Source organism: Protomyctophum parallelum (genome assembly GCF_964188405.1).
Source record: "Protomyctophum parallelum genome assembly, chromosome: 12".
Classification (NCBI taxonomy): Eukaryota; Metazoa; Chordata; class Actinopteri; order Myctophiformes; family Myctophidae; genus Protomyctophum; species Protomyctophum parallelum.
Window position 1 is genome coordinate 19780972 of NC_139712.1, and position 144179 is coordinate 19925150.

Below are 144179 nucleotides of genomic sequence, written 5' to 3' on the forward strand. Positions count from 1 at the left end.
TTATTGATTGGACTCACAGACCGGCTGATTATACGCACGCACGCACATTGCATGCTGCTAGATTGACAGGCTCATCATTGATTGGTCCTCAGGGGAAACTACTTTGTGATGGAGCTGGAACCGTGTGTGTGTGCGTATTGATATTCAATCAATACATCTTCATATAGATCCCGGGAATAGTACATTTGACGAAGTTAGAAGTAAAACTGTAAAATTGCTGTAACAATACTTGCTGCATGTATTAAAAGATCATTTAAACCACACCAGAGCACACATGGGACTATACTACTACTAACAGTAATATTATTATTATATATTATTATAATATTATTAAATGAAGGGACTATACTACTACTAACAGTAATATTATTATTATATATTATTATAATATTATTAAATGAAGGGACTATACTACTACTAACAGTAATATTATTATTATATATTATTATAATATTATTAAATGAAGGGACTATACTACTACTAACAGTAATATTATTATTATATATTATTATAATATTATTAAATGAAGGGACTATACTACTACTAACAGTAATATTATTGTGTGTTTCAGGTCTCAGTCTGCCGTGGAACCAGGAACCCTGAGACAGACGGACAGAGAGACCAGTACTGCTCCCCTACTGGCCCTGGACTGACACACACACACCCACACCCACCCACCCACACACGCGCACGCACGCACGCACGCACGCACGCACGCACGCACGCACGCACGCGCGCACACACACACACACACACACACACACACACACACACACACACACACACACACACACGCACACACACACACCATTCTCTTTCTTTACCTTGTCTTACACATGCACATGCGCACGCAACGTGCGCGCGCACACACACACAGACTACAAAGCTGGGATTTCAACCTGCGTCCTTTTAAGCTGAACTCTGGCCTGGTCAAACCAAACACAACCCTTAGCTAGCCAATCATAATCCATCACCTACCCTTTGCTAGCCAATCGTAATCCATCACGCACACAGTCAGCGACTCACACACACACACACACGCACGCACGCACGCACGCACGCACGCACACACACACACACACACACACACACACACACACACACACACACACACACACACACACACACACACACACACACACACACACACACAAGTTTTATTTCCTTTGCCAATAGATGAGAGGCATAGTTGCAGACTGTACCGGCCTGGGATTCGAACCCACGCACGTCAGAGACCAAGCGGCTATACCTATACCACCGCTCAGCCAAGAGAGCATCGCCGCTTTGCCACGTGGATACGTCACCCGTCGAAAGGAGCCACCACCGTCAGGGGCTGTCTATACCGTGTTTGGACGCAGAGCGCTCGTTTTGAAATGTGTGTGTTGACATGACGCGCTGCAGACGCACGCGCTCCTCGTGGAGGTCGGCACTTTTTCTGCGTCTTGAAATGAAGAAAGAAGAAATGCCTGGAAGCAGAAGATGGAGCCGTTCTTCTCTCCCGGCTCGCTTCAAGCGCCACATGTGAGCAAGGAGGGGGGGTTGGGGGGCAGTCCGCCCTTTAGTTTATATATATATATATATATATATATAACTATGGCGATGACTCTGCTAAAAGTCCTGCTCAAACCACAGAGGAGGAGTGGCCGTATACGTGTGGACCAAAAAGAAAAGCAAGCGAGCCGCCGGGGGTTGGGATCCTTTGTGTATACGCTAACGTTTCCGAACTTTAACGGTTCCCTTCAACCACTCCTAATAATGCTTTTTACAAAACCAATATCATTCTGGCCTTCATTATAACCTTTTACGAAGTTCTCTCGTGCATATACAAGTGTTGCGTACATATAATTGCAGGGACACACTACATATAGGTTACTTGAGAGGGGGGGTTCCAAATTGACTCTTGCAGGTCTGTAACTCCGAGAGTGTATACCAAATGGATGCAAATGGACCCTGTAAGTGTCCATTTGGTCTGTACCAGTGTTGTTTTTGGCAGCGAGTTTTGATTTTAGTTTTAGTCATAGTCTCTTGAATGGTTTTCATTTAGTTTTAGTCACACTTTAGTCACGTGGAATGTTTTAGTGTCTTGATGCCGTCGTAATGACTGATTTTACACTTGCTGAAAATAGCCGATCTACAAGCTCACAACGCGTCGTGTTGCGACGCGTTGTGAGCTTGTAGATCGGCTATTTTCAGCATGCAACCAAAATGACTTATTTTATCTATACTGGTTTATCACTGGTTTATGTCCCTTCCTAACATTTTAGTCTAGTTTTTATTTCTTGACGAAATTGTCAATATATTTAGTCTTAGTTTTAGTCATCGTAGCTTAGTTTCCATTTAGTTCTCGACAGTAAAAAAAGGTAGTCGTCGACGGACATCTTTCGTTTTAGATTTAGTCGACGAAAACAACACTGGTTTGTACGTTTGGTTTGTACACTCAGAGTTGAGTGTACAAACTGGTATTGTAACTGGTATTGTAACTGGTATTGTAACTGGTATTGTAAACTGGTATTGTATAATTGTATAGCAGACTTGAAGTCCACACATATACCAGCTGATAATACCCGATTCCGGGAAAGCGGTTCCTAAAACGTGACACGGAACCGATTCCAGCTGTATTGGATCCGGGTTCAGGTCTGGGGACTCCCAACCCTATAAGCCCCGCCCCCGGGCTGCAGCAGCAGCGTGTGGTCATATTCTTTGACAGTGTGTGCTGCTCCACAGAACTCCTCCTCGCGTCACTCTTATTATCATCCTAAATAACGTCAATGTGCCAATAATAGATTGTGTCATGTGTTGTTAATAAAACACATGTATGCTGTTTAATGACAACATAATGTGAACGACTATAGTGTGTGTGCGGTATAGTTTCACGCCTCTTGGAAGACAAACGGACACGCACGAACATCGAAATGTGTTACACGTGTGTTTTCTTGAAATGTCTTTTTTTGATAAGGATTCACCCACCTATGTGTATATGGAACTCCTCCGGTTCTGAGATATCGATGTTTAAAAGAATAATTTGGCCGATAAGCTCAGCTGATACGGATGTTTGTTGTTATATTTATTCCCACTTTTTTGTGCAACGAATACTGTTAATATAAATGGTAAATGGTTAGTGGCAGGGACGTGCGGAGAGTGTTAGAGAGAGGCATGGGGGGGCTGAAATCCCGTAAGAGGGCACTTTTGGACCGAAAACAGCAGATCTACAAGCTCACAACGCGTCGCACTGCAGCGCGCTGTGAGCTTGTAGATCTGCTATTCTCGGGGGTAAACACAACCCAGCACTCTTTAGCTATATAGTGGAGATGCGGTGTGTAACGACGTGGAGTTCAACGCAAAATGCTGCGTTCCAGTTCAGGAGACTTCGGAGAAAAAAAAGCAATTCTCCGAATGCTTGCCTGGCATGGCATGGAAAGGAGTGGCATTTTTGCATTTCTTTCACCAGAGTAAATGCTGCATTGGTGGTCTGGTGGAGAGGGGCAGTTGTTATACAGACGGGTAAAAGGGAATGGGGCTGAAGCCCCCTTTGATGTATATGTGTGCACGTCCCTGGGTAGTGGACAAAACTGCAGCACGGCTACTAGAGTCAAAGTATCTATATACTTCTGGTCAAATATTACTCGGCTATAAAAGCGAAAGGTGCTCTGTCACGCTTGTACTTGAGTTACAGTATACTTGATTTAAAGACAAAATACATTTTCTGGTAAATGTCAACGCAGTGCTGTGTTGACATGTAAACATTTTCCCCTCCGCCACCAAAAAAGGGTTTTCACAGAAAATGTCAAAAGAAATATGTTGTAGATATGCTATTTTCACAATTTGATATGTGGCTCTTCCTTTCCTTGGTTGCTACTGTACACACACACACACACACACACACACACACACACACGCGCATCCTTGTTTCCTTTATGTGGACTGTGGTCCCTTTGTGGGTTTTTTTAAGGTTGCATAAGGTTACTTATTTCCCTGACTCACCCCTGGAAGGCAGCAATCATACGCCGTTTGAAATCTAAAGGGTATACCTTTACCAAGTGATATGATATGTAACGAGTAATTTACAATCATGAGCTTTTTATTTATTTGTTTTTGTTTGTTTATTTATTATGTATTACTGTCTATATCATTTATTTATGTTTTTCGTGGGCGAGGGCACACCCTTTTAAGAGCTTACAATGTTTGTATCATTTTCACATATTGATTAGTATTTGAAGGCATTGTGTCACTTTGGCGCATTATAGTTTATTTCTTTTTTGATGCAAATTATTTATTACAAGCCGACATGAAATAACGGTTCCTCTGATACGTTTTTTTATATATATAATATTTGGTATTTCTAAATAAAAGCTCACTAAAGACACGAAAGTAGAAGAGCTGAAACAACCACGTCTGGAGTTTCACTTCAGTGACATCATTGACATGTTATGCATAAATGTTATAAAATGTCATTATGCATACATGTATGAAATCAAAATGTCTTGTTATGCAATGGGAATCATTTCTGCCAAAGTGACACATTGCTTTGAGAATGTATTACTTTTAATTGATTTAAAATTCTACCGAATGTATTTAAAACAGTATTTGTATTTGTATTTGTCGTTGCTGCCGGGTGGAAACCTTGAATGTCCATGCGCACACACACACACGCACGCACAGACACACACACACGCATCAACGCACGCACGCACGCACACACACACACACACAAAAATGGCGGAGATACAAGGTTTCTGCGCGACAACAATGATTTACTTAATGCCAAACAACACTTCCACTGCACTGCAGCTTTATGTCTATGAAAGTAATTTATTTGAAGATTGTACATTTATTTATTACATTTTTATTTATTTATTTATTTAGGTATTATTATTATTATTGCACTGTGTATATCTCGATAAACTTAGCAAGTCCTTTTTATTTTCTATTCAGTAACATGTCGTTACTGTTGTTTGCAGAAACCTTGCATCTCCATGTTTAAACCAGATTTTATTTTAAACCCCTCTTTTGTTTTGTAAATGAATGCCCTATAAATCAGTGGTTCCCAAAGTGGGGTCTGGGGACCCCAGGGGTCCTTGAGGGAGTTCCAGGGGGTCCCCAGCTAAATGATAGTTTGGAACCAAATGGACCCTTATGGGTCTGTAACTCTGAGAGTGTACAAATGGAACAAATGGTTCCATTTGTACACTCTCAGAGTTAAATTACCATTAATTTTACTATATAAATTGGGGGTCCCAGAGATAGAAATGCCATTAAATGGGGGTCTGTAGACTAATATGCATGTCAAACTGGGGGTCCTTGAAATTAAACGGGTTGAGAATCACTGCCGTAAAAATCCTCTCTTATGGGGGTCCCTGGAATATCTCTTCAAATGGGGGTCCGCGGGCTAATTAGTGTCAATTTGGGGGTCCTTGACATGAAAAAGTTTGGGAACCACTGCCCTAAATTGTCATACAGTGTCAGCCAAAAAGTAGCAAAAATAGCAGATCTACAATCTCACAAGGAGTTGCATCGCAACGTGCTGTGAGCTTATAGATTGTAGCTATTTTTGATTATTCTTTTTTTTTTTAAGTGAAAGTGGTTAAGTGTGTGTGGGTTTTATAAATATTGAGCCAATGAAAAGTATTAACATTTACCGCCAACAACTCCATCTGGTGGTGGCTCAGGGCGCCATCCAGTCTGTGAATAGGCAAAGCATCTTATTCTGAAACGCCGTTTCACTCAGCCGAGAATCAGGAAGTGAGTTATCGTTATGTAACAGGTGCCGCGATTGTTATTTAATTCACCCAAAACATACATTTTGTAACCGAGGATCACAACGTTTAGAGAAATGAGGCGCACATTTGCTTTGAGCCAAAAAGAAGAATCCGAGATATCACCATAATAAACTGCGTTTTTATTACTAGACAGCATAAGCCAGCAGAATTTTATTTTATTTTTTTCTTGTTTCTTGTCGCAGCAGAACTGGAGTCTTATGAGCGCGTACAGGACGCAGATGTGAACCGTAATCAATATAAATATTATAATAAAAAAGGAGTGAAAAGGCGTGGAGAAACACATGAAAATAGGCATAAAAATGCGCTATCGGCGCCCAATGACTTAACAGGAGCTTGTGACTAAATATTAACTACATTGGAACACAGCTTTTCTTTTTTTTTTCTTTTTTACGTTTCCCTGAAAAGGTATAACCGTTTTGGACATACAAGGTTTCAGTCTGACAGACAACGATGATTTGACTATGTATTTACTTATCACTGGCAGTCAGATACATTTCACCTGCGTGTGGAAACTATAGCGACCAGAACGTATTAAAACGTATTTTTTGTTTTTTTAAATTATGAGGTCAATGAATGTTTTAAAACTATAGTCACCACTTAATCTCCCACTACTTTGATTGTTTAATAATAACCGAAACGAGCAGTTATTTTGATCATTCTGGGATGAAAGTCCTGGCTGAGGTTGTCATGAACTGCAGTCTGACATCATGGTCTCATGTATCTGACCTCCTCTCTATACTGTAAAAACACTCTTTACTGTCAATGAATGTACAGATTAAATCTACATTTACACCTGTATACTGTATGTTTATCAGCTCTTTGTTCATATAGTGGCGGTGGCTCAGGGGTAGAGTGGCCGGGTGCATGCAACCGCAAGGTTGCCAGTTCGAACCCGCGGGCTCCCCCAGAGTTAGTGTCCTTGGTCAAGAGTCTGAACCCTAATTGCTCCTGATGTGCTGGTACAGTAGGTGCCTTGCATGGTTTCCGTCGCCATCTGTGTATATATAAGAATGTGTGTTTAATTTCTTTGCTAAATAGTTACCGTATCGATTTTAAAATCATTGAATCGTACCGTATCGTGTCGCCATAATGAACCAATATCGTCAATGTATCGTATCGTCAACCACGTATCGTGATACGTATCGTATCGCTGTTAAATTTATCGTTACTCCCCTATAGTAATCGGGCAAGGTTCAAGGCTTATTGGACCCGTCCTCGATGTCTTCACATATTGTACAGTTAATATCAAACACATTATTCAGGCACATTTCAGCCACCTCTTTTGACCATTAGGACCACTCTACGCAACGTCATCAAACAGCGACGCACACCTATGGTAACATTATTCTACAAGCCACAGGTTTCTGCATTACACTTTTTCCCCCCTTTCTTATTTTCCCCTTTTTTCGTGGTGCTAGAGCCAGACAGGCTTCTAGCAATAACGAAAATACGCTTAAAACTTAAAATTCCACTTTTGTGAACCACTTGAACTCCCAATATCCCTATTCTGCGGAGAACGTTTGCCAAAAAATAGACGGCCTACAAGCTTCAACTGGAAGATCTGCTATTTTTAGCGAATCGATTTGTGTAGACAAGATAAGAAAGAGCATACTAAATGTGCACTTTACAGGTCAGTTTGATCAAGTATAAGGATAAGTGGTACTGAATTTGCAGATCAACAAAAGGTCATTCATCCTTGGATATGACGGAGGACAATTTCACAAGAAATTCTAATCTCTGCGATACGATTGAGTGTTCTTTTTTATCTTAAAATCTTAAACTTAATTGAGACCAAGGGCTGCATTTTGCATGTCTTAAGTACCAGGTCTTATTACTTAACTAAAGACCTGGAGGCGTGATCAATGCCATTTGGCTATTCTGAGTGGCCAAAGAGCATTGACCACGCCTCCAGGTCTTAAGTAATAAGATCTGGTACTTAAGACACGCAAAATACAGCCCCAAGGGTCATCACCATGTTGGTTTGTGGTGGACATTTTTGTCAAAATTATTTTTTTTCCACAGACATACACAATGAGTGGACCCTGAATGGCCATAACATGGTCTGTAACTCTGAGGGTTCAAATGCAGTCTCATGCAGTATAAGGTCAACGTAAATGACTTCAGAGTTGATGACATAATGGCTTGGGTCGTGGCTCGGTCCAGGCACCTTGGCCAGCAGCCCGAGCCTGGCAGTGTGTCGCAGGCTCGACTCCCGATCCCGACGGTCTTTATTGCGTGTCACTCCCCCATCTCTCTCCCCCATTTCCTGTAAGCCTATACTGTCTGTCTCTATATAAAAAAATCACACCTGTGTGAACCGAGTGGTGCAACTCCCCTCTCTCCCCCCCTCCTCTCTCTCTCTCTCTCTCTCTCTCTCTCTCTCAGCTTTATTATGGATATCAATCCGCGTCGCTGAGAACAATTTTTTCATTATTATTTTGGGTCGGCCTTTCCTTCTTTAGCATACCTCCTAGACCGGATCGCGCATGCGAGCTGCCGTCCACGGGGGTCGGCCTTTCCTTCTTTAGCATACCTCCTAGAACGGATTGCGCATGCGAGCTGCCGTCCACCTCCCGTTATACAGGCAGACTAAAAGCTTCAATAACTCCTAATCTACGGAGCTCTCCATGGTTTGGTCAATTAGCGCGATGTTCGGAGGTCTTTGCTGATTATCCGGTGGTCTAGATGGAAACATTGGTGCTTTCTAGAGCAAGGATGGCTATATTTTAGCTCGCTAGCATTGACGCTATTTATTTACCACAAGATGTGAGGCACGCACACGCATTGTACACACATGTGCGGATATTGCTGGCCATTGCTGGTTTCACGCATGCGCACACCACTCGTGCTCAAGACGGATACATGATACATGATACATGATACATGATACATGATACATGATACATGATACATGATACATGATACATGATACATGATAACATACGGACATTCCTGGATGTAGGAGTGGTTGCACCACTCAAAAATCTCACCCGTGTGAACCGAGTGGTGCAAAGAACATATATATATTAAAAATAAAAATAAAATGATGACATAGGCTATAGTAATCTCCAGAAAAGAAGAGATAACATTTTTGGGCTCTATTCTCGACAACAAGCTGGCAGGTGGAAGCATGGCAACAAAAAGTATTTGAAAAAAGTCAGTCAAAGAACAGGATTCTTGCACAGAATGTCCGATTCTGTCACAAAAGTGCTATCAAAACTTTAGCCGGAGCTCTAATTCAGCCCTATATGCTTCCACCTCTTGGTTCTCCAGCATATATACCCTTCTATGAAAAAAAAAAGGAAATCATTTTCGAATTGGAGTCGCCCATGCTCTTTGAGAGCGGTTTTGGAGGAGTCTAGGGATGCACGTTTCTTTGGTAGGGCGTTCCACACATTAGTGGCATATATACTGTATAGGAGCGACATTTATTTAACCCCTTGTTTGAGCCGAATCTGGATAAAATTATAACACATGATCCTTCCTGACCCTTAAGTCCTTTCTTTCATCCACTGTCTCTGTCTGCCTGTCATACGATAATAATGTTATCCTGTAACTATAATCATTGTGATGTACAGTAATATACATTAGGCCTGTGTGTGGGGGTTTCCCGTGTGTGTGTGTGTGTGTGTGTGTGTGTGTGTGTGTGTGTGTGGGGGGGGGGGGGGGGGGGGGTACGTGTTCCAGTGGGCGTGTGTGTGTGTGCCTGCTTGCTTTACAGAAGATCAGCCCATTTCCCAGAAACGGCCTCCATATCCAGAACAGCAGAAAGTGAAAGTACAGTATGCAGCAGCAGCATACTGTACTGTCACTGTTCAGAGAAACAACTATTCTAATCCTATAGTCTATTCGCACATTCCCTCTTTTCAGGTGAGTTACAAGATTATGTCATATATCTATGACCTATTTGTATCTATACAGTAGGAAATGTCGAAAGAGAGAACACGTTTATAGTTTCGCTCACAAGCTCGTGCTAATACTTTCTAGAAAGACTTCTTTCATCTTTCACTTAAAATTATTTTATTTTCATTTTAGATTTTTTTATTTTTATCTGTGTGTAATCTACAAATCTACAAACTTTTTAGTAGCCTACACTATACTATAGTATAGGGTATTCATTTAGGCTACTAAAAAACTAAATACCTTGAAATACCTTTGCCCAACAGCAAATATATTTTGGGTATTATATGTGAATTATGTTTTGGACTGTAAATTGTACAGCCCAAAACATAACGGCCTCCTCATGCATTCCGATTAGAGTTTGTAACTCAGTGTGTTTATATGGGAGAGTGGCATGTCTAGTGATATAAACAAATATGTAAAAGTCTGGGGTGCTTCACAAAAGCCCAAATATAGACGTTAAAGAAGTGCCTTTAAAGTTAAATACTCCTTCAGTAAATAACTACTGTATAGTGAATACAGTGCAATATTTGTATAGTTTGCCTCCTGTCTAATGATTAACCCATTTTGGGCGGGAACCCCTTTTTTAAGCATTATGTATACTTTAGCTATTGAAAAATAGCAGATCTACAAGCTCATAGCGCGGCACTGAGTGCCGCGCTATGAGCTTGTAGGTCTGCTATTTTTTAAAAATCGTGAAAATCCTTGCTTCTGGGGAGGTCCCTGGAACTACACATTTTCAGATGGGGGTCGGCGGCCAATTAAAATTACATATCATTTTTGAGAACCACTGATATTGAAATGAAAAGTTCTCAAAGGTTTTACTTAAACCATTTAGGACTGAGACCAGAATCTAACAAAATGTCTTCCATAATCCTATTTATATAGCAGCATCATTTCTTTTGTAAATTAAAAAGCAAACGTTTGCTTTTGAATTGCACTTTGAGCACTATAGAGCACTTTATGAGCATGATAAAATAAAATAAAATATATTTTCTTGAGTCTCAGTCTAATGAGTTTTACTTCTAGTTTCTATACGGTGAGCGAGTCTTTTTCCCTTATGTTTTTGAGACCATCGCTCGCTACCGTAGTCAAGTTTGGAAAAAAAGGACGAAGAAAGGCGCAACAGTCTACAGCCACCCCTCCTCCTAAGAAGTTCAAAATCAATGTAATCAATATGAAAACACACACTCCTGGCATGTTTACCAGTGGTGGAAAGTAACAATGAACTTGTACTTTTTACTGGACTTTAGTTTTTTTCAACCAAGGTTCATGTTTTAGGACGTTATTAGAGAAAGTAAACGATGAGTGTTCATTTATTTTCATTTGCTGTTCTTTCGTTTTAGGGATTTTAGCTGTTTTTGACAGGGGGGCATGCAGCGGCATTCGAGCATGCGGGGCTAAATATGTTTATATATATGTTTTTAAATTTATAGCGATTTCTTTTTTTGTTATTTACTATAGTCTTACTAGACCACAAGAAAATACATCTGGCCACAAAAGATCACGAGATCTACTGAATGTATCAAACTGACATATTGAGCCTATGACACAGTGTGGCTTCCCCCCAGTAGGCCTCCTTCACAATCAGTAGATCCTGTGATCTTCTGCGGCCAGATGTAATTTCCTGAGGTCTATTAGGACTATAAATCGCCATAATATCTTGTAAAACATTTTTTTAGCCCATGTTCGAATGCGCCCGCCCCCCTGTCAAAAACAGCTAAAATCCCTAAAACGAAAGAAAGCAGCAAATGCAAAATAATTAACACTCATCTTTTACTTTCTCTAATAACAACCTAAAACATGAACTTTGGTTGAAAAGAACGAAAGTTGTCCTTTAACATCCTCGACGTGTTGCCAGCTATAGCCTACCAACCATGGACATGGAGCAATGCATCTTGACAGTGTTGCGGGAACTGGCACAAGACGACTTCAACACGTTCAAGTGGTTTCTGAAAAAGCCCGAGCAGGTGAACGGTCTCAAGGGAATCCCGCAGAGCGACCTGGAGTACGCCGTGAGGACAGGAACCACCGACCTGATCATGCAGCACTACCACGGCAACGAGACTGACATCATAGTGGACGTCCTGAAGAAGATCGAAAGGCACGATCTCGTGGAGAGGTTTATGAAAGGTATATGTGGGTGAAAACACATATATAGGTACCTGTGATTTGTGAGAATTGTTTATTTGCTATTTTGTATGGAAATGAATGTTATAAACTAAGCTGTCCCAGGGGTCTGGGTCTGGGGTCTCCGAGGCCATAGGGCTTGTGCTGTCACTGTCTGATTCAATATTACTCTACAACGGTGGAAGACAACTTTGTTGCCTTGGTCACTTTAGACATATTCCCTGTCCCATAGGCGTGACAAATTGTTTGAAATGAACAGTATAGAACTTAGTTTTTCTTGTCCACACATGGATTTCTAGTAGGCTACAGACTCAGAGGGCAATTCTTTCAACGTAAAATGCTACATTCCAGTTGAGAGTATATTGAATGCTGCCTTAATACCGTATACACTATACAGCATGGAGAGAGGGAGTATTTACGTTTTTGTCACCATAGTAAATGCTGCTTCCATGGTTTGGAGAGGGCACTTTTCACCGACAGATGGCCAAAAGGGCAGGGGCTGAAGCCCCCTTTCATGCACGTACACACACACAAACACAGTAGGCTATATTTAAAATACATGTCTTTCAACAGGGCTGTCCAGCGTTGGTGTAAAAACAAAACATCCCTCAGGCTCAGAGCTTCAGGTAAAACTCTATTTTTGTTGTTTCGTCACTGTACAATGGCTCAGTATTTCAACAGCCAATCAAGATTCATAGTGAATCCTTCAAATCTTTTGTATTTATTTAAAATTTTTGACCATCCAAAAATATTTTGGAATATATAGATTTTTTTTAACTTAAGCTGTATGAAATACTTGCCATTCATATGGTGGTTGCAACCAGTTGCGTTTCCAGGAATTACATTTTGGGCAGGCAAGAATTACATTTTGGAAAGGCAAGATGTGTCAAAGGTGGGTCAAAGTTGAACAAATGTTGCGCTAATATTTTAATGCACTTCTGCGTAGCCCCGTGTCTGTTCCCCTATACACTCGCACCATGGTTTCTTCAACGGATTCCGTCGTTCTTCCGGGTTCTTGGAAACGCCCCCAGCCACTGCGTTTAGTTTTACTGAGGTTAGGTTAGGTATAGTTTACTGAGGTTAGGTTTAGGTATAGTTTTACTGAGGTTAAGGTTAGGGTTAGGTATACTTTTACTGAGGTTAAGGTTAGGGTTAGATTTAGGTGTAGGCTGTCAATCACAGCGACTGGCCAGTCACAGCGCACCCTCTACGTCACTCTGTACTCAACCCGCTGAAGAAACCATGCTCGCTTCCCCTACGCTACGGTTTCATCTGCGGATTCGGGTTCTTGGAAACGCCCCCCAGCCACTGCGTTAGTTTTACTGAGGTTAGGTTTAGGTATAGTTTTACTGAGGTTAAGGTTAGGGTTAGGGTTAGGTTTAGGTATAGTTTTACTGAGGTTAAGGTTAGGGTTAGGTTTAGGTATAGTTTTACTGAGGTTAAGGTTAGGGTTAGGTTTAGGTGTAGGCTGTCAATCACAGCGACTGGCCAGTCACAGCGCACCATTTACTCAAACCCGCAGATGAAACCATGCTCGCTTCCCCTACAGATACAACACTACATCACTTCCCGGCGCGGGCGGAAGTGACCCGTCTTCTATGCTTATTTTGCACTGTAGCGCGGAGGGCTGGGGGGGACTTCTAAGACTAAATGGTCAAATATGACATAAGAAAGAGGCAAACACACTAGGCGTTGTGAGCTTGTATACTGTAGATTGGCTGTTTTACTGGTCAAATGTATTGATCTGTACTGGTCTATGTCTCTACTCTCTCCCCAGTCTCGGTCCACTGGATCCACAGGTGAGATTAATATTTTAATGTTTTGTTATTCACTCATCATGGTAAACAATGGGTTGGGCAAGTCAGGGAACACTTGCTTTGCTGCCAATGGATATTTGGAAACAGAATAGGCTGGTGGTACTGTAGGTAGTGGACTGCGAGAATGGCAAAACAGAAGAATTTAAGACAACGTTTTAATTATTTACAGGAGTAAGAAAAAATAAGTTAGGGTTAGGTAACCGATTGTTGCTCTATAGGGGAATTAATCTGATCTCATGCAGTTTGTAACAGTTGCAGTGCGGTCATAAGGCTCCGAGAATATAATAAGTCCAAGAATGTATATATTTTATTGTATTTATTTACGTCCAAAATTTATGAACAGCCCTGGCCAAAATACACTTTCAAAAACCGAAAGTAAGAAATAAACACAAACTAAACGAAGACAAAAACAACAAACCAAGAATTAAAGAAACTGAAAACAGGCTATGCCTGGCAGCTCTCACTTGGTGTTGTCAACTTGATAGTCTCAAACCAACTGAGCAATTCTCTCCGCTCAACATTTCCAGCCTCCCTTACTTACCAGGTGAGATCCACCCACAATGATTAGTAATTGGAACAATCAATTCAAACAAGGTAAACCATGTTCCATTATGAGTTAGACCAACTATACAATTACACATTTCCTTAATAGACTGAATGTTTATCAAGGCATCAAATAAATCACAATACAATTACAATAGAATTAGGCAACACTGCCAACACGGATAAGTGTGTACATGCTGCTACACATAAACACTTATTAATTAAGTTAATGGAAGCAGCTGTGCAGTGTGCCTTTGTAATGTTCACTTTTACATTGTGGAGTCTTCTAGTGTTTATAGGGCACGGGTTGCCCCGTGACACAGTTAAATAATAAAACAAGTACATAATCTGAACAAGATTGATCCTGCAGTGAGCAGATGTGCAGAACGGTTAACAGTAATAGTTGTAGGCCTACTTTAGCTTCTGGTACTTTTGTGCAATTAACGGGCCAGGCCCGAAGGGTCCCTTATTGTTTCTCTACTTTGTTTTTCTTATTCCGCCGCTTTTTAACTGTGCAGTCGGTTTTCGTGAAACACGGGTAGAGGGTTTTGCCAAACGGACACAAAACCCACGATCATTGAAGGCCAAACGGTGGCGCTATAGCACTCAATTGAAAATGCAATATATATGTGTCTGCTCATGCTTTTGTGCTCTGACTCTTGACGTCAGACCTTTAGATCTTCAACTATTTTGAATTATATAAACAGTTAAAATCATGTTCTTAGTGCTTTTATGTCGACACTGCAGTCGGTTTTCGCAAAACTCTGCAATATGGTAGAAGGCTATGCCAAAACTCTGCAATATGGTAGAAGGCTATGCCAAAACTCTGCAATATGGTAGAAGGCTATGCCAAAACTCTGCAATATGGTAGAAGTCTATGCCAAAACTCTGCAATATGGTAGAAGGCTATGCCAAAACTCTGCAATATGGTAGAAGTCTATGCCAAAACTCTGCAATATGGTAGAAGGCTATGCCAAAACTATGCAATATGGTAGAAGGCTATGCCAAAACTCTGCAATATGGTAGAAGGCTATGCCAAAACTATGCAATATGGTAGAAGGCTATGCCAAAACTCTGCAATATGGTAGAAGTCTATGCCAAAACTCTGCAATATGGTAGAAGGCTATGCCAAAACTATGCAATATGGTAGAAGGCTATGCCAAAACTCTGCAATATGGTAGAAGGCTATGCCAAAACTATGCAATATGGTAGAAGGCTATGCCAAAACTATGCAACTAGCAATATGGTAGACCTGTAGACCCTGGAGACACGAAACCCACAACTATTGGCCAAAGGGTGGCGCTATACCACTCAATTGAAAAAGCTAACGTATCTAATGTAATCCTGGGCTCTACACTCCCTCTGCATAGCAGATCTACAAGCTTGTAGTTCTGCTATTTTTGAAAAATCGTGAAAATGTGGCGCAAATCCTGACATTTTATAAATTTCGACGTCAGGCCTAAATGGGTTAAGCCATATTTTCTGGAAAGCTCAAATGATTGGCAGCCATAATAACCATGTTATCTTAATGCACCGTCTGTCACCATGCAGGAACAAAAGGTGAAGAAGAATTTAAGAAAGTTTGCACATCGGTGTATTCTACAGCTCTAAGTGCTCTAATAGGAGCCAAGGCTGGACCGGAAGGAGCCAAACGGGGTCGAAGAATGGGGGAAGCAATCGGGTCTAGGATTTCAAACGCCCTTGTTGATGTTGCACGCGTGATTGAGGCTAAATCTGATGATGATGATGATGATGACGATGATTAGAAACTTTCCAAAAGGTTGCACAGTGACAAAAGGAGAAGTTCTCAAATCCATTTTTTTTTTTTTAAGGAATGTTCTTAAAATAATACCTACCCACATTATTCACAGATTTTTTACCTATTTTGTTTTTTATATAAAGTCATGATGACATATTAAAGAAGAGTGCCTCAGGTTGCCATGTACTTCGATATATATTTTGATGACAATTATTTTATGTTACATTAGATAAAATATACCCGGGTTTATAGTGATGGTTTGACAAAAGTTAAGTTTAGTGTTTTAGTGTTAAAGGGAAACTAGGTAACTTTTAGCCTATTGTTTTGTTTAATTTAGCCCCAATTTCCCTATAGTACACTATAGTAACACTATAGTATTGTTTCCTTCCAGAAAGTCACGTCCCTCTGGCTGTATTTTGGTTTTGTTCTCCGTTTTATGTGGACATCTCCATTGTTTATGTTGACATGCATCCCATGCATTGGTCAGATTTGAATAAACCCATTGAAAAACATGTCGTCAACAGAATCAAACTGGATTATGAACCCTATATAGTTCAACCCAATTGCCAGAGGAAATGTTATATTTCTCCAGAAATGTTAAGCATACATCATGCATGTTTTTTGATGTTGTTTCATAAAGGTTATCACATGGTTGAATCCTGTGTGTTGGAATGTGTTTCTGTGCTTATTTTACAAAACCATATATGTCTAAGGTCACATTCCCACCTAATACTTCGGTAGACTCGATGCGAATGGAGGGAGAAATTGGGATTCTTGCATATTTAATTTGCTGCTGTTTGCCTTCACACTGTCATCTGCAGCAATTGGAAACGCAGCAGGAGGGACCTTTATCAATGTGTTCCATTCATAAACTAGCCTACACTGTGAAATCTATGGTGATAAAATTATACTCATAACGTGCATGTGTCATACACTGCAGTGTTTTTATGTGTTTTCTTAAGCAATTGATTAATGTACTCATTTCGATCAGGGCTTCAGTCTCCTCATTCGACCACGTCTATCCACGGTAGACGGGACATCTTTGCCCTGCGTAAAATATGCCTTCTCCGTCTCCAACTGTGTTCAGCTCTTGCTTCATTTCCTTTATTTACTGCGGATTGCATTCACACCTGCACCGAATCGTAATCAAGTGCGATTGGAAGCGAAGCGAAACCTCAGTTTTTGCTCGGAGTAGAATGCGGTTCTTTGATACGCATTAGGATTTGAATGAGCCTTCACACCTGCCAAACGAAGTGCACTGTCTGAAAATGCGTTTTAGGGTGCGTTCGGAAATGCGCCCTGAATGCACTGGTGTGCTCTCTTGTCGTTCGTTTATATACAGTGCACTCGGTGCGTTGCCGTTCGAAACTCGAGTGCGCTGCGCACCGGGTGTGCCGAGTGCCCGCACTGAGCGACCTGAAGCTGGGGTTGTCCAGTGTGAATGCATCACAGCTGTGGTCGTTCGTAAATAAGGCACACTGAATGCACTCTGTGACATCACCGCCCACCACACTCAACATCAACAAACTGACCACATTCCCGGTGCGCATTTCCGAACGCACCCTTTTTCACTATTTGGTTCGCTTAACATGTCCACGTGTCATTTGTTTACATATTTGGTACACTTTACAAAGTCCAGTGTGAACACCAAACGGACCAAAATCAAAATGCAAATATTTGGTCCTTGGTCCTTGATCCGGACCTTCTAAGTGAACTTTGGGTGTGAAAACTCCCTTAATGTCTTGATGAAAAATGAGGCCTAATATTTATTGCCTCATTTTGTAATGAAACCGCTCTGGCATCTTACGTTTTGTTTTAAAATGCTAATTTTGGTCATGAGTGGTATGGCCGACATGGTACTGTAGCCTATAGGCCTAGGGTATATTTCTCATGTTATTTTAACAGGCTTAAAAACACATCTTGCAGGAAAAGAGACAATGAGAGTGTTTTACAGCAGAAGGCCAACTATTATAGGGACTATTAGGCCATCAATTCAATCAATGCTGTGGGGTGGAATCCTTGCATGTCCAACAGAGTTTTTTTATTAAAAAAAAAAGATCTACTAGATCTAGATCTACTATATTCTATAGGCCTACTTGTGTGTAACACTCTTGCATTCATTTACACAAAAACAAAAAGCATGAAATATGGAGATACATGGTTTCTATCGCCATGTCTCTAGGGACTGTGACCTCGGGGTCAGGGTCACCACCACAGGTCAGCCATCATTCATATCAATCATTGATGTCTGACACGCAACCAATGAGATTATGGGATCAATTTGAGTTGACGAATGAGACTATCTGATCAATGTGAGGGATATTGGATTTTGTTTTGTATCAAAGTTTTCAAAGTTGTAGTATGTGTGTGTGTGTGTGTGTGTGTGTGTGTGTGTGTGTGTGTGTGTGTGTGTGTGTGTGTGTGTGTGTGTGTGTGTGTGTGTGTGTGTGTGTGAGTGACTGTGTGTGTGTGTGTGTGTGTGTGTGTGTGTGTGTGTGTGTGTGTGTGTGTGTGTGTGTGTGTGTGTGTGTGTGTGTGTTTCACTGGCCTCCACACCATAGAATGTGTTGCTTCTTCCTATCCTTAGCTCTGCTGCCCTCTACTGTCCAAGGCAAAGGTTTGCTTTTATTGTTTGTGGCACATTTCAACGAGGCATAAAAACATTGAGCAAAGAAAACTCGTTATAAAAGAACATTATAGTTCAATAAGAAAAATAAGTTAAACACCAATCTCCTTAACACACACAAGTAACACAAGTACAAATGTATATTGGTCTACAAGATTCGATACATATAGTCTACATACTGTGAATACAAGTTTCAATCAATCAATCAATCAATCAATCAATCAATCAATCAATCAATCAATCAATCAATCAATCAATCAATCAATCAATCAACCAATCGATCAATAAATCAGGGAACAACAATGACGTCGTATAGCTGCAGGCTTTCGTCTAAAAAAATAACTACATTGCCCATCGTCCCCAGCGAGGTGTTTGTAGTGCACAGCGAACAAGCAGGAAGCTCCGTGAAAGGAAGCAGCCCGTTTCCTGAAGTAGAGTCAAATTCACCAACACGTTGCATAGCAGCACATCCGTTTCTTCCAAATTAAATTAAATTATATTAAACACATTTAGGACAAAGACAGGTCTATCTATCTAGCTATCTATGTTCGTGCTTTCGTTGTATTTCCATTGATATGTCCTGTGACAATTGTGCATTTTGAATAATTATGCCCTGAATAAACACCCCCTTTCTCAAAATAAGAAGCATTCATTTTACTTTGAAAAACCAAGGACCAGACAGACTGTACTGGTGTTTTTTTTTGCTGACTTGACGCGGATATGGAGGAAAGAGAAATTGACAATAAACAGTAGCAGCACATATCATATGCCGCCGATAACAAAGTAAAAGAGAATACCCATCCCTGTGTTAAAGTTGACTAAGGTCTCATATCACCCCCAAATGGTACAGTTATATCCAGGAGAAACGCCTATAGCACCGTTGCATCAACTGACAGCTGTCTCTCTAGTCGGTAGAAATGGAACACATCCGAACGCCGAAGGTAAGCCACAGCTAGGGTTTAAACTATATAAAGCAAATTAAACCATCGGCCTGTATGTAAGATGGTAACAAATTGTTTACAACACTGCTTCGCAAACATTTTGACCACAGATCCAGGTGTGAAAAGGGACCACCCTCTCCACCAATACAGGATTTGTATTATTATTATTATTATTATTATTATTATTATTGTTCAAATGGAATATAAGAAATCTGCCCCATTTCATTTGAAGGTTCTCTGTAAATAGCAGATCTCTAGCTCTGCTATTTTCAGACACCTGACATAGTTGTTAGGGCCTATTACGTAATTATACATTGATTTGGATGAACTCATTTTGCTGGGGCGGGGACCCCCTGGAAGTCTGAGCCCTCGTGTGTGTGTGTGTGTGTGTGTGTGTGTGTGTGTGTGTGGTACAGAGGCTGGTGGTGACAGCAGGTGTGGACAGCCACGACCCCCCCATATGGCTGTCACGATTATGACATTATTAATTAAATGGTAAATGGTAAATGGTGCATTTATATAGCGCCTTTATCCAAGGCGCTTTACATAGATTGTGCATTACATTCACCCATTCATACACCGATTGCGGCGGAAGCCATGCAAGGTACCAACCAGCACATCGGGAGCAATTTGGGGTTTAGAGTCTTGCCCAAGGACACTTCGACATGTAGACAGGAGGAGCCGGGATTCGAACCGCCGACCCATGGATCATTGGACGACCTGCTCTACCTCCTGAGCCACAGTCGCCCCATTATTGTCGCCCCATTATTGTCATCACTGTTCTGATTCACACTAACTATTGTGATTAACGATTTATTTAATTGTGTTTTTGTCATTGCAAACATTTCCGTTTGGCTTTTAGGCTGTGAAGTTGTACAGGGGAGATATGACAAATATCTTACTGTATACACTAAGAAACTTTATACTTAAACAAATATTCATAATTAAAATAGCCAATCTACAAGCTCAAAATGCAACTAATTTGGGCTTGTAGATCGGCTAATTCCACTATTTTGGAGAATGTTTGAAAATATGAAATTATTTTAACGTGGAAATGATTATGGCGATTATGAACATTTATTAATCATTTTCAACAGAAATAACTTGTAATAATTATGATTGTCTCAAGGATTAATATAGGCGATCCTGTAATCATTGGGACACGGGCAGGCCTATACTTAATACTTGTAATGTTTCTGTTTTCTCGACGTCCCATGATCGATCTGAGTGAGTCACTATAGTTGTCGCGTCTCGTTGATGGTCGTTGTGGTCTGATGGGTCCGAGTAATGCCATTAACAGACCACGGGACGGGTCACAAAACCAGACCGTGACCGTATGCTGTACTGTATATACTGTACTGTATATAGGGTCTAGTAAAGTTGTTTTCTCTTTCAGACCTAATTCTGTACAGGTCTTCTGAACTTATAGTTCACATGTCGTAAAGCTAAGGATTTTACTGTGTGTGTGTGTGTGTGTGTGTGTGTGTGTGTGTGTGTGTGTGTGTGTGTGTGTGTGTGTGTGTGTGTGTGTGTGTGTGTGTGTTGTGTTGTTGAAACCAATTATTAAGCCTGAGGCTGATTCTACAAATGTCTTTTTTTACAGGTTCCTGAAAAACCAAATGTATTTGTTTTGGCCGCCAACCCCCCCCCCCCCCCCCCCCTGCAGGGATCCCCCCAGAAGCAAAGATTTGAGTTAAAAAATGTTCGCTCAAGAAAGAATATATATTCAAAGATTTGGAACACATTTTCACGATTTTTTCAAAAATGTTGGCTCAAATTTGGAATATATATTCTTTCAGAGCAAATGTTTTTAGCTCAAATCTTTGCTTCTGGGGGGGGGGGGGGGTCCCTGGAACAACGTATTTTGAGATGGGGGTTGGATGCCAAATACATGATGATTCTAGGGCTCCTTGACATGAAATAGGTTGAGCACCACTGACATAGAAACATGAGGTGTTTCAGAAAACTGTCAGGATTTAGAAAAGACATTTGTAGAATCGAGCTCAGGTCTAAATGGGTTAATGTGTTAAAACCGAGGGGAGGCCTTCTGTTTGTGCTACTTAAACTATAGCGTGGCCCGATTCATCAGTCACAGAAGTACTACTGAAGTCTCTCAGTGGCACTTGCCCGTCGGTCAAGTACAGGTCATGTTCTACTTCCCCAAAGGTCATGCCCGGTGCACTTGCCCGGAAAGTAAGCCGTTCGATTTAACACTTATTTATTTACTTTCTGGGGCTGTGCGGAAAAACAAAAAAGTCATACCTCAATTTTTATGCCAATCTTTTTTTAAGAGTATAGACAGATAACTTGTGTTGTGTTACCGGTATTAGAGACATGTTTCCCGTCCCCTCTGAAATTGGGCACTTCCCCTGTCGGGCAACCTGAAAACAAACACTTGCCCCAAAGAAGTGTTGTTTTTGGCAGCAAATTTCTATTTTAGTTAGGTCTGGTCATGGTCTTTGGACCATGACCATGAATGTTTAGTCCAGTTTTAGTCGACTAAATATCATAAGATTTTAGTAGACTAAATCTGCAGTTGATTTAGTCGGCTAAAATGTATTTTGTCGGGCCTTGAAGCCATCGTAATTTATGATGAAAATAGCCAATCTACATGCTCACAGTCACAACAGCTTGTAGATCTGCTATTTTCAGCATGTAACCAAGTGCAAAATGACTTATACTGGATCTCTTGTCCACTAGTCCCTTTCTAACATTTTAGTCAAGTTTTTATTTGTTGACGAAATTGTCAATATATTTAGTCTTAGTTTTAGTCGTCGTCATAGCTTAGTTTTCATTTGGTTTCCATTTAGTTTTCGTCAGTGAAAAGAAAAAGGTAGTTTTACCTGACGCGGTGGGCGACCCTTTAGCGTCAATGCTTGTTACGACACAGTAACGTGCAGACGTTACGTTACTGTGTCATATAAGTGACGTGGGAACAGCTTGGAGGATGCTGATATGGTTCCTGTAAAACTATACCTAAACCTAACCCTACCCTTAACCTTAACCTCAGTAAAACTATACCTAAACCTAACCCTAACCTTAACCTCAGTAAAACTATACCTAAACCTAACCCTAACCCTAACCTTAACCTCAGTAAAACTATACCTAAACCTAACCTCAGTAAAGTATACCTAAACCTAACCTCAGTAAAACTAACGCAGTGGCTGGGGGGGCGTTTCCAAGAACCCGAAAGCGAGGCAGATACCTTATTAGCTTGGAGGATGCTCTCAATGCTCTGACAGGGGAGACGCTTGTGACGTGTGTATTATTGTAATAGTTAGTTGTTGCCTTTTTGCCTAACCCTCCCTTCGGGGTCAGAGAGGTATTAAAGGTACGGTAATGTTATTTATAGAGCGCCTTTCAAAACAACCGTTCCAAGGTGCCGTACAAAGTAAAATAATAAAATAAAACAAGAAAACACAGTCAACAGCAAAACAGCAAAAGAGGGCTGGTGAATCATGGCAACGAATATTCCATATTCGAATGAATATTTGAATGTAAAAAATAAAAGAATAATCGAATATTTTAAATTTAAAAAATATCAATACAATTGCTGTGTGAGTTCTGGCGAGACTCTGTGCCATGCGTAAACTAAAACATTATTCAAAAATGTTGCTATTAAGATAATTATGAATCATTCATTTGATCTCGCAAGACTCAACCGCGGCCCATACAGGACCGGACCATATAGATAAAGTTTTACAGCATATTATTCTGCAATATTCATATCATATGAAAAAATTAAATTTTAAAATTAATTATTAAAATCATGTACATTCGACATTCGAAATCATTCGAAAATTGTTCGAATACATGTGGTGTTTTAAAAGGAATATTCGAATATCATTTTTGGCCAATTCTGGCAGCACTAACTGTTCAGTTTGCTGTGACGCCTATAGTTTTACATTCCGGCGAGGTGTCGGCCTTTCGTATCCTCATTTTTGTTTTGTTTCAGGACTAGAATAGGCAACAATGGGCCTGGCCATAACATCTTTAGAAACGGAATCCAAAGGAAAGTACGCACATCTCTAAAAAAAACACTTTCAGGTGCTAAAAGGATACGTACAGGAGAAGGAGAAGTAGTCTGCACACTGTTTCCTAGCTCCCTTATTGCTTCACCTAGACCAGGGGGTTTCAACTGATTTTGACCCAGGGACCACCATCCTGACTAAGAGCAACCTGGGGACCACCACTATTGACCCAGGGACCACCATCCTGACTAAGAGCAACCTGGGGACCACCACTATTGACCCAGGGACCACCATCCTGACTAAGAGCAACCTGGGGACCACCATCCTGACTAAGAGCAACCTGGGGACCACCACTATTGACCCAGGGACCACCATCCTGACTAAGAGCAACCTGGGGACCACCACTATTGACCCAGGGACCACCATCCTGACTAAGAACAACCTGGGGACCACCGCTATTGACCCAGGGACCACCATCCTGACTAAGAGCAACCTGGGGACCACCACTATTGACCCAGGGACCACCATCCTGACTAAGAGCAACCTGGGGACCACCACTATTGACCCAGGGACCACCATCCTGACTAAGAGCAACCTGGGGACCACCACTATTGACCCAGGGACCACCATCCTGACTAAGAGCAACCTGGGGACCACCATCCTGACTAAGAGCAACCTGGGGACCACCACTATTGACCCAGGGACCACCATCCTGACTAAGAGCAACCTGGGGACCACCGCTATTGACCCAGGGACCACCATCCTGACTAAGAGCAACCTGGGGACCACCACTATTGACCCAGGGACCACCATCCTGACTAAGAGCAACCTGGGGACCACCACTATTGACCCAGGGACCACCATCCTGACTAAGAGCAACCTGGGGACCACCACTATTGACCCAGGGACCACCATCCTGACTAAGAGCAACCTGGGGACCACCACTATTGACCCAGGGACCACCATCCTGACTAAGAGCAACCTGGGGACCACCATCCTGACTAAGAGCAACCTGGGGACCACCGCTATTGACCCAGGGACCACCATCCTGACTAAGAGCAACCTGGGGACCACCACTATTGACCCAGGGACCACCATCCTGACTAAGAGCAACCTGGGGACCACCACTATTGTGCGTGGCGGGTCCATCATAGACCCACCCCACACAATAGTGGTGGGGGGTTAATGCACCACAGGGAGCTGGAGAAAATAGCTATAATATCAATATAATATCTAATAAAATACAGTGATTTTGTTTGAATATGATGGAATATGATTAAGGATTACTGTGATTATGGTATTAGCTCACATTTCATATCACACACACCATACAGTAAGAACTCCTGGCTGTAAGTTATTAAAAGTAAAAAATGCATTTTCTTAAAGGGACACTTCACCCTTTTTGCAAAAAAATATATGTTAATGACGTTTAGAAGCTTTAGATCACTTTCCTGGGGGTATTTATGTGTGTAATATGTGGTTTTAGATATTTTAGATTGTAGCAGTGAGCCTGTTGTCTCTGATGTCATGGACACTGGTCTCACTACCTTCCTGGACTACAATTCCCATAATTCTTTGGTGCACTGCTCCTCCTTGTGGATAGGGGGAGAGCTGTCTTACTGAGACAACATGTAGTCCAGGAAGGAAGTGAGCCCAGTGTCCATGACATCAGAGACAACTAGCCTGACCTAAGCAGAGACATTTCTGGTCTAGAGGGGCGGGTCGCGCCTCAGAAATGCGCGCACCCTGATTGGATCTCATCGATCTGTCCGTCACCCCCGGCCCCTCCTCTCCCCCCTAGTGCAGCGCTACGTCACATCATTTAGAGCGACGCCCACCCGGAAGGGTTGACTCCCACTTTTAGACTGGTTCAGCCCACGGCTTTTTCCAGGCTTTCATCTTTCGCGCAGACGAAATGAAAGCCTGGGTATCGAGGCTAGAGACAACAGGCTCACTGCTACAATCTAAAATATCTAAAACCACATATTACATACATAAATACCCCCAGGAAAGTGTTCTAAAGCTTCTAAACGTCATTAATATATATTTTTTTGCAAAAAGGGTGAAGTGTCCCTTTAATGCATGGCCAGGGACCACCTGCAATACCTCTGCGGACCATCAGTGGTCCGCGGACCACCGGTTGAAAACCCCTGACCTAGACAGTCGAAGAGAAGAAGAGAAGCTAGGTACTAAAAGCAGACATATTCTCTCTCTCTCTCTCTCTCTCTCTCTCTCTCTCTCTCTCTCTCTCCCCCGCCCCCCCCCCCCCCCCCCCCCCCCTCACTCACTTGTTTGTTCGCTATGTTTACTTTTCTTTCCCTCTGTAGTTCACTCACTCTCTTTCTCACTCTCCCTATCTCACTCTCCTCTCTCTTTCAGTGTGACTCATGGCAGGCAGTCACTTCCTGTTCCTGTAGTAGTGTGTGTTGGTGCCAGGTCTTGACACGTTGCCCGTTGCTGGTCGGGTTTGTCGCTGAGAGACCGAGGTCGGACAGGACGGAGCGTTCCCGTCATGTCAGCTCAGTGAGAGCAGACACTGAAGGCTCATACATACTCCAGTTTTTGGTGATAGGTTATCACCGTTTTAGGTGATAGCTTATCACCTAAAACGGTGATAAGAGTTGAGGCCATCATACTCGCGGTGATGGTCTTAAGGATTGACCCCGCCTCCCTGTGGTTTACCCAACTTCTAGACCAATCAGTGAACGGGGTGATAGCTCCGGAGTGAAAAGACTTGTCTGATAGTAAAAACAGAGAGATGGGTCTGAGTCCGCGGTGATAGCTGATCATCTCCGCGACTGACGTAATGGTGTAGTTTTCCAACCCTTTAAAAACTACACCGCGTAGTATGTATGAGCCTTAAGACAGTGGATGATTGATCACTGGACATTGAATTAAATTGGATTTAACTTGAGCATCAAATGAACGTGCTCAGAAAATGCCCAGCCATCTGTGGCCACTTAACTTAGTATGGGAGGGCCGTAAAGATCTTCAGGTGGGCCCCCGATCCTGCTCAGCAGCTGCATAGTGTTGTTGTGATGTGTCAAGTTGACTGTTTTCTGACCACGGCAATGTCTGAAAGCCATGATGCTTGCTAGTGACGGATGCAGCATTGTCACAGATATTTAGATCAAGATGTAAACAGGATGATTGTGTTGTATGAACACTGAACACATGGAGTGCAACTCTAAAGGTTGTACAACTGCTTGTTATATAGCCAATGACCCATAACTTTCCCCCTTAGTAGTAGTGAAGACTACTAACTGAGTCAATATTTGTGTGTACTAACTGAGTCAATATTTGTCTCAGAATGGGTCTTTAAGAAGGTGACAAGCAAGCAAGATCTGTCCACTATCTACAGTATACAGTACATCTGCTTTGCTATCTGATTTAAACAAAAACGTTAATTATGCTTGCATAGTTTGAGGGTGAGAGAGGAGTGGAATGCCATAAACTATGCATTTTAACTGGCAGTTGCGACAATACTTACTATAGTCATTGATTTGCTGATAGGCAAATAACAGATGTGTGGCGTGCTTGTGCGTGGTGGCACTGGTGTGTGTGTGTGTGTGTGTGTGGGGGGGGGGGGGGGGGGGGGGGTGGTTTTATCTTTCACATTTCACATTCTCTGTATATTTCTGAAGCAGTTACACATTCAAAGGCAAATTCGATGACATCTTTTTAAATAATTATGTTGCTACATTCACTAACAGCAACTAATGAGACAACAGAGGTAGCTGCCGGATTCACAAGTATAACCCATTTTGGGCGGGAACCCCTGTTGGCGTTTTAAGTATTACAGTATGTTGTGCTTTATGTATTGGAAAAATAGCAGATCTACAAGCTCATAGTGCGCCACCGAGTGGCGCGCTACGAGCTTGTAGGTCTGCTATTTTTGAAAAATCGTGAAAATGTGGCTCAAATGTTTGAATATATTCTTTCAGATCGAACGTATTGAACTCAAATCTTTGCTTCTGGGGAGGTCCCTGGAACAGCATATTTTCCGATGGGGGTCGGCGGGCCAATTACATATATTTTTGGGGGTCCTTGACATGAAACTGTTTGAGAACCACTGACATAGAAACAAGAGGTTTTCCAGACAACTGTCAGCATTTAGAAGGCATTTGTAGAATCATCCTCAGGTCTAAATGGGTCTTCTTAACAACGTCTAGGTTGCACCACCAGACATTGTGGTCGGTGCAACAATGGTGACTGCAGTGTGGGTTTAATCCATGTGGCTCGTCTGGTCTTGCAGGTGGAGCAGGTGCGTCTGCTGGATCGCTTCGGCAACAAGTCGACCAGTGGAACGCTGTATCTGACCGCCACGCACCTCATCTTCGTGGAGAGCAGCTCCACAGCCGGCTCCCAGGAGATATGGGTGAGTGTCCTCTTTTACCATACATGGGCAACTGGTGGCCCGGGGGCCACATGCGGCCCCCCATCTTCACTTAATGCGGCCCTCAGGTTAATATTGGGATACTGATGAAGCTCTTTTATTTCAGCTGTTACCATTCCAATCATGCAAACATGACCAGCTTTTCTGGAGGGTGCCTGGAACAACATATTTTCAGATGGGGGGTCGGCGGCATATTTCATATAATTTTTTGGGGTCCTTGATATAAAATTTTGAGAACCACTGATATAGAAACATGAGGTTTTTCAGAAAAAAAATTAATCGTAGTAGGCCTAACAAATAATAATAAACTAATACGAAGTCATCCCAGAATCACACTTAACAGGTGTAAGGGAAACCCTACTAGGAAACTCGTATGGCTAATATCTGTATCAATGAATCGGTAATCAAGATATTGGGCCAAATTGTCAATAACGTGCATCTGTAATTGGAGCCTGTGCGGTACACACCCTAAACCATTGGACTGTCGTCGGCGTCTGTTTTGTCTGTCCCGTCCTGAGACGGGGCTGAGCTACTGTTTTCAGAATCTGTGTGGGAACTGGGTCAACAATATTGCATCCAGCGACGCGTCACGTTGCCGCGGTAACCGAACGTAGATTTGATGGCAGCCTGATGGCATCATGGATGGATGGACAGGCTGAAGGAATGCCAGCAGGGAATATAACCCATTCTGACCTGAGATCAGATTCTAAAAATGATAAAAAAATAAATAAATGTGGGGGCACGGTGGCACAGTTGATAGTGCTGTCGCCTCACAGCTAGAAGGTCCTGGGTTCGATTCCCGCTCGGGGCGCTGTGGGTGCTGGCGGCGTGTTTCCTCCTCCGCGTCATCAGTGCCCATACCCGAAGGCGGGGTTGGCGAAAGGGCCTTTCTGTGTGGAGTTTGCATGTTCTCCCCGTGTCCCCTAGGGTAGGTACCCTCACAAAAACATGCAGTAATCCTGGTCTCTAAACTGCCTCCCCCTGGCCAGCCGGGGCGCCTGATGGAGGGGAAAGGAACTGGTTGGAATAATGTGTTCCTTCCACGCGCTACGTCCAACCAGGGAAACTCCCCCCTGTCAGGTGTAAAGGAGCAACTTGGACACTCAGGCATGAAGGAAGCATGAGTTAAGTCCGTTGCTCTCCCCAGGTTGGCGGAGGGTGTGTAGAGCCCAGGATCACATTAGATGATTGACACAGGGGTGAAAAATGGGTTACAAAAATCGTGGGATAAAAAATATATAAATGCATCTACATCTACATCCTGACATCCCCGAAAGTCAAGAATATATATTCCTGCATCGAGTTGATCACGTAACATAGAAATTGATTTATTGAAGATTCTGACTTTCAATGATACATACATTTTTGTTTTGATTGTATTGTTCCACTTTTTGCTTTGGCATTGTAAACGTATGCTTAGAGAACCGCTTAGAATAATGGGGATATAATGCCTGTTGTTCATGTCCCACAACCATTGTTTCATTTTATTTCAGAGTGAAAACTCCTTTAGTTTCAGGTTTTCAAGGATTTCTTTTTTACAAGCTCTGTGAATGCTTCTAGTTGTTTGTGTGGAATACTTTCTAGCATGTGTTAAAACACCACAGACAGCCCGGGCCTCTTGCCTTTGACCTTCCTTCCTTCCTATTTTATGTGCTGAGCAAAGGCTTTCATGTGTTGTTCTAGGCCTGTTTAGTGTGCAGGGCTCTGCACTAGTCTAGGACCTGGCTATATGGCTTGGTTTGTGTGTGTGTGCATGCGTGCCGTGCATGCGTGTGCACGTGCAGAAGACCATTCAGAATTATAGTCTATGCGTTTCTCAGTATGTTGTTGGTTCTGGTGCATAAAATATTGAATATATATACTGTATAGACCATGGGGTGCACACACTTTTTTTTTTACATGAGAGCTACTTTCAAAATGACCGGCTCAACAAGATCTACTGACCCGAAATAATCATTATCCCTTTGCTGGAAATGGTTACATAAGACACAGGAAATGGAACAGGAAATACACAGGAGAAATGGAATTGGCAGGTTTTCTTTGTAAGGGCCGATTCATACTCCTATTTTACCGCTGTAGTGCCGGAATGATTTCGGCTCGTCAGAAATTTTCAGTAGCACCGAAGAGCCGACTTTAGCACCCCCCCAAACCTCAAATGACGTCACATTGTAGGCTCTACAGCGCCGAACCGACTTTTATTCGGCTCTAAAATAGGAGTATGAATGGGCCCTATAAGTCTACTGATGTTTGTGATGCAACACTCTTGGAAAACAACTTATTGCATTGTGGGTTTGAGGCAGCCGACAGGCCCTTTTTGATGTCAATCAAGTCACCTTAATTGAAGTGATATAGATGATATATTTCAGGGGCATGTCATGTGGTCGCGATCTACCCAGCTGTATAGACTATAGAGACTGACTCAGCAGCTGGTGGGATCAGCATTTTGTGTGTGTGTGTGTGTGTGTGTGTGTGTGTGTGTGTGTGTGTGTGTGTACGTGTGTGCGTGTGCATGTGCATCAGGATGTTCTGCTAATCATTACTCATGCCGATGAAGGAATGTGCATGTTTATGATGTTTCTCCTGCAGGGTTACTGTATTATTATGCTCATGTGATGCATTGTCCTTCTCTCATACAAGCACCCGCTGCTCTCTCAATAACGGCGCCGTGTACTAAACGTTGAACAGATCTTTCTGGACCCTTGTCTCGAACCGTTTTCTTTTCTTTTCGTATGGCGATAATTCATTAATCCCCCGCCACGTCCATTTCTCCTGTGTTGTTGTCGCTGTTGTTGTATCCTCACTGGCTCCTGTCAGGACGTAGAGCCTTCGTCCTTGTCTGTAATAAACAAAAAAGGCAACAATAAATGTAATGCATTAGTAGTATTACATGATTTTATTACGACCAAAAATAATAATAAGCTAAATGCTTAATATGCTTATTTTTGTCTACCCTTTCTACATCCACTCTATGCACATTTCTGCTCGTTCAGTTACAATAATAACATTTATTAGGAGAAAGAGGCAACTTTCGGAATACTTTTGTATATTGCGAGAAAGAGCATTCTCAAGGTTTGGGTTGCTAGAGCTCCAACCTTCATTATCAGACTGGTACCAAACCGTGTAGAAAAGCTTACGAATGTCATACGCGACACTCTATCAAGGCTTTGTAAAGGTTTGATACTTCCAGGATGAATACTCTGTTGTGTAGTGTTGGGCTCAGTCTGTACCTTTTAAATGTTTTTATTTTGTGTGTATTTCACTTCTGTATTGTCTTGCTTGTTTTGGTATTGTTTGTTGAGGTTCTGTCTGAGCAGAAGTGATCCTGATATAATGTACTGTGATCTGAACCTAATACACTTTATTCAAGTTTAAAATGCCAACGTGTTTCGACTGTTAACCCATTTAGACCTGACGTCGACATTTTTTAAATGTCTTCTAAATCCTGACAATTTTCTGAAAAAAACATGTTTCTATGTCAGTCGTTCTCAAACATATTCATGTCAAGGACCACAAATATATATGACATTGGCCGCCAACCCCCATCTGAAAATATGTTGTTCCAGTGACCCCCAGAAGCAAAGATTTGAGTTAAAACGCTCGCTCTGAAAGAATACATTAAAAGATTTGTGCCACATTTTCACGATTTTTCAAAGTAGATTGGAAAGGGTGTGATTTTTTATTTCTTGACGACATTGTCGATATATCTAGTCTTAGTTTTAGTCATCATAGCTTAGTTTTCATTTCCTTTCTATTTAGTTTCCGTCAGTGAAAAAAGGTAGTCGACGAACATTATTTTAGTTTTAGCCGACGAAATCAACACTCTCTCTCTCTCTCTCTCTCTCTCTCTCTCTCTCTCTCTCTCTCTCTGCAGATCTTGCACCACCACATAGCGTCCGTGGAGAAGCAGTCCCTGACCACGGCGGGCTGTCCGCTGCTCATCCAGTGTCGTAACTTCCGGGTGGTCCACTTCGTGGTGCAACGGGAGCGGGACTGCCACGACATCTACAGCTCCCTGCTGCGCCTGCTACGGCCCGGTACGTGTGTGTGTGTGTGTGTGTGTGTGTGTGTGTGTGTGTGTGTGTGTGTGTGTGTGTGTGTGTGTGTGTGTGTGTGTGTGTGTGTGTGTGTGTGTGTGTGTGTGTGTGTGTGTGTGTGTGTGTGTGTGTGTGTGTGTGTGTGCGCGTGTGCGTGTGTGTTTATGTGTTATACTTTTTATTTTTTGTTGACATTGATTTAACCCATTCTGACCTGAGATCAGATTCTAAAAATGTCTTCTACATCCTGACGGTTTTCTGAAAAAGCTATGTTTCTATGTCAGTCGATTAAAAAAAATCACACCAGTGTGAACCAAGTGGTGCAACTCCCGTCTATTGGTTCTCTGTATCGTTCCAATTTGTATCGTTCCAATTTCTTCTCTGTATCGTTCCAATTTATTCTCTGTATCGTTCCAATTTATTCTCTGTATCGTTCCAATTTATTCTCTGTATCGTTTGCGTCCAGCAGGTGGCAGCCATGTCACATACTTCTCTCGTTCCAATTTCACGCATGCGCACACCACTCGTGCTCTCACAGGTACACACATCACAAACAAACACGTACACAGCTACACGGACATTGCAAGCTGGATGTAGAAGTGGTTGCACCACTTAAAAATAGCAGCCCTACAAGCTCGTAGCATGCCACTCGGTGGCGCGCTATGAGCTTGTAGATCTGCTATTTTTCAAAGGGGTTCCCGCCCGAAATGGGTTAAGACCTGGGGCCGATTCTACAAATGCCTTCTAAATCAGTAGTTCTTCTCATACTTTTTGAAAAATAGTACACATTTTCAAAAGAAAAATATGATTTAAAAAAAGAAAATAAACCATAAAATGTAAGAAATGGTGAAGATAGCCGATCTGCGTGCTCTGTACATCGGCTATTTTCAAATAAATAAATTCATAAATAAAATGTGTGGCAAAAATACACAGCTCTTGTGGGGGGTCCCCAATGGCACTAAATCATTTCAGATGTGGGGGGGGGGGGGGGGGGGGGGGTCCGCAGCCAAACACATCCTTGAAAAGAGTGTGGTTATATTATTCAAGATAAAGTGAACGTCGTTTAGCATGCTTAACCCATTTTGGGCGGGAACCCCTTTTGACGTTTTGAACATTATGTTATAATTTAGCTATTGAAAAATATTTTAGAAAAATCATGAAAATGTGTCGCAAATTTTGAATATATATATATAATATTACGTTTTTAACTCAAATCTTTGCTTCCGAGGGGTCCCTGGAACAACATATTTTCAGATGGGGGTCGGAGGCCAATTACATATCATTTTTGGGGTCGTTGATATGAAATATTGAGCACCACTGAAACATGGGTATACTTCAGAGACTGGAGGATTTAGACAAGACATTTTTTTTTAAATTCGAGTCAGGCCTAAATGACTGCGTCCTGTGTCTCCCTCTAGGGGTGTACGAGGAGCTGTACGCCTTCGCCTACAACCCCAAACAGAACGACCAGCAGAGAGAGGAGGGCTGGCAGCTCATCGACCTGGGGGCGGAGTTTGAGAGGATGGGCGTCCCCTGTGACCAATGGCAGCTCACGGACGTCAACCGAGACTACAAAGTAATACCTTTTTCCACTAGGCCTAGTTTTTAATACTGAACAACTCACCCCGGTGCTTGCCCGTTTTTCCTCCCGGAATTTTCACCAGTGAGGGGGATAACTTTGTAATATGCTATTGGCTGTTTGTATTCTTTTTGGAAAAATATAAAAAGATACTCCTGTGGAAAGGCTATATTCCAGGCTATAATACACATTGTGGATGTCAGTCCGTACAGCTCCACAAGAGGGCAGTGAAGATTAACGTTGCTGTCCTTGTGTGTCCATGTGTTGAGTTTGTAAACCGAAAGGTTCCCGGTTCGATTCCCCAGACCGGCAAGATAATAATAAGAAGTGAATATAGCTACCACAGTTACCCCTCCTCCAACCCAACAAATGTTTTTTACAATTTCCATCCTAAAATCTTTGTCCCCTCAAATATAGTAACACAGGTGTGTGTGTGTGTGTGGGTGTGTGTGCGTGCTTTGAAGGTGTGCGAGACGTATCCCAGGAACCTGTACGTTCCCATCACGGCCAGTAAACCCATCATCGTGGGGAGCTCCAAGTTCAGGAGCAAAGGACGTTTCCCAGTCCTGACGTACTTCTACCAGGAGAAGAAGGTACGTCATGAAGGGTTATGCATCCTATAGTACACTCTATGTTGCCCTCCAGTGATTCTCAAACATTTCCATGTCATCCCCATTTTGGACTGAGGTCGATAAAAAAAAAATATTTATGAAAAAACCTATGTTTCTATGGCAGTGGTGCTCAATCCTTTTCATGTCAAGGACCCCCAGATTTATTTCTATTGGGCCACAGACCTAACCTTGGATCTGGCAGCGTCAGGTTACCACAGACCCCCATCTCAAAATAATATGTAATTCCAGGGACCGCCCCAGAAGCCAATATTTTAGTTCAAAATGTTCGCTCTGAAATATATATTCAAAGATTTGCACCACATTTTCACGACTTTTCAAAAATAGCAGACCTACAAGCTCGTAGCGCGCCACTCGGCAGCACGCTATGAGCTTGTAGATCTGCTATTTTTCAATAGCTAAAGCACGACATAATGCTTGAAACACCAAAAGGGGTTACCGCCCAAAATGGGTTAATATGTATTTGGCCGCGGACACCCATCTGAAAATATGTTGTGCCAGGAACACCCCATACAAGATTTGTATTGTTAATATGTTTCAAGAACATTCCAAAATGTAAAGTACAACTTATATATTTGTCACCCCGACAATCAATTCAATCAATTTAATTCACATCATGGAGATTTGTTGTTGTTGTCGTCGCATTCCTGAGCCACTCATTTGATGACCAGAGACTTCTAATGACACAGATAACCCAGTAATCAACAAAGAGAGACAAAACAAATCTCTGTGGATTCAATACTTCATCATGGTATGTGTGATTGATAGAAATTCTGTCGTTTATTTGGGTGAACTACTACTTTTAAAAGTATTTTGCCGGCACACCCGGCAAAATACTGTAGTTAGTTAGTTAGTTTCATTTATTGTCCACGTGTGGAAATTTGTCTTCGGTCTCAACAACAGTAAAAAAAAAACGGCAACAACAACAGTAACAACACTTACACAATAATTGTTGAATAATAAAAATACAGGACAACAGTGGCAAATACATTAAAAAACTAATCTAGCGAGACCTTTTTATAATTTAGTGGCGCCTTAATGGCATTAGGAATGAAGGAATTTGATTGAAGATGTTACGGATATCTTTTGGTACTTTGTACCGTCTACCAGAGGGAAGTAGTTGGAGCTCCCTGCAGAGTGGATGAGAGGAGGTCATTTTGCTATCTTGACGTCCCTGTAGATACGACTTAATTGTTTCTGTCTCTTCCCAATGATTTTTGAGCCTATAGGTTCACTATTCGCTGCAGCTGCTGTGTCTTGCGACACAGCAGCTTTTTATGCTTTAGCTATTGAAAAATAGCAAATCTACAAGCTCATAGCGTGCCACCGAGTGGCACGCTACAAGCTTTTAGATCTGCTATTTTTGAAAAATCGAAGAACGACTGACCTAGAAACATAGCTTTTTCAGAGAACTGTCAGGATGTAGAAGACATTTTTAGAATCTGATCTCAGGTCAAAATGGGTTAAGATTGCCTTACCACAGTCCCATGATAAAAGTCAAGACTCCCTCTATCAGGTTAGACTATTTCCATGATTTAAAAACATAGCAATAGATGCAAGGTTTCTGTCTGACCGTGGTGTGAGTGACTGACGACGGGTGTGTCCTGTGCTCCCCCCGCCCGCCACTAGGCGGCGGTGTGCCGATGCAGTCAGCCCCTCTCGGGGTTCAGCGCGCGGTGTCTGGAGGACGAGGGCCTGCTGCAGGCCATCAGCAGAGCCAATCACAACAGCCGCTTCGTCTACGTCATGGACACCCGGCCCAAGGTGAGCTTTTGTTCTCTACGTCAGTGGAGACCCCCCCCCCCCCCCCCCCCCCCCGAGGGAGTTCCAAGGGGGTTCCCCCATAGAGTATTAAAAGGATAGAGACTGAATTGGCGCGAAGCTCCGCCCCCTCCGCTATTCATGTCAGTGGAAGTTGCTCAGTGGCGTTTTGAAGCACCAAATTTTGGTGCCCAAATGTGAAAGTGCAGCTGGGCTTTAACATTGAGCGCTCGGTTGCACAGGGTTTCCTCGTCAAGAATCCACGGGTCCGCCTGCAGTCCTTCCTCTTACCACTAGGGCCCAGCGCTTCAACATTGGAGTGCCTAGCTGGCCCCTTGGGTTCCCCCGGCTAAATGAAAGTGAGGAACCCAAATGGACCCTCATGGGAATGTAACTCAGACAGTACGTTTTAACAGCGGGCGACAGCCAGACGAATTTTTCGGACGTGCATTATTCGTCAACGGGACCCGGCGACTACTGGCGATAAGAGGCGATAGCAGGCGAACGGGCGGTGGTCCATGTTTTGATCCGATCGAATCATTTTAGCTGCCGCTCGTTAGCATAACAGTCAAAGTGGGACAGTGGCCGCGGCCATTTTGAAGATGCGCAAGCGTCCACTTGCACTCTGTGTGCTGCTTTCAATGGCCTGTATCTCCAAATCGGCGCAATGAATGTCGTCGTATCTGGTGAAAAGCAGGCGCTGTGATACTGGTGGTCGGGTCTTTCCATCACCGACCGAGAGAAAAACAACCGGTCAAAACACCACACACATTTTGTCACTGTAACGGTTGGTCACGGATATTTGTCTCTTCAAAATAAGGGTTGCGTGCGATAAAACCTTGGCAATGCGCGATAGATTTAAGCAATAAGCCACGAGAGGTCTCAGGTTACCGGCTATTTTACACTGGCTGGGGGTGTAGGCAGACCCGACGCGCAGCGGAGGGTCTTCTACCTCCCAGCGTTGCATTGCGTAGGAGTTCAAGTGAGTGAGTGAGTTAGTTAGTTAGTTTATTTATCTCAGTCCTGAGTTTACAGTGCATAGTGCATTATGCACTAGGGATGTCAAATTGTCGAATTAGAATTGTGATTCCCGTTATGAACGATTCAAAATCGATTCATAATTTCCAAAAATCAAATCGATTTTCTTTTTATATATATTTTTTTCTGGTTACAGTTACAGGAGTTTTCACTATATGGTGTTTGCGATATGAAATGTAAGCTCACCCTAATTACAGTAAACATCATGTCATTTTCAAGTTACTGTAGTATTAGTCAATTCAGTTGGCTGGAGTAGATGAAATCCTATGTATTGAATTGCATTTAGATTTTTTTTTTATCGTTTTTGGATTGAGAGTCGATTTTGAATCGAATCGTGACCCCAAGAATCGGAATCGAATCGGGGGTGACACCCAAAGACTCACAGCCCTATATCATGCACACGCTATGAAACAGCATCCTGTCTGACGGATCCCCTCAATCTTCTCCACCCTCTCCTCCCTCCAGTTGAACGCGATGGCGAACCGGGCCGCGGGGAAAGGCTACGAGAACGAGGACAACTACTCCAACATCCGCTTCCAGTTTGTGGGAATCGAGAACATCCACGTCATGAGAGCCAGTCTGCAGAAGTTACTGGAAGGTGGGAGGCTATACGTGCGCTCTGATCACACTGAGACGCACACGCACGCACACACACACACACACACACACACACACACACACACACACACACACACACACACACTTTTAAATATTTGTATATTGTACATATGACAAGGGGCAGGGCAACTTCAGAAGTGACTACATTACAGGATCAGCCCAGGTCATACGGTTTGGGGATGAAGCAACTAGAGGTCGAGGTTGAGATGGTTTGAACATGTGCAGAGGAGAGATGAGGGCTGCCTACATTGGCAGGAGGACGCTGAAGATGGAACTGCCAGGTTAGAGTAAAGAAAGGCCAAAGATAAGGCTTATATAGGATACGGTGAGAGAAGACTGGCTGGAGTGAGAGAGGAAGACGCAGAGAGCAGTCAGAAGAACAGATGGAAACTGATGATCCACCGGGACGAGACTAGTTATTGGTTAGACCAGTCATTAGTCCTACAACTACAACCTATCTCAAACCCTCACCCTAAACCTAACCTCCCACGGGGCAGCACACCTAAACCTGGTATAACCTTAACCCATGTCTAACCAATGACTAGTCTAAACTAAGTATGCACCCCATATATAACGCTTATATTTCACAAAGTAAAAGTCTCTTTTCATTGTTAATTACCAATGACCAATGACCATAAACACAGGGCGATCAGTGGCATAAGGGCAAAATTGCCGGCGTGTGTATGAATGTCTGAGTCTGTTTGAATTTGAGTCTGTACATAATTGCCCTCTGGCAAATGTCTGTAATTTGCTCAGGAGTCTCACTATCTTTTCTACGTCTCCTCTCTCTCTCTCTCTCTCTCTCTCAGTGGTGGGCGTCCGTACGCTCTCCATGAGTGACTATCTGATGGGTCTGGAGAGCAGCGGTTGGCTCAGACATATCAAGGCCGTTGTGGACGCGGCCATCTTTCTCACCAAGGTGCGAGTCCACGGCCCCCCTGCTTCTGTTCACCCCTCCACCAGCACATGCACTCACTTCCAATGAATGAATGAATGACTGTCTGCTTCTGTTCACCCCTCCACCAGCACATGCACTCACTTCCAATGAATTAATGAATGACTGTCTGCTTCTGTTCACCCCTCCACCAGCACATGCACTCACTTCCAATGAATGAATGAATGACTGTCTGCTTCTGTTCACCCCTCCACCAGCACATGCACTCACTTCCAATGAATGAATTAATGAATGTCTGCTTCTGTTCACCCCTCAACCAGCACATGCACTCACTTCCAATTAATGAATGAATGACTGTTTGCTTCTGTTCACCCCTCCACCAGCACATGCAATCACTTCCAATGAATGAATGAATGAATGTCTGCTTCTGTTCACCCCTCAACCAGCACATGCACTCACTTCCAATGAATGAATGAATGACTGTCTGCTTCTGTTCACCCCTCCACCAGCACATGCACTCACTTCCAATGAATGACTGTCTGCTCGAGAAGTATTTGACTCTTGCAAGCCACACATTTTTCACAATGCACTCGCAATTATTATGAATAAGAGCGGCTGCCTCTGAGTTTATACGCCATTGATTTTAATATGATTAACTTTGTTATTATTAATATTACAAAACATACATTAACCATTTAAGCCATGTAGCCACTTGGATATTTGGGGTATTTTTGTACTGTAGTCAGTGTAGTATTGTTACTTTTACTTAAAGCTGCACTATGTAACTTCCCTGTTCTACCCCGTATTTGAACCAGGGTCTCTGTACAAGTGCTGACATTTTTACCACATGCAGAGCTACAGTAATAGAGCCTGCTTGCTCAGGGGAGAAACTGGACTGTGACCTTCGGTTGCCGAGTCAGAAACGGGATTGTGTGTCTCGTTGGAAGATCAGGGAGTCCAAACACAATCACCCCTACAACCACCCCAATTGTATAAGTTCTATTGTATTGTACAGTTAATTCACACACAAAAAAAGCTTTATAATCCAAGAAAATCTGAGTACTTCTTCCACCACTGGTTTTAAGTGGTTTAATGTGTCTTTTTGACTTGTGTCCTCGTCCCCTGCATGCTGTGACACAGCGACAGTGGACGTGTATAAGAAGTGGTTAATACTGTCAGGTGTAAAGGAGCAACTTGGACACTCAGGCATGAAGGAAGCATGAGTTCAAGTCCGTTGCTCTCCCCATGTCCCTCATATATGGGGACTAGGTTGGCGGAGGGTGTATAGAGCCCAGGATCACATTAGATAATTGACACAGGGGTGAAAAATGGGTTACAAAATTGCGGGATAAAAAGAAAAAAAATAAGAAAAAAAGTGGTTAATAATGTGTCCTTGTGGGGGCACGGTGGTGCACTAGTGTACTAGTGCACTAGTGTACTAGTGTACTAGTGCTGTCACCTCACAGCTAGAAGGTCCTGGGTTCGATTCCCATTGTGGGCACTGTGGGGGCGTGTTCTCTCCTCCGCGTCATCAGTGCCCATACCCGAGGCGAGGGTTGGCGAAAGGGCCTTTCTGTGTGGAGTTTGCATGTTCTCCCCGTGTCCCCTATAGGGTAAAACATGCACAGTAATCCCGGTCTCTAAAACTACCTCCCCCTGGCCAGCCCGGGGGGCGCCTGATGGAGGGGAAAAGGAACTGGTTCGGAATAACGTGTTCCTTCCACGCGCCTATACGTCCGGCCCGGGAAAACTCTCTCCCCTCTGTCAGGTGAAAAGAAGCAGCTTGGACTCCTCATGCATAGAAGGAAGCATGATGTCAGTCCGCTGCCCCCCCCTCCCCCCACCCAGGTTGGCAGAGGGAGTGTAGCGCCCAGGATTACATTAGATAAATATTATAGAAAAAGTATAAAAATATAACCATGTGTCCTTGTCCCCTGCAGGCCGTGACGGTGGAAGGGGCCAGTGTGCTGGTCCACTGCTCAGACGGATGGGACAGAACAGCACAAGTCTGCTCTCTGGGGGCCTTGTTGATGGACCCTTACTACCGCACTATCAAGGGTTTAATGGTAGCACGCACGCACGCACACACACACACACACACACACACACACACACACACACACACACACGCTATGATGAATTCCTGTTCTGCTCTTTAACTATATAGAAGTGTCTATTTGTACGTCTCTAAATGTTTTGATGAATTGAACATGGTGGACCCTGTTGTAGACAACTGTAATGCTTAATTGGGTCGTCCACTCACAGTTAAATTAACAGTCTTTGTATTGAGACACATACACACACATACACATACACATACACATACACATACACATACACACACACACACACACACACACACACACAGATTCAAACTGGCATTTGAATCTGCCAATGGATAACATTCTACACACGTTAGTAACATTACAGTATGTATTCATTTGTAAAAAAAAAGAAAAGAAAAAAGGCTTTAGGTCAGCTGTTAATTGATTTTAGTCAATTAAAATGAAATGTAACAAATCCTAAAATAATAGATTAGATTAATTTGTGTACAAAGTACATATCAGACCAAGACCAATTCAGTTTGAGTTTAACCACTAAATGTGGTTGCACACTGGTGCATTTTGTTTTGCTGCGTTTTGTGGATCCAAAAGTAGTAGGCTATCACTATAGCCGTCAGCCTGTCACCAACACCCCACTAGACAGTAGAAAGTAGTAGGCTATCACTATAGCCGTCAGCCTGTCACCAACACCCCACTAGACAGTAGAAAGTAGTAGGCTATCACTATAGCTGTCAGCCTGTCACCAACACCCCACTAGACAGTAGAAAGTAGTAGGCTATCACTATAGCTGTCAGCCTGTCACCAACACCCCACTAGACAATAGAAAGTAGTAGGCTATCACTATAGCCGTCAGCCTGTCACCAACACCCCACTAGACAATAGAAAGTAGTAGGCTATCACTATAGCCGTCAGCCTGTCACCAACACCCCACTAGACAGTAGAAAGTAGTAGGCTATCACTATAGCCGTCAGCCTGTCACCAACACCCCACTAGACAGTAGAAAGTAGTAGGCTATCACTATAGCTGTCAGCCTGTCACCATCACCCCACTAGACAGTAGAAAGTAGTAGGCTATCACTATAGCCTGTCACCATCACCCCACTAGACAGTAGAAAGTAGTAGGCTATCACTAGCTGTCAGCCTGTCACCAACACCCCACTAGACAGTAGAAAGTAGTAGGCTATCACTAGCTGTCAGCCTGTCACCAACACCCCACTAGACAGTAGAAAGTAGTAGGCTATCACTAGCTGTCAGCCTGTCACCAACACCCCACTAGACAGTAGAAAGTAGTAGGCTATCACTATAGCTGTCAGCCTGTCACCATCACCCCACTAGACAGTAGAAAGTAGTAGGCTATCACTATAGCCTGTCACCATCACCCCACTAGACAGTAGAAAGTAGTAGGCTATCACTAGCTGTCAGCCTGTCACCAACACCCCACTAGACAGTAGAAAGTAGTAGGCTATCACTAGCTGTCAGCCTGTCACCAACACCCCACTAGACAGTAGAAAGTAGTAGGCTATCACTAGCTGTCAGCCTGTCACCAACACCCCACTAGACAGTAGAAAGTAGTAGGCTATCACTATAGCTGTCAGCCTGTCACCATCACCCCACTAGACAGTAGAAAGTAGTAGGCTATCACTATCTGTCAGCCTGTCACCATCACCCCACTAGACAGTAGAAAGTAGTAGGCTATCACTATAGCTGTCAGCCTGTCACCATCACCCCACTAGACAGTAGAAAGTAGTAGGCTATCACTATCTGTCAGCCTGTCACCATCACCCCACTAGACAGTAGAAAGTAGTAGGCTATCACTATCTGTCAGCCTGTCACCATCATCCCACTAGACCAGGGGTTCTCGACCTTTTTGGCTGGGGACCCCCGGAAATGCTTTGGCCATGTCTCGCGACCCCCGCCCCCCTCCCCACCACCAATACAAACTGACTGCAAAAATAACCTTAATAATAGAGAAAATATATCATAAATTAATACTGTAACCATGGATGTATTCATTAAGGAAAGTGCATGCATGCTATGTACACTCTTAATTTCCATTTTCCAGCCATTCAGTTTTTTTTTTTTTTTTAATATAATTTGGGGACCCCCCAAAATAATTTGGGTTGAGAACCCCATGCACTAGACAGCTGCGGAAAGCACATAAAAAATGAAACCCGGTCCGTGATTGTCATTTAAAGTGACTATGAAATTCCCTCTGATATTCGTCTCAAGAAAACACACCAGTTATAACCAGCATCTGCATTCTGGGGAAGGTTCTTATGAGCGTTTAAGTGGTTCATATGTACGGATGGCTTAAGTGATGGATGTAATCTCTCTACCAGGTGCTGATAGAGAAAGACTGGATCTCCTTTGGCCACAAGTTTGCCGACAGGTGAGAGACGGAGGCTTCATTATTATTACACATTCCATTAGTCCATCACTGAGCAGCACATGATTATGATTTGTAATCTTTTAACCCATGTTGACCTGAGATCAGATTCTAAAAATGTCTTCTACATCCTGACAGTTTTCTGAAAAAGCTATGTTTCTATGTCAGTGGTTCTTAGATTTAAAATAAATGGCAGACCTACAAGCTGACGCAACCTATTTTCAGATGGTTTCTGGCCAATTACACAACAATCTGGGGGTCCTTGACATGAAACTGTTTTCGAACCACCTGTATAGAGCGAGTGCATGCCTTTCATCCGACGGAGCATTGGTCCGAACGACAACCTACCTCCTCCCTCACCCTAACCCTAACCTCCCCCGGGGCAGACACCTAAACCTAACCGCAACCCTCTCCCGACCCGCAGCGCACCTCGGAGCATTGCTCCTTCGGAGCAATGCTCTGTCGGATGATAGTACGCCTCCCGTATAGAGCAATGTTTCCCCAAATCGTGATCGATTCTTGGGTCGCTGACCCAAATTAAAAACAAATACATTTTGTTTCTAAATAATGTACCAATAACTGAATACAAATTAAGAAGTCCATAAATTAGAAATGGACTAGTTTCAGTTCTCCGTTGGGTCTCGAGCTGAAAGGGTGGAGAGCCACTGACATTCAGGGGTTTCAGTGGTTAACCCATTTTGGGGCGGGAACCCCTTTTTGTAGCTATTGAAAAATAGCAGATCTATAAAACATAGCTTTTTCAGAAAACTGTCAGGATGTAGAAGACATTTTTAGAATCTGATCTCAGGTCAGAATGGGTTAATAATGAAACTGTCAGGATGAAGAAGACATTTTTAGAATCTGATCTCAGGTCAGAATGGGTTAATAATGAAACTGTCAGGATGAAGAAGACATTTTTTGAATCTGATCTCAGGTCAGAATGGGTCTCACCCTTTCCTCTTTAATTGCCAGGTGTGACCAGCTGGACGGGGACCCTAAGGAGGTTTCTCCTGTGTTCACACAGTTCCTAGAGTGTGTCTGGCAGCTCACCGAGCAGTTCCCTCAGGTGCGTGTGCTACTATTATATTATATTATATTATATTACTATACCTGTAGCCTGGAACTCACCTATGCTTTCTATGGCATAGGCAGCTCCCGGCAGGATCCGCCGGCAGAAACTGTGCGCAGCTGCTGTACATGAGACTAATTAATTAGAGTGACAGAGAGAGAGAGGAGTGTGTGTGTGTGTGTGTGTGTGTGTGTGTGTCAATTTAACAAAGGTGCAGACGATCAGAAATCAGCAGAGAGTGATCAACGTTTGCGCTACTCTACTCCGAATTGAAGTATCGACGTGGACTCTGACCCAGACTTTTATTTCCTCCCTGGAAATAAAAACGTCTGGGTTTCCGAGGCCACTATACCTGTGACTGAGAGCCAAATAACGCCCCACACATAGTTTGATTTTGAGAAAGAGACATTGCGATGACAATTATGTCCTGATCCTCGCAAAAAATAAATGGTGGTTGTAACACCGTATAAGGTTAGGGTTACAATTTGGAAAAGATAGAGTTTTGGGATTAGGACGAGGAATTTTCTGTAAAATATCTGTGTGTGTGTGTGTGTGTGTGTGTGTGTGTGTGTGTGTGTGTGTGTGTGTGTGTGTGTGTGTGTGTGTGTGTGTGTGTGTGTGTGTGTGTGTGTGTGTGTGTGTGTGTGTGTGTGCGTGCGTGCGCAACGTGCACGCTTGCGTTTCTGTGTGTGCGTGCGTGCGTGCTCAGGCATTCGAGTTCAACGAGTGGTTCCTGCTACAAATACATGAACACGTACATTCCTGCCAGTACGGCAACTTCCTGGGGAACAACCAGAGACAGAGAGAAGAGCTGCAGTGAGTCTAAAACACACGCACACATACATACACACACACACACACACACACACACACACACACACACACACACACACACACACACACACACACACACACACACACACACACACACACACACACACACACACACACACACACACACACAGGCCCTGTGCAAGCCAAACTCGATTCCAGACGCAGCTTGGGGGCTGAATTACAGTAAATGAATACATGTCTTGTTGTGTCTGTGTGTGTGTGGCTTTGCAGGCTGAGGGAGCGGACTCACTCGCTGTGGGCCTACCTGCTGAGTGAACAACACAACTACATGAACCCTTTCTACAGCCCCGGCCACGCCGAGAGACACCCCGTCCTGGAGCCCTCCACCCTGCCGTACCACTTCAAGTCAGTATACTAACACCCTCCACCCTTCTGCCGTACCACTTCAAGTCAGTATACTAACACCCTCCACCCTTCTGCCGTACCACGTCAAGTCACTACTAACACCCTCCACCCTTCTGCCGTACCACTTCAAGTCAGTATACTAACACCCTCCACCCTTCTGCCGTACCACTTCAAGTCAGTATACTAACACCCTCCACCCTTCTGCCGTACCACGTCAAGTCAGTATACTAACACCCTCCACCCTTCTGCCGTACCACGTCAAGTCACTACTAACACCTTCTACCGTACCACTTCAAGTCACTACTAATAGAGCGTCGCAGTCCCGACGCCAGGCCCAGGAAAATGAATCCCAGTGCATTTCTCCCATAGACATTTCAGAAAGTATTCATTTAAAGACCTTTTAAGCGTCGCACGAGGCCAACTCGAGTCGTGACAAATCATGACGACAGACACAATATTTTGGACCGAACAAATAATTACAAAGAAGAAAAACAACAAAAAAAGTGTTGTAACCTGACGTTTCTTTTCTACTTTCTAATTCTTTGTTTGGCCCAAAACATTGTGTTTATTGTCATGATTTGTCACGGCAAGAGTTGGCTTTGTCCGCGGCGTCAACGTCTTTAAATAAATACTTTCTGAAAAGTCTATGAGGAGAATTAACGGGGATTTATTTTCCGGGTCTCTCGAGGGGGCGGTTCTGTGACGCTCTATACCCTCCACCCTTCTGCCGTACTCACTAATACCCTCCACTAGGGGTGTAACGATTTTAACAGCGATACGATATGTATCACAATACCTGGTTGCCGATACGATACATGGACGATATTGGTTCATTATGGCGATCAGGAGCAATTAGGGGTTCCGTGTTTTGCTCAAGGACACTTCGACGCCAACTCTGGGGGAGCCCGGGTTCGAACTGGCGACCTTGCGGTTTACCATCCGGCCACTCTAACCCCTGATCCACCGCCGCCCCACTTCAAGTCACTACTAATACCCTCCATCCTGTGTACTTCAAGTCTAAATGGTAAATGGTGCATTTATATAGCGCCTTTATCCAAGGCGCTTTAGAGATTGTGCATTACATTCACCCATTCACACGCCGATGCCGGAGGAAACCATGCAAGGCACCAACCTGCACATCGGGAGCAATTAGGGGTTCAGAGTCTTGCTCAGGGACACTTCGACACTAGCCTGGAACTCACCTATGCTTTTTATGGCATAGGCAGCTCCCGGCAGGATCCGCCGGGAGAAACTATGCGCAGCTGCTGGACATGAGACTAATTACTTAGAGGACAGAGAGAGAGAGAGGAGTGTGTGCGTGTATGTACATGTGTGCGTGTGTGTCAATTTAACAAAGGTGCAGACGATCAGAAATCAGCAGAGAGTGAGCAATGTTTGCGCTACTCTATGCCGAATTGAAGTGGACTCAGACCCAGAGTTCCCTGGAAATAATAACGTATGGGTTTCCGAGGCTACTTCGACACTAACTCTGGGGGAGCCCGGCTTCGAACTGGGAGCCTTGTGTACACTTGTACACTTTACGACAGTTCTATACAGTTTCCTTCACGGCAACACACAAGAGGATATATATACATGCATGCGCAGTGCAGGGCGCAGGTCTTCAGATGTGAATTGTGGAGGGAACAGTGTTTACGTCTTCAGCATGTTCAGCCGGTGTACAGTGAATGAATTGAGTCAAAACTAAATGAACGTCGTGTTTATTAAGTCCGTGTGCGTGCGTGTTTTTTCTAGGTTCTGGAGGAACATGTACCACCAGTTTGACCGCTCCATGCACCCACGGCAGTCCATCCTCAAGACCACGCTGACTCTGAGAGAGAACAGCCGCCAGGCAGAGGACACGCTCCATGCACTGGAGAAGGTGTGCTTCTCTCTCACGCACACACACACTCACACTCACGCACGCACATGCATACACACTCGCGTGTTGAATGAATGCAGTGTGCTGCTAAAATAAATCTACAGTAGCAAGACGAGTAAGATGCGCGGACGCGGGAAGCGAACGCAGCTCGTAAATTGCAATAACAACAATTAGAATAAATGATTACGTTTTTTTAAGTTACGTTTTTTTAAGTTACGTTATTTTTTAAGTTATTTTTTTAGTGTGTGTATGTGTGCATGCGTGTTTTTTTATGTTTTTTCTTTTTAAGTTTTTTTTAAGTTTTTTTTCTCGCAACTATCCTCAAATACATGTATCCCTCTGTGTGTGTGTGTGTGTGTGTGTGTGTGTCTCTCTCCCTCCAGAGGCTACACCAGCTCGGCGTGACCCCCGTGGTGACGTCCGAGCCCCCGGCGGCTCCGCTCCCTCCGGTCCGGGACTGTCGCACCGACTCTTCTCCCCCCCCCAACAACGCTCCCCTACTCCTCCTCCCCCCACCACCCCCGCTGCGTCCGGACTCCCTCATCCTGGGGGAGGTGCCGCTCAGCCGCAAGGAGGCCATGCAACGGCGGGAGGAGGAGGAGGAGGAGCAGGAGAACGACCAGGGAGGAGGAGAGGAGGAGGAGCTGGGCGAGGAGGCCACCGAGAGCAGCGCCTCGTCCTCCTCGGACACGGAGCGGACGGTGGAGGGCAGCAGCGCCTGCACGGACGGCAGGAAGCAGAGCTACGGCGAGCTGGAGGAGGAGGGGACGACGACGTACGGCGAGGCCTGCAAGGAGGAGCCGGCCGGCGCGGTCAGCTTGGAGTTCGGCGTGGCGCGCATGACCTGCTGAGATTGTGCTTGGAGCATTATAGGCCAAGGACGAATGTGTGTGTGTGTGTGTGTCTGTGCAACCCCATCTCATAGAAATACGGCGAAATAGCACGGAATTGCAATTCCATGTCGTACACGCCTAGAAAACCCCAACACCCGCGACAGAGGCATGGCTTTCACTAGTACGACTTACGGAAGTGCCATTTCACCGTGGCAGCCCGCGAGTTCCGAGTTTGACATTACTTACTGTTCTGTCCATATCGGTTTTCAACTCAGACGAGGCTGAGTCGGCTCTGCCGAACTTCGCAACGCTCGTGCGGCAACTCGCGGCCCTGAAGGGCTCGGTGGCGTCTCCCGTGGCTCAAGTTCGGTAGAGACGTCGAAATCCGAGGATTTCAGTGTCCTATGTACGGATTTTGGGGTTTTCTAGACTATGCTATTTCACTGTGTTTGGATGAGACTGGTGTGTGTGTGTGTGTGTGTGTGTGTGTGTGTGTGTGTGTGTGTGTGTGTGTGTGTGTGTGTGTGTGTGTGTGTGTGTGTGTGTGTGTGTGTGTGTGTGTGTGTGTGTGTGTGTGTGTGTGTGTGTGTGTGTGTGTGTGTGTGTGTGTGTGTGTGTGTGTGTGTGTGTACGCGTGCGTACGCGTGCGTGTTAGTGCGATGTATGTATGTGGGAGTATGGTGGTGGCCAGTGTTTGTCCTCGACCTCAGTACTTCAAAGTAAAGATACTTCTGGTCAAATATTGCTCGACTGTGCGAGTGAACGTTGCTCCGTCAAATTTTGTATTTAGTTAAAGAACTGGAGTACATGCTTTTTAAAAGTACAGATTTACAAAGTACATTTTCTTTTAACGTGAATGCATTGCTGCATTACAATTCTTTTGCCATTTTCTCAAAAAAGACTCAAAGATTTGCCAGAAATGTCCAAAGAATGTCTCTAACCGTGACAAACAATAGCAGATCTGCGAGGTCACACAGTGCGTCACATCGCAACACGTCGTGATCTTGTTCTCTCCCTTCCTAGACACGTAGGGACAAGGACAATCATTGTCCTTGAAGTATCGAACAAATTCAAATACTAAAGTAATGTATGTACAGATACTATTTTCTTTCCTTTTTTTAAAAACGTAATTACAGTACCGTACTTAAAGTAAATGTACTTCGTTACTGTCCACCACTGGCAAGTGGTTACTGAAAGGTGTGCGTGCGTGCGTGTGTGTGTGTGCGTGCGTGCATGAACGGGCGAGTGTATGCGTATGTGTGTGGGAGTATGACGGTGGCATGCCGTTTCTTTTGCACACGCGTGCATACAGTATGTACATAAGAGCGTACAGTATGTGTGTTTTCCAGGAGAAGCCGTCTCTCTGTATGTAATTTACACGTTGGTTTTTCACGCCATGGTCCCGTGTGTGACCCAGCGGGGAAACAAGGTGTATGTCTGTATTGTCTAAAAATAAATCTCCAAGGAAAGCTGCATTACTATATAGCATTTAACTGCACTTAGACAACAAAAGATAATGTAATAAAATAAAGCTTGTTTTTTATCAATGTTAAAAAAAAAAGCACTATAGAAAATTAATGAACAGAATAAGAAAATAAATGAATAAAAAAAATCAACTTTGTTGGTCCAGTGGCAGTTGTTTGATATTGTGTTTACACACGCCATGCCTGTACTTTGCTTTTACGGTGGCCTCGAGGGGTGGGTAAATCAAAGGCCTGATCCTGACTATTCTGTTCTGTACATATTGAATAGAGCAGCTAGGGGTTTTTGATTGATTATTGATTGATTGATGAATGTACGATTGGAGAATTACAGTACGTTTCAAGCACAACTCAATGCAAAACTGTGGACGACACCATAAAGTATTACACTTGTTTACAATAGGGACCCCATAGCTGAGAGAGAGAGAGAGAGAGCTGAAGCAGGGACTGTATAACATAATGTTGCAGATTAAACCATTTCATAGATAGCTTCAAAGACTTGTTTGACAGCACTATCATCAGCGTTGGAGTCATGTTAATGTGTATTTTCAGATGGTTAAACCACTTACACCCTTAATAATAATCTTTTTTCCGCTACAACACCGAACCTCTGCTGAAAGTAGCCGATCCAGGAGCTCACAACGCCTCGCACTGTGAGGTGTCTGGGAGCTCTATTTCCGGCTAATGTTCCCCTCAGAAACGGAGTTCTAGGTTAAGTGGTTAATGTAAAATAAAATCACACAAACCGGTGTCCCTCTGTAGGCCCTACTAACTGAGGATCCCTAGCCCTAGGGGTCCCGGACCCCAGGCTGTTGAAGACCCCTGGGAAAAGAGTAAATGGCCTACAATGTTTTTGTTTTATTTATTTTAATACTGCCTGCAAAGGTGCAGGCAGTATTTTGCTGTGTGTATGATGAACTCTGGCAACTCTGGGACATTGGGGGGAATGGTCCAAGTACAGTACAGCAACTCAACTCAATACAAGGGGGTTTAAAATGTCTCTCTGTATCCAAAGTGTAGTATAATGTAATATAAAGCAGTATCCTACACCTGCCTGTGGAGGGCAGCAGTACTCTTGTATAGCCTGCCGCTGCAGGGTTGCCATGTCCGATTATAATAAGCGACACTTGGCTTGTTATTCTGTAAAGTTGCGTAAGGGTTATTGTCTTTTGGGCTTGTTTCTAAAGTGTAGTTGCTTATTTTGGGCTTGTTTCATAATGTTGTCAACACATTGTCATTGTCAATGACCTCCAGATGAATGTATCCAACTAATGACCCTACATACATCTAAACATATTTTATGCCAGGAATTCCCCCATACTGCCATACAAGATGTGTTGTTAATTGTTGTTAAAATATTTCAAAGTTTTGTCACTTTGTTTTCCTTCCATGATTGCTTTGAAAATAGCAGATCTACGTTGTGAGCTTGTAGATCGTCTATTTTCAAATGTCAGGCTTCTTTAGGGCTTGTTTTTATGGACCTGGTTGCTTATTTCTCTCACATAATCTGGCAACACTGCTGCAGGCGCATGCTCGTTACAGCCAGCAGGAAATAACCGAACGATATTATTTTTGCGAGCGCGGAATAGAAAAACAGACACCATGCGACAGTAAACTTTTTACATCTCTGAGTTAATAAACGGGTCGGTGTGTGAGTCAGACTGGAGATAAAGCTGTAACAATAGGTTTAAATCCCATTTTAGAGCATGATTTCTGCACGTATTTGACCGCTATCAACGCAGCTGCCTGCTGGCGGCTCACGCGGGCAGCACTCAAAAGCTAGCTTAGCGAAGCTAGGGAAGCTATACGCTATAGGCGGCCTGGGCTAACAGACTAGACCCCGGTTCTGGGGCCTTCTCTCCCGGGTTGATACACGTCGACTGTCCGCCAGTCTGGTGGTGGTGGTGAAGCACCAACAACCATCATGTCCGGCTTTAACTTCGGCGCGGCGGCCCCGGGGACGCTCGGTGCCCCCGCCGCCGCCGGAGGAGGAGGGTTCGCGTTTGGAGGAGCCCCGACCAACAGGTATAATATAATATAAAGCAGTGGTTCCCAAACTTTTTCATGTCAAGGACAAGGAGGACCCCTCACATTGACACTAATAATCAGCCCTGCGGACCCCCCCCCCCCCCCCATTTGAAAAGACATGCCAGGGAACGATGGGAGTATGGGACCCCAGATTAATACTGGGTACAGTGATTCTCAACCCGTTTAATTAATGTATTAATTTAAAGGACCCCCAGTTTGACATGCATTAGTCTACGCGGAGTACGGACCCCCATTTAATGGTATTTCTATCTCTGGGACCCCAATTTATACTAGTGTAAAATCAATGTTAATTTGACTCTTGAGAGTGTACAAATGTGTACACTCAGAGTTACAGTCCCATAAGGGTCCATTTGGTTCCAAACTATCATTTAGGTGGGGAGGCCCCGTTGCAGAACCGCTAATCTCTAATAATGGATCACTTTTAACTGCTATATTGTCATAAAGAAAAGATGCACAAGCTAACGTTTTGATAAGAGCATGTGCTGCATGCCCAGCCTTTTAGGGTGTTTATGTTTAAGGTTGTTGTTGTTAGTTTTTGACTTGCGTTAGCCTTGGATCAATATAATATATGTATGACAGTCTTGTATCAAGGCTAGACTAGACTTGTGTACAGGTGAGGTTCCTCCAGGTTCCTCCAGACAATGTAGCAGCAAAGGTAGTTAAAGGACATCTTTAGTTTTTTTCAACCAAGGTTCATGTTTTAGGTTGTTATTAGAGAAACTAAAAGGTGAGTGTTAATTTTCTTTCATTTGCTGCTTTCTTTCGTTTTGGGGATTTTAGCAGTTTTTGACAGGGGGGCTGGGGCATTCGAGCATGGGGCTAAATATGTATTTTTTTACCAAATTTGATGGTGATTTATTTATTTATTATTTACTATAGTCCTAATAAACCCCAGGAAATTACATCTGGCCACAGAAGATCACAGGATCTACTGAATGTGAAGGTAGCCTACTGGGGGAAGGCTTATACTGTGTATAGGCTCAATATGTCAGTTTGTCACATTCAGTAGACCCTGTGATCTTTTGTGGCCAGATGTAATTTCTTGGGGTTTATTAGGACTATAGTAAATAATAAAAACATAAATCGCCATAATATTTTGTAAAAAAATACATATCTAGCCCCATGCTTGAATGCCCCCGCCCCCCTGTCAAAAACTGCTAAAATCCCCAAAACGAAAGAAAGCAGCAAATTAAAGAAAATTAACACTCACCTTTTAGTTTCTCTAATAACAACCTAAAACATGAACCTTGGTTGAAAAAAACTAAAGTTGTCCTTTAAGTAGTAATAGCGATGATGATGATGATAATGAGAACACAAACACACACAAAAAACATGTTCCATCCATCCACCCCTACAGTAGCTGTGTTGTGTGAACTATGGAATGAGTCAGAAATGTGTGTTTTGATTGTGGGCCCCCTTATAAATGCACTGTATTTACAATGCTGTTCTTGCACTGTATCGTTAGACGCCCAACTGCAATCAAAGATGCTCCCAGTATGTTGGTTTGTGGCTGTGTGTGGAATAAGTATCATGATAATTCATATTGAATGTCGCCCAAGCCTAGCTGTTATTGCCGGTTATTGCCGGTGATATTGTGCAGGGGGATGCTATAGGAACACCAGTCTTAGTAGTGGTGCTGCCGGTCCACAGTAGAACAATCTAACACATGTGAAGTCTTGAAAAGACAAAGGTGGCCGCAGCACACACCCGTAGCCAAAGTGCAGATACTTAATTAGAACAGGACGCAGAGAATAAAAACCCGGGTAATTACCGGCAATATTGCCAGTAATTTTAACAAGATCAATCAAGCTCCTTTTTTCGTAGGTTTACTAGTACTTATCGTTATCGGTAGTGGGGGGGGGGTACTGCCTGTAACCGCACAATAGATCGCGATACAGAAGCCATGACGATATGACAATATATCGATTATACGTTGATTCCAAATAATAATAATTAGGTCTGCTGGATATTTGCAATAACCTCACGATCGATGCGTATCATTCACGATACAGATTCCTAGACCACTGATTGCCGATGCTTTGACAAATATATTGTCAAATGTCAAATCAATTTGAAAAACTTGGATAACATTTAAATCAAAAGCAAGGGAACAAATAATGTGTAGATGGATGAATGCAAAAGATGTAATCGTATATATCGTAACAGAATCTGATTCTGATGTTTGTTTGTTTGTTTTTAAACAAACACACAGCATTTCCCGCCATATATTGATGTGATCATCAGCAAGGAATTTGATACGATTATTGCCAATATCTATTTAATTGAACCCACCCCTACTTATCGGGTGCTTTTGGAATGAGTGCAAGCTTGTAACGCGTTGATGTTGTCTCGTCTTCTAACTGTAGTGCACCTGCTGCAACGGCTGGCTTCAGTTTCGGCAGTGCTTTGGGCCAGGCAGCGGCTGTGAATCCTGCCGCCAACGCCACCGCCGCCCCGGCCATGGGTCTCGGAGGCAGTCTCTTCAGTCAGAAACCTGCTGGGGGTTTCTCCTTTAATACACCTGGTAAACACACACATACATGCATGTTCACAAGCAGTAAAGGGTCAGGGGGACACCCCAAATCACCCTTTCTAAGATTGTGTCCTTTTGTGATAGGGGAGCAATGCTCCGTTCTATATTCTATGCTTTATTTCTTTGCTACACTGCCTGTCTTTGGACATTGCACATAGGAGTAAAAAAAGACTCATTATTGCACTGAATGATTGTTATATAAGTCTGGAAATTGGGTTAAATATTCTGGAAATGTAACGTTTTGGAAATGCATTGGTAAAAAATCGTGGGAAGTTGGGAACGCTGTAAATAAATAATATAATCGAAACCAGGAGTCTTCAAGGGTTTTCAGCTCAAGGACCCCTTACCTGAGAGAGAGAGAGATGAAGCAGGGACCACCACTACATAACATTGTGTTGCAGATTAAACATTTTCATAGACATCAGTGTGTGTTGGATTCGTGGTGGTGTGTAACCACTTAAATCCCCTGATACTTTGGTAAATGAAGTATTGAGGTAAACTTTCACACTGTACTTGGTCTGCTCTTTTCCCCCCTCTACACCAGAACCTTTTGCCAAAAATAGTCGTTCTACAAGCTCACGACGCCTCACGCTTCTTGATCTGCTATTTTTGGCTAAAGTTCTCACACGAATTGGGATGCTATAGCTCAAGTGGTTAAATCAAATAGGATGTAAAAATAATAATAATTATGTTCCGTTTCAGGTGCAGCTGCTCCCAATACTGGCCTTACACTGGGTAAGTTTTCGGTTCTTAGGAAATGAATGACAAAAGGATTTAAAGGATATAAGATTGAAAATCAGTGCCTGTAAATCCTCAATCCTCAACTCTTTTCTCCCCACCCCCAGGCACTCCAGCCTCGGCCGCTGGCACCACAGGCTTCAGCTTGGCGTTCAACAAGCCTTCCGCTTCCGCCGCGCCTTTCTCCCTCACCATGACCTCCGCCGCGTCGTCGGTGCCCGCGGGCCTGACGCTGGGCTCCGTGCTGGCCTCCACGGCCCCGCAGCAGCAGCAGCCCGCCAACACAGGCTTCAGCCTGGGCCTCACGGGCATGGCGGGCATGGGGGGCATGGTCACCAGCGCCGCCCCGACGCTGGGCACGAGCCTCTTCAGCAACACGCTGGGTGAGATTACACACAAGCTATGTTTCTATGTCAGTCGTTGATTTTTCAAAAATAGCAGACCTACAAGCTCGTAGCTATGAGCTTGTAGATCTGCTATTTTTCAATAGCTAAAGCATAACATAATGTTTAAAACACCAAAAGGGGTTCCCGCCCAAAATGGGTTTTTAACACACAACAATTTACCACAATTTAGGCATTCATCAGACACCCTTATGTTTAGTTTAGTTTGTATATTTTTTAGCACATACAAAAAAATAGACAATACATGAATACAATGAATGAACCAAAATACTGTGCAAGGAAAGGAAGAAGCCAGCTGGCTTATTTGGAATCCTTTCCTTAATGGAAGAGGTCATTAATTAAACAGATTAAAAGTTCAATAAGAACAATACGAAAGAATACAAGTTGACAAAGGGAGCAGCTGTGCAATAAAAACACAAACTGCATAAGAAAGGAGAATAGTAGGTAGGTAGTCACGTGAAACACAGTGACGTGTAACGCAAACAAGACACAGAGCCGGCCTGGCAGTGGCTGATGCTGCGTTCAGCATGGGCAGAAGCAAAGGTACAGTCCACCATTAATCTTCAATGGAAGCCAGCAGCGACATGAAGATACAAACGGACATTTGTAGCTGCTGCAAAAGCTACAAATACACGGTGTAGCTTTTGTGTCCTTGAGCCTTGCATGGTTTCCTCCGCCATCAGTGTGTGTGTGTGTGTGTGTGTGTGTGTGTGTGTGTGTGTGTGTGTGTGTGTGTGTGTGTGTGTGTGTGTGTGTGTGTGTGTGTGTGTGTGTGTGTGTGTGTGTGTGTGTGTGTGTGTGTGTGTGTGTGTGTGTGTGTGTGTGTGTGTGTGTGTGTGTGTGAAATGCACAATCTATGTACCGCAAATCACTTTGGATCCAAGTGCTATATAAATACACCATTTGGCACTGAGCCTCATATCAAGGATTGGATAGGGGGACATACTATGGGTCACATGGCTCGACAAGGCTACTTTTTTTAAATATAATTTGTTTATCTCAGGGACCATCTCCCAGTGGTTCCCAAACTGTGGTGCGTGGACCCCTTGTGGTGCGCCTTCTAGGGGGTGCGCGACATGAAAAGGCTAATGGTGGTGCTATGGTTTTATGGGGGTTTTAGGGGTGCATCAGCTAGGTCTACTCTGGAGGTAACGGGGGGTGCATGGCCAAAAATGTTTGGGAACTGCTGATCTATACTATCAAATCATCAGTGTTAATTTCTAACATTTGAACCAACTATTCTCCCAAGTGGGTCCATTTGTACACATAGTTAGCTCTAACATTTGAACCAACTATTCTCCCAAGCAAGTCCATTTGTACACATAGTTAGAGGCCTTGTAATAATGTTCCACTGTGATCCCTGGTGGAACGATTGCTGATGTTTTCACAGATACTTTGTAAAATAAAAAAAAGTACAGTCACTAAGCTGTGTGTGTGTGTGTTCTCTCCAGGTTTGGGGCAGATGCAGAACACTCTTGGTGGAGGCGGCTTGACGTTGGGTTCCTTGATGGCTACCGCTGCGCCCACGGCCCCGGTTCCCAGCAGCCTCGGCCTGGGCGGGATCGACTTCAGCACCTCCTCCGAGAAGAAGAACGACAAGTCGTCTGGAGCCAATCCTCAGTAAGAGCATGTATACTTACTCTGATGTAGAGCAGTGTTGATTTCGTCGACTGAAAAACTATGACGAAAAATGTTCGTTGATTACCTTTTTTCACTGACGAAAACTAACTGGAAACTAAATGAAAACTAAGCTAAAACTGACAAACTCAAGGCCTATTCATAGTCTGGATTTTCGGTGGTGAGGTGACCACCGCTCCGGTGGTGAGCTGACCACATTCATCAACAAATAAAAACTAGACTAAACTGTTAGGAAAGGGACTAGTGGATAAGAGATGCAGTATAAGTAAAAGGCACAAGTCATTTTACACTTGGTTGCATGCTGAAAATCTACAAGCACACAACACGTTGTGAGCTTGTAGATCGGCTATTTTCAGCAAGCGTAAAATCAGCCATTCACCCATTTAGACCTGACACAAGATTCTACAAATGTCTTCTAAATCATGACAGTTTTCTGAAAAACCTATGTTTCTGTGTCAGTGGTTCTCAAACATTGTCATGTCAAGGACCCCCAGAATTATCTGTATTTGGCCGCCGACCCCTATCTGAAAATATGTTGTTCTGGCAGGGACTCCCCCAGAAGCAAAGATATTATAACTTCCTTTGTTTTTTTTCTCCGTAAATTATCACACTACAACGTCACACACAAGCATCAGCAGCAGTGCGTTGTGAGCTTGTAGATCTTCTACTTTTGAATTTGAATCCTGAAAAGTAACAGTTTTATTATTTTCATAATCCATTTAGGGCTGCAACTATCTATTTTCTATCTTCTAATCCATAACATTTTTGATTAATTGAATAAGGAGAAGTTATTTTGGTTAAACCTTTTATATTCTTTTGAATATGTATGTAAACGATTCACAATTTACAAATTTTACAATTTAGGCATTTAGCAGACACTTGTAAGTCCATAGTGATTTACAATAAGCAAGGACAACACAAAATAATCCATCAAATGCATAGAAATTATAATCTAGGATCATATCAACTAAGGTCACATTCCCACCTAATACTTCGGTAGACTCGATGTGAATGGGCGGAGAAGTTGGGATTCTTGCATATTTAATTTGCTGCGGTTTGCCTTCACACTGTCATCCGCAGCAATTGGAAACGCAGCAGGGGGGACCTTTATCAATGTGTTCCATTCATAAACTAGCCTACACAGTGAAATCTATGGTGATAAAATGATACTCATAACGTGCCGTCTGGGGCTGGACCCCCCCCCCTCTCTCTCTCTCTCACTATACGCATGCAGCCACGCACTGTTCTTTTGGGCATGGAGGCACAGCGCTGAGCGCACTGATATAACAGACAGCAGTGCAAAATGTTTACAAGTTTATCGAGATGAAAGTCCCTACTCCCCAGTCCCCACACAGTGACAGCACTCCATGTTTACGGCATGCACAGACAGACAGAATATTCTGTAGGCTATAATACACTGCAGTGTTTTTATGTGTTTCCTTAAGCAATTGATTAATGTACTCGTCCTCATTTCGATCAGGGCTTCAGTCTCCTCATTCGACCACGTCTATCCACGGTAACGGGACATCTTTGCGCTGCGTAAAATATGCCTTCTCCGTCTCCAACTGTGTTCAGCTCCTCACCCGCCACATTGTTTGCTTAATTTCCTTTATTTACTGTGGATTGCATTCACACCTGCACCGAATCGTAATCAAGTGCAATTGGAAGCGAAGCGAAACCCCCGTTTTTGCTCGGAGTAGAATGCGGTTCTTTGATACGCATTAGGATTCGAATGAGCCTTCACACCTGCCAAACTAAGTGCACTTTCTGACAATGCGCAGCAGGATTCGTTTTTTAATCGCAGCAAAGCTTTCTGGTGTGAATGTCACCTAACTGATCTATTAAATCAATTAGTCTGATTAGCCAGCCCAATTGTAATTTTGTCAAACTGTGTTTTAATTACTTAAAAAATAAAAGAACAATCTCACGCTTGTCTTCAATGTTCTTCATTGTTATAACTAGTAAAATTTTACTAAGCAGCATAGTAACATGATAAACAACAATTATGATAGGAAAGAAAGAAAACGGTTATCTTGATACATCTGTACATACATTTTGATTTGATTGTAATTGCTGTGTCGTTGTTTTGTGCCTTTTGCTTTGGCAACGTAAACGTATGTTTTCTCATGCCAATAAAGCCAATTGAATTGACCGTTAGCTCCCAGAAGTTCAGTGACTTGTGATTGACAGTTGTCATTCTTTTTTTCAGGGACAGCAAAGCCTTGAAAGACGAGAACCTGCCTCCAGTCATCTGTCAGGATGTGGAAAACTTCCAGTAAGTTTCTCTGCTCTCAGTTATTCAATATATTTCTTTTTTTGCACCCTTAATCCATAAAGTATTTGCTTGACTCTCTAACATTGCCCAATTTCTGGAAAATGTCTTGTATTGTGCCTCTCCCCAAGAAGCCTGGAGTCACTAACAGCTTAGATCATCTCCAATGTGCATATAAAAGTCAGAGAGGAACTGATGATGCATCTATCGGCCTGTTTAAGACCCTGTCAAAGCATAGTTTTGCAGAACTACCTACAAGGACAGGTTGCATAGGAAAGAACGGTCAACTGAAAGAAAAGAAGTGGTCCTGCTGCACACTAGAGCTCTGCACAGGTCCAAAGAAGTGGTCCTGCTGCACACTAGAGCTCTGCACAGGTCCAAAGAAATGGTCCTGCTGCACACTAGAGCTCTGCACAGGTCCAAAGAAATGGTCCTGCTGCACACTAGAGCTCTGCACAGGTCCAAAGAAGTGGTCCTGCTGCACACTAGAGCTCTGCACAGGTCCAAAGAAGTGGTCCTGCTGCACACTAGAGCTCTGCACAGGTCCAAAGAAATGGTCCTGCTGCACACTAGAGCTCTGCACAGGTCCAAAGAAATGGTCCCGAAATTAATCTGTGACATTTTACAGTTTCCGACCCGTTCCAAAAATATTTCAAGTAGGAAAACCAGATCCGATTATTTCCGACATCCCGAGAGACCCGGCAGATCTAATCGGATTGTAGCCCAATTCAATCGGAATCGAATCATCACCATCTACACTGGGTCTTCTTTGCCATAGGAAGTTTGTGAAGGAGCAAAAGCAGGTCCACGAGGACATCAGCAGGATGTCCTCTAAGGCCATGGCCAAGGTCCAGGACGACATCAAGAGCCTCAAACAGCTGCTGTCCGTCAGCGCCAGCGGGCTGCAGCGACAGGCGCTGGCCATCGACAAACTGAAGCTGGAGACGGCACAGGTGAACACACGCACACGCACGCACGCACAGGTGCACGCACACACGCACGCACAGGTGCAGAGATGGGTCATACTGAAGATGGGCAAATGGCAAATGCGTGGTGCGCTGCAGGAGTGAAGCGATTTATTCCTGATGTCCTTGACGGAAAATACGCTAAATAGAATTGTGCGCTTTTAGTTTACATTTTACATATACCGGTAGGTGCTATGAAGCCTTGATTAAATATTAATGCTGGTGTTCATATCGAGCAAATGACAACATGTCTTTCCGGGTTCTCATGACCTGCAATGACTTGAGTTAATACTGCATTTTATTACTGTCGGGTTGTACAAGCTAGTAAGCTCCAGTAGTTGCAGGCAGCCCCAGTTGTGCCCCTGTTAACCCATTTTCGGCGGGAACCCCTTTTGGTGTTTTAAGCATTATGTAATACTTTAGCTATTTTTGAAAAATCGTGGCACAAATCTTTGAATATATATTCTTTCAGAAGACTTATTTTATTTTATTAACTTCTCAGCTGAGCTCACTCGCCATTGGCTGTATCCAAAGCCATGACATCATGTCTTCAGTTTATTTACTGTGTGTGTCAGTAGCTGTTAACGTGACACTCATCCTCTGCTTCTCCAGGAGTTGAAGAATGCCGACATCGCCCTGCGGACACAGAAGACCCCCCCTGGACTCCAGCATGAGAACACGGCTCCGTCGGAGTAAGGCCTGCTTCATGCTTGTCTGCACACCTGCTTTCAGAAGAGGCTATGGGAGAACCTGATTTGGATAGGGACACATGATGCAGGACAATGTCACTGTGACAGAAAGAGACAAGATGGGGTCTGTTCCCAGTGTCGATTTCGTAGACGAAAAATGTCCGACTTTTTTCACTGACGGAAACTAAATGGAAACTAAGCTACGATGGCTAAAGCCAAGACTACATGTATTGACAATTTTGTCAACAAATAAAAACTAGACTAAAATGTTAGGAAGGGACCAGTGGACAAGAGATCCAGTACAAGTCATTTTACACTTGCACGCTGAAAATAGCCGATCTACGAGCTCGTGAGCTCGTAGATCTGCTATTTTCAGCAAGTGTAAAATCAGTCATTGCGATGGCATCAAGGCCCGTCAAAATACATTTTAGTCGACTAAATCAACTAGAAATCGACTAAAAACCTTATGATATTTAGTCGACTAAAACTAGACTAGCACTAAAACATTCCAGGTGACTAAAATGTGACTAAAACTAAATTAAAACTTTTCAAGAGACTATGACTAACACTAAACTCAAAAATTGCTGCCAAAAACAACACTGTCTGTTCCAAACCAAATACTCTGTTGCAACTTGCCACACTAATTTATTCACACTCCTAAATCCCAGTGGAACTGGGGGGATATGTTGAGATTCTAAGAGTGGAATTAGGGGGGGAAAAGCCTTGTCTTTAGAGGGCGTTCGAGGCATGTAGAAGGGGTTGTGCGCCAGGTCCTACAAAGGCCAGAAAATCAGACTAGGCAGCCAGGGGCTTGATGCTATTATCAGTGCTCTTCTATTGATGACTCGGCACAGTTTTTTAAACCATCACAAAATAAGAAAGAACTGGTGTCCGTGATTATAAAATAACTCGAGAAAGAAATATTACACTAAGTCCCTGCAGTGTCAATGACTGCCGTTTACAGACGTCATATTCAGACCACATTTCTAGGACCCTAGTGACTAAGTTGATGTCTTCGTGTGTGTGTGTGTGTGTGTGTGTGCGCGCAGTTATTTCCATTGCCTGGTGGAGCAGTTTGAGGTGCAGCTGCAGCAGTACAGGCAGCAGATAGAAGAGCTGGAGAATCACCTGACGACACAGAGCACTGGCTCTCACATCACCCCACAGGGTAAATACTACCACAGAGCACTGGCTCTCACATCACCCCACAGGGTAAATACTGGCTCTCACATCACCCCACAGGGTAAATACTACCACACAGAGCACTGGCTCTCACATCACCCCACAGGGTAAATACTGGCTCTCACATCACCCCACAGGGTAAATACTGGCTCTCACATCACCCCACAGGGTAAATACTAGAGGCGGTTATCGCCTGGTACCTGGCGATGCGATTACACATCGTTTCCGAGGGTCACGATTCGATTAATCCCGATTAATCCTGATTAATTGAGCTATGTTACGATTCGATTAATCCCGATTAATCATGATTAATCACTCACTGATAATCACTCAGTCACTGTGTGACTAATAAACAAAGTGCTTTCTAATGATTATGAATATATATATTATTTCACAGTGCACGTTTTTAACTCAAATCTTTGCTTCTGGGGGGGTCCATAGAAGAAGATATTTTCAGATGGGTGTCCGTGGCCAAATACAGAACAGCAATAAGCAGCTTTCTTTAAAAAAAAAGAATGAGTTTGTACAAGCATACAATAAATATATATTAATAATGACATAAGATGTCATGTCATAGAAATACATGGGCAGGATTTCGGTTGAGGTCAGCAGCACTTTATTGCCTTTATTAGGACAAAAAAGGTGCTTTTCTTTGTTTCCTTATTCAGGGATTACATTTTCAGTTACTGAAGTGTCATTAAGGAAGCTTTGGGGTAGTTATTGAGACTATTATGTTGCAGCTTTCTGTTTGTTTGCACACAAACGCATTTGATTTAAAAGTATTTTACAAGTATATGGCAACATTTTGGATCCTATGATGTTGAGGGGACACGGGAACTCGATACAACTCACAACGTGTACAAGACCATATTGCCCACTGACATCCAGAGATGCAGTCAAGACAACCATCCCGATTCTGAACACACGGACAGCTGCCCATGCACTCAGAAAAGGCGACTAGAATTACGAAGTCCATCAGCACTTTTATTGCAAAGGATTTACGTTCACATTCGGTCGTGGGGAGCGATGGATTCCGGGCCATGTTAGCACTTTGGAGCCACACTACATCGTCCCATCTCGGCCACATTTCACAGGCGGTCGATGGTGTGAGTTTTATTGAGTTCTCGTGTCCCCTCAACCTCATACAATCCAAAATGTTCCCTTTCTGTCATCTTTTTTCTCTTCCCCTCCGCGTTGGTAACTCGATCGTTCTGTTTTGGTTGTAGAAAGCTAAAGCGTGTGCGAGCGCTGTGTGCGTCACTCTAAACGGTCCGGTACGACGACGCAGCGCAGTCGCAGATTAGTTCCGCCCTTTTGCTCCGGTAAAAAAAAATACATTATATAATCGATGTTTGACATTTGTGCATCGATGAATTATCGCCCATGATGGCATCGCGATTAATTGACTAATCGATTTTTTTCCCCACCACTAGTAAATACTACCACAGAGCACTGGCTCTCACATCACCCCACAGGGTAAATACTGGCTCTCACATCACCCCACAGGGTAAATACTGGCTCTCACATCACCCCACAGGGTAAATACTACCACAGAGCACTGGCTCTCACATCACCCCACAGGGTAAATACTGGCTCTCACATCACCCCACAGGGTGAATACTACCACACAGAGCACTGGCTCTCACATCACCCCACAGGGTAAATACTACCACAGAGCACTGGCTCTCACATCACCCCACAGGGTAAATACTAGGGTTGGGATTCGTTAGGATTTTAACGGTTCCGGATCCTTCCCGGATCCCTCTTAACGGTTCCGGTTCCTAACGGTTCCCTTAACGGATCCTAATATTATTTTTTCCCCTTTTTTTCTGACATAAATGATGCTTATATTATAACTAACCTAACCAAGTACATAATAAAAACAAATGAATGAATTAAATTATTGAAGATGCACTTTACAAGTATGAGGTGGCACTATTATTTACCACCAGCTAGCCACCACAACAATATCATTTTTACTCTATATTGCAATTTGCTGTATATTAAATACAGTACACATTGCAATAATGATATTGTTGTGGTGACAAATGTTGTCTTTAATGTTCAGATTAATTTAATATGAAGGACCCCTTACCCTAATGGAAACAAATAGTGCTTTCTTGGAATAAAAAAATCCTTTTAGCAGACCTTGTATTGAACTGTAGCCTAGGCTACGTTCCTGTGCTTTTTTCTGCAAACTGTTTATAAAGTAGGCTAATCAATCTATGGAGGTATATGCACCTAAACGCTGGGCTCTCAACAGTCACGCGATTAATTTAGAGCCAAATCAAAAGCAGTTGAGTTGCTTATAAGTTGTAAAAAATAAGTGCAGAAATTTGATTTGGCATGATTCATAAAATATCAGACAGAAAGACGTCGAGACATTGGCGTTCTAAATTAACACCATTAACAGTTGTACAATACACCTAATGAAAAGCTCTGTAGACATTAGTAGTTTTTATTTTCTATTACGTTACTAGCCTGGGGAAAGTGAACCAGCCTTGCATCATCCTCATCCCCCGCCGGCTGGGTTGGGGAGTGTGAGCTTTCCGCATGGCTCTCAAACGCGATTTGCCTAGATTATTCTCGTGAGTTGTGGACTCGTGTAGGCGTATTGATTTTGAGTTGTTTCATCAATGTGGACGTGCAACTGGTACAAGTTGCAACAACCTTTGCAGGGAACTATAGCATAACATTTATTCCACTTTGCGTGCTCAGCCTCAGAGTCATTTCCCTCTCTGTTAACCACACTTTGAAGATCTCTTCGACATCACTCGCTCCGTGGCGGTGAGCGGTCGCTGAATGCACAGAACAGTGGGCGTATCCTCCCCGACCCCACACACTCCTTTAGGTGGGGTGACGTCACCTCAGGCTCTGCTTGCATGCATGCACATTGCACAGACACAGCGGAGCTAAATGACGACTGATGAGAACCGTTTGGGGAACCGTTAATAAAAAAACGATGGAACCGGCTCCGGATCCGCAATGTCGGAACCGGGTCTGAAATGGACCCGGTTCCGAATCCCAACCCTAGTAAATACTGGCTCTCACATCACCCCACAGGGTAAATACTACCACACAGAGCACTGGCTCTCACATCACCCCACAGGGTAAATACTACCACACACAGCACTGGCGCTCTCATCACCCCACAGGGTAAATACTGGCTCTCACATCACCCCACAGGGTAAATACTACCACACACAGCACTGGCTCTCACATCACCCCACAGGGTAAATACTGGCTCTCACATCACCCCACAGGGTAAATACTGGCTCTCACATCACCCCACAGGGTAAATACTGGCTCTCACATCACCCCACAGGGTAAATACTACCACACAGAGCAGTGTTTTTGTCGACTAAGACGAGAAATAAATGTTCGACTACATTTCTTTCACTGACGAAAACTTTGTTTTTTGTTAGTTTTGAGTTTGGGTAGGGAGTCGAGGTCGTTACTTTTGATAGGTCATTCCACATTTTGGTGGAGCCAGATTTTGGGGGGAATGAGGGCAGATAAACCCTTGGCTTGGAAACGCCACTGATCGTTAACTTCTCTTCAGTTTGTCAATCCTGTGTTTTTTGTGCGTGTTTGTGTGTGCTTGTGTGTGTGTGTGTGTGTGTGTGTGTGTGTGTGTGTGTGTGTGTGTGTGTGTGTGTGTGTGTGTGTGTGTGTGTGTGTGTGTGTGTGTGTGTGTGTGTGTGTGTGTGTGTGTGTGTGTGTGTGTGTGTGTGTGTGTGTGTGTGTGTGTGTCTTCAGACCTGTCCATGGCCATGCAGAAGTTGTACCAGACGTTTGTGGCCCAGGCTGCCCAGCTCCAGTCGGTCCATGAGAACGTCAAGGTAGGATTCTCCAACCTCGTCCTACCACTGTGAAGAAAGTCGTGAGCCTCTCGTGCCCTCCACCCAAATAATTGGCTAAACGGAGAGTTTAATGATGATGTATTGCACCGTTTACCCATTGAAACCGGCAGAGCATCTGTGTCATTTTAGATTTTAGCTTCATTATGTAGTAAATGGTAAAAAGCTTTGAAAAGGACCCGCACACTGTCAGAAAAATGTACCGGTAACCATGTCGTTAGACCTTCATCAGGACAGACAATTTTCTATAAAGCTACGTTGCATAGCAGATATACAAGCTCATATTTTGTAAAAAAAAAAAGCTTTGAACATTTGAGCAAATCTTTGAATATATATATATATATTCTTTAAAGCGGAACATTAAAGTGAGTGTTACAAACACTTTCAACTTGGCATCCGTTTTCAAACTGACCAGTATCGGATCTACTTGCAATGTGATGGGTTTCTGAGTTTCTAGAATTGTTTGCTCCTTTTTGCTGTTGCAAATGGGCCTTGAAAATAAGATGTCATGCTCAGCTGTTTTGAAGGAACAGGGTGATGGCGAGTCAGAAGTCAAGTGGGACCATTAGACTACTTCAACTGTAATACAGTCTGTGAACCTGATGCAGACGATACGAGAAAAAAAGATCTGTCCTGAAAATGAGCAAATCTCTGGCACAAAATGTACTAAAGGCCTTTCATTTGTCCAACCTGTGCTTCTTTGTCAAGGACTGAAGTGTCAGGCTGTCCCTGTGCGTCTCCATCACACATTAAAAAAAAGTTCCTCCAAAAATAGCCGATGTACAAACTCACAAGTCAGCGTGACCACCTCTTTTTTTTAATGACGTGGCAAATTGAAACTGTTTGAAACCCAGTTTGCGCGGGAACCCCTTTTGGTGTTAGTATTAGGTTATGCTAATACTAGAAGACATTTTTAGAATCTGATCTCAGGTCAGAATGGGTTAAAAAAATAAATCTCTTTCTCCATCTCTCCGTCCTGGGCACAGATCCTGAAGCATCAGTACCTGGGCTACCGGCGCTCCTTCCTCGAGGACTCCACCGACGTGTTCGAGTCCAAGCGGGCGGCCACCAGGAAGTGGCAGAGCACGTCACGCGTCACCACGGGACCCGCGCCCTTCACCGGCGTGCCCAACGCCGCCGCGGTCGCCATGGCCGCTACGCTGACCCACCAGCAGCAGCAGCCGACCTCAGGTCTGACCGCCTTCAAGTTCTAGAAAAAAACCCTTCAGACACTTCTGTTCTGACCCCCCCCCCCCACCTACCCCCCCTCACCCCACCCCTCACCTGAGAGATGATAGGATACCTAGTACCTACCCAAACAAAGTGAAATGGTACGGAATTTGCAATTCCGCACATACACGCCTAGGAAACCCCAAACTCTGTACATATAGGACACTGAAATCCTCCCCCATAGACGATAACGGAGCGGCCCTTTGGGGCGTGCGAGTTGCCGCGTCGAGCGTTGCGAAGTTCGGCCCCCATCCGAGTTGTAAACCGAGATGGACAGAATGGCAAAATTATGTCAGACCAGAACTCGGCCCAGCCACGGTGAAGTCAGAAGTCAATGTAATATGTATGGATATCTGGGGGTTTTCTAGGCGTGTACGTACTTGAATAGTAATTCTGTGCTATTCAGCTGTGTTTCTGTCATATGGGGTTGGAGGATACAGAGAGGGAGGGAGAGCAGAGACGGGACAGGAAACACGCTTTGGGGGGAGGATGGTCTCACGTAGCCACACGTTCAAAACATCTCTACGTACTGATGATGATGATGTCTGACATCTACGTCAGAGTTATGGGGCGGTTCTTGAAATAAAAGTTTGAGAACCACTTGAGTGTACAAAAGGCACCACATCTGGTTCCATTTGTACCCTAAAGAGCTACAGACCTGGCTGTAAAAAGGTACCATTTGATACCCTCTCAAGGGACCCCTACTTTAAGAACCACTTATATCATTATCTATATTTAGCGAATGGGTGGAAACCCTTCTGAAATGAATTAAAACACGGATGCAACGACTTTTTAGGACCGTCCGTCCTTCATACTGGGAAGGTAACGGAATATTGATCAAAACAGCCGACGGCTGTGCCAAGTCGGTTTGTCTCTTATAGAGGAGAGCGTAGAGCAAAAAAGAGTACGCCCTGTGCCATACCTTGCTACCTCATCTCTAAGCCTCCGATCCGAGGGTACAGGTACATGTACTTAAAGCATGTGATACCGTACCTTACAGTGCCGTGAGTGCATACATATGTTAGTTAGGCAAGGCCTCTGTGGGCATCGGCATCCCCAAACCCTTTCCGTTGTCGGTGTCATGCTGTACCCCTCTTAAAGGATGTTGGCGATAACCGTCGCATACAGCAGCTGTTTTTAAAGCAGCAGTGATTCAGACTGCGCTGTACGTCACTGTGAATCACTGCTGCTTTAAAAACAGCTGCTGTATGCGACTGTTATCGCCAACATGAGCAGATCTGTAAGCTACACATTGCATGGCATTGTGACCTTGTAGACGGGCTGCTTTCGGTGGGTGACAGAGCATAAATTGGGCATTACCAACCATTTTGTCCCTCTCTGTCGCCTTATCTCTCTCTCTTTCTCACTCTCTGGAATGGGACCGGAGAGGCTGGCTAGCTGATACAACAGGAGACTGTTTTGTTTTGTTTTTTAGTCTCCATTCTACTCTACTCTTTATATACAGTGTATATGTATGTAATATATATACACACAGACTTGCATAGGGATGCTCTGATTGACCATATTATGCCAAACTCGATTTTCAGTACAGGGCTGTTATCCCATTAAGACCCAAGACCAATTCTACAAATACATTCTAAACAAGTATTTATTTAAAGATTTTTAAAAAATGTTCAAGAGTAGCAGATGTACAAGCTCGCAGCGTGGCACAAGCTCACAGCAAAGTGACGTGCTGTGAGCTTGTACATCTGCTATATTTGAGTAGCCAACTCTAAAAGGAACCCATTCAGCACAGTCGGGAACCCCTTTTGGTGTTTTAAGGATTATGTTCTACTAGAAAAATAGCAGATCTACAAACTTAATCGTGAAAATGTGGTGCAAATCTTGGAAAACATATATTCTTTCAGAACGAACGTTTTTAACTCAAATCGTTGCTTCTGCGGCGTCCCTGGAACAACATATTTTCAGATGGGCGTCCGGTGGCCAATTACATATAATATTTGGGGTCCTTGACAATGAAATACTTTGAGAACCACCGCTATAGAAACAGTTTTTTCAGAAAACTGTCAGGCTTTAGAAGACATTTAGTAGAATCTGGTCTCAGTCCTAAATGGGTTGATGGGTTAACTACGTGAGCCCTGCATACCTCGTAGAATGCTGAATTGCAAAAGAAAATGGGTGATCTACAAGGTCAGAACGCATCTCCCTGCGATGTGTTCTGAGCTTGTAGATCTGCTTTCTTCCCACTGTATTTTTTTTAAAATAAGTTCTCTCAATAATAACATGGCCAAAATGTGTGTGCTGCTACAGATGTTAGCCATCATGCACTGCATGCTGCTTAAAGGGGCATTCCACTCATTTTCAACATTTTACTATGTCATTAATTTACCTTGTTTGAGTTGTTGTGTGGAAATAATTTAAAAAAAAAAGTCCCCCCATTCTGTGTTTCCTAGAACTGGAGGTCTGAAAAAAAATCATTAAGGTATATTAACAGTTTCCGTGCCTTGAATGGATTACTCCAGGTTAATGTCGCTGCCGTATCGGACATACCCGCCTTTTGTTTTATGTGTTTAATCCGCCGTAATGTAATGAATCAAAAGAAAATCCGTCTTCGTCGCGGAGTATGAGACTGGATGGCTTCGCTGTGATGACGAAACCGGAAATCGTCACATGCTGTGGGCTGCTAGGGCTTCTGGGAAATTGAGGCCAATGGAAATGCATTGGATGCAACGCCTCATTGAAACCAATCTTGTGTGCGTCTTCCGGGTGCACCAAGATGGTGGATGCTACACACAGATCATAACAAACCACGGGAGCTTTTTTTGATGGATTTTCGCGGATTAAAAGCCCAAATAATTCAGCGTATGCTCTAAAGGTAATACAACAATCTCGGCAGTGAAGGGGGGTTGATTAAAATGCGGGTTAATCGTAAAAAACAGTCAAACTGTTAATGACATAGTAAAATGTTGAACATGAGTGGAATGCCCCTTTAAGCAAAAGAAAAAAAGAAGCTCCCTCAAATAGCTAATATTTGTGCTAGTCGCTTAATGCAGTCTCCCAAATAAATTTCACAGAAGAAACACACACACGTGACATCTTATTTAACAAATCTCCAATTCATAGATGGCCACCAGATTGATGCAGGCAAGGTTTTCAATTTGTAGTAATTGTTCAATGGCATCTTGGCCGATTCTTTTTCCATCAGAGCAGCCCTATCTAGATACTCATGCTGTAACAGAATTCACAACCTGTAAGTAGTTCGGGGAAATACTTGATTAATAAACCTCAATACTCGACGATAAATTAATCTAGTATTACAAGTTAAATATTTCTTTTTATATATTATTGTATTCAATAGCATTGGTCTCCGTAGTGTCGGTGACGGTGCCACATCTCTGAGGTGTTAACAATTTTTCTTGGGCCTTTTTTGTAGGCTTGGTTGTGTGGCCTTTTGTAAAGTGTGGCATTGTATCAGGGCACCCACATAATGTAGATTGAACATTGTATCAGGGCACCCACATAATGTAGATTGAACATTGTATCAGGGCACCCACATAATGTAGATTGAACATTGTATCAGGGCACCCACATAATGTAGATTGAACATTGTATCAGGGCACCCACACAAAGTAAGGCTCAATTTATCCCCCTTCGCACGACTGCTGTAATTGATTTATTGTCTTTCTTTGTTAAAATAAGTATTACGATGGCTCTATATTCAAATAGAACTAATGGCTACACTATAATATTTATAAATCCAAATGTAGACCTTTTTAACAAAAAAACCCCCAAATACATCACTTACAGCACCGGTCGAGTTACATTTGCTGCATTTCTGTCGTGACGTCGTAGTGTGAATTGGCCTGCGGCTACTACGTGTATTATTGCAATTGTGTAGATATCATTCCTTCGTAACAATGAATGGCGGCATCCGTAGTTGCCGTGGAATCTTTAAAGCAATATTTAAATGTAAGACAACAGGGTTTTAGTACTTTTAACACGGCAAATGACAGAAACCCAGTCTCAGCTTTATGCATGCCTAAACTACTGTATGTATATCTGCCTACACTTGTATCACCTTGGTATGTCACTCAATATAGCCTCTCCAACTACACTATAGAGTGCCAACACATTGTTAACGATTAGTGGAACTTGTATTTATTCTGTGAACTTAATGACATACTTGCATCCTAGAATGTGTTTTTCTTTTTAGGCACATGCAAGAGCTTTGGTTTAATTATTCTATCCTGTATTTATTTGATATGCCAAATGTGTGCTAACAGTGCACTCAATATTTTGGTCTGGTCATTTTGACAAATGGACTAAACGCGAATGATTGTCATAGTCTTGTCTTTAGTATTTTGTGTCAATTGGTCATTTTTTTTAATGGCATAGTGGGTAGAATGGCACAGCACTAGCCATGCAGTTTGGGAGTGTAGATGCAGATGAATAGTAATGTGAGCCGTAGTTGTTGTCATGGTGCGAAACTCAGCTGTTGCCACTGGGATGGAATGTGCAGTCCGACACGGCTCTGGTGGTCCTCCTCAGATCGACATGGACTAGGTTTTAGGGATGCGACCATAACGGAAATGCGGGGCCGATAGCGATGTGTAAAATATCAACGTGGCCGATAGCCGATACTGACGATTTAGTTTCTGTTGTTCATTCCCTCTTTTTTATCTTCTTTATATAATAAGTATAACCAAATCTAATCTAATCTGAATCTGCAGCTTGGTAGGCTGTACATAACCAACAAGTCTTCATAGCACAACATTGATGTGTCACAATGACGGATACATATCGGCCACTGCCATTGGTGAATGTGGGCTTAATTTGCAGATATGCCGATGACAGTCAAGGAGGCAAGTATTTACTGATGTGGCCGATACGTCGGTGTATCCTCCCTATTGTAGCAGTATTGAGTTTTTGCAGTGTATTAGTTTAACTAGAGCCCAAACGATGTTTGGGTCCAATGCCAATCCAGATTTTAGAGAATGTTGTTAGACCACTGTTCTGACCAATATTTTGTATAAAGGAAAAACTTAGATTTTATCAAATATTTTATTTGAAAACAACAAAAAAAATAGTATTTATAATCAATTTCAGAACTTGACTTTAAATATACAATGAACAAACAAGTAAATATAAAATACACGTAAACGTGCATTTTATTGAAAAGCTTAAGCTCTAGTCTACACAAAGTGTTAAACTACAAGCTTGTACAGTAGGTCTGCTGAAACATCCGGGTTGGGCTCTAGTTTTAACAGCTCTGTTTAATTATAAATTACTTTTCAGGGCTTAAACAAATGTGTATAATGTAAAATAAACAAGTCGACATTTATGTAACAAAATATTTGACAATACAACCTTTATGGGTAAAAGTGTAAAACTTAGCTTGAAAACTTACCTCAATTACTGTCACTCTGCTGTCCTGGATCAGTGGTTCCCAAACGTGTTCATGTGTAGGACCCCCAGCCCACATTACTACATTGTTCAAATTTGGTTCAAGGTTGTATGAAATGGAGGATCTACCGCCATTGTGACGCTTGTAGGTCTGCTATTTTCAAATGGGCGATGTGTGTGTGTCTATATACTGTAGGGTTAAATTGGTTGGACTGATTTAGCTGGAGAACCCTTCAAGGAACCCCGGGGCGTCCTCAGACCTCACGTTGAGAACCACCGTCCTAGATGAGTGTATACGTTCAAAAGGAGGAGAGGCGAGTGAACCTAAGTTGGTCTTTCCTATTGCTGATTCAGCTGGAAAGAGGATTTTACAAGGGAGTGTGGAATGTCTCGGGAGGCAGTGAGTCAGTTGTGATTATGAGTCATTGGCTTTCCATATATCAAAATAATTAGACTGCGTGTATGTTTGTTGGGGGGGGGGGGGGAGCTTTATGTCACGTGAATACTTGTGCTTCCGAGTGTAGCGCAACCACTTTCTGGTCAGTCGACTCGAGTGTTTTCACTTAAGGGCTAGAATCGTTACACTTTCTATCACCAATGACGGGTTGATTCACGTTCAATCCACTCGAAATGTAAAGTGAAAGTTGGGTTCGTAACTTAAAAGACGAAGCATTCATTCAGTTATTTAATTCAAGCTGGAATGATGACTTTCATTAAAAAAGAAAGTGTGTATATATACTGTATATATATATATATATATTTAACTGCGATTTTTTTAAAAAGAAAGTTCACTGGTTTGATTGAAACCCTTCCTGTCACTCTCATTGCGCGGTTCACACTGAGCACGATGAACAAATGACTCTGAATGTGACGATTTAACAATTCTTACAACTGAAGTGAATGGCAGAATTCACACAACTCAAACAACACTTTACGATGCTCGTAAAGCGATATTGTTTGGATCGCTTTCAAGTTCCAACGTGACTCCATGAACGATAGAGCCATCGACTGCCATCAAACCCCCTACGGAAGGTTTCGTTATTAATGGAGATGAGATGATTATGAATGTAACGCCGGTTTGTAGGCTAGCTGCTATTACCTCAGGTGACGGGTAGGCTACAACTAGCCGCCTTCTAATTCATAATCGGAGTCAGATTATCCATATATAGCAGTTGTTTTCAACCCTTGTTTTCTTATCGAGGCCCGTTGTTTGTTTGGGAATTTGTGCCACGGACCCGGGACCACCATTTGATGAGATTTAGCCTCGGGACACAAAACTTAGAATATGTTGTTGTTGTTGGACAAGATTTTGTCCACAATTCCATGCTGTATTGATGTGGTACCATAGAGATAACAGGCAAACGTTGAATTGTGTAGACCAAATGGACCCAGGAGGGTCCATTGGGTTTCATGTTACGCTCTCAAGAGTTAAAGATCTATAAAGGTCCATTTGTTTACCAACTCTTAATCATTTAGCTGGGGACCACGTGGAACCCCCTCGAGGACCACTGGTGGTCCACAGACCACTGGTTGAAAACCACTGCATATAGGGACGTAGCTCTGCTCTTCATGGTTGTTGCAACAGCGCATGTTCGGTGCCACTGTTTACAGAGCGTATCGTTCATTAGTGTGGACGCCAGCAAAACTATCGTTATAGTTAACCGTGGTTGGTGTGATTGTCACACGAGAGATACTCGGAGAAGAGCCGCTGCTTCTTCGCCCCGGTAAAGGAAGGGGAGCCAGCTTAGGTGGTTTAGGATGCCTCTCGGGGCATCTCCCTATAGGGAGGTCCTCGAGGCATTTCCCCACTGGGGACAATAGCATTGACTCATTGGCCTTGGAACGCCTCGGGATCCCCCAGGAGGAAGTTACTACTGTTGCTGGGAAGTCTGGAGCTCTCTGGTGGAGCTGTTGACTGACTACGGTTGAAGATGGATGGTGTGAATCTTGGCCCTTTTAGTTCAGATGAAGTGAGTGGATTTGCTGCTCGTATACAGGGAGCATACGTTTGGTCCGTCGAGGCCAGTGAGATGCATTTGTGCCAAAAATAAATTAAAAAAAAGTGAGAAAGGTGTTTATACTGATGTAGTCCTCCTTTTGTTATGGACGTGCCGTGTGCTCTGAGATGAACAAACTGCTGCTTTGGACGCTGCTGTGTCCTCTTTGACAAATCTAGACCCGACCCCCTTACCTTCTACAATTAGATTTTGCACTTGGACCTGGCAGCCAATCTTTTCATAATTGGGATTCCCTAGTGTTCAAGACTCAAGTTGAGTACATTTCTGCTTTAGCGTACACTCGAATATTTCTTTGTCATCCACAGCTTTACAGTTGCTCTAGACTAGATTGTCTTTGGCCTTTATTTATTCCATTATTCTAGAATGATCCATGATCGCCTTAACATTGTTTGGACCTTGAAGTTGATTGTAATTTTCTTTTTTTAATATATTTATCGTAGCAACCGTACTTCTTTCCTCTTTTCTTAATAACACAGTATTAGCACATGTTTTTTGTCTCCTTCACAAATGGGAGAAATGTGAATTTGATAGTTGGCACAATATCATTGCCTGGTATTTCTCTAGTGATATGCGTCTCCTTTTAATGCATATTTATTATTGTTGCAAAATAATTCCCTGAACTATAGGCAGTTCTTGTTTTCCTGCCATTGTGATATAGTTTTTTTTCTAGAATAGGTTGAGGTGTCCCTCTGATCTTGTTGAAGTGTGACGGTGAACTTCTGAAATGTTCAATTCGATATCGGGCCTGGTGGTGGTGGTGACACTTTAAAAACTCCCAAATGTTGTTCCGGACCATGTGGTTCTTTCTGGTCAGGTGTTGAGAGCAGCAGGCTGCTATGCACAATTTAGAAGGCTTTAGTGTCTTTCTTTCTTTCATATCCATTGCTTTTGTTACTCGTGGGCTAATTTTCTAGGGGGTAGTTTCGGGGGAAGTCTGCAGGGTCTCAATGTTGGCTTGATCTGTTGACCTTATTGTCCATTTTTATATGGGGGCAATTTTTTTTAACCTGCCATATGCAATGGAGCCAATCTCGATGTTAAGAACTAATAACCTAACTTCTGAAGTGCAATACCTGCTCCTTTTAATGTCTTTTTTTTTTTTCTTTTTTTTTTTTACTAATTCAGTGATTATATAAAAAAATATCTTATTTTTCCACGGATGCTTCTGCGCCCGAGATGTCCTGACGATGTCAGGACGTCTGAACAGAACTTCAGAAGTTAGGTTATGATCTCAAACATGACTTGATTCTGTGTCTTCTGCATTGTGATCGTTCTGGAGGAGACAATTAGCCTTCTTCTTTCTCACAATCAACGCATTAGATTTACAATTAAAAAGGGTTGTTTAATTCTCTTAGAGTGTGTGTCCCCCCCTCCCCCCCACATTTTACTCCCTGGCCTTGAACTTTTCCGTTCCCTTCCACCCTCTCCTACCCTGTAACATATTGGTTTCTTTTTTTTTCCCCTTTTTTTTTACACCAAGTGGCAGCCTTTATGCTTTGTCTGTATGATGGAGTCGCGTGCCGGAAATAGCAGATCTAACAGCTCACAACGTGTTGCGCATGCGGCATCCTGTGAGCTTGTAGATATGCTATTTTTGGCGCAAAACACTTGTCGTATGGCGGAGCATAAAATGAGCCAATGGATTCCACTTTTATTTTCTCTCTCTCTAATATGAATCTTGAGTGCTTTCTGTTGTAGATGAGTGTGTTGACCCTTATATAACTTATGCCTGTTTATATACGGTGTATTTAATATGATATGGTGTGCCTTTAAGCTCTGTTATGATTTGTGTGATGCATTTTTGGCACATGCTAGTTCATTCACTCTCAGAAATCATGACGTTTTCTGAAGAAAAGAAAGAAATCCTGTCAAAATGCAATAGCAAATTGAGCAATTAACAATCACATATGTTCTAAAAAATGTTTGTGTGTTTTTATGTAAGTGGAATTGACAATAAATCCGTTTTTAAAAGAAGGAACCTTTTGTCCTTGTTTCTTTTTGACTGAGAAGTTACTTTTTTGTCGTCGTCCCCCCCCGTCCCACCCCCCCACGCCATGGTTAATTGGAAATAATGCCTAAATTTGACCACATGAAATGTAAACAAAACAACAAACAGAAAAAAGGAAACAAAGACAGGTTTCTGAGTGAAAGAACTAGCAATCTGTAATATATTGTATTCAAGCTGGTGTAAGTGATAGTTTTTGTTAAAACAGGTTTTGTTTTGTTAACCCATTTAGGACCGGAACGCATCTGTGTTACCTTAGCTTTGAACCATTATTTTTAACCCATTCTGTACGGGAACCCCTTTTGGTGTTTTAACTAAGCATTCATTATGTTATACTTTAGCTATTGAAAAATAGCTGATCTACAAGCTCATAGCGCGCCACCGAGTGGCGTGCTATGAGCTTGTAGATCAGCTATTTTTGAAAAATCGGGAAAATGCGGCACAAATCTTTGAATATATATTCTTTCAGAATACTTTATTTATTTATTTAAATGGGTTCAACTTGAGCTGTTCAAATAAATGCAAATCATAAAGTGCACAAAGACCAGCACACCAACGTCTGTGCTTATGAAGGCAATATGAACATTTTTATTAGGCACAATGTTTCAAAGACCTTGAGGCATCTCAACATATTTGACTGAAACATTGCCTACTAAAAGTGTTCATATTGACTGTGTGCATTTCTTTGAATACTTGGAGCCCTGCCTAGTGCCTACGCACCTGTCTCCGAGCCCAACAGGTGTTGGAAAAACAGATCTACAAGCTCTTATCTATGAACTTGTAGATCTGCTATATTTGAAAATGTGGCGCTTATCTTTGCATATATATATTCTTTCACAGCAAACATTTTTAACTTGTATCGTTGCTTCTGGGGAGGGGTCCCCGGAACGACATATTTTCAGACGGTGGTTGGCGGCCAAATACATAATTTCTGGGGTGACGACAAATGAGACGCAGAAACATAGGTTTTTCTGAAAACTCAGGATTTTGAAGACATTTGTAGAATCTGGTCTCGGTCCTAAATGGGTTAAAACAAAGATTTCGTTTTTGTTAAATCTATACAATCTGATGGTAATCATTGCTAGAGTGTTTGTTCAGTCTCTCCAGCTCATCACCAATTTCATCCAATCTGGAAAGAGTACCCATTTATCATCAATTTTATCATGTTTAAAAATACACACATTCTACTCAAGTAATTATGCTCTTTGCAATACTACAAGTATTTTATTTGTATTTTTTGAAGAAACAAATATTCAATTTTCTTTCTTTTAAGATTCCCAGACACTAACAATAGATTTACAGATTTTTTCCAGAAATGTTCAAACATTGTCTATAATATTGTGGAAATCTACAAGCTCACAACACAACGCATTGTGAGCTTGTAGCTTTGGGCTTAAAAGTAATCCATTCATTCATAGTGGTAATATGTTGGGTTCTCACTTTTGAGTCTGCGGTCTTCCGGTGTGGCTGTGATGTCATGCTAATGACAATAGCTCTTGTGCACGCGCACGCACCGTATAACTGCAGCCAGCCAGCGGTGTTGTTGAGCAGCCTGCACCGCTCAGTTCACGCAGGTGTGATTTTTAATTAAGCATTATTAAATATGTCCGACAGTCATTTATTTGTACACACACACACACACAGAGAGAGAGAGAGAGAACTCTAATTCGCTACTAGCAACTTGTGGTGGAATCCCCCATTATCTCAATATATCCCATGACGTTTTCAGATTGATCAAAATAAGGGAAGGAAGTGCATTTAACCACATGAACCCTAGCATCCCTATACTGTGGGCGAGCGTTAATTCATTGAAAATAGCTGCTATGCAAGCTCACAATGCGTTGCAACACAACGCGTTGTGAGCTTGTAGATCATCCTTTTTCTTTTTAGGATTGAGTGGATTTATGTAGAAGGGGAGGAGGGGAACCTAGTATAGACCCCTGGGGCACGCGATGAGGTTAAAATAAATCCACCCAGTGCTGTCTTGTGATGGTGAACCCTCATCGCTCCTAACCTGAGCCCAGAGATCACCTCTCTCTCTCTCTCTCTCTCTCTCTCACTCACTCACTCACTCTCTCACACACACACACACACACACACACAGTACTGGAGGGTCAGAGGAGTTAAGCATTTCCATATGTTTCTCTCTGCCTCAGGGAGCCAGGCGCCCTTGGTGGCAGGGTTGGGAAACCCCTTTGCCTCGGGAGTCATGGGCACTAGCTTGGGCTCTTCGAGCCTCGGAGGTACCCCCCTCTGTTTATTCTAATCAAATGTCTTTTACTTTTTACTTTTTTTGGCTTCCTGGGGGCATTTCTTCCCTGCCCCCATTCTAGTTATTTTCTTAATCTTCAGTCTCACTGCTCCTTTGGTCTCTTGCTAGTGTAAGCAGCAGCGATTGTGTGTGTATGAGATTGTTTTTATTTAACAACTGAGGAATGAGTCGTGCAGGACAAGATTTGCATATTTTCTCAACCTTTTTTTTTTGTCTTTGAGATGTTCACACCACCAAGTATTACCAATTGAAGACGTTTAAAGTGGGGATTAGTGCTATCAGGCTGCGTCATACCTAAGACTCTAAAAATGGGACCCAATGCCTCCCTGTTTTGCAGTCTGCATCAATGGTTGGATTTGGGGGGTTAGTCCCTGCGACATACTAACTAGTGTCATGTCCAGGGGGTGTACTTGTACATCATGTCCAGGGGGTGTACTACTGAACTTGTACATCATGTCCAGGGGGTGTACTACTGTACTTGTACATCATGTCCAGGGGGTGTACTACTGTACTTGTACATCATGTCCAGGGGGTGTACTACTGTACTTGTACATCATGTCCAGTGGGTGTACTACTGTACTTGTACATCATGTCCAGGGGGTGCACTTGTACATTCATGTCCAGGGTGTGTACTTGTACATAGAGCTGGCTCACGCTACAGAAACGGGAGATGTGGCTGCTAGCGGTCCCGGACGCAAAGTAAGATGCAGAGAGAGTGCTTGCCGTCCTTGACGCTGACAAGATCCTGACTATAGCGCTTGTTGCAATCTACTCTCTTTACTGTTTTCCTGCTGCTTTGTGCAATCACAACTTCACTTATAGCCTTGTATAATACAGCTCTTTGGTGTGTGTGTGTGTGTGTGTGTGTGTGTATCTTGTGCATTTCCAGTCTCAACATGTCGGAGACACTGCTTGCTGCTTCATTCTCTTGGTGTGTGTGTGTGTGTGTTGCCTGGATGCTAAATTTGCGGTCTCTCGCTACCGTATAGGTTTTGGAGCTGCTCCAGGTTTCGGTGGCGTGGGGACGGGTGGTTCCACTTTTGGATTCTCTTCTGCCAGTAAGCCTGTTGGAGGCAGTCTCAGTGCAGGTACACACACACACGCACACCCACGCGCGCCCATACGCTTGAAACACACTTTCGACAGCGTGATTCTTGAAGAGCAGGTGTGCTTCTTGTGGTCGCCTCTTAGGCAGTGGGTGCTCGGCTACAGGCAATTCTTAGTGGAATTTATGGCATCTGAGCTAAAGTAAGCCTTTTATAATGTGTTGTTTAGTTTGTTATGGGGATTAAAACTAACCATGGACAATTACTATTACTGATAGTAATTTTGTGTTATTAATAACCACTTAAAACCCTATATACCTGTAGTTCTTGACTGTCATCCCCCCCCCCCCCCCCCCGCAGGGCTCGACAGTGCGACTAGGTACTCGCATTTGCGACTAAAAATATCACCATGCGAGTTGTAAAATTAGATTTGTAGCACAGGTGCTACTACAGGATTTGACCATTCAATTGTGATAAAGACAAGTCTCTGTCTACAGCAAGTGCACATTCTATAGTCGTGGTTCTATACCTACATTTATATTTCTGAACGGCGGTGTCGTTCGCCAAAAAGAGAGGAGCTACAAGCTAACAACGTGTCGAGGCTCAATGCGGTGTTCATTTGAAGATCTGTCCCCTTTTCTCCCACCGCCTCTCCCATCCCTGTGTTGCTGCTCCGTGCTCTTCCCTGTCACTGCTTGCTGACTGTCAGCAGCGGCAGTCAGAAAAGAAGTCAGAGCGAACTCAGCGGGATAGCATTAGCATGATAGCACAGAGTCAGAAGGAATTGCTTGGACCCCGACACGGCGACACGTTATTTGCAAAGTCTGTTTGTAATGCTCAAAGTTCAAACGTAACTTACTTTTAACCAAACGTGGGTGAAACAGCGTGCAGCCACACACATGGAGTGGACGGATTGATGTTTATCAAAAACAACCCTTGCTTAGCGTTTGCTTACAAAATGTGCCCAGCATAAATGATAATGCGAATGACCGAACTGGCTGGATTACCGTATTAATATCAGTCAGTCAGTCAAAGCCAAGGAGAATACTAATACCAATACTAATTCACCATTGAGCAGCCTCTGCACTGTCTGAATGATAGAACAGAAGGATAAAAACGGATAGCCTGTCTATGAGCAACATATTATCTATCTAGCTCTGGTCCATAGCTCTAATGTGTTGCACGTATTAGAGGTATGAAACAGAGCTACTATCGATCTATCTACAAAGTATTAGCATAAAACAAATTGATTATATAGATTATATGAAAACAAACATAACAATGATATCATGATGAATATCACTATTTTGTGATAATTGCTGAAAAGATAGTGATATAATATTTTGACATATTATTTTCCACCCCTACCTCATATCACTTCATTAAAGAAAAATCACACCCATGTTAAGTGAGGGGCGCTCTTTCATCATACATCAGTTATCGTCTCATACTGGCCAATCAGAATGCCTGTTGCCTGTGATTGGTTAGCTGATTTGCTCGTTTACATATGACATACATTGTCCCTTCAATGTCAATGGCGTTTAATTTATGTCATATTTAGCAGAATTTTGACGTAATTTCTCTGTTGATTGTCAATGGCTCATTTTGAGATGTGTGGCGACAAAGGCTGTATATAGGAGGGGCTAGCGCCCCTTAAAAATACATCATTTTTCATCGTGCTCCTAAAATAATTTGTGTGCTACTAGATTTCTCAACTTAGGCGCACACGTGCTACTTGGAAAAATGCTAAGCGTCGAGCCCTGCCCCCCCCCCCTCTCTCTCTCTCTCTCTCTCAACAGTGCAGCACTGTCTCTCTCTCTCTGTTTCTGGCACCCCTACTGGCCCCTACTGGTACATACTGGTGCTCATTAACCAACACATAGGTTAACCAACCAACACAGGTCACAGACATTGCTGTTCCTTGGCGTGGTTGCACCACTCAAAAAATAGCAGATCTACAAGCTCGTAGCGCGTCACTTTGAAAAAATCGAAGAACCACTGACATAGAAACATAGCTTTTTCAGAAAACTGTCAGGATGTAGAAGACTTTTTTTTTTAGAATCTGATCTCGGGTCAAAATGGGTTAATATTGCTTATCTTGAGCGTCATGTCATGTCATGTCATGTCATGTCATGTCATGCGGTTAATGCCGTTTTGGTCCTCTTAAACCCCCCCGCCCTTCTTTTCTCCGCCTACCCCTTTCCCCATCCCCTGCCGTTCCAATCCCTCTCCAGGTTTCGGAAGCAGCAACATGTCGGGCTTTAACTTCACCAACAACCCCGGCATCAACGCCGCGGTGGGCCTCACGTTCGGCGTGTCCAACCCCTCGGCGACAGGCTTCGGCACCGGCGGACCCCTGCTGCAGCTCAAGAAACCCCCCGTCGGCAACAAGAGGGGCAAGAGATAGAAGACCCTCTGCTCTGATGGGCTCGGTGCAGAACTGTAATCCCAGGTGTCCACGAGGTAGCATACCTCATTTTCCCCCCATATAGCAAAACACAATTTACATGCGTTTCCCTGTTCAAAACCTTAAAGGCACACTTCACCCTTTTTGCAAAAAATATATATGTTAATGACATTTAGAAGCTTTTAGAACACTTTCCTGGGGGGTCTTTATGTGTGTAATACAGTATGTGGTTTTAGATATTTTAGATTGTAGCAGTGAGCCCAGTGTCTGATGTCATGGACACTGGGCTCACTTCCTTCCTGGACTACAATTCCCATAATACTTTGGTGCACTGCTCCTCCTTGTGGATAGGGGGAGGTCTGTCTTACTGAGACCACATGTAGTCCAGGAAGTAAGTGATTCCAGTGTCCTTGACATCAGAGACACTGGGCTCACTGCTACAATCTAAAATATCTAAAACCACATATTACACACATAAAGACCCCCAGGAAAGTGTTCTAAAGCTCCTAAATGTCATTAACATATATTTTTTAGCAAAAAGGATGAAGTGTCCCTTTAACAGGTCTGTAAAAAATTGCACCCATTTGTCCTTTGAAGTTAAAAAAGGTTTGAGAAACACTGGCGTACTACTGTATGCCACCTTCTGGAAACCTGGGACTACTGATATGCACGGAGCCAAGACGGCTCTCCGTTTCTCTCTGGAATCGTGAACTTGGTCTCACCCAAAGCATACTGGCCCTGAAATCATCTCAAATCATCAACCAACAAAAAGAACAAAGAGGATCTCATATAAGACGGGGATGTAACGGCAACGTTTTGAGACAACGCTCATTGGTAGTTCAAGGGATTTGACTTGGGTTTGTTCAGTCCAGTTCCACCATGTTATCCCTATTGATTACCCCACCCAGTTTCCAGTGACTACTACAAATCGCCCGTGTATAATTACTTTATCCGTTGCTACATTTCACGTTTTATATTTTCCAGTTAGAGCCTGGACAAAGAATGAACACATTTATTTGATGTCTTGGCTCCGAGTACGCTTTCAAAATGAAAGACCGTGGTTCTTGACTGGCAGAGGAGTTTTTGGAGCTTTAGACTCCCTTGAACCTTCTTGAAGTATACCTGAAATGTTGGATTTCATACGTGGGGGATATTTGGGATGTTGTGTAGCAGTGGAGACGAGCAGAGTGGTAAGGGGGCCTGTGAGGTAAACCAGTGGTTCTAAAACCTCTTAAAGACCACCATTTTAAGGTCCATACGGTTCCATGCGTACACTCTCCGAGTTACAAACATTTAAGGAATCCATTTGGAACCCCCCTTAAAGAACGCTGAGGGTCCCCTGGCCTGAACCCCACTTTGAGAACCACTGAAGTAAAATGATTACCTTGAAATGTATCCCACTGGTGTCTGTGTCACAAAAGGTGTCGCATCGCAGTCCTTTTTTTAGGGGATTGCTGAACAGACAACGTACTTGGATCAGTTATAAAGTGAAAGCTGCTTTAGTTTAGCTGTTGTGCAAGACTACTTAGTTTTGCACTTAAAAGGTAGGATGAGTGATCTTTTTGTTTTGTCAAAGATTTTGGTTTAAGCTTTGTGATAGTAATCATTGCTATAGCGTGTTTGTTCCGTCTCTCCAGCTCTTTAATAAAAGGCCCCTGTTACTGAACAAACACCATAGCAATGATTACTATCGGACTATAGAGCTATTTAACACTATTTTGAAAGTTGTATAACAGTCCTGTTGCATCAGTCAAGATCAATCGATCTAAAAAAAATACGAATTGTGTGATGGTGGCTTGCAGATGTTTTGCCCAGGAATGGGACAAAATCTACATGAGGTGCGTATTTTATTCTAGATTTTCTTTTCTATTTTGGGAAGCCATGGGAGAGAGTATGCAGGGCAAGTTTTTTGGGTGCGGCACAATTTTATTTTTATATCAAGTTTAGAAACATGCTGTATTTGGGAAGGGTAAAGGGACGAGCACATGTGGGGATATAGTCCATTTACCATATCCACGTAACCTGTGTTGTTGTTGGGGTTATTTTTTTCATAGCAGCCGTCCAACCTCATCAAATGCTTTTTTTCTGTTTTATTTTCCTTCGAGCAACTTTGGTAGAGGTTTTGGTTATATATGTGGCGTGTTTTGTAACTCGTCCAATTGGTGAGATGGTTACGTTGAACTGTTTGCGAAGTTGATTAGAAATTAATACAAATATTTCATCTCGTTGACTTTTCATTGTACGATGTTACGTAAAAAGCTGTTATGTTGATTTTACTATTTGAAGATCTGCGGATCTGTGGATACAGTCTTCTTCCTTCTTGATCTTTTTATTAAAAATAATTAAAGTACTCACTGTTTTGTGATGTTATATATTGTCAGAATATAGGCTTTGTTTGTGTTCGTTTATGTGCTAAAAGAGTGACTTTCCATCGTACACAAGGCTATTTTTGGATGGGTTTTTGGATTACCAGTATTCATTTCAACTCGACCAATTGGACTTAATTGTTACATCATGCCACGGTAACTGTACAACCCAAGCCTCTACCGGAATGTCCAACGTTAAGCATTTTCTGTTCTCCTATATGAATAATTAAGTGTACACGTGCGAAATATGAACATTTGTCAGTGTGTCCTACATGGCTACCATTACATGGCGATATTTCTGTATGTACCCAGCATTGTGTGCTAGGACAGATTCTGCACTTGCGTGTGTGCGTGCGCGTGTGTGTGTGTGTGTGTGTGTGTGTATGTGTAGTAGTGAGAATGTAGAGACATGCTCCGATTTACTCATGTTGTGCAAAGGGGAGGGGAGGGGGGGGGGGGGGGTAAAAGAAGGTCTTGTATGCTTTTGCAATTGTTATTGTACACACCGTCATTTTCTTTTCCTGTTACCAATACTGGTAGTTGTATTTTTATTTTCTATTAATCTGTAAACCTGTATTTTCAAAGAACTGTTTAATAATAAAATCCTTAAGATGTCTTCGTGTGTGTGTGTGTGTGTGTTTCAGGAAACCTGTGTCTTAAATGTCTAGTCCAGGAGGGCGTAACTCGAACAGTGTCTGTGTCTGAAATTCTGGATTTCAATTCAAATTTTAGCAAAAATAGCTGATCTACACTCGCAAAACGTGTCTCACTGTGAAACGTTTTGACCGGCTGTTTTTGCTACGACAGTAATAATGCAATGTGGCCCTCTGGAGTGAGTGTGGAAATATAGTGGCCCTCTGGAGTGAGTGGAAATATATAGTGGCCCTCTGGAGTGAGTGTGGAACTATAGTGGCCCTCTGGAGTGAGTGTGGAAATATATAGTGTCCCTCTGGAGTGAGTGGAAATATAGTGGCCCTCTGGAGTGAGTGTGGAATAGTGGCCCTCTGGAGTGAGTGTGTAACTATAGCGGATCCTCTGGAGTAAGTAAGGAACTATAGTGGCCCTAGTCTGGAGTGAGTGTGAAATAGTGGCCCTCTGGAGTAAGTGGAACTAGAGTGTGGTTGCCGCAGTGGCTTACATATGCCCCTCCCACTAATATTGCCAGCCAATTACAATTTCAAGTCACGCCTTAGATCATGCGTAAGTAATTCAGAGGGGATTTAACCCCCGAAATTCATGTTTTTGCGACAAACGGTTACATTTCTCGCATTTGCGGCGCCCCCTATGGATGAAAATGGAATTGCTTTTAGAACTTGGTTGATTGAACCACCCCGGACATGTGATTAAAAATTTGGGATGGATTGGACATTCCGTTCGTGATTTATGGCATTTTTGTGATATAGGCCCCTCCTACTAACTTCGGAAGACGATTACGGCCGAACGATACGCACTACCAAAATTCTGCATTTGGTGTTTTAATCGGATATGTCCGGAGATCATGTGTGCCGATTTCTGTGAGATTTGGACAAAATATGTAGGAGGAAAAGCAAAAAGTTTGTTTTGGACAAAATTCAAAATGGCGGAAAATCTATCATGGTGGAAATGGGCGTGGCCTATATGGGGAGATGCGTCATGACCCAAGGAATCCAGGGAAAAAATAATTTTGATTTTACGACCTACGGTTCAAGAGTTATAAGCCAAAAGGTAAAGTGGGCTGTTATAGCGCCACCATGAGGCCGACCTATAATTATGAAATATCCCTAAAAGTTTTGTAACTATAGTGATTATAGTCTCCGAGGAAAAAATACTTGAATGTGATTTTTTGCCTTTTCCCATTCATGTCAATGGGGAAATTTAATTCACTAATAAATTCATATCAATTAAACTATACAACATTTCTCTTAACAAAATACAAGCACACGATTCCCGATTTGACAGTGAAGTGCGTACAGCGTACAGTGTGGGAGGTATAAAGCGACAAAAAAAAGACTACTCCCGTGAAATAATAATAATAAAGTGTTACAATTACTAGAGTCTGGTTGCCCATTCGGGCAACCACACTAATAACAGCAGGAAGGCATGGGCCACAATCCACCGTCTTGGCAAAGACCACACCACCCATAATTCACAACGGTCACAGCAAACTCTATTGCATCACAACTGGTGTCATTATTGGATGGAGCCCGCACACCACCAAAAAAAGAAAAACAACATACTATAGTATGCCCTCCGTGACCATGGACTTTAGCCTTTCGCTTTTCTGCGATTTAACCTTTTTTCAAATCCTCAACAATGATGAAGAATCGTGCACTATAGCGTGCCACTTAATGACCTTGACCAATATCAATGACCTTGAGCAGTATAAATTACCTTCAATAAGACTAGTAAATGACCTTGACCAGTATAAATGACCTTGACAAGTACAAATGACCTTGACCAGTATAAATTACCTTCACCAGTAGAAATGACCGTGACCAGTATATGACTGACCAGTATACATGACCTTCATGAGACTAGTAAATTACCTTGACCAGTATAAATGACCTTTATAAGACTAGCACTGACGAAGGTCTGAGGACCGAAACGTTTGCTTTTTAATTGCACCATGAGCACAGAGCACCATGAGCACAGCATGATAAAATAAAAGAAAATATATTTTTCTAAGTCTCAGTCTAAGGAGTTTTACTTATTTTTCTATACGGTGAGCGAGTCTTTTCCAGTCAAAGTTTTTCTTTATAAGACTAGTAAATGATCTTCACCAGTATAAATGACCTTGACCAGTATGCGGTCCGTGACCATAGACTATAGCCTTTTGCTTTTCCTTGATTTTCACCTTTAAAAAATCCTCAACAATGATGAAGAATCGCGCACTATAGCGCGCCGCTCAATGACCTGAGACCATGGACCAATGAATGAAATACAACACATTGAGCAGGGCACTGCAGGGAGTTGAACCCCGTTCCGGTAAACCAGAAGTCCGACACCAGTGCCTTAGTTTTTGTGTTGTTGTTCATTTAAAGGTCCAGGTGTGCATACGCATGTGCGCCTGTGCGTGTGTAGGTGCATGTGTGTGTGCACGCTTCAATGACCACTGTTGGACCCAATGGCGATCAAGGACCTCAGGGAGCCACCCATAATTCACAACGGTCACAGCAAACTGTTGCATCACAACTGGTGGCCAACAGTCGTAACCAACACCGCCGCCGACCCACAGGAGAATACCATCGCACAGTGGTATCAGACCAACCACAATCAGCCAGCCCTCAAACCAAACCATTCGACCTAGAAGAACTCGAAACCCGGAAAAGCAGCAGGGATTGATGACATACTGGCAAAAATTATACAGCACCTGGAACCTAACGCAAAGACCTGGCTCGTGGGGATGCTGAACACATGCATGGCACAGAAAACCATCCGTTCTGTCTGGAGAAAGGTCAAAGTGGTTGCAATCCCCAAACCTGGCAAAGACCCATCATCCTCAAAGAGCTACCGACCCATTTCCCTCCTCTGCATCACCTACAAGAGAGGCTGCTACTCCAACGCCTCATACCACTCATAGACACCAAGCTGACTAAAGACCAAGCTGGTTTCCGTCCCGTCCTGTGCTGGACAGAGCTCAACCTCACCCAACACATTGAGGATGGGTTTGAGGGAAAACAAATAACTGGAGCAGCAACTGGAGGGCGAAGCAAGCACGCAGGCAGCTTGTGCCTGCCTGCGTGCCTGCCTGCCTTCCTGCCTGCCTTCCTCATGTGGAAACTGCATAGTTGACTTTGTGTGTGTCTTTCTTTTTCTGTCTGTCTTTCTTAGGATGAAGATCAAGGTAGACGCCGTTGGAAGGCTCAACACAAGCCGATGCCCCTAGAGATCCATCCCAAAGCTTCCCTCAGGGAGCCCAGCAAGCCAGCTAGCCAGCAAGCCCGCCCAGTCAGCCAACGCAGCCAGCCAGCTCCGCCAGTCAGCCAGTGTAGAAAGTCAGGCTGACAAGCCAGAGCATATCAGCCCTTGCAGTCCGCCATTGCAGCCATACCAGCCTTGCTCAGTCAGCTCAGCCAGGCCTCTCTCGAGGCCTGGCTCTCTGTCTGCCTGGCCCGGTCTGCCCTGCCCTGCCTTGCAGCAACAGAACCAGCCTTGCTAGCAAGCCAGCCAGCTCAGAATACGAGCTCAGCAAGCCAACGCAGCTGGCAAGCACGCAGTTAGTCTAAACCAGTTTCAGACAGGCAGGCCAAGGCAGACAGACAGGAAGACCGAGGCGCCTAGGCAGGCAGACAGGCCAGGAAGGCAACAAAGTGCAGGCAGGGGGACTATCCGGCCTAAGGCTGCGCTGCAAGGGTTGGAGCCTGGCCAGCTCCTGCTGGTCTTGGCTGAGTGGCTGTGGCTGCACAGTAAGGCTGCGGTAACCTAGTCTGGGCTTGCTGCTGCACTGGCTTGCTCAGCTCGCATTCTGAGCTGGCTGGCTTGCCAGAAAGGCTGGTTCTGTTGCTGCAAGGCAGGGCAGGGCAGACCGGGCCAGGCAGACAGAGAGCCAGGCCTCGAGAGAGGCCTGGCTGAGCTGACTGAGCAAGGCTGGTATGGCTGCAGTGGCTGACTGCAACGGCTGATGTGCTCTGGCTTGGCAGCCTGACTTTCTACACTGGCTGACTGGCGGAGCCGACTGGCTGCGTTCGCTGACTGGGCAGGGTTGCTGGCTAGCTGGCTTGCTGAACTCCCTGAGGGAAGCTTTGGGATGGATCTCTAGGGGCATCGGCTTGTGTTGAGCCTTCCAACGGCGTCTACCTTGATCTCCGTCCTAAGAAAGAAAGACAGAAAAAGAAAGACACACACAAACCCAACTATGCAGCTTGCACCTGAGGAACCGAGACGCGAAAAACCGCCACCGACCCACAGGAGAATACCATCGCACAGTGGTATCAGACCAACCTCAATCAGCCAGCCCTCAAACCAAACCCTTCGACCTAGAAGAACTCGAAACTGCAATGGGAAAGTTGAAACCCGGAAAAGCAGCAGGGATTGATGACATACTGGCAGAAATGATACAGCACCTGGGACCTAACGCAAAGACCTGGCTCGTGGGGATACTGAATACATGCATGGCACAGAAAACCATCCCTTCTGTCTGGAGAAAGGCCAAAGTGGTTGCAATCCCCAAACCTGGCAAAGACCCATCATCCCCAAAGAGCTACCGACCCATTTCCCTCCTCTGCATCACCTACAAGAGAGGCTGCTACTCCTGTTTACATTCGAGGGTTGCCGGTCCTCTCGAACGGAACAGTTTAACGTCATGCCCAGGACGAAAAGATATAGAGAACACCAACATGACAAATAACAGCAGGAAGGCATGAGCCACAATCCACCGTCTTGGCAAATACCACACCACCCATAATTCACAACGGTCACAGCAAACTCTGTTGCATCACAACTGGTGTAGGTATTGGATGGAGCCCGCACATCACAGGTGTAAAAAAAACGTTCTGTATTGAAATACTGACAACGTTTCGATCTATTTGATCTTCATCAGGTCATGTGTACACAAAACATACACTTTTATACTAAGGGAGTGCCCCCATCAACCAATCAAAACACCACATTTTGGTGCCCCTCCCACCACTGCAGGTGTGACACGTCAACCCTGAGTGAGTATGTGGGGACCCAGACATATTGATGTAAATATAGTCTGTTCAGAAATGTTAGTGCCTCTCATAGAGCTTGTAGGTGATGCAGAGGAAGGAAATGGGTCGGTAGCTCTTCGGGGATAATGGGTCTTTGCCAGGTTTAGGGATTGCAACCACTTTGGCCTTTCTCCAGACAGAAGGGATGGTTTTCTGTGCCATGCACGTGTTCAGCATCCCCACAAGCCAGGTCTTTGCGCTAGGTCCCAGGTGCTGTATCATTTCTTCCAGCATGTCATCAATCCCTGCTGCTTTTCCGGGTTTCAACTTTCCCATTGCAGTTTCAAGTTCTTCTAGGTCGAAGGGTTTGGTTTGAGGACTGGCTGATTGTGGTTGGTCTGATACCACTGTACGATGGTATTCTATGTGGGTCGGTGGCGGTGTTGGTTACGACTGTTGGCCACCAGTTGTGACCAACACCGCCACCGACCCACAGGAGAATACCATCACACAGTGGTATCAGACCAACCTCAATCAGCCAGCCCTCAAACCAAACCCTTCGACCTAGAAGAACTCGAAACTGCAATGGGAAAGTTGAAACCCGGAAAAGCAGCAGGGATTGATGACATACTGGCAGAAATGATACAGCACCTGGGACCTAACGCAAAGACCTGGCTCGTGGGGATACTGAATAAATGCATGGCACAGAAAACCATCACTTCTGTCTGGAGAAAGGCCAAAGTGGTTGCAATCCCCAAACCTGGCAAAGACCCATCACCCCCAAAGAGCTACCGACCCATTTCCCTCCTCTGCATCACCTACAAGAGAGGCTGCTACTCCAACGCCTCATACCACTCATAGACACCAAGCTGACTAAAGACCAAGCTGGTTTCCGTCCCGTCCTGTGCTGGACAGAGCTCAACCTCACCCAACACATTGAGGATGGGTTTGAGGGAAAACAATTAACTGGAGCAGCATTCAGAGATCTCTCTGCTGCCTACGACACTGTCCAACACCGCACAATGGTCAGGAAAAGCCTCCTCAACAACAGGCGCTTCTATGTCCAGTTAAATGACCAGAGGAGTAAATGGAAAGCCCAAAAGAACGGCCTACCACAAGGTAGCCTGCTCGCCCCCTCCTTTTCAATATCTACACAAACGTCCAGCCACTACCCAAAGTAGTAGTACTGGAATGAAATGATAGAACACCTCACACACACATAGTTTCCTTTCATGGCTGTTTACATTCGAGGGTCGCCGGTCCTCTCGAACGGAACAGTTTAACGTCATGCCCAGGACGAAAAGATATAGAGAACACCAACATGACAAATAACAGCAGGAAGGCATGGGCCACAATCCACCGTCTTGGCAAAGACCACACCACCCATAATTCACAACGGTCACAGCAAACTCTATTGCATCACAACTGGTGTAGTTATTGGATGGAGCCCGCACACCACCAAAAAAAGAAAAACAACATACTATAGTATGCCCTCCGTGACCATGGACTTTAGCCTTTCGCTTTTCTGCGATTTAACCTTTTTTCAAATCCTCAACAATGATGAAGAATCGTGCACTATAGTGTGCCACTTAATGACCTTGACCAATATCAATGACCTTGAGCAGTATAAATTACCTTCAATAAGACTAGTAAATGACCTTGACCAGTATAAATGACCTTGACAAGTACAAATGACCTTGACCAGTATAAATGACCTTCACCAGTAGAAATGACCGTGACCAGTATATGACTGTGACCAGTATACATGACCTTCATGAGACTAGTAAATGACCGTGACCAGTATAAATGACCTTTATAAGACTAGTAAATGATCTTCACCAGTATAAATGACCTTGACCAGTATGCGGTCCGTGACCATGGACTATAGCCTTTTGCTTTTCCTTGATTTTCACCTTTAAAAAATCCTCAACAATGATGAAGAATCGCGCACTATAGCGCGCCGCTCAATGACCTGAGACCATGGACCAATTAATGAAATACAACAAATTGAGCAGGGCACTGCAGGGAGTTGAACCCCGTTCCGGTAAACCAGAAGTCCGACACCAGTGCCTTAGTTTTTGTGTTGTTGTTAATTTAAAGGTCCAGGTGTGCATACGCATGTGCGCCTGTGCGTGTGTAGGTGCATGTGTGCATGTGTGTGTGCACGCTTCAATGACCACTGTTGGACCCCATGGGGATCAAGGACCTCAGGGAGCCACCCATAATTCACAACGGTCACAGCGAACTCTGTTGCATCACAACTGGTGGCCAACAGTCGTAACCAACACCGCCGCCGACCCACAGGAGAATACCATCGCACAGTGGTATCAGACCAACCACAATCAGCCAGCCCTCAAACCAAACCCTTCGACCTAGAAGAACTCGAAACTGCAATGGGAAAGTTGAAACCCGGAAAAGCAGCAGGGATTGATGACATACTGGCAGAAATTATACAGCACCTGGAACCTAACGCAAAGACCTGGCTCGTGGGGATGCTGAACACATGCATGGCACAGAAAACCATCCCTTCTGTCTGGAGAAAGGCCAAAATGGTTGCAATCCCCAAACCTGGCAAAGACCCATCATCCTCAAAGAGCTACCGACCCATTTCCCTCCTCTGCATCACCTACAAGAGAGGCTGCTACTCCAACGCCTCATACCACTCATAGACACCAAGCTGACTAAAGACCAAGCTGGTTTCCGTCCCGTCCTGTGCTGGACAGAGCTCAACCTCACCCAACACATTGAGGATGGGTTTGAGGGAAAACAAATAACTGGAGCAGCAACTGGAGGGCGAAGCAAGCACGCAGGCAGCTTGTGCCTGCCTGCGTGCCTGCCTGCCTTCCTGCCTGCCTTCCTCATGTGGAAACTGCATAGTTGACTTTGTGTGTGTCTTTCTTTTTCTGTCTGTCTTTCTTAGGATGAAGATCAAGGTAGACGCCGTTGGAAGGCTCAACACAAGCCGATGCCCCTAGAGATCCATCCCAAAGCCCAGCAAGCCAGCTAGCTAGCAAGCCCGCCCAGTCAGCCAACGCAGCCAGCAAGCTCTGCCAGTCAGCCAGTGTAGAAAGTCAGGCTGACAAGCCAGAGCATATCAGCCCTTGCAGTCCGCCATTGCAGCCATACCAGCCTTGCTCAGTCAGCTCAGCCAGGCCTCTCTCGAGGCCTGGCTCTCTGTCTGCCTGGCCCGGTCTGCCCTGCCCTGCCTTGCAGCAACAGAACCAGCCTTGCTAGAAAGCCAGCCAGCTCAGAATACGAGCTCAGCAAGCCAACGCAGCTGGCAAGCACGCAGTTAGTCTAAACCAGTTTCAGACAGGCAGGCCAAGGCAGACAGACAGGAAGACCGAGGCGCCTAGGCAGGCAGACAGGCCAGGAAGGCAACAAAGTGCAGGCAGGGGGACTATCCGGCCTAAGGCTGCGCTGCAAGGGTTGGAGCCTGGCCAGCTCCTGCTGGTCTTGGCTGAGTGGCTGTGGCTGCACAGTAAGGCTGCGGTAACCTAGTCTGGGCTTGCTGCTGCACTGGCTTGCTCAGCTCGCATTCTGAGCTGGCTGGCTTGCCAGAAAGGCTGGTTCTGTTGCTGCAAGGCAGGGCAGGGCAGACCGGGCCAGGCAGACAGAGAGCCAGGCCTCGAGAGAGGCCTGGCTGAGCTGACTGAGCAAGGCTGGTATGGCTGCAGTGGCTGACTCCAAGGGCTGATATGCTCTGGCTTGGCAGCCTGACTTTCTACACTGGCTGACTGGCGGAGCTGACTGGCTGGCTGCGTTCGCTGACTGGGCAGGCTTGTTGGCTAGCTGGCTTGCTGAACTCCCTGAGGGAAGCTTTGGGATGTATCTCTAGGGGCATCGGCTTGTGTTGAGCCTTCCAACGGTGTCTACCTTGATCTCCGTCCTAAGAAAGAAAGACAGAAAAAGAAAGACACACACAAACCCAACTATGCAGCTTCCACCTGAGGAACCGAGACGCGAGAAAAGAACTGAGCGTCACTTGGGATGGTCACAAACTCTCCAACCATACCCACCCCATGTATCTTGGAGTTACACTGGACAGGACACTCTTCTTCAAAAAAACACCTGGAGAACACAAAAGCCACGGTCAACACCCACAATAACATCCTGTGAAAACTAGTGAACTCCCAAGTGGGGCGCAGACCCACAAACAATCCGTGCAACTGCCATGGCCCTGTCTTTCTCTACAGCAGAGTATTCCTGCTCAAGCTGGAGCCGATCACGTCACACCAAATTGGTCGACACAGCCCTAAATGACACCTGTCGCATCATCACGGGATGGGTCAAGAAAACACCTGTCCCGTCCGTGCCTTTATGCGCTAGCCGGCACCTCCCCCCGCACATCAGACGACTGTGTAACGCTCAAGATGAATGGAAAACACAGGAGATAGACAGTGAAGTCTGGAATGAAATGATAGAGAACACCTCACACACACAGTTTCCTTTCGTGGCTGTTTACATTCGAGGGTCGCCGGTCCTCTCAAACGGAACAGTTTAACGTCATGCCCAGGACGAAAAGATATAGAGAACACCATAATGACAAATGACAAATAACAGCAGGAAGGCATGGGCCACAATCCACCGTCTTGGCAAAGACCACACCACCCATAATTCACAACGGTCACAGCAAATTCTGTTGCATCACAACTAGTGTAGGTATTGGATGGAGCCTGCACACCACAGGTATAAGAAAGACGTGATGCAGAGGAGGGAAATGGGTCGGTAGCTCTTCGGGGATAATGGGTCTTTGCCAGGTTTAGGGATTGCAACCACTTTGGCCTTTTTCCAGACAGAAGGGGTGGTTTTCTGTGCTGTGCATGTGTTCAGCATCCCCACAAGCCAGGGCCTTGAGTTAGGTCCCAGGTGCTGTATCATTTCTGCCAGTAGGTCATCAATCCCTGCTGCTTTTCCGGGTTTCAACTTTCCCATTGCAGTTTCAAGTTCTTCTAGGTCGAAGGGTTTGGTTTGAGTGATGGCTGATTATGGTTGGTCTGATACCACTGTGCGATGGTATTCTATGTGGGTCGGTGGCGGTGTTGGTTACAACTGTTGGCCACCAGTTGTGACCAAGACCGCCACCAACCCACAGGAGAATACCATCGCACAGTGGTATCAGACCAACCACAATCAGCCAGCCTTCAAACCAAACCCTTCGACCTAGAAGAACGTGAAACTGCAATGGGAAAGTTGAAACCCGGAAAAGCAGCAGGGATTGATGACCTACTAGCAGAAATGATACAGCACCTGGGACCTAACGGAAAGACCTGGCTTGTGGGGATGCTGAACACATGCATAGCACAGAAAACCATCCCTTCTGTCTGGAAAAAGGCCAAAGTGGTTGCAATCCCTAAACCTGGCAAAGACCCATTATCCCCAAAGAGCTACCGACCCATTTCCCTCCTCTGCATCACCTACAAGCCTATCCCGTCACACCAAATTGGTCGACACAGCCCTAAATGACACCTGTGGCATCATCATAGGATGCATCAAGACAACACCTGACCCTGTCCCAACACCTGTTTATATTCGAGGGTCGCCGGTCCTCTCGAACGGAACAGTTTAACGTCATGCCCAGGACGAAAAGATATAGAGAACACCAACATGACAAATAACAGCAGGAAGGCATTGGCCACAATCCACCGTCTTGGCAAAGACCACACCACCCATAATTCACAACGGTCACAGCAAACTCTATTGCATCACAACTGGTGTAGTTATTGGATGGAGCCTGCACACCACCAAAAAAAAGAAAAACAACATACTATAGTATGCCCTCCGTGACCATGGACTTTAGCCTTTCGCTTTTCTGCAATTTAACCTTTTTTCAAATCCTCAACAATGATGAAGAATCGCGCACTATAGCGTGCCACTTAATGACCTTGACCAATATCAATGACCTTGAGCAGTATAAATTACCTTCAATAAGACTAGTAAATGACCTTGACCAGTATAAATGACCTTGACAAGTACAAATGACCTTGACCAGTAGAAATGACCTTCACCAGTAGAAATGACCGTGACCAGTATATGACTGACCAGTATAAATTACCTTCATGAGACTAGTAATTGACCTTGACCAGTATAAATGACCTTTAGAAGACTAGTAAATGATCTTCACCAGTATAAATGACCTTTAGAAGACTAGTAAATGATCTTCACCAGTATAAATGACCTTGACCAGTATGCGGTCCGTGACCATGGACTATAGCCTTTTGCTTTTCCTTGATTTTCACCTTTAAAAAATCCTCAACAATGATGAAGAATCGCACACTATAGCGCGCCGCTCAATGACCTGAGACCATGGACCAATGAATGAAATACAACACATTGAGCAGGGCACTGCAGGGAGTTGAACCCCGTTCCGGTAAACCAGAAGTCCGACACCAGTGCCTTAGTTTTTGTGTTGTTGTTCATTTAAAGGTCCAGGTGTGCATACGCATGTGCCCCTGTGTGTGTAGGTGCATGTGTGCATGTGTGTGCACGCTTCAATGACCACTGTTGGACCCAATGGCGATCAAGGACCTCAGGGAGCCACCCATAATTCACAACGGTCACAGCGAACTCTGTTGCATCACAACTGGTGGCCAACAGTCGTAACCAACACCGCCACGACCCACAGGAGAATACCATCGCACAGTGGTATCAGACCAACCACAATCAGCCAGCCCTCAAACCAAACCCTTCGACCTAGAAGAACTCAAAACTGCAATGGGAAAGTTGAAACCCGGAAAAGCAGCAGGGATTGATGACATACTGGCAGAAATTATACAGCACCTGGAACCTAACGCAAAGACCTGGCTCGTGGGGATGCTGAACACATGCATGGCACAGAAAACCATCCCTTCTGTCTGGAGAAAAGCCAAAGTGGTTGCAATCCCCAAACCTGGCAAAGACCCATCATCCTCAAAGAGCTACCGACCCATTTCCCTCCTCTGCATCACCTACAAGAGAGGCTGCTACTCCAACGCCTCATACCACTCATAGACACCAAGCTGACTAAAGACCAAGCTGGTTTCCGTCCCGTCCTGTGCTGGACAGAGCTCAACCTCACCCAACACATTGAGGATGGGTTTGAGGGAAAACAAATAACTGGAGCAGCAACTGGAGGGCGAAGCAAGCACGCAGGCAGCTTGTGCCTGCCTGCGTGCCTGCCTTCCTCATGTGGAAGCTGCATAGTTGAGTTTGTGTGTGTGTTTCTTTTTCTGTCTTTCTTTCTTAGGACGAAGATCAAGGTAGACGCCGTTGGAAGGCTCAACACAAGCCGATGCCCCTAGAGATCCATCCCAAAGCTTCCCTCAGGGAGTCCAGCAAGCCAGCTAGCCAGCAAGCCCGCCCAGTCAGCCAACGCAGCCAGCCAGCTCCGCCAGTCAGCCAGTGTAGAAAGTCAGGCTGCCAAGCCAGCGCACATCAGCCCTTGCAGTCAACCATTGTAGCCATACCAGCCTTGCTCAGTCAGCTCAGCCAGGCCTCTCTCGAGGCCTGGCTCTCTGTCTGCCTGGCCCGGTCTGCCCCGCCCTGCCTTGCAGCAACAGAACCAGCCTTGCTGGCAAGCCAGCCAGCTCAGAATACGAGCTCAGCAAGCCAGCGCAGCTGGCAAGCACGCAGTTAGTCTAAACCAGTTTCAGACTGGCAGGCCAAGGCAGACAGACAGGAAGACCGAGGCGCCTAGGCAGGCAGACAGGCCAGGAAGGCAACAAAGTGCAGGCAGGGGGACTGTCCGGCCTAAGGCTGCGCTGCAAGGGTTGGAGCCTGGCCAGCTCCTGCTGGTCTAGACTGAGTGGCTGTGGCTGCACAGTAAGGCTGCGGTAACCTAGTCTGGGCTTGCTGCTGCACTGGCTTGCTCAGCTCGCATTCTGAGCTGGCTGGCTTTCCAGAAAGGCTGGTTCTGTTGCTGCAAGGCAGGGCAGGGCAGACCGGGCCAGGCAGACAGAGAGCCAGGCCTCAAGAGAGGCCTGGCTGAGCTGACTGAGCAAGGCTGGTATGGCTGCAATGGCTGACTGCAAGGGCTGATATGCTCTGGCTTGGCAGCCTGACTTTCTACACTGGCTGACTGGCGGAGCTGACTGGCTGCGTTGGCTGACTGGGCAGGCTTGCTGGCTAGCTGGCTTGCTGTGCTCCCTGAGGGAAGCTTTGGGATGGATCTCTAGGGGCATCGGCTAGTGTTGAGCCTTCCTATGGCGTCTACCTTGATCTCCGTCCTAAGAAAGAAAGACAGAAAAAGAAAGACACACAAACCCAACTATGCAGCTTCCACCTGAGGAACCGAGACGCGAGAAAAGAACTGAGCGTCACTTGGGATGGTCACAAACTCTCCAACCATACCCACCCCATGTATCTTGGAGTTACACTGGACAGGACACTCTTCTTCAAAAAAACACCTGGAGAACACAAAAGCCACGGTCAACACCCACAATAACATCCTGTGAAAACTAGTGAACTCCCAAGTGGGGCGCAGACCCACAAACAATCCGTGCAACTGCCATGGCCCTGTCTTTCTCTACAGCAGAGTATGCCTGCTCAAGCTGGAGCCGATCACGTCACACCAAATTGGTCGACACAGCCCTAAATGACACCTGTCGCATCATCACGGGATGGGTCAAGACAACACCTGTCCCGTCCGTGCCTTTATGCGCTAGCCGGCACCTCCCCCCGCACATCAGACGACTGTGTAACGCTCAAGATGAATGGAAAACACAGGAGATAGACAGTGAAGTCTGGAATGAAATGATAGAGAACACCTCACACACACAGTTTCCTTTCGTGGCCGTTTACATTCGAGGGTCGCCGGTCCTCTCGAACGGAACAGTTTAACGTCATGCCCAGGACGAAAAGATATAGAGAACACCATAATGACAAATAACAGCAGGAAGGCATGGGCCACAATCCACCGTCTTGGCAAAGACCACACCACCCATAATTCACAACGGTCACAGCAAACTCTGTTGCATCACAACTGGTGTAGGTATTGGATGGAGCCCGCACACCACAGGTATAAGAAAGACGTGATGCAGAGGAGGGAAATGGGTCGGTAGCTCTTCGGGGATAATGGGTCTTTGCCAGGTTTAGGGATTGCAACTACTCCAGCCTTTTTCCAAACAGAAGGGATGGTTTTCTGTGCTATGCATGTGTTCAGCATCCCCACAAGCCAGGTCCTTGCGATAGGTCCCAGGTGCTGTATCATTTCTGCCAGTATGCCATCAATCCCTGCTGCTTTTCCGGGTTTCAACTTTCCCATTGCAGTTTCACGTTCTTCTAAGTCGAAGGGTTTGGTTTGAGGGCTGGCTGATTGTGGTTGGTCTGATACCACTGTGCGATGGTATTCTATGTGGGTTGGTGGCGGTGTTGGTTACAACTGTTGGCCACCAGTTGTGACCAAGACCGCCACCGACCCACAGGAGAATACCATCGCACAGTGGTATCAGACCAACCACAATCAGCCAGCCCTCAAACCAAACCCTTCGACCTAGAAGAACTTGAAACTGCAATGGGAAAGTTGAAACCCGGAAAAGCAGCAGGGATTGATGACCTACTGGCAGAAATGTTACAGCACCTGGGACCCAACGCAAAGACCTGGCTTGTGGGGATGCTGAACACATGCATAGCACAGAAAACCATCCCTTCTGTCTGGGAAAAGGCCAAAGTGGTTGCAATCCCTAAACCTGGCAAAGACCCATTATCCACAAAGAGCTACCGACCCATTTCCCTCTGCATCACCTACAAGGCTATATGAGAAGCTGCTACTCCAACGCCTTGTTGCCACTCATAGATACCAAGCTGACTAAAGACCAAGCTGGTTTCCGTCCCAGCCGCTCCTGTGCTGGACAGAGCTCAACCTCACCCAACACATTGAGGATGGGTTTGAGGGGAAACAAATAACTGGAGCAGCATTCAGAGATCTCTCTGCTGCCTACGACACTGTCCAACACCGCACAATGGTCAGGAAAAGCCTCCTCAACAACAGGCGCTTCTATGTCCAGTTAAATGACCAGAGGAGTAAATGGAAAGCCCAAAAGAACGGCCTCCAACAAGGTAGCGTGCTCGCCCCCCTCCTTTTCAATATCTACACAAACGACCAGCCACTACCAAATGCCTAATGCCAGCCTTTCATCTACGCCGACAACCTCTGCATTACGACCCAACAAGCAGACTTCCAGAAGATTGAGTCTGTCCTTGAAAGTGCCCTCCAAGAAATGTCAAGCTACTACAATACAACCACCTGAAACCCAACCTATAGAGAACACCTCACACACACATAATTTCCTTTCGTGGCCGTTTACATTCGAGGGTCGCTGGTCCTCTCGAACGGAACAGTTTAACGTCATGCCCAGGACGAAAAGATATAGAGAACACCAACATGTCAAATAACAGCAGGAAGGCATGGGCCACAATCCACCGTCTTGGCAAAAACCACACCACCCATAATTCACAACGGTCACAGCAAACTCTGTTGCATCACAACTGGTGTAGGTATTGGATGGAGCCCGCACACCACAGGTATAAGAAAGACGTTCTTTGTTGAAATACTGACAGCGTTTCGATCCATTTGATCTTCATCAGTTCATGTGTACACAAAACATACACTTTTATACTAAGGGAGTGCCCCCATTAAACAATCAAAATACCACATTTTGGTGCCCCTCCCATCACTGCAGGTGTGACACGTCAACCCTGAGTGAGTAGGTGGGGACCCAGACATATTGATGTAAATATAGTCTGTTCAGAAATTGTAGTGCCTCTCATAGAGCTTGTAGGTGATGCAGAGGAGGGAAATGGGTCGGTAGCTCTTCGGGGATAATGGGTCTTTGCCAGGTTTAGGGATTGCAACTACTCCAGCCTTTTTCCAAACAGAAGGGATGGTTTTCTGTGCTATGCATGTGTTCAGCATCCCCACAAGCCAGGTCCTTGCGATAGGTCCCAGGTGCTGTATCATTTCTGCCAGTATGCCATCAATCCCTGCTGCTTTTCCGGGTTTCAACTTTCCCATTGCAGTTTCACGTTCTTCTAAGTCGAAGGGTTTGGTTTGAGGGCTGGCTGATTGTGGTTGGTCTGATACCACTGTGCGATGGTATTCTATGTGGGTCGGTGGCGGTGTTGGTTACAACTGTTGGCCACCAGTTGTGACCAAGACCGCCACCGACCCACAGGAGAATACCATCGCACAGTGATATCAGACCAACCACAATCAGCCAGCCCTCAAACCAAACCCTTCGACCTAGAAGAACTTGAAACTGCAATGGGAAAGTTGAAACCCGGAAAAGCAGCAGGGATTGATGACCTACTGGCAGAAATGTTACAGCACCTGGGACCCAACGCAAAGACCTGGCTTGTGGGGATGCTGAACACATGCATAGCACAGAAAACCATCCCTTCTGTCTGGGAAAAGGCCAACGTGGTTGCAATCCCTAAACCTGGCATAGACCCATTATCCACAAAGAGCTACCGACCCATTTCCCTCTGCATCACCTACAAGGCTATATGAGAAGCTGCTACTCCAACGCCTTGTTGCCACTCATAGATACCAAGCTGACTAAAGACCAAGCTGGTTTCCGTCCCAGCCGCTCCTGTGCTGGACAGAGCTCAACCTCACCCAACACATTGAGGATGGGTTTGAGGGGAAACAAATAACTGGAGCAGCATTCAGAGATCTCTCTGCTGCCTACGACACTGTCCAACACCGCACAATGGTCAGGAAAAGCCTCCTCAACAACAGGCGCTTCTATGTTCAGTTAAATGACCAGAGGAGTAAATGGAAAGCCGAAAAGAACGGCCTCCCACAAGGTAGCGCGCTCGCCCCCCTCCTTTTCAATATCTAAACAAACGACCAGCCACTTGAAACCCAACCCATCAAAAACCCAACTATGCAGCTTCCACCTGAGGAACCGAGACGCAAAAAAAGAACTGAGCATCACAAACTCTCAAACCATACCCACCCTATGTAACTTGGAGTTACACTGGACAGTTTAACGTCATGCCCAGGACGAAAAGTTATAGAGAACACCAACATGACAAACCCTACACTTAAACCCTCTATATTTAATAAAAAACAATTCTGGACAGGAATCCTGTATTGCAGGGGTGCCCAAAAGGTACATCGTGATCTACCAGTAATCACAAAGGCTGTGCAGGTAGACCATATGGCATGCCCCTGTATATAATCTATCACTTGAATTAAGGTGACTTGACACCAGCTCAAATGTTGCACACAAACATCAGTAGCAAAAGTACAAAGTTATTGTGACAGTAATAATTGCTATAGTGTGTGTTCAGTAACAGGAATATTCCTGTCTCTCCAGCTCTTTAATAAATAGAAAAGGGTTTAATCAGGAGTTGTAGTAGCCACAGGATAATCAAAGCGGTGGATATTTCTCTTGTCTTCATGTCTTTATGTATGTAAATTGTCTTGTTGTTTGTGTTATGTCAAATGCGTGTATACGTGTCCTGCATATACTTGGCTGCTGTGTTGCAAGATAATGGGAGTTACTGATACTATGGGACTGAATGGGAGTGAAAGGGAGGTACTGTTACTATGGGACTGATACTATGGGAGTGCATGGGAGTGGATGGGAGTGAATGGGAGGTATTGTTACTATGGGACTGATACTATGGGAGTGAATGGGACTGAATGGGATGTACTGTTACTATGTGACTGAATGGGAGTGAATAAAAGTGAATGGGAGTGAATGGGACTGAGTGGGAGTGAATGGGAGGTACTGTGACTATGGGACTGTGTTTAACAAAAAACTGGAGAGACCGGGAGACCTCTGTTACTGAACAAACACTATAGCAATGATTTTGTCACAATATAGAGCTATTTAACACTGTTACTGAACACACTATAGCAATGATTACTGTCACACTATAGAGCTATTTAACACTGTTACTGAACACACACTATAGCAATGATTACTGTCACACTATAGAGCTATTTAACACTGTTACTGAACACACACTATAGCAATGATTACTGTCACACTATAGAGCTATTTAACACTGTTACTGAACACACACTATAGCAATGATTACTGTCACACTATAGAGCTATTTAACACCGTTACTGAACACACACTATAGCAATGATTACTGTCACACTATAGAGCTATTTAACACTGTTACTGAACACACTCTATAGCAATGATTACTGTCACAATACAGAGCAATTTAATTTAGGTAACCAAATTGACCCCAATAGTAGATCTTTACACTCTCAATAGTTCAATTGTTGTTAAGCATCTGCTTAATTTCCAAAAAACTACACAATTAGAGAATGTAGAAGATTGCTACTTTTGATCCTTGGATTATATAATGCTGATTGTAGCATAGCGATAGTGGTTAGTGACTGAGCTTTGTTAACATGAGTGCCCGGGATCGTTTCCCACCAATTTCAAAGAATGTTTGTTGCTTCGTGCCAATTTTCACAGAATGTTTGTCCTTTTACCTACCAGACAATACTCTTCTCACCTCTAGTCGATTATTTATTCAGCGTTTGAGCCACGGACCAACATTTGAGGCCATCTAGTCTCTCAGACCCATTTGAGCCACTGACCACCATTGTGAGAGTCTATTAATGTGAAATGGTGGTCCGTGGCTCAAACATGTTATCACTTTTGAAGTTACTTGTTGTGTTTAGATATGTAAATACTACTCTTTAAAGCCGTGTTTCGGTAGTCGAGTGGGTACTGTCGACGGTTAGTAAACATTGAGGCCGGGCATAGTTGTTTATTAGCCCTCCAAGCAGAACCCAAATGCTACTGAAGTTTCTGACATTTGTTCGACCCAGTGCATTGGGTCCTGTTCCATGTCGTCCATGCCACCTGATTAAAACATTTACTGGCTAATGTTTACAAGTTAAAACGCCTCCCCGCGCTGTTTGACGATATTCTTCAGTATGAGGCTTTCTGAATATGTAAAGTATAAGTACACATACATACCTTTGCGAATATCTCCTGTGGCGCGGAAGCCGTTAAGTATTTTTAATATATGTTTGCCCGATTTGGAAGCTTGGATTCTTCTTGTTTATTGACACCTCATTGTACCGCCTATCTGGCTAGCTAGTGGCGCTATAGCTATGACACAGCAGATCAGAGGCAGGGACGTAGCCTCACAAGCCAACCGCACACCGGGAGGCGGTACAATAAACGGTAAACAAACAAGAAGAAATAAAGCGACCAAATCGGTCAAACAAAGATTAAAAATACTTAACGGCTTCCGCGCCACAGGAGATATTCGCACCGGGATGTATAGCTACTTAAAGTTACCGAATTCAGAATAACTCAAGGAAAATAATGGCGTCACATGCCGCGGGTCCTATTTTAGAGAGAATCTCCACATCCGCATTTAGGAATTTCCATACGAAAATACACTAGCGAGCAGGGACCCAACGTAAAACAAAACAAAATATCAAAAAAGTTTTACGTAGGGTCCCGAAAGGGGCTAGTTGTTTATAAACCTTCGACACTAACCATTACTGAAACACTGTTTTACAGTTTCGTACAAACATCATTTATAAACATCATAACAAGTAACTTCAAGTGATAGACGTTTGAACACACAAACAACAACAGCGTTAAGTATTAAATAACATTTAATCACTTACTTGCTCCGAAGACGGACCCGCGATGGTGACGTGGCACGTTCCAAACAAACACTGACCAAACCTACCTCCACGCGTCTCTTCCGTATTTGAGGGCGGCGGCACTTCCTTCCGGTGTGAGGCCACGCCCGCGAGATTTAACCGCGAATCTATTGTAGTCCTCTTACGTTACATCCGGGTCCCAAGTAGGCCTACAGTATTAAGTAAAAAATTCAAAAAGTATTTATTTAAAGACGTTTACAAGCCAACTCTTGTCGTGACAAGTCATGACAATAAACACAATGTTTTGGGCCAAACAAAGAATTAGAAAGTAGAAAAAAACGGCAGGTTACAACACTTTTTGTTTTTGTTTTTCTTTGTAATTATTTGTTTGGTCCAAAATATTGTGTTTGTTGTCATGATTTGTCACGACTTGAGTTGGCTTCGTATTATCGTATTATCCCATTGTTGTAGACTATAGCTGCTATAGCACCATTGTAAAAACAATTAAAAAGGTCATAACAGATCTGGTTATTAAATCTGCATATTGTCATTACTCTGTGGTCATAGTTTTAGCTCAAACGCGAACCCCGGCCTAATTAATGTTACATGATGTATGTAGCCTACGCAGCCGTATAGACCGATTCCGTACCGGTTTCATGGTCGCAGCCTACGTATTTCCTGTAGGCGGATCCGCCATAGCTGCGGGGGAGATCAGCACGTCTTTCATTACAGTGAATGTAAAGTGTCTTGTTTTCGTTGGCTCACGTTACGCTAATTGATAACTCTATAACGTTACAAAGATGCCCAAAAAATCGGGACGAACGTGTGCAGTTCATGGCTGCTCCAACAGTAGTGGCAAAATCCAACTCTGGAAAGAAACTGAATGTCAAAAACACAAACCTCTACATCATGAAGATTGTCCATGCCAAAAGCCATACGGTTTGCACAGATTCCCTGGGCGTGCAGAGGACAATGACGTGCGCCAGATGTGGATCAAAAACATCAACATAAAGGACTTTGTTCCCACAAAGAACAGCACGGTAACTTTTGGATACTTTTTGTTAGTTATACCATTAATGCTAGCATGCAGCCCCCATTGAGGAGTGAAATGTTATCTCAACTAGTTCATCATTGTTAGTAAATAAGTCACCTGTGGCTTGACATTATTGTGATTAAATACTAGGCTATTTGGACAAACTATGACAGTCTAATGAACACAAATACTGCAGGACACAGTTGTATGGTAGGGTTCTACACATAAACAAACTTCATGGAAAGTTGGAAACATCTGGGTCTAAATTAGACCCAAGTAGTGAGTCACAACAGTGGCTGAATGTTGACAATCTAGTCTACCCCCTATGAAATGGTGCAAAGCAATGTACAACGTCCACTCTATGAAATGGCTATGCCACCATTTAGTGGACAGTATTTTCTGAATCAGAATAAATCTTTATCACATCACAAGGTGGGTAAAATTATTAGTTGAGAAGGCGTTTTTGCAGTCAAAATAGAGGCATAAAGTGCATAATATAACTAATTGCATAACATGATACATGAAACCATTTAGTGGACAGTATTTTCTAAATCAGAATAAATCTTTATCACATCACAAGGTGGGTAAAATTATTAGTTGAGAAGGCGTTTTTGCAGTCAAGATAGAGGCATAAAGTGCATAATATAACTAAATTGCATAACATGAAACCATTTAGTGGACAGTATTTTAATGCATTATGAGTTATATCTGGTAGCCTACCAGTATTTACTATTCATCCTAATTATTCTATCTTTAGGTGTGTGGAGTACACTTCCCAGATGGGAGGCCAACAAAAGAACACCCGTATCCAGTTCTGCAACTAGGATATAAACATGTACGTTTGATTCTCCCCTTCAAATTGACAGTTTGATGTGATTGTTTTTGGTTCAACAGATTAGGTTTATTTTGAATAAAACAATAACTTGTAGTGCATCGTTTCTTTTCCTTTCACAGGGGAGAATGACATCTGGTAGAGCCCCCCCTAAGAGAAGAGGCCTTCGGTCATCAAGCAGCAGCAGCACACAAAACGCAACAACATCAACAACAACAGAATTAAACGCAACAACATCAACAACAACAGAATTAAGAGCAGGACCTGAAGACACCAGTGATATCGGAATGGAACATATTGCAGACCACAATTACTTCCGTATCAACTCAAGGGCAAACAGTGCAACACAAACTGATGTCATGCCTCTGAAGCGTGATATTGGAATCCAGTGTCCAGAAATTATTACAGACCACAGCTACTCTACCATAAAGTTAACAAACCGTGCAACACAAACTGATCCTACACCATCATTGTCAGCCTATGACCTAGATGACAAAGATGCAAGGTTTCACACGGGCATAGGTATTGCAAGTTTTTGGCAGCTTTTACATTCCCTCATAGCTTTTCACCCACCTCCAAAGATGACCAGATTAGCAGTCCATGACCAGCTGTTACTCGTTTTAACTAGGCTACGTCTTTGTTTGATGTTCACAGACTTGGCTAAAAGATTTGGAATAAGCAAGACCTCAGCATGTGTGATCTTTTCACTTTGGAGACCAATACTTGCTAGGTTTATGAGGGAAAATGTGATTGCGTGGTTGCCTAGGGATACTCTCAGAAGAATAATGCCATCATGTTTCAGTAAAAATTATCCCAAAGCAACATGCATAATAGACTGTACAGAAATATTTGTCCAAAGGCCAAAACACTTAAGAAAGCGATCCCAAACATTCAGCAACTACAAACATCATAACACTTACAAATTATTATATTGTATTGCCCCCAATGGTTATGTGATGTTCACATCAAAACTATTTGGTGGACGGGCCAGTGACACTTTCATCACAAAGAACAGTGGTCTTCTTGAACTTCTGATTCCTGGTGATCAAATCCTAGCAGACCGTGGGTTCACCATCTCAGATGTGTTGCCTCCAGGGGTGACTCTGGCTCTCCCAGCTTTTACTCGCGGCCTCAAAGAACTTCCTGGGCATGATGTTGTGGCAACACGGCGCCTAGCAAATGTCAGAATCCATGTAGAGCGTGCAATTAGAAGGTTCAAAGGTTTTAAAATGGTCAGTTATGTCATTCAAGGTAGTATAAAACATGTTGATGACATTGTGAGTATTTGTGCTGGGCTATGTAATTTGCAACCCAAGTTAATTCAGACTGAAACTGAGCAACAAGAAACATCTGATATTGAGGAAGAAGAGGAATGTGATGTGGATGAGGATGTAAGCCTAGATGAGCATGACATGACTTGATCCTCTTTACCCCATCGAGGGGCATAGGGCGTCCACCAGAGCTCTCCATCTCAATCTCCTGGGCCTGGGCTTTTGCTTCCTGCCAGCTCATTCCAATGTTCTTTAGGTCTTGGAGAGTCTCTACTCTCCAGGTGTTTCTCAGCCTACCCAGATTCCTATTCCCCTGAGAAAGAGAAAGATGGAAAAAATTATAAACAATTATTATTAATTCTCAGTTTCCCTCCTCATGCACAATAAGTAAAATGTTTATTAGAATACCTGTATCCCTGTATCCTCTTCAAACCACTTTGTTGTCAAAGGCTCCGATGTTTGGTCATGCCTAGTGGCTACCAGCAAAGGTGCCATTCAATTTTCGTTCCACCCAGTTTTGTGGATTTTCTTTTTTGGGCACTTCAGAGGCTACTGATGATTCAGATTTCCTTTAATTTACTCCAAATAAACTACTCTGGCCCTTTGTTTGTGCAGCAATTGTCTCCCTCTCATGTTTCCCACATATCACATTTATTTTCATTACAAAGTTTACATTTGTGTTGAGCTCATGACATGCTCATGACATGGTGAGTTTTTCATTTGCTTTGTTTTGTGGCTGTGCAGTCAACACGTTATGCAAAAGAGTTCCAGGTATTTTGGATAGACCAGCCATCTCAGGGGATTGCATCCGTCTCAAAAGCTGTTACTTTCATCGAGGTCCCTGGTCTGGCCCCCTGATGTTGTCAACTGCATCAGGCCTCACATTGTCACATTGTCATCTGTGCATGCTGTGCCTGTGTGGCTGGCCGCATCTTTGATTTTGTACAGTATCCCTGCTGAATGACTGCAGCTCTTCCCTTAAGTTGGTTGGCCTAGCAGTCGCAGTTCACATCCACCACTTTGCCATCCCTCCTCTGCAAAGTTACTTCAACATGATGGTACATGATAATGTCCTGTGAGTAACACAGGTCCTTTCAGAACTGTGCTCATCATTTGGTAGCATGTGGAGTATCTTGTCAAAGTCAGGGGCCAGATAACAGTGATTGGCTTGATTGGGCACCCTCTGGGTGCACACCCTGTAGGTGCATAAATTGATTCCCTTGGCGTCTGGCTGGTGTTTGGCTGCTGCTACCATACCAGTCTTTATCTGCTTGGTTTACCAAAACCTAACTCGGTCGGTTGTGACAGCCAGCGACTAACAGAATGAGTACCTGGATTGACGACGTCAGACAGTGGCCTCCAGTTACTGATAAAGGTAATTAATTGATGGCAATCGCCAATCAGTGCTTAAACCACTGTCTTATTATTACACTGTCTAGTAGACTAGACTAGCTTTGACTATTTTCCTACACCATCTCTTTGCCAGAAAGTCACCATGGCATGCATGCGGTTAAGTTAGTATTTATCCCAATGCTGCCTGGGGTGGTTAACTTGTGTTTACTGTTTGTTGTTTGTTTGCATAATAAAAATTATGAAATGCAAATCTTAATGATCTAAGACTGTGTATTTCCTAATCATTACAGATAAGTGGTATTAATCCTATTAAAAAAACGAATGTTTTTATTTATTTTTATGATAGGTATTCAAGAATATTTCCTTCACCGACTGGCATGTGATGAACAACCCAATGCCAACTACAGGTCCCTGATAGAGGGTCAAAATTACCTGAGCTCCGGATGGGTTGGCCAGATACTCCACAGGCTACCAGATGAGGAGCACATACTCTTGAAAGGACCTGTTCGCTACTCACAGGACATTAAACAGTACCATCATGTTGAACTGACCTTGCAGAGGAGGGATGGCAAAGTGGTGGATGTGAACTGTGACTGCATGGCCAACCAAGGGAAGAGCTGCAGTCATTCAGCAGGGATACTGTACAAAATCAAAGATGCTGCCAGTCAGGGGTTCACAGGCACAGCAAGCACCGATGAGGCTTGTGTCTGGAACAGTTCCACGTGTGACAATGTGATGCCTGATACAGTCGAGAACATCAGGGGGCCAGACCAGGGACCTCGGAAAAAAATGAAAATAAAGTCAACAGCATTTGAGAAAGATGCAGATGTCATTCAGCACCTCACATCCCCTGAGATGGCTGGTCTATCCAACATACCTGGTACCCTTTTGCATGATCTGTTGACTGCACAGCCACAAACCAAAGAGGTTACTGATAAACTGCCCACATGTCACGAGCAATGTGCTCAACAAAAATGTCAACTTTGCAACTGTATTTTTGAAAGACATGTGTTATGTGGGAAACGTGAGAGGGAGAGAATTCTTGTACAATCCAAGGGCCAGAATAATCAATTTTGGCTAGATCAACGAAAAATAAGAATCACAAGTAGTGAGGCCTCTCAAGTGCCCAAAAAGGTTGACCCACAAAACTGGGTGGAACGAAAATTGAATGGCACCTTTGCCGGAAATACAGCCACTAGGCATGGCCAAACATCCGAGCCTTTGGCAAGAAAGTGGTTTGAGGAGACCACAGGAATAACTGTGGAGTGTACAGGACTTGTTGTACATGAAGAGGAAAACTGGCTTGGTGCCAGCCTTGATGGTATTATAGATGCCGATACCATCATTGAAATTAAATGTCCTACAGCCAAAAAACTTGTGGCACACAATGGCAGTCTGCTAAAAATGATTGACTCTAACAAGTACGATGTGAGGCATAAGGATGGAAAATATATTCTGAGGGAAACGGCATCAGGATTAGGGTACTATTACCAGGTACAAGTGGCGATGCATTGTGCTAAAAAAAATAATTGTAAATTCATTGTCTGGACTCCAAATGAGCAGGTCATTGCAGATGTCCCATACAATGAAGAGTGGATTACAGAGAAAATCAGCCACCTGAAGGACGTGTATTTTCAGCACTTACTTCCAGCAATATCCACAAGGATAGCCCACGGGGTAATGAAAGTGGATGGACTAAAGTAAACTAGCCCTCTTTTGAATTTAATGAGTTTCAGTTGAGAAAATGTTTTCTGTTTTTTCTTTATTGCTCTGTAAAGCACTTTGCGCTGCATTAATGTCATCAAAGAATCCAAAAGATGCTATATTAAGTATATTATTAAGTAAAATAAATATTTTTTTGATCTGCACATGCCTGTATCTCCAACTTCATGCACAGAGGCATAACATTTTCCACATTGGATGCTGTGTCTTCACTTCAGGCCCTGCTGCTGCTTTATGACTGAATGCCTCTTCTCTTGGGGGGGGGGGGGGGGCTGCATTCTCCTCTGTGAAAGAAAAATAAACAGTGCTTACCTTTCTTTTTTTTAAGTTATTGGTTTTCAAAAGAAACCAAATATTAAATGAAAACAATCACACCAGACAGTAAATTTTAAGGGGGAAATTATATTTTTATCCTAGTTGCAGAACTATGGGTGTTCTTTCAATGGCCTCCCATCTGGGAAGTGTACTCAACACACCTAAAGATAGAACGATGAGGATGAATAGCTGGTACCACATAATAACAGACTCAATAACGCATAAAACATATTTTCCACTAATTTTGGGCAGATTAGTCATATGATGCACTTTATTCCTCTATCTTTTTACAGTAGCCTTCAATGAGTGAATCTTCTCAACTGATAATTAATCACAATTATGCCACGCGGCCCACGCCGCATGTGACTTATTTTGAGGAGCAGCTTAGCCTACTAAAAATTATGTTTTGATGAATTGAACAAGGTGGACCCTGTTGTAAACAAGTGTAAACAGTAATGTTTAATTGGGTCGTCCACTCACAGTTAACAGTCTTTGTATTGAGTTTGTGCTTGAAATATACTGTAATTCTGCAAACTGTTTTCAATCAATCAATCAATCAATCAATCAATCAATGTTATTAGCGTTAGCTTAGCCATTGTTCACATGATGCTACTGCAGTCTGTTTTACGCGATCGTTACATTTAGAGTGAAAACGTGTACATAAACATTCAGATTTCAAATATGAAGTACTCACCACGTGGGGCACGGGTGTTAGAAATGTGCTGGTACGGCGATTAGCATTGCTGCATCCCGCGTTGTTTAATAAAAGGCATTTTATCCGAGCAGTTTTTTTGTCAGGTCGAGGAAGGAGTGTTGCGCTCTGAAACAGTGGGTGTGTTCGATATATTCACGCTGACCGCACTGCCAATACAAACTAATGAGAGAGTGCGCTCCCGGTGAGAAACTGTGTATTTTCCGAACGCACCCCGTTTGAGAAAAATAACGAGGCGCTTGGATAAAAATGCCATTTATTAAACTACGTGGAATGCAGCAGTGCTAATCGCTGTACCAGCACATTTATAACACCCGTGGCACACGTAGTGAGTACTTTATATTTGAAATCTGAATGTTTATGAACACGTTTTCACTGTAAATGTAACGATCGGCGCCACGTGTTTCGCTAGCTGGACAGTGAACAGTTATTAATGACATGTAACATATTTCACCACTCAATGGGGGCTGCATGCTAGTATTATATTAATGGTAGTTAATGGCAACTAACGAAAAGTCTCAAACTTACCATGCTGTTCTTTGTGCCTGGGAAGTGGGAACAAAGTCCTCGCTTTTTGACCCACTTCTGGCGAACATCTGTCCTCTGCACTCGCAGGGAATCTAATGGCTGCCGGCGCTGCGCAGCCTGCGCTCATAGACAATCGTCATGATGAGTCAGGACGTAGAATTTGTCTCCTCCTAAGTGCATGAATTTTGCCACTACTGTTGGAGCAGGCATAAACGACACACGTTCGTCCCGATTTTTCAGGCATCTTTGTAAAGTTGTAGTGTTAGTAATTAGCGTAACGTGAGCCAACGAACACAAGTCACTTTACATTCACTGTAGTGAAAGACGTGCTGATCTCCCCCGCAGCTATGGCGGATCCGCCTACAGGAAATACGTAGGCTGCGACCATGAAACCGGTACAGAATCGGTCTATAGGCAGCAGATGTACGTGTCCCTGTGCGTGTGTGTCCGTTGTTGCTATGCAACTGTTGACAAACATTTGGTTACTGTGAGTTTAGCAGCCTTTAGCGTTTAATTCCAATACCGCTTCCACACATCTCTAAACAACAACTCGGGTAAGATTACAGCTTCTTATAAACATTGGTGATGATAATAAGCTTGTGTTGCTCTGCGTAGTAAAGCATAGGCTATAGGCTAACGCTGGTAAATAGCCAACTATTATTGGCCTGTAGTCCTACAGACTAGAGACGTCGCTGTCCAAGAATGAGGCTCAAAGTGACAGCCTACTGTACGTAGACAAAGATGTTTTTTTAATCCTGCAGTGCAAAAGTATAGGAGCAGCAAATTAAAAACGAAAACATAGCATATCCAATTCATACAATAATATCAGAAAAGAAAGCAGCGTATAATACATAATCGAATTAAAAACTATTCGTTTTTGTCTTATAAAGTGGCTATATAAACCTAAATTGAAGAGATGTTTTATTTTTTAGTTCATATAGGACTATTGCTTGTCTCCCTGAGTTAATTACGACTGTGCACTGCAGGATAACTGGTTTCACTTTGGAATAAATTCGGCTTTAATGTGGACGGTTCAATTGGCCAGCTAAATGGTTTTTATGTTAAAGTGAAATTACAGTAATTGTAGGCTATGTGTTAATGAGGTAATTGTTCATCCCCCTAAATTATGAAGTCTGATTTGAACTTTTCAGACAAATGAATGTCCAAATGTATTCACTGGAGAAAAAAAAGATCACCAATAAAGTGGCCTTTGGGTTTCATGTGGAGACCCCACATGATTTTGCAGTGGTCCCCAGATGACAATGAACTGAATTAAGTAACAATGTAAAAGGACAACTTTAGGTTTTTTTTTCAACCAAGGTTCATGTTTTAGGTTGTTATTAGAGAAAGTAAAAGATGATTGATAAAGATTTATTTCCCATTTAATTTGAAAATCGATTTTAGCATTCGAACATGGTCCAATATGTATTTCTTTACAAAGAAATATGGTGATTATTTTTTGTATTATTTACTATAGTCCTACTAGACCCCAATAAATTATCTACCCACAAAAGACCACGGGATCTACTGAATGTGACAAACTGACATATTGAGTCTACAATTTACAATTTAGGCATTTAGCAGTCGCTCTTGATCCAGAGCGACTTACATTTAAGCAAAAACAAAAGCATGGCATACATCACATAATAAAAAGTAGTTATCATGAATCATGACAAATTAAGAACGTAACAGTGGAGTATCTATATGTCAACTATACATATACTATATTATATATTATACAATATACATGTGTACTATAAAGTGCTATGTATGACTACATAAAATGCAATTCTAGTGCTGTCTACGTAATGAGCTATATGTTTGTCTAAGATATTAATCTAAGTCTACATGTCTGCTATCTAAGGGGCTAGGCTAGGGCAAGCGGGCCATGGTGGGTTTTCAGACTACGGCGGGGGATTGGGAGTGAGGCTGCAGTTCTGACTGTGATGGGAAGTGCATTCCATATAGTTTGGGACGTGTGGAGCGTTGTCCCGGCGTTTTTAGTGAAGGTACCTCCAGCTTCCCTGCGTTGGCTGATCTGAGTGCACAGGAGGGTTTGTAGGGTACGACACACAGTAATGGCATCCCCCTAGCCTAGTAGCTCACATTCAGTAGATCTTTTGTGGCTAGATGTAATTTCCTGGGGTCTAGTAGGCCTAGGACTCTAGTTGGCTAAATATTAACTAGAAAACTCGCAATTTGGGGGGGAAAAAGTGTGGTTGCCGCAATCGCTTATATAGGCCCCTCTCACTACTTTTGCCAGTCACGTCACCTCTGTGATCATGCGATGTTTCTGCAACAAACTCAATTTTTTTGCATTTGCAGCACGCCCTACGGAATTGCTTTTGGCTCTGGGTTGATGAAACCATGCACCTGCGACATGTTTTGGGATTCTGTTCGGCATTTTTTTGCAAGATAGGCCCCTCCCACTAACTTCGGGCGACGATTACGGCCGAACAATTTGGACTACCAAATTTGTCCTTTAAGTACTTTTTGAGTGGTGCAACCACTCCTACAACCAGCAATGTCCGTGTACCTGTGTACCTGCCTGTGTACCTGTATCAGTGAGCACGAGTATGTGACTTATTAATACCAGTAGGGGGTGCCAGAAACAGAGAGAGGGGTAGTGCTGTGTCTGCTGCCTGCTAATGAGAGAGAGAGAGAGAGAGAGAGAGAGAGAGAGAGAGAGAGAGAGAGAGAAAGGGGGGGGGGATTGCACCACTCAGTTCACACGTGTGTGATTTCTTTTTACTATGTTAAAATAAGACCCTTACTGCATCAAAAGTTATCAACATTATACAATATTATGAAAACTGTTAAAATGATCAAATAATATAAGACAGAGGCAAAAGTTATTGTAAATAGCCGATTGTCTATTTCCACAATATTTATCTGAACTGGAACAGAGTCAAACAAAATGTAACCAAAACTCCTACAGTTCCATCATGTGCTTGTCAGCGTGGGACGTCCCCTGGATTCTTTCGGGGGTCGCAGCCTTAAAAGGTAGATCCACTGTAATTATCAGGTTGTCAGTGATTCAATGAGTTATATGCTTGTCCCATCCTCCTCTCTCACCGCGTCCATGAACCCTCTTCTTTGGCCTTCCTCTTCTCCCCTCACCTGGCACTTCTATCTATGTGACCATGAGCAGGGGGCGCCAGAAACAGAGAGAGGGATAGTGCTGCAATGTTGCCTGCTAATGAGAGAGAGAGAGAGAGAGAGAGAGAGAGAGAGAGGTGGGGCGGGTGTGATTTTTTCTGGAGGGATAGACAGTATAGGCTGACAAGAAATGGGGGGGGGGGGTGACATGCAGTAAAGGCTGTCGGCATCGGGAGTCGAACCCGTGGCACACTGCCAGACTGGATTACCAGCCAAGGTTCCTGGACCGCTGAGCCATGGCCCAGGCCAGCATCCACAATTCTAACGACCCCACAGCACCTCAATCCTGTCTTTTTTCGTCAGCGTATTGTGATCTTTCTTTTTCCTGTTTCTTTTGCAGAGCAATGCCTCTTCCAGACACGATGTACTGTGCCCAGCAAATCAACATCCCTCCGGAGCTGCCAGACATCCTCAAACAGTTCACCAAGGCAGCCATCAGAACCCAGCCCCGGGATGTGCTGCTGTGGTGTGCAGCGTAAGTAGACTAGAGCAGGGGTTCTCAACCCTCGGGGGGGTCGACAAATTATTTTGGGGGGTCCCCAAATAATCTTCGAAATGGACATAGTGGCCGGATTTGGTATTGCAGCTCAAGCCATGCAGTGTTGACTATCATTGCGCACGTTCATGTTATTGGGCCCATGACACGTGAACGCTATGGGCTGTATTTTGCGTGTCTTAAGTACCAGGTCTTATTACCTAACTTGAGTAAATCAAAGACCTGGAGGCGTGATCAATGCCATTTGGCTATTCTGAGTGTCCAAAGAGCATTGATCACGCTTCCAGGTCTTTAGTTTACTCAAGTTAGGTAATAAGACCTGGTACTTAAGACACGCAAAATACAGCCCTATATGTTTCATACGTGAACGTGCGCAAACGGCGCAATGATAGTCAACGGCACAGCGCGTTCATGTTTTTGGGGCAATCCATCCCAGAATGCACTCTGTTCCTACCCGGAAGGAGGAGTGAAATCGCCTCATGCGCTTTTGAGCAACTTAATGCAAGTGGATGGGAGGAGAACTCCGGTGACGTCTATATTATACTCTGTCTAAGGCATGTACAGGTTTAGTATATACATGCACCATGTCTCTGTATACTGTACGTACACACCGACTTGTTCTTCATTTGACACATCACGCCCGTCCTTGAGTCGGATACACTGTTGTCCAGAACCAGCACAAAAGCCTCTGGCCGGGCTCTGGGCAGGGCCAAAATTAGCCAATTGATCACACCTGATCACCCCGAGATTGTGCATTACATTCACATTTTGAAGAGATCTTTATTTTTTTAAGTTGATTTGATACTGGATTAAGCCAAATGCCTGGTAATATTTATTGTGCCCCCCCCCCCCCCCCCCCCTTTATTCAATATTGAAGCATTTTTAATGTCTGTAAAATAATGTCCTTTTTTGTATAGGCTACAGAGCACCACTGAAAAAGAGAGACCTTGGTCTCAATGGCTTTCCCTCTAATCTGTGCGTGCGTGCTTGCACGCTGTGTTGTGTTGTGCAGGTATTTCCATGCTCTGTCCAAAGGAGAGACTCTTCCAGTGAAAGACAGGCTTGAGATACATGTGGCCACCCAGAAGACAGACACTGGGCTGACCCCAGGTCTGCTCAAGGTCCTGCACAAACAGGTAGTCACCCAGAATACAGACACTGGGCTGACCCTAGGTCTGCTCAGGGTCCTGCACAAACAGGTAGTCACCCAGAAGACAGACACATGGGCTGACCCCAGGTCTGCTCAGGGTCCTGCACAAACAAGTAGTCACCAGCAGGGCCATTATAGGTAAAGACTCAAGAGTAGTCCTGTGCTTTAATGGGTTAAAGGCAGTCGTGGGAGGTGTAACTATGAAGTACATTTATGAAATAATGCTTTATACTTCTACTCTACTACACATCAGAGGCAAATATTATACTTATTTCACAGCTTCACATACATTAAAGGGATTGTGACATAAACAAAACGTTTTTGTAATGTTTCTTATTTTTGGTTTTTGTTTTCTGACCTCAATTGCACCCAAAAAAACAGTAGATTTTCTGTGGTCTGGTGGTTTTCTGGCTCAAACAAGTTTGCCACTCTTGAGGGATTTTGCCTGTTTTCATTGCAGCTCAAAAGGCACACAGACACAGAGAAAACCCCCAGACCACAGAGAATCCACTGAATGTTCAAACTACTTCTGGTCGTGTGGGTGTAATTGAGGTCATGAAACCGAATAAAAAAACTAAAACTAAAATGAAAATGAATATCATGCAATCTCTAATCACTCACTCAAGCCCCATTTTAAACTGTCTGTCTCTGTCTCTCTCTCTCTCTCTCTCCCAGCTGTCTCCGAGCCACATGGACGTGTCCGTGCCGAGGCGGCGGACGTGCAGCATGGAGGACCTCCGTGTGAGATGGAGGGGCGTGTGTCTGCCAGAGGAGCAGCTGCAGAGCCTGCTCCGTCTGGGTGACTTCACCACAGAGGAGGAGGAGGAGGACCACGTCGACTGGATGCACTTCTTCGCTCTGGGCTGCAGCGCTCTGGGAGGGGTGAGATGATGATGATGATGATGCTATACCGGCATGGGAAACCAAGGGTCCCCGGGTTCGATTCCCATGTTGTGGAGCAAGACACTTAATTGACCCCTAGCCTGGCTCCGCAGCCAGCGTGCTTTCTGGAATAGAGCGTCGCAGTCCCGCATTTTTCCCACATAGACATTTCAAAAATTATTTATTTAAAGACCTTTTAAGCGTCGTACGAAGCCAACTCGAGTCGTGACAAATCATGGTCAATATTTTGGACCAAACAAATAAGAAGAAAAACAACAAAAAAAGTTTGGCCCAAAACATTGTGTTTATTGTCATGATTTGTCACAACAAGAGTTGGCTTGTAAACGTCTTTAAATAAATACTTTTTGAAATTTTTACTTAAATACTGTACAATTTTGAGGTATTTGTACTTTACTTTACTTACTACATCTCAGAGCCAAAATGTGTACTTTTACTTCACTACAATTATTTGAAAACTTTAGTTACTAGTTACTTTGGAGATTTTAATTTTGATTAGAAAACATACATTAAGCACTTCGGCCATTTTTTCCCCAGTGTCTCCCCAATGTCTCCCCAGTGCCTCCCCAGTGTCTGCCCAGTGCCTCCCCAGTGTCTCCCCAGTGTCTCCCCAGTGTCTCCCCAGTGTCCCCCCAGTGCCTCCCCAGTGTCTCCCCAGTGCCTCCCCAGTGTCTCCCCAGTGTCTCCCCAGTGCCTCCCCAGTGTCTCCCCAGTGTCTCCCCAGTGCCTCCCCAGTGTCCCCCCAGTGCCTCCCCAGTGTCTCCCCAGTGTCTCCCCAGTGTCTCCCCAGTGCCTCCCCAGTGTCTGCCCAGTGCCTCCCCAGTGTCTCCCCAGTGCCTCCCCAGTGCCTCCCCAGTGTCTCCCCAGTGTCTCCCCAGTGCCTCCCCAGTGTCCCCCCAGTGCCTCCCCAGTGTCTCCCCAGTGTCTCCCCAGTGTCTCCCCAGTGTCTCCCCAGTGTCTGCCCAGTGCCTCCCCAGTGTCTCCCCAGTGCCTCCCCAGTGTCTCCCCAGTGTCCCCCCAGTGCCTCCCCAGTGTCTCCCCAGTGCCTCCCCAGTGTCTCCCCAGTGTCTCCCCAGTGCCTCCCCAGTGTCTCCCCAGTGTCTCCCCAGTGCCTCCCCAGTGTCCCCCCAGTGCCTCCCCAGTGTCTCCCCAGTGTCTCCCCAGTGCCTCCCCAGTGTCTCCCCAGTGCCTCCCCAGTGTCTGCCCAGTGTCTCTCCAGTGTCTGCCCAGTGCCTTCCCAGTAACTCCCCAGTGCCCCCCTGAGTGCCTCCCCAGTGTCTCCCCAGTGCCTCCCCAGTATCCCCCCAGTGCCTCCCCAGTTTCCCCCTAGTGTCTCCCCAGTGCCTCCCCAGTGCCCCCCTGAGTGCCTCCCCAGTGCCCCCCTGAGTGCCTCCCCAGTGTCTCCCCAGTGCCTCCCCAGTGTCCCCCCAGTGCCTCCCCAGTGTCCCCCCAGTGTCTCCCCAGTGTCTCCAATAGCAATACAAGAGCAATAATACAAATTAATCTTAATGTATTAATCAAAGTAATTAATTAATACAATTAATTAATTAATTAATTGATCAAATTAATTAATTAATTAATCAAAAATGTCGCCTTTGGCGCCAAAGGCCTGTGTCACGCTCATGGGACCGGACCTTAGTGTTTTTCAAAAAATATTAGTGGACCTTCAGGCATTTCTAGTTGAGGACCCCTGCCCTAGGCTTTCATCTTTTGAGCCGAAGGCAAACGAAAATAAAAGCCTGGGTACCGAGGCTACTTGACCCCTAGCTGCATTATCTTTGTAAATGGTCAAAAGTCGTGAAAATATATAAGCCCACAAGTCGCATCGAGGCGCGGTATGAGTTTGTATGTCGGCTATTTTCACCCACCGCGTCTGTACACCCGTAATGTGACAAAGGTGATTCCTTTGATGAGGATGCCAGGTTGAAAGTGGTTATAGGTTAAGCTGTTTTTGTTTAACTTTTTATCCCACGATTTTTGTAACCCATTTTCCCCACCCAGTGTCAATTATCTAATGTAATCCTGGGCACTACACTCCCTCTGCCAACCTGTGGAGAGCAATGGACTGACCTCATGCTTCCTTCAATGGGGGGGGGGGGGGGGGGGGGACCCGGTTGGACGACGTATAGCACGTGGAAGGAACACGTTATTCCAACCAGTTCTTTTCCCCTCCATCAGGCACCCTGGTTGGCCAGAGGGAGGCAGTTTAGGGATCAGGATTACTGCATGTTTTTTGTGAGGGTACCTACCCTAGGGGACACGGGGAGAACATGCAAACTCCACACCGTTATGTATATCTGTGGGTTTGTTATGAACATTACATTTTAACCATAACAAGATAATTGGAACACAGGTTATTTTTTCCCAATTTCCTGAAAATAAATGAACATTCACATAAAATGGCATACTCAAAATAAGGCCCTAAAGTAGTTAAATGAACTAAACTGATTGTTAGATGTTGAGCAAGTACTTGACTTTAACTAGAGACTGTTGCATGGTTTGACCACAGGAGGGCAGGCATGTTTCATCTTGACAGTGTTTTTATTTTATTTTTATTTTTTATCTCAAACCAATAAATAAATTCTGAGGGGGAAGGGGTGGGGGGGGGGGGGGGGGAAACAAGTAACTTTTCAGGTAAAACAAGAAAGAGCCTGTGTTTCAAAGGATCCAAGGTTGTCAGTATTTATAAAGCCCACACAACCAATCTTAACCACTTTAACTTTGACTAATTTATTTAAAAAAATCTCCAAGCTCACATTATGATGCAACACGTTGTGGGCTTGTAGATCTGCTATTTTTGCTACTTTTGTGTGACAGTGTGGAAAAAGTAGGGCATTAGATTACAAAAAAACCCCAAAAAATGGAGTTGCAAGGTTTCTGCCCAACAGCAAGTTAACGAACATAAGAACAAGAGCATGTGCTCATATGCATGTGCGCGCGCGTGTGTGTGGCTGATTGATGATGACTCCAATCAGAACTGTATGTCATGTTTGTGTGTGTGTGTGTGTGTGTGTGTGTGTGTGTGTGTGTGTGTGTGTGTGTGTGTGTGTGTGTGTGTGTGTGTGTGTGAGTGTGCGTGCTGTCTGTCTCAGAGCATCTACAGTGCACTGAGGGTTGCCTGTGAGGTCCTGACGGAGGACGAGGAGGGAGGCGCGGCGCGGATCCCCTTCTGCACCTTCGTCACCCTCTACACCTTCCTGGCCCGGCTGGACGGGGATATCCCACCCGACCGGGTGCAGGATGTCCTCGGCAGCTTGCACACCACAGCGTAGGTGTCTCTCCAACCTCGTCCTATACATCTACAGGGACCCTTTTTGCAACCTGCAGAACTTATTGGACCCATTTATACCTGGGAACGATTCTAAAAGAATGTCTTCTAAATCATGACAGTTTTCAGAAAAACCTCATGTTTCTATGTCAGTGGTTCTCAATATTTCATGTCAAGGACCCCAAAGAATATATGTAATTGGCCGTCGACCCCCGTCTGAAAATATGTTCTTCCCCCCACATGGGCGTAGCTTGAACTTGACGCCAGGGGGTGCGATGCATGGCAATTTTTTTAACCTTTATTTTATTATTTTAGCGTTTTTACAATGCCCTAACCCCTTACATTTTTTTATTTAGGTAGTACAGCAGCACACACAGTGTGCTGCAGTACTACCTGCTGTACTAATGAACTACCTGCTGTACTAATGAAACCCCGTAGTGCTGTGTGTGTGTGTCACACACACACAGCACTACGGGGTTTCATTTTTAACTGACGTCAGCACACAGTCCTGCTGCGTGTCTTACTCTTAATCATTGACAAAGTGACAAAGATAAAGAAGGGAATGCTAGAATAAAAAGACCACAGCAAGTATATTGCTGCTCCACTAGACCACGTTACTGTACCAAACATATACAAAATACTGTGCAACACTGCCAATCGCGCAGCCGAAACAAAAGACTGCATCCTTTAAAACCGAATATTCAACACGCATTATGCTTCTTGTAATAGAAGGTGGGGGGGGGGGGGGGGTGCGGGGGGCAGACGGGGCGGCTGCCTCCACCTCCACCCTCTCTGACTGACTGACTCACTTCCGTCGCAAGTCATTGCGACTGAGTAATTTTCTGGCCAATCACAGCGCTTCTTTTCCGGGATTTACAGACCCGAACATGCGCCCTGTGACGCACGCTCTTGCTTCCACGGAGCAAGGAATCTCTGGAAAGTTTTGCCCTCCCTTGAACACATCATGATAAAATGGCACGTTTATTTTCTACTCAGTCTGTGTCTCATAGGACGGCTGTGGGCGGTTTAGAAACCGTCTTCCAGTGACATCATCATTAGGCAGATTATTTTTAAACAATATTTTTCATTATCGTGAGAACGATGGCTTCCATTTTCGCATTGCAACTTTTCAGGGCTAGAAAGCCTGCAGTTTTTATTAGCTTGTATTCCCCATTGATGATGTCACTGGAATTGTGCCATTTTTTCATGATTATTAGTGAGCACCAATTATATGAAGATAGGTTGAAAAGTGGTGAAGTAGTCCTTTAAGTAAATGCACTAATGACTTCCCACCACTGAACATGGACATCTTTAACATGTGTTCCAGGGAGCAGCAAGCAGGGATGATAAAACCACTGGACTTCATCCATCTGGAAAACCTGGACCGAACATCTACTGCATCTACCGGACTGAATAGGGACTTGTTATAACAAGGCCTGAAGGCCTGCGTGTTCAGTGTGCAACTCTGAAGGTTGACTGGTCTAAGGCCCAGGCCACACGTATATGGATCTTTTGCTAAACGGATATTTTCGTCCTCCTTTTTAGAAAAAATCCCTGCCCATACGACAGAGATATCTGAGTCCACACACAAACGCAGAAACGCATTGAACACAGGATAAAATCACTGCAGTAGCAGGTTTCAATTGTAGGTTATATTTGATTTTATAAGTCCTGCACAGAAAATAATAGCAGAGTCAGACCTATAGAAGTGTCCACAACCACTTGTGAGCTTGTAGAGTGGCTATATATTCGAGGTGTAGGCCTATAATAAATGTCACAATGTAGGCTAATACAAGTTCACACGTGCACATTGTCTGCATGCAGGCGCAGTGACAAATGCAATCAAAGGTGCGCCCTTTATTACCTAAACAGGAGAGAGATGTGCCATATATGGGCACGGCGACACACTTTCTTCTCACCATTCACACATCTCTCTCCCCTCCATGACCATGAAATGGAGAGCAAAATACAGCACGAGAATATAGTTTCACATGGCTATGCACACACCACGCATAGACTTGTTGTTGCAGTAGCAGCCTACTGCAATGGCATTTGTCCTGGGTCCTTATTTGGTAAGTTAATATCCACAGTTTATCTGTAGCGGTCCACAATTAACCTCAAGCTTCGCACTCTGCACCAATACAAATGAAATCACCAGTACGCACTGGACTAGTAGTCTGATATATTTATTATTGGATGCAGCAGAGCAGAGCCTTTGCTCGTTGCAGTTGATGCAACATACTGTATGATACGTTTTAAAGTTGTTATTGTTATCAGTGATATATAAACATGAACAATCGGATAGATATCCGTGTATAGTTGCCATGCGCCACAAGCTGCATTTCTCTAAAAAATGATATACGCTAATGAGCGGTGACATCATCGTTTCTCAAAAGCTCCGTTTCACACATGACTATAAGATCCACTGATCTGGATCTGGATAAAATGCCGTTTGCATGTAGCTGAAAGGCCCACACGCACAAAGAAATGTGCGTTTAGCAAAATATCCATATACTGTATGTGTAGCCTGGGCCTAAAAGAGATTAAAGAGCCATATGATTTCTTGTCGTTTTAGTATTCTACTAATTTGATGAGTCACCTGCCTTGCCTCCTTATTAGCAGCAGGTGTTGCTATAGAATCTATAGCAATACGCGCATACCATCTATAGTATAGATGGTATGGGCATGCATCAAGTGAATGGCAGATCGAGTGGCAAATCGAGTGGCAAAGTTAGTGACAAAGTGAATTTAATGTTGTTTAAAGTAATTTAATGCAATCAAATTTCTGTTTGGATGTATGGGCTGTGAAGGCCAGAAAGTAGTTTTTTGCCACTAAGTAGGCATTCCTGCATAACTTCCGGGTATGATGATGATGTCACGCGCATACAGTATATACCAGGGATGTCAAACTCAAATACACAGTGGGCCAAAATAAAGAAATTGGTACAAGTCGAGGGCCGGACTGTGTTTCAACACACGGGCCATTTTTGGAGGAGAGGGGTAGCTGAAAGTTGACCACAAGTGATATACTTTCACTGCTGATCAATAGTGGAGAGAAGACGCATGCTTGCGCTTGCGGGCCCTCGATACGTGACAATGCGCTCGCAGTGCATTGTGGGACTTGTAGTATTATGGTGGTCCGTGCAGTATACCAGAGGGCCAGTTCTAATACTAATTAAATATCACCCCGCGGGCCAAAGATAATTCATTCACGGGCCTGATTTGGCCCCCGGGCCTTGAGTTTGACATATATGGTATATACCCTCTATAGAGGCACACTGCTTTCAACTGTTCTCTTGGAGCTGTGTGTGTATGTGTAGCGTTTTGACTGTTTATTTATCGTATTTATTTTATCTATGGAAAAGTGATTTGGATAAAAAGGCACCATTTACCATTTATTTGACATTGAGGTGCCCACTGCCCACTATAATATTCCTTATAGTGCCCAAGCTGTTCTTCGGTGCCCACGCTTCCTTAGACGCTTCATTAAGACAAATAGAGCTTTATTCATTGGCTAATAATATGTTTTAAGAGTTTCATTGTTGAGACAATTTGATGATAAGGTTTGGCTGCCCATCGTCCATTACCTGAATAGATTGAATAGAACTATAGAAGCGTACCTAACGGCTAATAGACCACTGCGTCTATCGTCATCATTCAAATCAGTTTTTGTTTCCCATGACAGCATTTCATCTTAGTATTTTATTTTATGCAGTGTCACTAAGCAGTAGGCTAGGCTATATGGGTGGGTTTTCTTTTCTGTCTTATTTGTTCTTCTTACTTCTTACTTACTTACTTACTTACTTACTTACTTACTTACTTACTTATACTTAGCCTACTACTATTGTATAATAGGCCTACTTGTTCTTTTATTAGACGGAAAATAAAATTGCTATCGTTGAACAGAAACAATAGAGAGCGCAAGATCTCTTTAAACGGTTATTTTGCTACCATTTGTTCATATAGTCTGTCAATTAACTTTTTAATTCGTTTCTAAAGTCTGTTTGGTATTTCATTTAATTGAAAATGCTTAGTTTTAGTGTTTTTTGTATTGCATTTTGTTGGTGTTCGTTTTTAGTTTCTAAATCTGGTTTAGTTTGGGGCAAGATCAGGGCAAGATTCAACAAGATTAGCAAAAATAGAAAGTTGGAGGAAAAAAGCAGATCTAGAAGCTCACAACGTCTTTCATATTGACGCGTTGTGAGCTTGTAGATCTGCAATAGCGTAAGGTAATGTTCCGCCCCCTGGGTGTCCACCAGTGTTGCCAGGTCTGCTTATTAAAAGCGAATTTATAGGCTTGTTTTTCTGTAAAGTCACTTACTAATATTGGATTTTCTTTTCTTTCTTTTTCTATTTTCTTTTTTTTGGAGGGGTCGGGGGGGGGGGGGGTGTTTCAAAAGTGAAGTTGTTTATTTGGGCTTGCTTTTCAATGTTTTCAATGTTGTTCAAATAATGTTGTTCTCAAACATTTTCATGTCAAGGAGGACCATCGAAAAAATTATAGCCTACAACTGTGAATTGTGTTGTTAAAATATTCGCCCCTTTAGCTTTTTTTTCCAATAAGCTACGTTCAAGGTTCAAGGTTTCTTTATTTTGTCTCCCAAGGGAGAAATTTGTCTTGGACCCCAAGGACCTGCCCTGCAGCATACAGATACATACATATACAATGAATACAATACAAAACAATACAAGACAACAAAGGCACACAGTGACCCGTTGTTGTCGAAAATAGCACTATAGCCTACATTGTAGACTATAGTGCTCAAAATCGTCTAGATATTGATATTGCTACCGTATTATCAAATAGCAGTGCTAAGAATTTGTCTATGGAGGCTACATTTACTCAAGTACTTTGAGGTTTTACTCCACTGTGGATTTTGTTATAAAATTGGATTTGCCTACAAAACATATGCCACATAATATGCAACTATACTTCCACATACTTTGTGCTAGAAATGTAGTTCAAACTTCAACATGTTCAGATTTATGCAGTAATTTATGCTTGTATAGTTTTATTTTTACAAAATGTTATTTAGTTTATAGTTTTTGCACGAGGTATATTTGTACGTCTCTAAATGTTATGATGAATTGAACAAGGTGGACCCTTTTGTGAACAAGTGTAGCGCTGTGCTTTATGGTGTCGTCCACTCACAGTTACCAGTTTTTGTATTGAGTTGTGCTTGAAATGTATTGTAATTCTGCAAACTGTCAATCAATCAATCAATCAATCAATCAATCAATCAATCAATCAATCAAACAAACAAACAAACAAACAAACAAACAAACAAACAAACAAACACTGGGGTTGTTTCTTTTGTAGACCCTGGTTGCTTATTTCTCTCGCGACCTGGCAACGCCGCTCCGCTCCGCTGCTGCAGCACAGTGGTCATTGAACTGAACTCCTGCCTCATCACCACACAGTTCTGTCTCTGATGCTCCTGCACTGATACGAACGCTTCCGAGCAGCACATTCATATTATAATAATCGATAGTATTTTTGGGATCGATACAGTCGGCGTTGCAGGCGGCAGCCACCATGGCCCAGAAGAAGACGAACAAAACCCACAACAAGAAAGGTTTGTTATTATTTTAACAAAAAGACTACATTCACTCCTTTTTTTGGTGTTGCAACAAATCTCGCGAGAGTTGCCCCGAAGAAGAGGATCTACAAGCTCTACAAGCTCACCTCCCGCGACGCCTTGTGAGCTTGTAGATCCGCTCTTTTTCGGGGCGACTCTCGCGACACTTCATACTTTTTTGGGAGAGAATTCTAAAGCAATGTTGCGGTGTTTTTTAATGTTGTGTTGACTTGACGTTATGCTTCATTCAATGGGCTACAGCTTTATTGACGGACTGACTGGGACTATATGGATGGTGAATGATGCTAGCGTTAGCATGCCGGCTGCTGGGTTTGTGACTGTGGTTTATCAACTGTGAGAGAGCAATAGAGCATAGATGATGATGATGCTGGTACTGCTGCTGTTTATTAGCTAGCCCCTCTCGGAACACCCTGGGTCAGCCCAATCCGAACCGCGCTGTCAGAAACTTCAGTACCATTGGGTTCTGCTTGTGGGGAATGGATTATGGTTAACTACATCTGGTGCTAGCTGGAACACCACTGTCTGCAGGCTACCACTCTGAGACCCCCTTTCCACCGGTTGGTTCCCAATGGGAACCGGTTCAGTTATTTTTGGTTCTTAGCTACCCTTCCACTGTAGTAGCTTTTTCATATTTTCTATTTTGCATATTTTCCTACAGAATGCCTCATTTGCTTATGTAAAATTTGTAATAAAATAACTAATAAGTCATTGTCTTCGTGTAAGTACTCAACTGGGGAAGTTTCATGGTGATAACAATCTAATATAGGTATGGTTTTGCACAAATTCATAATTAACGTTCCAATTTTGGAGCTCTGGCTCATGGACTAAGAACCAAAAAGAACTGAACCGGTGGGAACCAACTGGTGGAAAAGGGGCCTGTATGGAGACTGGAGCTCTGTGTCTGTCTCTCTCTGTGTGTAATGCAATCAAAACAAAAATGATGTACTTTGAAGGTCAGGATCTTAAATAGATCAACTTCTATGTACCAAGATCACTCGATGCAGGTATAGTGCAGGAATATACAAAATGGTTAGTCTTTAGGGTGGTTGTGTTCCATTTGATATCCTTCTCCTATCACAGCAACTCACAAATCTTGCTGCTGTGTTTGCACATTGTTGTACTTCGCCCAGCAGATATGGGAGTTTTTTGTCATTGGTCATGTTTTCAAAATCTCTGTGTGTGGTTGTAATCTGTGGGAAGTATGTGTCTCTGATGTCTTGGTACAATGGACAGATGGTTAGGAAGTGTAGCTCGGTTTCCACTTCATTTAGTGTGCAGTGGGTGCATAGTCTGTCTTCTCTCGGGATACAGGTCTGCCTATGACGGCCTTTCTCGATCGCGACACACACACACACACACACACACACACACACACACACACACACACACACACACACACACACACACACACACACACACACACACACACACACAGCCAGTCTGATGTCACTGATCCATCAAAAACCTGCTGTTATGGTACCTGTCAGATTTGTGAATGTTGTAGACTCTAATTAATTCACATGACAAGTAGAGTTTGACGGTGTTCATTTTGACAGTAAAGTTTGCTGCCCTTTAGTGATGGTCTTTTGAATAAAACTCCATTTGACCGTTATCTGAAATGTTTCTGTTTTAGTTGACTAACATGTTTTATCGTGAGAGAGTTTAGTCAGCTAAATCTACAGTTGATTTAGTCCATTTTAAAAAGTATTTTGGCGGGCTGTGATGGCGTCATAATTTAGTTTTTAACCATTCACAGTGCACAGCTGGTAAAGCTAAATAGCATTCCATTTTGCTCTGGTTTTGGCTAGATTCAGACAACTTTCTTTTTGTTTTCAGATAATTTGGTTTAGTCACTGGACTAAACTGGAAAACAAAAAGAAAGTTCTGGTGGCTGTGCTTGTGTTCGAGTCCCAGGGCCAACTGGCTGAGGGGACATCTAGGCTTTCACTAGCCGTAAGGAACGCTATCTGGCATCTAGAGGTTCTTCCGTTAATTTACGGTGTCCCTATTCGCCAATAGAAGTAGCCTGGCCCCATGAAAAGAACGGAGTTGTCGTAACTCTGTGTTACTCTATGGCTCTGGAAATTGACAGCCCATTAATTTAACCTGATTCTTGTATTAAACAACATTAAACCCGCTGTTGTAAACTGTACTGTACTGTACTGGACCCTCGTCTGGTTTGACAGACAGGTAGTGTGTGCAGGCTGGGTGGTGTGTGATAATCCGGTTGAAGTATTCCTTCGGTACGGCGACTGCGGCGGCGGGCCCGGGAGAACAATAACGCGACACGAGACAGTATCACGCTAAAGGTTCACAAAGTTTATTACACAAACAGGAACATATATAGAGCTGGATCATAATGACGTGACAACAAGATGAGACATAATAACGTGCCTATACTGCAGCAAGACTGACTGTCGTAGCTTGCATTACTTTGTATCTGTCAAGTTTTTGTTTAATAGAATTCTCAGATCCACCGATAAATATTGTGAAAATAGCCAGACTACGCTTGCAGATTGTCTATTTTCACAATGTCCGCCTCTTTCTTACGTAATATTTCACAATTTGGCATATAACACATCTTAAAAGTAATGAAATTGTCACCGATTAGGAATGTCATTCTAAACAGATTATATGAAAGAACAGGATACAGTATGCGAATGAGTACACAATGCAACATGTTGTTTTTACAATGGTGGCGAGTTGCACATCAACTTGTGTCCTCGTAAAACGCATGTGACCCTGGATCTCACAAACATCACTGAATCGGTCACAGTCACCGACACAGACACAGACACACACACACACACACACACACACACACACACACACACACACACACACACACACACACACACACACACACACACACACAGGGAGAGATTACAACTCAGGACATAAATTGTAATGGGATAGGTGTGCTTGTCCCAGATGATTGACATGGGAAGGCAATAGAACTACCTGACACCTCATCCATCAGAAGTTCAGACATTCCTTCTGTTGTGAAAATGTAACCGAAATAAAGACATGGTATTTTTCTATTGCCTGGCATTGACCTGTGTGAGAGTGACTCTCCCACTACAGGACCCAGAATGCATTGTGAGTCAGTGTCCTCATCACAATAGAAAGACCATGTGAACAAGACAAGACTAAGTGTCAAATAGCATCAAAACAAACGTTAAAATCTGATGTGTTGACGTGGTGGTTCCGTTGCCATGGTGCAGAGGGAATCACTCTATTAGATTGGTGGAAGCTGCGCGCTATCATGGACGACAAGCACTCTAATCCCCATCACACTTGGGAAGGTTGGGAAGTTGAGAAGTTTCAGCAAGATTGGGAAAACAGTTTGACCCTCTCTCCTCATCAGCCATCACTCTTTCTGAATTAATGAATGGTATAAATGTGTGCATTTATATAGCGCCTTTATCCAAGGCGCTTTGCAGAGATTGTGCAATACATTCACCCATTCATACACCGATGGCGGGGGAAACCATGCAAGGCACAATCGAGAGAAATTTGGGGTTTAGTGGGGTTCAAGGATACTTGAGCAAGATACTGCGTGTTTGAACTTGGAACCTTGTATTGGTCACTCTACCCCTGGACCACCGCCAATGAATGAATGAGTGAGAATTGGTGGGTGGATGAATGGGTTAGTTAGTTAATCAATTGCATTAATGAATCAAGTAATTAAATCAGGGTTTGTCCCTTTAATACAGATCAGTTAACAGTACAGTTATGTAATGCTGGGCAATTAACTGAAAATATATCGAAAACAAAATGTAGTAGAACCTCTAATCGACTTAATATCGCTTATGTAGATTAATCGAGATGCAGGGTTTTTTGGGCTACTTTTAAAGTTATGGTAACAGGCCGATGCGACAAATGTGGGGAGTACTGTAAATAAATAAAACGCCCCTAGTTAAAAATCACTATAACGATACGATAGAAAGCAATATATGATTTGTTTTTAACACTCTTTTAATTATCATCATTACAAACTAATAAATGAACCCTTGTAACTAGGGGCGGGGGCATTTTTTTTTACACACAATAAGATGGCTATTTTTGTCTCCGCGCAAGCCTGAAGGCATGGAGATCAGAGAACCTCTGACCCACATTTTTCGCATCGGCCAGCTCTGGCATTTGCAACAATCCGACTGATGCGTGGCTGGTCAAGACTCACCCGTTGCTCCCGACATGGATTGCTGGTTAAAAGTCACCCGTGTCTTCCTACCCAAACCCGGTCCCTAACCCTGGGTATAGGGTTGGGGTTTGGGGTAGGTAGTCTTCCCTGTGAGGTTAGGGTTAGGTTAGGGTTTGGATAAGGTGTCGGACTAATAATGCCTGTGACGGACTGTTAGTATGTCGGAAACCAGAGTAATATAGTAAGAGAGTGGCGACGCTAGCTTTGACTCCCATTGTAACAATGGAATGCTCATTCTATCTCAATGGGATAGTTCCAGCCATAGGAGCAATGTTTGGAACTATATAGCCCATAGGCACCCGCTTTGCAGCGAGATCAAAGCGTGTCGCTACTCTAGTCTCTACACTCTAGTCGGAACAAACGCATGCACCCGTCTACCCCTATCTCTCTCTCTCTCTCTCTCTCTCTCTCTCTCTCTCACACTCACTCACTCACTCACTCACTCACTCACTCACTCACTCACTCACTCACTCACTCACTCACTCACTCACTCACGCACACACACATGTGCACACAAACTATATCTCTATATATACATATCTCTATTTCTCTCACCCACTGTCTTGTCACTCTTTCATTCTCTCTCTCTCTCTCTCTCTCACTGTCACACACACACACACACACACACACACACACACACACACACACACACACACACACACACACACACACACACACACACACACACACACACACACACACACACACACACACACACACAGACAGCGTTTTGTCAGCTCTAATAATAGTTGGTATCAGGTTGTTCTGGGAGAGCTGGGAGGAAGGGAGAGGTGTTTGTTTCTCCCTCTAACTCTTGTGTGTCTGCGTGTAGATCCATTATTCTACCGTTTTCTTTTGTTTTCTTTTGTTGTTCATTGTGCGGAGGATCGAGGTTGTACGTGGCCGAAGGTCGTTGGTGGTCCCTGCAGAGGTCAGAAGGTCATGTATTTGTTATTGATTGTTGATAGATTTTTTTATCAGGTATAGACAGTAACTATAGGTGCAAGCATTCAACTGAGTACTGTATTTATTCAAGTACATTGAACCCAATCAGGGTGGGAACCCCTTTTGGTGTTTTATACTTTAGCTATTGAAAAATAGCATATCTACAAGCTCATAGCTTGTAGATCTGCTGTAGATCTGCTTGTAGATCTGCTGTTTTTGAAAACTCTTGAAAATGTGGCACAAATCTTTGAATATATATTCTTTTCAGTTTTTTAACTCGTATCTTTTCAGATGAGGGTTGGTGGCCAATTACATTTTTGTGGTCCTTGACATGAAATAGTTTGAGAACAACTGATATAGAAACATATATATTTTTTTAGAATCGACCTCAGGTCTAAATTGGTTTTAAGCAGCCTTAAAGGGCCATTCACACTGAGCACTAGAACTACCGTATAACTGCAGCCAGCCAGCGGTGTTGTTGAGCAGCCTGCACCGCTCAGTTCACACAGGTGTGATTTTTAATTACGCATTATTAAATATGTTTCTTTGCACACACACACACACACACACACACACACACACACACACACACACACACACACACACACACACACACACACACACACACACACACACACACACACACACACACACACATTTGAGCTTGTAGATCTTCTATTTTTGGCAAATTGATTATTGTAGATACAATGTAGAGTGACAAATGCACTCTTATTTCAATCAAGTATAGAGGGTTTATGGGTATTCAACTGGCGGCCCCCTGGGGCACCCCCTTGTGGCACCTGGAACAATGGAAAGAAAAGTGATACCATAATGACAGTGCTTTTGGAGAGAAATGAAACAGATTCCAGTCACTTTAGACTAGAGCACTGCATAGTGTGTGAGTGAGTGTGTGAGTGTGTGTGTGTGTGAGTGAGTGAGTCTCTCTCTCCCCAGCTGGTGCTTGTTGACGCTCGTTAATGTCAAGGCAATTATGTCTATACACTGACAAATAGGTCTACTTCGATTCTAAGGTAGCAATAGACATGTTATCCTGCTCATTACTGTGCACAAATGTATACATACATCTTTGTGTTTGAGCACACAATGCATTTTGATTTTGCGCCCCCCCCCCCCCCCCCCCCCCCCCCCTGAATTTGCAGCTCAACAAAAGCTCATTCATCCTACTGTGTGTCAGAGGACAATTTCACGATAAATAATTCAAATATCTGCGATAAAAAAAAAAAAGTATATATATAAACGATAACAACGATTATTGCCCCGTCCCTAATCTGTGGTTCCTCCAGGCTTTTTCCTGGGATTCTCCATTGTTCTACTATAACTACTACGGGGCTCTGCCAGCCAAGGATCCTCTGGTGTTCTGCTGGAGGGTTCTGTTAAGGTCCAAAGGCCTGGAGGGTTCTGTGGGGGTCTAAAGGTCCAGCTGGTCCATCCATGGAGCAGCACCACTGTCCTGACAGCTCCTCTCCCACCGCTGTAGAGGAGCTGTACGCGGAGGAGGAACAAGGTCATTAGACTTGATGGAGCACTTCATTCAGCCTTTTCTCTTCCTGGAAAGTTCTCATGCTATGAGTAAGGGGTGATGTATGGCTGAGACAGGGTGGTTAATCTATCAACGATGACCACTCAGCCATACATTATCCCGCTTTGTACACGGCTACTTAATACATGCCTTAATACATGGCTTAATGCATCGACCCAAAACACAATAAAACGAGGTATTTCCTTGCTTATGGTAATGAAAGTATTCCATAAGTGACGCGCTGGCCGGCAGAATGGATTGAGGAGCATTACACTTCAATGGAAGTTGCTCAGTGGCGTTTTGAAGCACCCGGAAGAATGACAAAGTCTTCCGGGTAGTACCCCCTCGAGCGTTGATATGATTGGCTGGCTCCTATCATAGCACCCCTCGAGCGTTGATATTGGATGGCTCCTATCATAGCACCCCTCGAGCGTTGATATTGGCTGGCTCCTATCATAGTACCCTGATTGGTCGGCTCCTATCATAGCACCGCTCGAGCGTTGATATGATTGGTAGGCTGGCTCCTATCATAGTACCCCTCGAGCGTTGATATGATTTGCTGGCTCCTATCATATCACCCCCGGAGCGTTGATATGATTGGTAGGCTGGCTCCTATCATAGTACCCCTCGAGCGTTGATATGATTGGTTGGCTCCTATCATAGTACCCCTCGAGCGTTGATATGATTGGCTGGCTCCTATCATAGCACCCCTCGAGCGTTGATATTGGCTGGCTCCTATCATAATACCCTGATTGGTCGGCTCCTATCATAGCACCCCTCGAGCGTTGATATGATTGGTTGGCTCCTATCATAGTAACCCTCGAGCGTTGATATGATTGGTTGGCTCCTATCATAGTACCCCTCGAGCGTTGATATGATTGGTTGGCTCCTATCATAGTAACCCTCGAGCGTTGATATGATTGGCTGGCTCCTATCATAGTACGCCTCGAGCGTTGATATGATTGGTTGGCTCCTATCATAGTACCCCTCGCGCTGTTCTTGTGGTACCGCTGCGTCACATTCTACGTCACGATTCATTCATAAATTTAACGTGGGCCAAATGAGCATGACAGCACACCTAGCCGATTTGAGAACGGATTAATCACATTAGAAATATCATCAGTTGTGCTGATCAGTTATTATGGTGGTACTTGGGAGAGCCAAATCATTTCTGAGGTTGGTACTTCAGTATAAAAAGGTTGGGAAGTTTGGGAACCAATGCTTTAACTGATAAATACTATGTAAATGATCAACACGTTGCAGATGAGATGGAGGTACTGAAACAGGATGGAGATCAGGTGTCATCTGCTGCTCATCAGGAGGTGAAAGCTGTGGTCCAGGACCCAGGTAGGGCCGTTCCTGGAACGGACTGACCTGGTGTGGAATGGAATGGAATGATTCGGGGCTTAGATTGTAATGCAATGGAAATATATTTGAAGTGGACTCACTGGAATGCATGAGAATGCTTGGATTGGTTTGAATTGATTTGGCTTAGCTTGGACTTGCACTGGAAGGGCTTGGGTTTTTGGTTTCAATTGTGATATTGATTCGCGGTATTGTATGGAGTGTGCGACGTGCGTGTGTCTGTGTGTGTTGCGTGCATGCCCTGGTCTACACCAGGGCTTCTCAATGTGCTTGGCACCCTTGTGTGCCTTATTGCTGCAAGTTAAAATGTTTTTCAAAATAGTAAAAAGAAAAGAGGTAAGGCAACGGCAAAAGTAGGGCCTCAAATGTCTTCCACAAAAATATAGAAGATCTACAAGCTCACAACGCATCACAACAGATCGGCTATTTTTGGTGAATGTTACCTGTGGATGAAGAGGTTATTTATTTACAGCAGTGGTTTTCAACCCTTTTCACATCAAGGTCCTTTATTTATTCAGCATTTGAGCCACGGACCACCATTTGATGAGATTTAGACTCTCAGACTCTCAGGTCGTCGTTGGATAAGATTTTGTCTACAATTCCATGCTTTTGGTTGAAGTTGACCAAAATAACAATTCTTCTACAATACCTCTAATTGTGTAGACTTCTTGTAAAGGAAGTAATGCAAATGTTTAACATTAAATTAACTCTTGAGTGCGTAAAATGACGGCTCCATTTGGTTTCATTTTACACTCTCAAGAGTTAAAGATCTAATAAGGGTCCATTTGGTTTAACAACTCTCCATCATTTAGCTGGGGACCACCTGGAACCCCCTCAATAACCCCTGGTTGAAAACCACTGATTTACAGGGATGACCTGAGGCAGAGGTTTGAGGTTTGGCATGGACTGGTTTGGTGGATTTGGTGGTTTGAATTGATTACAAAATGGATTGGATTGGTAGATTGGATTGGCATGCTGTGTTTTAACGAGGCTATCATGCGATCCGGCAGCAGATGGAATAATGGCTTTGACGGTAATCTGTGACGTACGGTCGCAACAACATACCTTATACAATTCACCATTTGTCAGCCTTCTGATTGGTCCCTGACTGACTAACCAGCAGGCTCATTCTGTCTTGTTCCGCCCTGATTCCGTTTATGTTGAATTTGCTAAAACAAACGATGATATGCCCAAAACAAACGATGATATTCCCAGTCAGTCATCCCATTCTGCACCTGTGATGTTCCTTTTTACTGACACAAAGTTTAAAATAACAATTGAATGCACAGCATATCAATACGAAGCAACTGAAAAAACACGTTATAGTAGTGGTAGTGGATGGAGAGAAAGGATTTTTGTCCAACCACGAAACGGCAACCAATGGGTGCGAAGAGGGGCACAACCACGGGCAGGACTTGACAAAGGGTGAATTGGGGCGGACACATTTAGTCTGCATGTAGCCTATATGAGAGTATATTTGTGTCAAAGGTCATGTCTCACCTATAGAAACAGAATCGGACACAAACGTTTACCTGACGGTGGTCAAGATTCAATTTATCCCCTGAGCGAGCAGCCAGGCTCTATTAGCTCAATGGTCAGGCATAGACCAGGTTCAAATCTGGGCTAAACGTAAATGAAGACCCCTGATCTATTTGTGTGAGCTATGTTGTTCATTTGGCACTGTGCTCTATATGCCAACCAATCACCTGTTCACTACCATTCTCCCTCTGTATCGGGGTCATGTTAGCTCTCTGTTGATTGGTCATGCTGACATAGTTGTCATATCAGTCATTGCATATGTCATTGCGCACACACACACACACACACACACACACACACACACACACACACACACACACACACACACACACACACACACACACACGCATGCGCATGCATGCACGCACGCACGCGCACAGTCAGATGTCACTGATCCATCAAAAACCTGCTGTTATGGTACCTTTCTTTGTCAGATTTGTGAATGCTGTAGAGTGTAGACTCTAATTAATTCGCATGACAATAAGTAAAGTTTGCTCTCCTTTAGTCATAGTCTTTTGAATAAAACTCCAATTTAGTCATATTTCAGACAGTTATCTGAAATGTTTTTGTTTTAGTTGACTATCATGTTTTATCGTGAGAGTTTAGTCGGCTAAATCTACAGTTGATTTAGTCAATTTAAAAAAAAAGTATTTTGGCGGGCTGTGATGGTGTCATAATACCTGATTTATTGTTAGCTGTTTGCCGAAAATAGTCAAATTACAAGCTCACAATGTGTCAAGCTTGTAGATGGGCTATTTTAAGAGCGTGACACCCATGTGTAGCCAAGCATGAAATGACTTGTCTTAGTTCTACTTGATCTCTCTAGTGGAGACTAGATCCAATGGATCTGACCTGGTCCTCACACACACACAGTCACGCACGCACTTACGTATACCCACACACACAGAATGACGTGCGAGGTCGCGTGCACGGCTGCACACATTCACCTGGGTGACGGCAGACTGCTGGGGCGAGTGATTTTGGCATGGGGGGGTCAGATCAACATATGGAATGGATTCTGTACTGGCCATATATGGAGCGTGTCTTGGAGTGTACAGGGTTTGATGAGATCAGATCAAGTATGGGTGGGGTCGGATCTGAACATATGGAATGTCAGAACAGGTCAGCTCCATATATGGAGATCTAATGGTTTGAGGTCAGATGTAGAGTTGCTGGCCGGCTCCATGTATGCAGATCTAGGTGATGATCCAGTCTTCTCCATGTATGGCTATCCAGGGTTTGATGAGGTCAGTGTCGTGATCTTCATATATGGAGAGTGGCGTGACATGTCACGAGGTGTGATGTCACGAGGCGTCACCATATATGGAGGTGTGACGTCACAAGGCATGACCATATATGGAGGCGTTGGGTGGAAGACTAACTGACGGACAAGAGACGCATGTTTCCATGGTAAAGGACATTTAGGGACACATTTAGGGTAGTTATGGACACAGGATGACACCCAATACCTGCTTTCACGTGTGTGTGTGTGTGTGTGTGTGTGTGTGTGTGTGTGTGTGTGTGTGTGTGTGCGTGTGTGCGTGCATGCGTGCGTGTGTGAGAACCAGGTCACCTTATGTAACACTAGGCAGTGGCTTCAGATTTTCAGATCATCACAATGGCAGGGAAACCCCCTCACACATGCGCACACACACATGCGCGCACACACACACACACACACACACACACACACACACACACACACACACACACACACACACACACACACACACACACACACACACACACACACACACAAACAAACAAACCTGGTGGTCACCAGTTTAGGCTTTGAGTGCCAATTCTCCCATTATAAAGAGAGAAATAATTTGTAATTCTATTATGCATGTAATGTGCATGTCATCACCTGTACACCAGATTAGAGACATTTTCAAAATATGGATAGATTTTATTTATTTTTATTCCCAAGGGAAGACGTCTTGTCGTCCGTGGCATCCGGTACTTAATTGGCAATTAGACGTTTAGATGTTTATGGCTACCAAACAGTTTAAATAGTCTACTATTAATCAATGCTGTTTTATCGCAAAATGTGTATACTGTATGTCAATGAGGAACATACCTTGACATAGCATCCGGTATTTTTAATGATCAATTTCTTCTCTAGTCAATGAGAGCAACTGCTTTTAATTTCTCGCCCGGCGTTTGCTTTACGTCTTGGCGAGGTAACTGCACAACCCAAAGCTCTACCATCCAAATATAGCGTCAGGCGGAACCTGGATATAGAGTCAAGCAATTGGAAATGGGTCTGACATTAAACATTGTAAATGCAACTCTGCCCTTCATGCCTTCAGTACTTGACTGAAGGCAACTTGACTACCGGTAATTATCTCAAAAACGTGAGCAACACCCACAGCCAAAATACTAGAGGGAGCGTGAACATTGATCTGGTGCCACCCACTTTTAGAACAAATGGGTAAATTCACCTTCCACAAGCACTGCCACTCAGCTGTGGAATGCCCCTGACCCTTTCCCTCAAAGCAAGCACATCACTGGCTTCCTTTAAAACAGGCCTGAACATGTACCTGTCAGCAGGTCAAAAGGAGAGGAGATGATGATCCCCCTTCCGACTACTAGATTTTATGTTTTGAGAGATTTTATTTATTTATTTTGTAGTCTTTATTGTGTGTGAGTTATAGGACCCGAATGGAAACAAGACCGCAAGGTATTTCTTTGGTGGACCAAGGTCTTTCTTTGGTGGACCAAATGCTTGACTGTACCCTGTGCCTTGACCATGTCAGTGGGGAGGAAAAGAGAGACAGATGTAGTACAAGCAACAGCAATGGCAATGCTCAGTCAGAACGGAATAGAATGGAAGCGATAACAAGCAGATATAATGATAGTGTAACAGCAGTCCACCGTCCATACAATCGTACGGACAGTCAACGGTGTGACGACGACATTCTAATGTATATTTTACTCTGGATACTAAACCAGTGACATACGCATGATGTGTCTACAGTTTACAGGCAATTTTGTGCTCATCATTCTGGAAATAAAGCCCAATTTTTGCTTAGTCACATACCAGCTTGTGGTTAGAGTGTCCGCCCTGAGACTAGGAGGTCGGGGTTCAATCCCCGGGCCGGGTCATACCAAAGACTGTAAAAATGGGACCCAGTGCCTCCCTGCTTGACACTCGGCATCAAGGGTTGGATTGGGGGTAAGTCCCTGCGACATACTAGCGTCATGTCCAGGGGGTGTACTTGTATATCAAGCTGCCTCACGCTACAGAAACCGGAGATAGGCTCCTGCCCTATGGGCCCCATGGCTCGACAAGGCTTCTTTGCTTAGTCACACGCAGGTTTGACATTCACATTTCACACACAGCGGAAAGGACATGTAGATGTCTGTCTGTCTGTCTCTGTCTGTCTATCTCTCTCTGTGGAGTGTATAAATTAAGTGGTTTAAACTTGACTCTCTTTGTCTGTGTGTCTGTCCCTGTCTTTCATGTGTCTCTATCTATTCTATACCCTATCTCTCTCCTCTGTCTATCTGTATGTCCCTCCAGATGTGAAGTCCTCTACAGAGGTGAAGAATGGGAGACACACGGAGCCCAGAGAGACGTCCCCAGCTGTCCCCAATAAGTCGTCAGTGCTGTCCTGGTTCCTGGTCCTGTCCCTGCTGGGCGTGTGGAGCTCCGTGGCCGTGGTTTACTTTGACGTGGTCGACTACAACAGCGTCATAGGTCAGTGGCTCCCACACTTTTTCATGTCAAGGACCCCCAAATTAGCCCACGGACCCCCATTTGAAAAATATATGCCAGGGACCCGCATGAGAGAAGATTTTTACGGCTCTAGCAGTGATTTTAATTTCAAGGACCCTCAGTTTGACATGCATTAGTCTACGGACCCCCCATTTAATGTAATTTCTATTTCTGGGACCCCCGCGGTGAGTGACTCATATAGGTCACTCTGATCGTGACAAATCATGACGACAAACACAATATTTGGGGGCCGAACAATAAAAGGTCAGCGTACATTTTTTTTTATTTCTTTCTCTCTCCGTTTGCATCTCTGTGGTAACGCCATTACATTCTCACTGGCTATGACTGGTTATGACTGGCTATGACTGGTTACATTCTCACTGGCTATGACTGGTTATGACTGGCTATAACTGGTTACATTCTCACTGGCTATGACTTGTTATGACTGGCTATGACTGGTTACATTCTCACTGGCTATGACTGGTTACATTCTCATGACTGGTTTTCAATGTTCAGGAAGGGCTCGTTTTGCACATACAGTAACGCCACGAATCAGGAACCCAGTGTCCAATGAGGCTACACTAAACTTTGCACACACACACACACACACACACACACACACACACACACACACACACACACACACACTGCCGGTAACCAATGAACAACCTCCACCCCAAGTGTTTCAAATTGGTGGCGTTTTAACAGCCCACTTCATTTTGGCCTTTAGAGCGTCACAGCGTTTATTTAAAGACCTTTAAGCCCCGGACACAGCCGAGTTGACAAGTCATGACAATAAACATTCTTTTTTTGACAAATAATTAGAAAGAAGGTCAGGGTAACACTTTATTTATTTATGTTTTTCTTCTTTCTAATTATTTGTGACTGGGGCTGACAGAAAGAGGGTCTCATTTTGTCATTTTTCAGTACAGTACAGATTTTTCAGTGGCGCGCTACGAGCTTGTAGGTCTGCTATTTTTGAAAAATCGAATAACGACTGACATAGAAACATAGCTTTTTCAGAAAACTGTCAGGATGTAGAAGACATTTGTAGAATCTGATCTCAGGTCAGAATGGGTTTTAAATTCTGCGTGCCCTGGGTAGGCAACCTGGCCTGGTGCTGCACTCTGAGGACCACAAGGTCTTTACAGTTTGAAGCGGGTCGGTTGGCCTGTTCTCAACATGCAGTGAAATGCAGAAGTGCGTGACTGCTGTGACAGACGGAACACGTTTGATGTCTGGCATTGGTTGAGACACAGGAACCATCTCCAACCACAGGAAACGCACACACACACACACACACACACACACACACACACACACACACACACACACACACACACACACACACACACACACACACACACACACAGAGAGGGAGAGAGAGATTGTACCTCATTTGTTAAAATGACGTGCTGATATCTGCTACTGTGATGTCTGCTTCTAAAGCCAGCTGCTTCTAATTATTTTTCTTTCTTTCTTTCTTTCTTTCTTTCTTTCTTTCTTTTTTTCTTTCTTTCTTTCTTTCTTTCTTTCTTTCTTTCTTTCTTTCTTTCTTTCTTTCTTTCTTTCTTTCTTTCTTTCTTTCTTTCTTTCTTTCTTTCTTTCTGCGTTAACCCGGCGTGCAGCCAGAGCCAAGGAGTTCCGTGTGAACTTCTCTGAGGTTCTGCAAGGTAGGGGCAAGCACACACTTGCTCACATGCACGCTCGCACCCACACACACACACGCTCGCATGCACGCTCTCATGTACACACACACACACGTGAACGCACGCACGCACGCACACACACACACACACACACACACACACACACACACACACACACACACACACACACACACACACACACACACACACACACACACACGCACACATGGTTTCGTTTGTAGTGTGTTTCCAACGTGTTAGTAAAACCCTCCTCCTCCCGTCTCCATCTCCTCTCTGTATAGGCAAACTGTCGGTCTACGATGCAGACGGGGATGGAGACTTTGACGTGGAGGATGCTAAAGTTCTACTTGGCAAGTACACCTGTCTGTCTGTCTGTCTGTCTGTCTGTCTGATGCATTCCATCCCCGGGCCTATTTTTTTTATCTAATATCCAATACATCCTGTAATGGTTTTAGAGGTACAAGCCCCGGAACTTATATCTGGAGAACGGAGGACGGACCAAGGATGTTCTTCATTGTGCTGTGATCGAAGCTGGAACAATCTTTAACCTCAAAATGAAAGGGGGAAATTATATAATCAAAAATAATCTATTTGTTATCTGTTTAACCCATTCTGGGCGGGAACCCCTTTTGGTGTTTCAAGCATTATGTTATGCTTTAGCTACGTACAAGCTCATAGCGCGGCACTCTGTGCCGCACTATGAGCTTGTACGTAGGTCTGCTATTTTTTTTAAATTGGGAAAATGCGGCACAAGTCTTTGAATATATATTCTTTCAGAGCATTTTAACTCAAATCTTTGCTTCTGAGGGGTTCCTTTCACTTGAGGTGAAACCATAGACTGTAAAAAAATATGGACAAAGCGTTCCCCGGGTCTAACATGGACGTAAAATGAAGCCTGTTATTCCTGCACTATAAGTCGCCATCTTTCTAGATCCGTTTGGGCCCAGCTGGCCATTGGCTGGCTCCGTTTTGGCCCAGCTGGCCATTGGCTGGCCCAGACACGAGGCGGGACTTCCCCCCTTCTTCTCCGTTGGTTTTTATTTTGACTCGAGTGGGAGGGGAATCCCGATCATAGACTGTAACGGAAGCCACGCCCCTCAGAACATGCGCGACTTTATGTTCATTATTTTAATAAATGGGACCATAATTTTCCAAAAAGAATATTATGACATTAGAAATGAGACTTTAAACTAGTGACTGGAAGCAGAAAGTATTCATGACCATGTTTATTAAGATAATACAGTCTAGTTGAAGTTGGGCCCAAATACATGGACTTCTATGGGGCTATGGGTTTTTCTGGGTCCACAACAGGCCATTATATGAACTTTCAGGAGTTTCAGGCTTCACAAAATATCTGTCTGACTGCCCCCCTGGGTGAAACTGTTTGAGGACGACTGTCATGGAAACATGGGTTTTTTCCGAAATCTGATTTAGAAGGCATTTGTAGAATCGTCTTCAGGTCTAAATGGGTTAAATCATATTCATTCATTTCCCTGCCTGCATTCAGTTGTTTTTCCACCTATATACCGTACCTTTGGAACATGATAGAATGTTCTGCCCTCAAACGCCGGCTACACCACCCGATTCAGCTGGACCTGTTCTCATTTTGAATCCATCAAAGTGAGGTTGTGTGATGAATGATTAAAAAGCGCATGCTTTCTAAGCGCCGACTACCAAGCTAGGGAGCGAGTCTGGTTACTGTGTGTGTGTGTGTGTGTCTTTGGTGTGAAGTCTTGTGTTTACAGCGAGGCAGCTGATGTATCCATCGTCGTAGGATGGTTTCCGCGTGGCAAAACTAATCTACAAGCCCACAATGCGTTGCATCAGCGATGCGTTGTGGACTTGCAGATTGACACAACCACCATACTGTATTATGATGAAGTAAAGCGCTGGGGGTGTGGGGGACTTCTATCAGACGTCTGAATGAAAACTAAACTATGACGACTAAAACTAAGACTAAAGGGCAGTCCATACTGTCTCCGACCACCGAACTTTTCGCCGGAAAGCTCCGGTACAACTACAACATCATTTCCGACGAAAGGTTCGGTGGTCGGAGACCGTATGGACTGCCCTTAAATGTATTGACAATTTTGTCAACCGATACTAAAATGTTAGGAAGGGACTAGTGGACAAGAGATCCAGTATAAGTCATTTTACACTTGGTTGCATGCTGAAAATAGCCAATCTACAAGCTCACCTGCGACGCGTTGTAGATCGGCTATTTTCAACAATGTGTACAATGAGCCATTAGGACACCCATCAAGGCCCGTCAAAATACTTCTTAGTTGACTAAATCAACTATAGATT

At 43.9% G+C, this 144179-nt stretch overlaps 6 protein-coding genes across 13 annotated transcripts in view; 5 read left to right on the plus strand and 1 right to left on the minus strand.

Annotated features, from left to right (window-relative positions):
* The window catches only part of clvs2 (clavesin 2), a gene marked incomplete at both ends in the record, with an annotated part of 13766 nt that extends 13113 nt beyond the window's left edge, over positions 1 to 653 (plus strand). Inside the window, one exon of the mRNA XM_083777884.1 lies at positions 572 to 653. Within this exon, the coding sequence (XP_083634010.1) occupies positions 572 to 653 (82 nt within the window). The remainder of the gene's footprint in view (positions 1 to 571) is intronic.
* An 18628-nt stretch (positions 654 to 19281) lies between these two features.
* mtmr6 (myotubularin related protein 6) lies at positions 19282 to 48261 on the plus strand. Its single transcript, XM_083777841.1, has 15 exons — positions 19282 to 19493; positions 27720 to 27842; positions 31732 to 31894; positions 33313 to 33470; positions 33938 to 34066; positions 35732 to 35866; positions 37367 to 37499; positions 38329 to 38438; positions 40355 to 40480; positions 42816 to 42865; positions 43835 to 43928; positions 44641 to 44747; positions 44997 to 45131; positions 46884 to 47010; positions 47394 to 48261. The coding sequence occupies exons 1-15, from the start codon at positions 19470 to 19472 to the stop codon at positions 47859 to 47861; spliced, it is 2082 nt and encodes a 693-aa protein (XP_083633967.1). The 5' UTR covers positions 19282 to 19469; the 3' UTR covers positions 47862 to 48261.
* A 2628-nt stretch (positions 48262 to 50889) lies between these two features.
* On the plus strand, positions 50890 to 82186 carry nup58 (nucleoporin 58). 2 transcript variants are annotated; one of them, XM_083778451.1, is made up of 13 exons: positions 50890 to 51349; positions 53740 to 53897; positions 54609 to 54641; positions 54752 to 55027; positions 56500 to 56668; positions 58896 to 58961; positions 59737 to 59911; positions 60536 to 60615; positions 61662 to 61780; positions 65554 to 65636; positions 66641 to 66845; positions 79533 to 79631; positions 81824 to 82185. In XM_083778451.1, exons 1-13 carry the CDS (start codon positions 51249 to 51251, stop codon positions 81994 to 81996), a joined length of 1737 nt encoding a protein of 578 aa, XP_083634577.1. In that variant the 5' UTR covers positions 50890 to 51248; the 3' UTR covers positions 81997 to 82185. The 2 variants fall into 2 exon arrangements, with proteins under 2 accessions (XP_083634577.1, XP_083634578.1); XM_083778452.1 differs by lacking the exon at positions 79533 to 79631 and having other exon boundaries at positions 81824 to 82186.
* A 25304-nt stretch (positions 82187 to 107490) lies between these two features.
* Positions 107491 to 110997, minus strand: LOC310867918 (uncharacterized protein; the record flags this gene model as incomplete). 2 transcript variants are annotated; one of them, XM_083778088.1, is made up of 3 exons in its annotated part: positions 108094 to 108232; positions 107846 to 107998; positions 107491 to 107586 (listed from the first exon to the last, which is right to left on the minus strand). In XM_083778088.1, exons 1-3 carry the CDS (start codon positions 108178 to 108180, stop codon positions 107491 to 107493), a joined length of 336 nt encoding a protein of 111 aa, XP_083634214.1. In that variant the 5' UTR covers positions 108181 to 108232. The 2 variants fall into 2 exon arrangements, 1 of the variants encoding a protein (XP_083634214.1); XR_014570040.1 differs by lacking the exons at positions 107491 to 107586; positions 108094 to 108232 and adding an exon at positions 109590 to 110997 and having other exon boundaries at positions 107863 to 107998.
* A 4821-nt stretch (positions 110998 to 115818) lies between these two features.
* On the plus strand, positions 115819 to 122736 carry ropn1l (rhophilin associated tail protein 1-like; the record flags this gene model as incomplete). Its single annotated transcript, XM_083777676.1, has 5 exons — positions 115819 to 115949; positions 116983 to 117106; positions 117796 to 118002; positions 121113 to 121288; positions 122616 to 122736. The coding sequence occupies 5 exons, from the start codon at positions 115819 to 115821 to the stop codon at positions 122716 to 122718; spliced, it is 741 nt and encodes a 246-aa protein (XP_083633802.1). The 3' UTR covers positions 122719 to 122736.
* A 3965-nt stretch (positions 122737 to 126701) lies between these two features.
* Positions 126702 to 144179, plus strand: part of LOC310868172 (aspartyl/asparaginyl beta-hydroxylase-like) — a 49984-nt gene continuing 32506 nt past the window's right edge. For 2 of the 6 annotated variants that reach the window (XM_083778445.1, XM_083778448.1), the window contains exons 1-6: positions 131832 to 132023; positions 133342 to 133562; positions 134841 to 134924; positions 140008 to 140184; positions 141831 to 141875; positions 142154 to 142222. In XM_083778445.1, the coding sequence (XP_083634571.1) occupies positions 133490 to 133562; positions 134841 to 134924; positions 140008 to 140184; positions 141831 to 141875; positions 142154 to 142222 (448 nt within the window). In that variant the 5' untranslated portion in view covers positions 131832 to 132023; positions 133342 to 133489. Of the gene's footprint in view, positions 126865 to 131831; positions 132032 to 133341; positions 133563 to 134840; positions 134925 to 140007; positions 140185 to 141830; positions 141876 to 142153; positions 142223 to 144179 lie in introns of those variants that run through there. The other 4 variants (XM_083778447.1, XM_083778446.1, XM_083778449.1 and 1 more) reach the window with 4 other exon arrangements.

Bases quoted from the DNA above. Each gene is read 5' to 3' on its own strand.
- nup58 (XM_083778451.1), top strand. From the start codon at position 51,249: ATGTCCGGCTTTAACTTCGGCGCGGCGGCCCCGGGGACGCTCGGTGCC. The intron at 56,669-58,895 runs GTAAGAGCATGT...TCTTTTTTTCAG, and splicing joins TCGTCTGGAGCCAATCCTCA to GGACAGCAAAGCCTTGAAAG. The intron at 61,781-65,553 runs GTAAATACTACC...GTGTGTCTTCAG, and splicing joins CTCTCACATCACCCCACAGG to ACCTGTCCATGGCCATGCAG.
- mtmr6 (XM_083777841.1), top strand. From the start codon at position 19,470: ATGGAACACATCCGAACGCCGAAG. The intron at 38,439-40,354 runs GTGCGAGTCCAC...TGTCCCCTGCAG, and splicing joins CGGCCATCTTTCTCACCAAG to GCCGTGACGGTGGAAGGGGC. The intron at 40,481-42,815 runs GTAGCACGCACG...TCTCTCTACCAG, and splicing joins GCACTATCAAGGGTTTAATG to GTGCTGATAGAGAAAGACTG.